At 51.2% G+C, this 121,896-nt stretch overlaps 3 protein-coding genes across 8 annotated transcripts; 2 read left to right on the top strand and 1 right to left on the bottom strand.

Annotated features, from left to right (window-relative positions):
- Positions 1–3,040: 3,040 nt before the first annotated feature.
- Positions 3,041–13,717, top strand: MFGE8 (milk fat globule EGF and factor V/VIII domain containing). The gene is made up of 9 exons (XM_019726744.3): positions 3,041–3,216; positions 5,632–5,757; positions 6,155–6,286; positions 8,013–8,194; positions 8,426–8,581; positions 9,265–9,409; positions 11,807–11,991; positions 12,657–12,812; positions 12,930–13,717. Exons 1-9 carry the CDS (start codon positions 3,144–3,146, stop codon positions 13,065–13,067), a joined length of 1,293 nt encoding a protein of 430 aa, XP_019582303.1. The 5' UTR covers positions 3,041–3,143; the 3' UTR covers positions 13,068–13,717.
- A 2,957-nt stretch (positions 13,718–16,674) lies between these two features.
- On the top strand, positions 16,675–25,099 carry HAPLN3 (hyaluronan and proteoglycan link protein 3). 3 transcript variants are annotated; one of them, XM_074317474.2, is made up of 5 exons: positions 16,675–17,014; positions 20,013–20,194; positions 21,824–22,192; positions 23,190–23,492; positions 24,162–25,099. In XM_074317474.2, the coding sequence occupies exons 2-5, from the start codon at positions 20,071–20,073 to the stop codon at positions 24,446–24,448; spliced, it is 1,083 nt and encodes a 360-aa protein (XP_074173575.1). In that variant the 5' UTR covers positions 16,675–17,014; positions 20,013–20,070; the 3' UTR covers positions 24,449–25,099. The 3 variants fall into 3 exon arrangements, with proteins under 3 accessions (XP_074173575.1, XP_074173574.1, XP_019582301.2); XM_074317473.2 differs by lacking the exon at positions 16,675–17,014 and adding an exon at positions 17,026–17,187 and having other exon boundaries at positions 20,022–20,194; XM_019726742.3 differs by lacking the exon at positions 16,675–17,014 and adding an exon at positions 17,026–17,187.
- A 423-nt stretch (positions 25,100–25,522) lies between these two features.
- On the bottom strand, positions 25,523–73,154 carry ACAN (aggrecan). 4 transcript variants are annotated; one of them, XM_019726736.3, is made up of 19 exons: positions 72,819–73,154; positions 54,744–54,820; positions 52,078–52,461; positions 50,948–51,122; positions 50,290–50,417; positions 48,551–48,844; positions 46,840–47,241; positions 45,886–46,060; positions 45,290–45,417; positions 43,497–43,790; positions 41,473–41,688; positions 37,867–41,037; positions 36,944–37,057; positions 32,328–32,441; positions 29,062–29,220; positions 28,562–28,644; positions 27,556–27,700; positions 26,784–26,966; positions 25,523–26,424 (listed from the first exon to the last, which is right to left on the bottom strand). In XM_019726736.3, the coding sequence occupies exons 2-19, from the start codon at positions 54,811–54,813 to the stop codon at positions 26,357–26,359; spliced, it is 6,303 nt and encodes a 2,100-aa protein (XP_019582295.3). In that variant the 5' UTR covers positions 54,814–54,820; positions 72,819–73,154; the 3' UTR covers positions 25,523–26,356. The 4 variants fall into 4 exon arrangements, with proteins under 4 accessions (XP_019582295.3, XP_019582299.3, XP_019582298.3 ...); XM_019726740.3 differs by lacking the exon at positions 32,328–32,441 and having other exon boundaries at positions 72,819–73,153; XM_019726739.3 differs by lacking the exon at positions 36,944–37,057 and having other exon boundaries at positions 72,819–73,153.
- Positions 73,155–121,896: the final 48,742 nt, after the last annotated feature.

Below are 121,896 nucleotides of genomic sequence, written 5' to 3'. Positions count from 1 at the left end.
AAGAACAAACATGGTTCTTTAGGAGAACAAAGGGGACATAAGAGTGTTTGTGATAATGCTTGTACCTATAAAGATACAAGTGGTCTTTCTGTCTTCTTCAGGGCCATAAAACTCCTCCGGAAAGGGGATTTATGGTAGGTTTACTCTTGGTCTCTTTCCTGGAAGCAGACCCACCCCAAAGAGAGAATTGATGTCAGTCTTCATTTCTTAGAACTTTTCTGCCTTTAGTCAGATAGGGAAGCTCCCAGAAGGCTTCTTTCCGTGTCTGTTGAATCTCAGATGTCTTCAGCTTAATATATTCTTTATACCACCAACCCTGCAGTTCTGAGTGGGTCCTTACACCACACAGTTTGCAGTTGCTCGATGAATATTTTTGAATGAATGAACACAGGGGTTAGGTAGGAACACAGTTGTTTGATGGTGTAGCCTGTGGCACAGGGATTGATTGCGGCAGGAGGTGAAGTCCAAATTCCCATCTCAGCTGAGGAACTTGCCCCACACAACCAAACTGGGCCCCCTCTTGGCTAAGCAGCATATTTAGAATCTGGCAAAGGTTGGGCCAACCAACCCGTTTACCCAGGAATTTTGCGGAAGTTCTTCTGACGTCTGCTTGGAAATCATATTCTAAGAAGCTTTGAGGCCAGAGCTACAGAGGAGTAGGTTTGGAACAAGCAATGAGAAATTTTAAGACTCAGCTCTGTTCATTGAGAAGGTTAACTTTTTTTTGAAAGAAATGGGAAAATGAATGTCTGACAAATTCTGGAGCTGCTGCTTGAAAAGGGAGACGGTGAATAGGACAGGAAAGACAAGCAGGTCCCAGACAGATTGGGGATCTTTGCAGGGGAAAGGCTCCCAGACCCCTGAAGAGAGTCCCCTTCCAGATGGGGGCTGACAAGTGGGGAGGAATTAGAGAGGCTGGGTGTTGGGTCAGTGGAGTTCGCCAGTGACGAACCCTCCTGGCCTGTATTTTACTGACACCTCTCAACCCAGCCCAATTTGAGGCTCTTGTTCCAGCCTTCCTTGTATTCGATTTCCAAGAAAGGACTAGATGTTCTTCCGGAAATGGCCTTGCTCTGGACTCAGGCGTGAGATGGGTTGTCCAGATGTCCAGTTGGCCCAGTTAGAAAGGCTTTGAGCAGAGTCCTATAAAAATAGATCTTTCTAAGGCATTTCTTCCACTTCCTTTCTCCTCTGCAGACCAAACAACCAGCCCAGGTGAGGGCATATTTCTTTTCCACAGCAGATGCTGGCTTCTGCAACTGTTCAGGGCCAGTGAAGCAACTTTCCCTGATGCCATTAACTTCCTGTGAAGAAAGAAAGGGGACAAACCTTGAATGAAAAAAATAAAGGTGCCTGACTAGCAGCTTGGCAGAGGTCATCAGGCAGATAAGATTTGAAGCTGGAGCTCAAATCTAGGTTCCAGCTCTAAATCTTTGTACAGCACCCAGCTGCCTGGCTCAGAGGTAACCCGGGTGAGAAAACGTCTCAGGGTGCCACTCAGCTGTGAATCGTTCTGAGTGTCCAGTTTTAGGCATCAGAGAAGGGGAAATTAGTCAGGGTGGAAGGATTCACCAGAGAAATCAGTGAGGACAGTGGTCAACAGAAGCAGAAGGAAGAAAAATCATATAAAGGAACCTTAGAATTTGGCCCACCTTTTTGGTTTCAGCGAGAACACACTTCTACATTTTTAAACTGAAAGCACATTTATTCCCCAGCACTGGCCCCTGGCCCTTGGCCTTTGGCTTAGAAACAAAAGCGGGTTGTTTGGTCCCTGGGCAGGGATGTTTGCTCACAGATAATGATGTGTGCTCAGAGCAGTTGGTTTGGGCAAGAGAGCGTGCATTTGGAAGGTGTGAGTGAGGGGCTGCTGTGCTGTTCTGCTCAAGCTCAGGTGATGCTTATGTGCACGAAAGCGGAAAGCGGAAGTGGAGGGGCTGGACTGGACAACCTCTTCCCTGCCTTCCACGTTGATGGAGTTGGGCATTGTTGGGCAAATCATTGTAAACCAGAATCTTAGAGCTAGTGTTGACCTCAGGTCACCTGTCCTCTGACCCGCTCATGCACTCTCCCAACACGTGCCCTTTGCTTAAATCCCTCATCACAGGGAGCCCACCCCCCACACCAGCAACCCACACCCTATGGCATAACTGGCAGCTGTCATAGCATTTCCTTTTCCTGCATACAGTCTGCTTTGCTCTCACCTCCACACCCTGGTTCTGGTTCTGCCCAATGGGGACAGTCATTTCATTCACTCCACCAATATTTTAGGGGTGCTCCCTTTGTGCTGGGCATTGCGCCCAGTCCTGAAGATGAGCTCACCTGGTTGGGGTGAGATAGATAAGTAAGAGGTCATTTATTTCAGTAAAAGTCACCACCATCCATTTAGTTGCTCAGGCCTGGATCTGGGTGTCATTCTTGATCCCTCTCTTCCCTAACCCCATAGTCTTGTTGGCTCAACTTACAAAATATTTCTGGCATTTATCCCCTTTTCTGCTCCTCTCCACTTCAGCTGCTATGCTGTGCTATGTTTGGATGCATGTCATTTTTCACATGTGAGTTTCTGTAGAGTGAATTCTTGTAAGTGGAATTGCTAGGTCTTTAGGCCTCAGCACTTGTCACTTTGACAGGTATTACCAAGTAGCTGTCTGGAGAAGGTGAACCAATTTACACTCCCTCCAACAGGGCCTGCTTGGGCTCGTTTCCCACAGCTGCGCACTAACTGTGTGCTCATAATTTGCTACTTGCCAATCTGATAAGTAAAACATGGTATTCGTTGTATTTTTAATTTGCATTATCCGTATTATGAATAAGGTTTAATATCTTTCCTTTAGTCTAAAATTAAAAACACAAAAACAAAAACAAGGTCTGAACCCTTCCCTGCCCCGTCCGTTTAGGATTGGGGCCTGGTCACTGGCCCCAAACAGGACGCCGGGTGTGGCTGGGCGGGAGGCGGGGAAGGCGGGGACTCCCCCTTCGCTCCGGGCCGCGGAGCCCCGCCCCCGAGTCCACCTCCGGCGGCCTGGGCGGAGCACCGGGGCCAGTGGGCGGCGCTGCGCTGCCTGATTTATTCTGGTCCAGGAGAAGCCGTGAGTCCCGCGGTCTGCACAGCCGGAGCCGGGACCCCGCACGCCGCGTGCCCCAGCATGCCTGGCCCCCGCCTGCCGGCCGCGCTCTGCGGCGTGCTGCTCTGTGCCTCGGGCCTCTTCGCCGCATCTGGTGAGTGAGCACGCCGCCCTGCCGCCCTCGCCCCTCCTCTCCGCTCGGAAGTTCGCAGCGGCGCCCTCCCTCCGCCTCCAGTGTTGACAAACTTGGTCAGAGAGCCGAGGCCGGGTGGAGGGGCAACTTCCCGGGCTGCGCCCCTGCCTGCACTGGGGATGCGCCGGGCTTCTCCCGCTGTCTCCGCACCCGCGCGTCTTGGCCAGTGAGAGAGGCTAGAACGTTGGGCGGTGGCTCGGGACACTGGGTGACAGCCCAGCCCTCCCCACGGAGGTGGCTTACTCATAACAAAGGGATCCCCTGTGTAGGGCCTCTCTTTTCCCATCTGTAAAATGAGGCCATTGAACCGAGTCTGACTGGCGCGCACCTTCCCCCTGAAAGTTTCTAAGACTCTTGTATTGATAAGTCGTCTTCAGCCAACTTTCCCTGGCAACTCCTTCTCAAGTCCTGTGGCCGGTCTGGTCCTTGGACATTTCCGCTCTTACTCGTGGATGTCTGCAGATAAGCTAAGGGATGGCTGGGAGTGGGTGGGATGGACCGGCCCTGAATGGGGCCCAGGGAGGGGGCCAGGAGCCTGGAGAGGCCTGGAAAAGGACTGCCTCCTACAGAGGCTGCTCCTGACTCCTTCCTGCGACCTTGGCGTGCTGCTGTATCTTAGTCCTCCCCCGCCAGGAGGCCGCCTACTGCCAGCTAGCCCTCCAGCAGGCGGGTCATGGAGATGCCTCGTCCCCTTCACTGAGGGGCCCCGCAGTCCCCTCCAGGGCTGGGAAACGGGTGCCCATTGGAGGAGGGGGGCAAGGACTCTTCAGGTACCCGCTCCATCATTTTCTCATAGAAATGGAAAACTTAAGGGCAACTCCAAGCTCCCACGCACTTGGATGCTGGCGGCTGTCCCCAGCAACCCTGAGAGATGGCTGGGTCTTGTCCCTTTCCATCCCTCTCAGTCCCCACAATCTGAGCCCTGGCAAAATGTCCCAGGGGAAATCTCCCCAAAGGGCAGGACCCTGAAATCCCAAAGGTGATTTAGTAGGAATGTGATCTGACTTTTCCCCAAACCAGAAGCCCAGTAGCCAAAGGGAAAGAACCGGCTGCTGTGCGCAGGTGAGTCAGTCTAAGGCCCTCCAGGTAGGGAATACCTTTCACTTTCCCTTTTTCCCACTGGACTGCTTTTCCCTGGAGCAAGATATGATTGGACGGGGAAGGCAGAGGAGTTGGACCTTGTTGGGACAGAAGCCGAGGACTCTGGCCGTTCCTAAGCCTCTGTCTGTGCTGGTGCCTCAGCCTTGCCAGGTCAGGGGAGGGGATTAACCTGCTATTTAAAGCCAGTGACTAATAGCTCCTTTAGAGCCTCGTGCTGAGGTGGAGCTCTGCGGACTCCATCGCTCATTAACGGTGTTCCCTTCCCTGGAGCGTGGGCCCAGCTCTCTGGGGCTTTGGGATTTCAGGAGGGTCCTCCAGTCTGGCATGGCACGACTCTGTGGGGAGGAGAAACGATTTCTTGTGTCTCACCTCAAATGCCTGCTCAGCTTTGGGTGTGGGGTCTTGTGCAGCCCCCTGGGATGCTAAGGTCAGAAGACCCTCCCGCAGACTGATACAGTTCACCAGAGCCAAGGGACTAGGGACAGGCTAGTGGTGCGCATCTGTCACCCAGGCCCCCAACCAGAAGCTGGCATGTCCTCTTCAGCCCTCTTCCCGCCTCTGTAGTCCTGTCCAGTGTTTCTCAAATCATCCTGCCTTTCTCCTGACTTCCTCTCACCAGGAGTCCTGTGACAGCCTCCCTGATGCTCTCCTGGTCGCCTACCTGCCCTGCTCCTGTCACATTTCCACCCAGCAGCCAGAGGGATCTTTGGGTAGCTCCTTCCATCTCAGACTTGGAAACGGGTTCCCCATTCCCACCTCATGCTTGAGAATCTCTGATTTATTTTTTCCTGGTGGACCATGGTGGGGAGGCTGAAGGAAAGTTACGAGTCCCTGGTCCGCAGGGTGAAAAGTCTAAACTTGTCATTCTTAAGTCCTTCCCAGTCTGGCCCCAACCTCCCTGTTCAGCTGTGTCCTACTGTTCTCCAACATACATGCTATGCTCTGTGTGCTTCTGCTTTCCTGTGGAGTGCGCTTTCCTCATCCTCCAGCCTGGCACACTCTCCCACTCCATCTTTCAGACCAGCTCACGTGTCCCCTCCGCTGTGAAACTCTCAGCCCCTTGGCAGAAACCACACCTGCAGTGGCCCCTCGTGCAGGCTTCTGTCAGAGCTCGTGGTGCCCGCTCACTCCCGTTGACTTGTCTGCCCTTTTCCCATGGCTTTTTGTAGGACTGCACCTGATTCCTCTCTCTCGGGGGCCCAGCACGTACTTGGTCGTTGCCCCCCCCCCCAAATATCTACTGAGTGAAGGACTTGTTTGCTCCTGTCACTGCAGGTGACTTCTGTGACTCCAGCCAGTGCCTGAATGGTGGGACCTGCTTGTTGGACCAGGACAACGTCCTCTTCTACTGCCTCTGCCCCAAAGGCTTCACAGGCCTCATTTGCAACGAGACTGAGAAAGGTATGTACCTTCCCTTCTGTGGAGCACACCTGCTGCTCTGCACCCACCTCCCAGTGCTGTCCAGGCTGCGGGGCTGAGCTTGTCCGTCCTGAAGTAGGTAGTGTCCCCAGCCCCTCTCCTGTTGTCAGCTAGCATTTCCCTGGAAACTCCCAGGCCACTTGAAAAGCTGAGCTGCTTCCTCTAGTTGGGCTGATTCACCTACAGACTACGCTCCTTGGCGCCTGGCTGGCCATCAGGCAGAGTCGGGGAAGGAGGAAGTGGATGGTTGGGGGGAGGCAGGCAATGAGCTGAGTTTGGGCGGAGTGTGCTTTTGGGCTGGGTCCAACTGCTGCTGCCTGTTTCTGTCCCCATCTCCTTGCTGATCACCTGCCCGTCTTCCCTGCCTTGCCCTCCCCAGGTTCCTGTTTCCCAAACCCCTGCCTCAATAATGCGGAGTGCCAAGTGATCGATGACGCACACCGCGGAGACGTCTTCACCGAGTACATCTGCAAGTGCCCTGATGGCTACACAGGCACCCACTGTGAGACCAGTGAGTATCTGAGGGTGCCAGCCCTGGGGGCGGGGGGACAGACCCTGAGCCACAGTCCTGGCAGCCTGGGCCATGTCTGGCCTTATTCCCTGTGCCAGGGCCTCCTCTGGTAGATTGAGGATGGGACAGAACCTCGGTTAGGCCACGGGGTAGGTGGGAGTGTTGTCCAGTTGTCCCTCCCCAGGCTCCTTCCTGCCCAGGCCTCCCGCCTGGGACTGCAGGGCAGGCCTGATGTTATTGCAGGAGAGTGAGGAGTGGGGGTGGCCCCTGAGGTCATGGGAGTGCTATTTCCTGGGTCACCATGAATCAGACACATAGCATTAGGGTTAAGTCTTAGTTTTTTCTACCAACAGGGGAAAACAAGCATGTTCTTAATCTTTTGGGGCCCAGGAGGTCAGTAAATAAGGCTTGGGCCTCAGGGTCTGACAGCTCCTGGCCCAGACGGGGCGGTCCCTTCACGGTCAGGTGGTCAGAGGCCCAGCGTGTATAGAGGGGCTGACTTGCCCTGCCTGCTTGGTTATCCACTCAGCCACAGCATGGCCTTGGGTGGCTGCCCAGCCGCTACTGCCCTCAGTGGCTCTCCTTGCCTAGCTGGAGTCCCTCCCACCAAACTAGGACTCTTCTGAAAAGTCTACGTCTAGGCCTGGGGTGGGTGAAGTGGGGAAAGGGGCGGGGGACAGATTTCTGCAGTCCCGTGGGTCTGTTACTGAACATCTCGGGCAGGGGGCTGTTCTCCTTCAGACAGATGTAGGGGTGCACGCGGAGGATTGCTGGCCTATAGGAGGAGGAGGGAGGCTGGGCCAGCTGGGTGGGAGCTGGGGCCCTGGGGGAGCGCAGGTGAAGTGATGCCCTTCACCTTGTGGGAGGCAGCGTGCAGGGCCTGTGCCTTGGGCCCTGGGCTGAGGCCAATGTGTTTGAAATCCTGGCTGGAGGAATGTGGGTGTGTGTGGTGGGGGATCACCAAGACAGACAGAGCCCTAGGTGGGGCCCGGTGGGCCCACTAATTACTGTGCTGGGAGCCGAGGTAACCACGGGTATGCTTGAGTCGGAATTACCCACCTAGCCTTCTCAGGCAGGGGTGCGTGGGAGGTGAGGCAGCCCCTCCTTGTTCGAGCCAGGGGTATTGGAGTAGGGTGTCCTGACCCTAGGTTCTCTGCTTGGAGTGAGGACAACGGCTCAGTCCCCATGACCATATTGCTGGGGTGATGGTGAAGGTGAAGAGGCCTTGGTTGGGTCAGGACCAGAAGCTGGAAAGGGCAGAGGGTATGAGAAAAAACAGAATGGCCTTAGTGCCCCACCCAGACAACTCCTGCCATGTGGGATCCTAGAATACTCCAGGCAGATTTGCTTATTGATTTGCTTATTGCCTTCTGGGCAGTACACTGCCATCTGAGGTGCCGCTTCTCCCAGATCCATCCTGGGGAAGCCAGAGGCTGGGCTTGGGCTGGGTGTGGCGGTCCTCCTGGTGGGACCACCAACCGTAGCCTGGAGAGAGACTCTAGTCGCCAGTTATAGCAGCTCCATCAGCCCCCCCATCACTGTGCCTGGCCGCTCTCTTCCTCATCACGTACCTTTTCTTGGTGCCTCCTCTGGGGCCCTCATTGTCCATTCATGGTCTCTGCTCTGGGTCCTCAGCAGAGACCACACTGTCCTGTTCTCTTGTCCTCTGGGTCCCCCTGCTTGGACTGCTTGGGTGGCCCCCTGACTGCCATCTTTCTGCCTGCAGCCTGCACCATGCCTCTGGGCATGCAGACGGGCGCCATTGCCGACTCGCAGATCTCCGCCTCATCCCTGTACTTCGGCTTCATGGGTTTGCAGCGCTGGGCCCCAGAGCTGGCCCGCCTGCATCGCACAGGCATCGTCAATGCCTGGACAGCCAGCAACTACGATAGAAAACCCTGGATCCAGGTGTGGAAGGGATGGCCCTGGGGTGGGGTGGGATGAGCGTGCCTGCATGTGGGGGTCACCCCAGGAAGGGTTCATAACGGGGGTCAAGGTAGCAGGTTCCCACAGGTGAAGTGTCTATAAGTTGACGGCAGCCTTGGGGGGCCTGGGGTGGGTGGGCAGGATAAGGTGGAGCAGAGGGGGTAGAAGGAACCCGTGAGCCTAAGGGTACTGTCCCCCCTGCCCTGGGTCCAGGTAAACCTGCTGCGGAAAATGCATGTGACGGGCGTGGTGACGCAGGGCGCCAGCCGCTCAGGCAATGCTGAGTATGTCAAGAGTTTCAAGGTGGCCTACAGCCTCAACGGGAAAAAGTTCCAGTTTGTCCAGGAAGAAGACGACTCAGGAGATAAGGTGAGGCTGTTGGGACCCTGCGAAAGGACTGTGGTTAGCACCCCTGGGGCTCCAGTGTTGTTTGAGGGCCCCAATGAGGCAAGGGTACCCTGAGTGATTGGCCATGAGGTGGGTCTTCAGGTGTTTCTTGGTTCCCAGATATTGGGAAACCCAGATTGTTCCCACGTTTTGTGGTTACAAGTAATAGCCCCACTTGATATCCAAGAATAGCGAGACTTAACAAGGTTCAGTGACTTGGGGGTGGCTTGTAGTGGCAGGGTGGGGATGCATTTTGACCCTTCCTCGGCTACCATGTACAGTCGTGCAGGTTGTACACTGCTCAAGGATGTCATTCCTAAGTGAGCACCATTCACAATGTAAACATATGTTTGTGTACTTCGATCTTTGGGAAAGTCGTTACAGTAAAGTGTCATGAGAAAGGAGTGCCTTTTTCTAATTTGCACAGAGGCATCCTATACATTTATGGGTCGCCCTGTGTGAAAGAGTGGTTTGTGCCCAGGCCCCACGATGATCAAGGAAGCTCAACAAGGGGAATCTGGGTTGTTGAGGACTGTGGGGCCAGGGGAAGGGCTGAGTCCCCAAATGGCCCTGCTAAGCCCCTGCTCCCCCCATCGGCCTGCAGAAGAAAGTGGCGAGCCCAGGAGGGGGGACTGACCACTCCTACAATCTGCTCTTCCTCCTAGATATTTAGGGGTAATTGGGACAACAACGGCCTGAAGACCAACATGTTTGGCTTCCCTCTGGAGGTGCAGTATGTGAGGCTGGTGCCCCTTCTCTGTCACCGGGGCTGCACCCTGCGCTTCGAGCTCCTTGGCTGTGAGCTGAATGGTGAGTGCTGGGGTCTGTGGTCCATCCTAGAGGGTGGTCTCTCTTCTCAGCCAGGCTGAGCTGGGGAGGGCTGCAGCAAGGCCCCGGGACCTGGGCTCAGATAGCAGAGGCACACTAGAGGCGTCACCTGGCCAGTAGCCGTCCTGTCTGCCAACGCAGGGCATTCTGGGGTAGAGAACAAAAGAGACACCACTTCGGTTTTCAAAGCATTTTCACTTATTCCGATGGGTTCCTGGAGCTCCTAGAACATGTGGTATTAGGTCTGTTTTGCAGATTTCAGCTCTATGAGGGCAGGGAGTTTGTTTTATTCACTGCTGTATTCCCAGTACCTGTAACAGTGCCGGACCATAGGTGCTCAATAATCATTTGATGAATGAGTTACTGAATGAATGAGGAAAGTGAGGCCCAGATAAATATTTATCAAGGGCACACAGCTGGTGTGCGCTCTTGGTCTAGATCCCTGGGCTTCTAACACCCACCCATCCAGGGTTCCTCCTCCCCAAACCTCCTGTAGTCTGCATTCCAGAGACACGTGGGAGTCGAGGGTCATAGGGAACTGGGGGGGCGGCGGGGGGGGTTGGTGCTTCCTGCTGCCCTTTCCCGATGGAGGAATGGGGGGCGGGGGGCAGAAAGGGACAGGTTGAGTCTCCTGCCCCTCAGCCCTGAGTCAAGGAAAAGTCACCATTGGGGTGGTCAGGTGCAGGGATGGGGCGCAGAAGCCTGTCTCCTCCCAGTGCACCCAGCTTTCTCTTTTTACAGCCACATGCCACCTGCAGGCCACCGGCAAAACTGTAGGACTCACTAGGCAGATTGCAGAGCTGAGGTGGCTGTCTGCCTTTCTGCCTTATCCGAGACCCACCCTTTGTGCCTTCTTTCCCCTCTGTGGCCCTTCTTCCTCTTATCCCATTTCAGATACCATCCAGTACCACTCAGAGCTGAGTTCTGTGTGCCTGGCTGGGTTTAGTTTCTTTTGTTTTGTTTTTTTTTTCAAATTATGAACTTAAGTCTGTGTTCCCAGGGTCACTGCCTTTGGAGCCTAGCTGTTTAAGTGGGGAGTTAAAGACTTTTCCTTCTGCTAAAAGGAAATTTTAGCAATTGGTAAAGGACAGAGACGGGTCTGGGGGCCCCTACCCTGGCTCCTTTCCCTAGAGTCCCTCGCCACTAGCTGTCATAGTCTGAGGCGTTTGGCTGGTAAAGTTGCCAGCATGGTCCTCTCACAGCCGACTCCCTCTGAGGTCGAGAAAGGATGAGGCTGGCAAGCTGAGGAAGGGAGGCTGCTCTGTCTGCTGCCCACAAGGTCTGGACCGTCTCCTTTCCGTAGTAGGCATTCCAATCAGCTGGCTTTCCAGGCCCACTCCTCCCACTCCCCCAACTCCCCAAAGGGACAGACAGTTGTGGAATGGGGATTCTACCAGGTATGAGACATGCCCATCGTTCTCTTGGGAGTTTTATCTTCTCCGGCCCATCCCCAACTATTCTGGCCGCCTTCAGGTAAAGGTGACTAGTACAAGACAGCCCGGCACATTCCTCAGTGTTTGGGGCAGGCCTGAGTGACACCGAGGTCAGCTTCTGAGGCCAGCCCTCACAGGCCTGATAGCACGCTGACTGTTGAGTATGTGAAGTCCCTCTGCAAGATGCCAAGGGAGGGGCTGCTGGGCAAGGTGACACGATCCCCCTGAGTTCTCACTTCTCTGCCTTCCACCTGCTGGAAGTTCTATTCATTGCCGGGTTACTACCAGACAGGCCTTCATGGCTCAGAATGGGTGTATGCATGTTGGAGGTGATCAGGTGTTTGTGTGTGTGATTTGGCACAATGTTTGTCTGTCAGCCTCAGTTTTCTCATCTGTAAGATGGGTTTGCTACTATCTTCAGGTTTTTGTGTGGTGGATAAATGACTAAAGAAAGCACTGACTGAGTCAGTGAGACGGTTTTCATGATCTGGACAAAATCCCAGGACTCAGCAGTGTGGATAGCAGCTGTACTGTAGGAGTGACAGGAGGTGCTGTGAGTCCAGGGGAGGGACAAGTCCTCCCCAGGTGAGGTAGTCAGGGCAGGCTTGTTGGAGGAGGTGTCTCACAAGTCAGGCTTTGAAGGAGGGTGGGAGATGGTGGATCAGGGCCTGCCCTGGTGCACGGGGAGAAGAGTGGTGGGTGATCTGTGATAGGTTGAGTGGGGGTGGGAACTGAGAGCAGCTGGCTGAGGGTAGGAGTGGGTGGGGCAGGCAGTGAGAAAGTAGGGTGAATGGCTCTAAAAGGCAGAAGGAGCTTCTGTCTGTTGTCCAAGAGGATGCCAGGGGCTGGTCGGATCCACAGAGTTCTTTCCCCTTCATCTCCTTGTGCTCACGCCCCTGGGAAGCTGTGGATCCCAGATGTGGGTGACAGTCCCCTTTGCTGGCAGGATGCTCCGAACCCTTGGGCCTAAAGGACAACATCATCCCCAACAAGCAGATCACGGCCTCTAGCATCTACAGGACCTGGGGCCTGAGTTCCTTCAGCTGGTATCCCTACTACGCGCGGCTGGACCAGCAGGGCAAGTTCAATGCCTGGACCGCTGAGAGCAACTCTGCCTCTGAGTGGCTGCAGGTGGGCCAGGCCTCTGGGGTGCAGACCTGGGGTCAGCTGGGGTTGGGTGGGGCTGCCAAGGCTTTGACCTCCACCCAGTCCAGGCTTCTCTGCTCCACAAGAGGCAGTTTCTGAAAAGCCTTGTTTTTTCCTCCACTTTTGCTCGTTCTTCCTGCCACGAGCCCCACCTTCCTCCTGATTCTGTGACTCCAGGGTGGGGGTGGGGCACGGGGCTCTCAGCACTGCTTCCACCAAAGCCCCCAGCCCAAGTGGAGAAAGGGTGTGCGTGTGTCTATATGTGTGTCTGTGTCTGTAGGGGGAGAGCCACCTCCATTGGCTGCCACAGGTGATAAGGCTGAGCCCTGGGACAGCAGGGCGCGGTGAAGGAGAGATACCTGAGACAGGCGCTAGGAGTTTCTCTGTCTGCACAGAGCAAATGCTCTCTAACTTCGTGTCTGAGAACACTAGTGTAATTTAAAAAACTATCGGACTTTCTTGTACTTGTGCAACACGAGAGTCACGGGAAAACCAAAGCATTCGCTCACGTCACAGACGAGGAAACTGAAGGTCTGCCCAGTGACGTAGCTTTTCCCAAACTAGAACACACGTCCACGTGTGTCTTCCTTTTCTCACCTTCATGGAGGACATCCAAGCAAAGAAAATGCGGTTGATTTTTTTCCCCATAGATTGACTTGGGCAACTTGAAGCAAGTGACCGGCATCATCACGCAGGGGGCCCGAGACTTTGGCCACATCCAGTATGTGGCAGCCTACAAGGTGGCCCACAGCAACGACGGCACGAACTGGACTGAGTACAAGGACCAGGGGGCCGCAGACAGCAAGGTGAGTGTTTGCTGCCTTCCCTGCATCACTCCAGGGGTGCCCAGCCAGGCTGGCCAGGGTCTCTGACGGGAGGGGCACTGGCTTCTGGGGCCCTCCTGACACCCCCTCTGCCTCCAGATCTTCCCCGGCAACTTGGACAATAATTCCCACAAGAAGAACGTGTTTGAGACGCCCTTCCTGGCTCGTTTTGTGCGCATCCTGCCCGTAGCGTGGCACAACCGCATCACCCTTCGCGTGGAGCTGCTGGGCTGTTAGTGGTGGGCTCCGCGGAAGTGAGTGGAAGGGCCGCGGGGCACTGCCCCTTCCCGGGTCTTCCTGACCTTCTGTGGGCCTGCCGCCGCCACCCGCCTCCTGATTGTAGAGACTTGGGGCATGGGGTTCCATTCACCTCTCCCTCCCTTCCTCCCCCTGCCTCACCTCCCACATGCCCCGCCTCCCACACGCCCTTGGCACCTAGCCCTCATGCCATCCCATTTTCTTAGGCACTGTGGGAGTTGAGTAGGTCTGGGATGGACACAGAAGAGCGAAGTAGCGGGTGTGGGTTACCTGCACCTCTCCAGATCGCTGCTTCCGGCCCCTGCGTCCTCCGTAGCCTGTCTCCCACACCCCACATTCCCATGTCCCTGGAGGAAGACCCTGAAGGTGCCAGGCTGGAGATAAGTCTCCTGCCTCTCAGCCCTGAGGCTGCCACTCTGCTGCTGCCATCTAGCCCCGACACTGCCCCCTTATCTCCTTGGAGACCCCTCTTGGCCCTTGTCCTGCAGCCTAGAAAGAGATAGAAGTGGGTTCAGTGGGTCTATGGAGAGAGAGAGGAGGAGGTAGGTGGGCATGGAGGGGCCCTCAATGCTGGTTGTTGACTAGAGAGTGCACAGGCAGCTTTCAAAATATATTTATATCACCCCGGAGCTCTTGCTGTGGTTCATCGTTAATGTGTTCAAATAGGCTTTGTTTTATGCTGGTTCCCCACCGTCCACCCTCAGACCTCCCAGGGCCCCATCATTCTCGTGTCACCTGCCTGACTACACAGAGCTTAACAGCCGGAGGAGGCTACTGGGGGGTCCCACAGGGGGCCAGGACTCGGCCTAGTGGGCAAGCACACTGGCTCCTGAGAGGCCATTGGCATATTCACTCCAGGGCTCAAATGGAAGCTTCAGGGGTACCCTTAAGCCCTCCCCCAGGCAGGAGCCATCAGGAAGTGGGGGGCAGTGCAGGGGTCTGATCTGGGAAGGGGGCTGGCAGATGGAGGAGGGACTGATTAGCTGGGAAAGGGGCTAATAAAACCACCCGAGTATGCTAGGCCTTGGGACACAAGATGAATTTTCTGGAACAAATGTGGGGAAGCCACGCTGTGATACACAGGTGCCTCTGGGTGGCAGATCTGGCCCCACAGCTGTCGACCCTGAAGAGGGTGTGGCTTTCTTGGCACTTCCTCAGAGAAATTCCTTTGAAGTGGCTCCTTACTGAGAGCTGCCTTTGCGGGCTTTTTCGCTGGGCAGGGGCAGAGTAAAAGGCCCAAGCCATGATCTCTGAATGAACTGGGGCAGTGGGGCTCCCTGCCCCTAGGGGTCCCTCAGCCCACTCCTTCCTGTTTCAGGGCTTTCCTCCTTGGAGCCGCTTGGATTGGGTTTGGAGTCAGTCTTTCTGGATAGTTGTTGGCGGCAGGACACCCTCCAGGGAGCATTTCCTACCCCCACCCCTGTACTGGCCTATCCTGGGGACTGGTGGATAAAGCAGTTTTCTCCCACAGTCTCTGCTCTGGGTTGGCTCGGCCTCCCCAGCAACTACTGTATGAGGTTGGACAATTAAGTTCGCGAACTCTTCCTAAAAAAAGTGCTACGTACCTCATTGCTGAACATCACTAAGGTCACCTTCAAAGTACTCCCCTTGGAGTCCAGTCACCTTCAAAGTACTCCCCTGAACCGACGTCAGTGCCTAGTCCACCCTTCAAAGCAATTTTGGAACTTTTTCTGGAATGGCCATCAGAGCTGTCGTCATATTACCCTTGATGTCCTGAATGTCATCAAAATGTCTTCCTTTCAATTATTTCCTTTATTTTCGGGTAACAAAAGTCATTGGGGGTCAGATCAGGTGAGTAGGAAGGGTGTTCCAATACAGTTATTTGTTTACTGGCTAAAAACTCCCTCATAGACAGTGCCGTGTGACCTGGTGCATTGCCGTGATGCAAGAGCCATGAATTGTTGGCCAAAAGTTCAGGCTGTCTAACTTTTTCATGCAGCCTTTTCAGCACTTCCAAATAGTAAACTTGGTTCACTGTTTGTCCAGTTGGTGCAAATTAGTAATGAATAATCCCTCTGATATCAGAAAAGGATAGCAATAGCGTTGCAACAAGTTCGCAAACCTAGTTGTCAGACCTTGTAGTTCCATTCTTAGAATGCAGGAGTCCCAGCTACAGAAAGGGAAACTGAGCTTCCCTCCCATCTGTCCACTTGCCCCTATCCATGGCATTAAATACTTTCTGTGGGCCAGTCTCTGGGTGACAGGCCATGTAGATTGGTGGGCAGTAGTCATAAGCCCTCCACTTGGCTCAGGAGACCCATGGTGACTCTGGACTTGCCCTTCCACTCATTCATCTTTGCAGCCTTGCATAGGGACCCTGGACTGGGGTCCCCTCACTCCTGACCCCCTTCTGTCCTTGGCTCCTCTTCCTGGGCAGCCTCCTGCACTAACAAAACTCCATGAACTTACTGTTTTATTCCTGTCCGCAGTCTCTAGAGCCAGCTCTGAGGTACCACCTGCTGCCCTGGCTGGCACATTAAACTCACTTTACTGTCGTAAAATTGACCTTCCCTGCTGTCCATTCCTCTCCCTACACCTGTGGCTATCAGTACTGCGACCTGTTGACCTGCCTCCTAGAAGTCTAGCCTTCCTTTTCAGCCTGGTGTAAGTATAGTGGAGCGACTAGGAGTCCAAGGTCTCAAGTGGAACAACCTAGGTTCAAATCCTGGCTCCGAGGGACCTTGGACAATTTACTTAATCTTGGTTTCAGTTACCTCATCTGTAAAGTGGAAATAGGGCTGACTCATGGCCTCCTGGGGACGGAGAGGGAAATGTACACAAGCACCTATGCACAGGAGGCCTCAGACACTGGTCATCTTTGTCAGAAGCTTGCACACGTTTCCTAATTGATACTTGTGTCCTGGTTATCTCCCCTCCAAATCCATCCTGCACATAGTGGTCAGATGTCTCTTCCCTGGCTCCCTTTCGCCTAACAAGCCTGGCATTCACTCTGGGTGCACGTTAGGCTCTAGTCACTGCAGCTCCGCTCTGATTTGCTCCTGGCTGTGTAACATGTATGGGTGTGTGCACACCAGCTGTCTAGGTGTGTTTAGGAAGAGGCTCTGAGCTCAGTGACCTTGTGGTCCTCTAGGCTTTTCTGCTGAGCAAACGGTCAGGTGCAGGTCCCCTCTTGGAATGGACAGAAAAGAAAACACCCTGTCCAAACAGGCGTCCTGGAAGGTGGCTGCTGGTATGGCTGTGTTGGCTGTTGTGAGGATTCTGAGGAAGGGCCCATCCGCTGTTGGAGAACCAGTCAGACTCCTGATTGCCCTGGAGTGAGGGGAGGCACACCCCTATCCTGTGCCTCCCCTCACTCCAGGGCCTTTCATCCAAGCCCCCTCTACTGGGGGAGCATCCATGTACCTGACACTGAAGAGTCTGGCTGGTGATTTCATGATGGTCAAACTGTGGGGGAAAGGCGAGTGTAATACAGAACACTCATCCTTCCCTCTCCTGAAGGTGGAGGGGGGGTGTCAGTCACGGCCTGCCTGCGGAGTGCTGGAGGGGGGCTCCACCTTGCTTAGTCCCACTGTTTTGGTAAACCAGAGCGTTCTAATGGGACCCCTCTTATAAATGCTCCATCCCCATTCACCTCCCACATGTAGCAGCCTCAGCTCCTGCACCCACCCTTCACGCCTTGGCCAGCAGCCCGGCCGGGGTACCAGGGGGTCCCCAGCGGTGTCAGAGTGCCCAAGTCCGCAGCATTTACTCCCTTTAATCCCGGACCTTTCCTGGGGGTGGACTGGGGGAAGTAAATTCCTTTAAAGGGCAGGCCCAGCGGGAGCCCTGGGGGTTATTGGCAGTCGCTTCCTTTCTGACTGTTAAGTTCCAAAAGCCATCTTGTTTCCGCAGACATGGATAGCCGGCGTCCCTAAGCACTCCAGCAGTCGAGCCGCCGGGGGAGGGTACGTGGTTCATGAGTTGCCAGGCTCCTGGGGCCCCTGTGGGCGGGGTTCCCTCCGTTCCGGCTTCGGGTCTCCTGAGCGGCTTCAAACCAGTTGTGCCTGGGTCCGAGGAAGTGGGCGGGGCCAGAGCTGGGATATGGACACATGCAGGGGAAGCTCCCGGCGCGAGTGAGGTGAGAGCCGCGTGGGGCGCGAGCGGACTTGTGCCGGGCCCGAGTGTGCCCGCGAGGAGGCACGGCCCCCGCGAAACCCGCGGTCTTTGCGACTGCCGCCTGGGTTAAGTCCCCTCCTCACTGGGGGCCTCCGACTCCTTCCCATCCAGTCCCGGCCGGGTCCTGCAGACGCCAACACAGCGCGCCGCGCCGGCTCTGCCCCGGGGCTTTTGGACGCTCGGGGGACACGGGAACCCCGAGAGGGGCTGGGGACATCTGCAAGGCGACGGGCAGGCGGTCTGCCCTCTGCCTCTGCCGCTTGCTCTGGCCGTCTCAAGGCAAACGCAATGGATGCCCGTCGGTTTCAGGCCTCTGTTCAGTGGGGTTTCTGCCGTGGGGACAGCGGGAAGGGGCAGGGAGGGCGGAGGGTAGAGCCCTAGGTGGGAGATGGGTCACTCAGGGAGGAATTTGGGGCTCGTGAGCGGCCAGGACGGAAACAGTGGGTCTTGGACCCAGCTCTGTCACCAGCCTGTGACCCAGTCTGGACTGCGGTGACCAGTGCTGAACCTGCTCTCTGCAGGAGGGGCAGGTGAGAGGGAGGCGCCCTGTCCCTCCCCCGCGGCCCTGCACGGGCCAGCAGACTGGAAATGATGTTAGGAAGCACCTCCGGCTTCCACTTTCGAGCACGCAGGTTTGAAAGACGATTGTAAACCTTGTGGAAACGGGGGACACCAAAGTCAAATGCTTCGCTGGGGAGGTGGCCTGGTGGAGACTGCCCTCTGCTGGTATCTGGATTCGTACTGCAGGCACGTGGTGCTGGCAAAAAAAGCAAAAGCTGGTCCATCGGGACAACCTGAATTTTCTCTAATCACCTATTTACCAAAGATGAAGCCTTGGTCTCAGTTTCTCCAACTATAAAGAGAAGGCAATGGTGCCTGCTTTCTCTCCTAGGCAATGAGAGAGGAGAAAAGTCCACTGAGATAATGTGAGACTTCACTTGTAAACTGTTCACAGTAGTAGTAATAGCTAATATTTTTGTGTGCTCCCACTCTACCAGGCAGTCTTCAAAGTGCTATTCAAACCTTCTCTCCCTTAATCTTCACAAAAGTATTTCCTGGTTGGTATTGTTGTGACCCCCACTTTACAGATGAGAAAAGTGAGGCTCAGTGACTTGTCCAAAGGCAGACTGAGTGGATAGAGCCAGAACTGAATCCAAGTGGCCAAGCAACTTAGCATTTCTGAACCTCAGTTTCCCTGTCTGCGTAATGGGGATAATAATTCTGACACTGTGAGGGTCACAGGCAGTGATGTCTAAGCAAGTGCGTTGATAAGCAGACGTCAGTCCTTAAAGACGACAGCTCGTTCTGCGGGTTGGCTGAAAAGAGCTCAACAGAATCCTGCCTGTACTGCCTCCTGGCCTTTGCAGAGTTGCTTCATGTCTCTGTGCCTCTGTTCACCTGTGGATTAAAAGGGGAGAATGAGATTCTCCTTGCTGACCAGGGTGGCTGCTCTTGGGAGGATTGAGGGAGCTTCTGGAGGACCCCAGGAGGTGCGACAGTCTGTTTTGCCTCAGTGCATGTTTCTGAACTGAATTACCTCATTCCTGATAGGTGAGGATGATGGGGGAACGATGGCAGTGTACTGGGAACTGGTCCAGTGGTGATTTTTTCCCCTGCGCCCTAATGCACTGGAGTGACAGTAGCAATATTTGTCACAATGAAAGCAGTGTATGAAATCCTAAAGAGAAATGCTGATATGTAAGTCCTGGAGAAAGTGCCTTTCTTTAGTACAACATGTTCCTCGCTATCCAAACTCTTGCTCTCCACCGTCCAAAACTCAGGAACCAGATAGATTGGACCACGCTGCGTCTCTTCCTCCCTATCTCCCAACTCTTCAATACGCAGACTCTTGCCATTCCCACTCAAAGATGGAATAGATTTGGTGAGGTGGGATGCCTACATGGTGGTGTACCTGCTTAACAGAACCTAACAACAAAGTTTTCTGATAAAAATAGGAGTCAGTGAAGAAGCTGCAGAGACATGTCCCCTGTGTTAAAAAAAAATAAAATAAAAGGATCTCACCATGGGGTCAGATTTAGTTTCTGTTGGAATCCAATGCCCGCAAGAACCTATGCCTGGAAGGAGGAAGTACTTGCCCAGTGGCGATGGCTGCAAAGGGCTGATTGATGGGGGTCGAGTGCCAAGGGCATCCTGTGCCAGTGTCATTACAGAGTTAGCAGTGCTGTTTTTTGTTTTTTTTGTTTTTTTACTAGGATTGTTCTTGTTTTTGTTAGTGTTCTGGTTACAGAGTTGCATATGTTTTGAGTAGTCTGTCCCAGCCTTATTTTCTCCCTAACACTGGTATTTTCAAACTCATGATTTTGCAAAAAGTACACATTTTTTCCCCCCAGACACATGAATCCCGCTTTGTGACAGCTCTGTCATCAGTCCGTTGTCTCCACCTTTGAGACTAAGGGGGCTAGTCTGGTTGCCAACAGGTTGGGGAAAGAATACCGGGGAGAGGATAGCCCGAGTTGTTTTAACTACAAGACCGCCATAGGGTACATGTTATTTCTGCTCACTCCCACTGGCCAGCACTGAGTCACATGGCTTCTCCTCGCCTAGGAGAAAAGTAGACCGGTCATATTGGAGAAAAATATACCTGGGTGGTTTCATAATCTCCATTTCACAAATGAGGACACCTACCCAGAATCACACAACTGATAAGAAGTGGGCCCTGAGAACAGTGCCTGCCTGGCATGCAAAAGATACTCCGCAGTTACCTGTTGAGCCAGTGAATGACCCCCCAGTTGGGCTCCTCTAATTGGCTTGTTTTTCTCTTGCCAGTTTGCCCAGGCCCCAGCCTTGTCCAGGATACCCTGGTGCTGCCCTTGTGTGTGACACCATGGGTCTGCTGCTCCTGGCCCTGCTGCTCCCCCTGGCTCACGTCTCTGCACTGCCCTTCTACAATGGCTTTTACTACTCCAACAGTCCCCATGACCAGAACCCAGGCAACGGCTATGGTGAAGGTAGGCGGCATCCTGGGTCTGGTGACCGAGACCTCCCCTGGCTCCTGCTGTGATACACAGGTTCCAGGTTGGAACGGGGGATACTAGCCCCTTTCCCATCTGGGCCATTCCCGTAGACCAGCCTTGTTTTTAAGACAAACGAGAGACATGGTTCAGTTACTTTGTGTATGCTGGCTCCCTCAGACACGGCGCTCAATACACTTGAGGATGGTCACTTGTGCTTTTTAATCCTTCCCCAAAGTCCTGCCAGTTTGTCAAGATCTTAAAAAGGTAACCTCCCCTGACCTCCCCAGTGGAAAGGGGCTTTGGGGTTAGACAGATGTGAGTTCGAATCTTCGTTTGGCCACTTACTAGGTACATGGCTTTGGGCAGGTGACTTTTTAGTTAGTGGTGATTATGCACCTACTAAGCGTTAGGCATGCTTTGAGGTGCCTCACGTTACATTATCTCATGTCATCCTCATCAACACCCTGACACAGGCAAGGGTAAGAATAAGTACAGTGCAGGCACTGACCAGGCCAAATGGAGACTGGCTGCCCTGTAGTCCCGAAAACAGATACTGTATGTTATTCCATTTCCCATCTCATAGACGAGGAAACGAGGCTCATGAGTTGAGCCAGGTGCCCAGGGCACACAGATCTTAAGAAACCACACTGAGATTTGTTTATGGAAGGACTGAGACGATGAATAGCCAGGTCTTCACACAAGCCTCCCTCAGAAGCTCTCAGGAAAAATCCATTACCTTTCTTGGTTTCTGGTGGCTTGCTGGCATTCCTTGGCTTGTATCTGTGTCACTCCAATCTTTACTTCCAAGGTCCTATGGCCTTCTCTGTCGTCAAACCTCCCTCTGCCTCCCTTTAAAACGATACTTGGAATTCCGGGTAGGGCCCATCTGGAAAATTCAGTCTAACCACATCCCCTTTCTCAATACCCTTAATCTCATCACATCTGCAAAGTTCATTTTGCCATATAATGCAACACTCAGGGATTAAGACCCGAATATGTTGGGGAGCCATTATTTAGCCCCCCATACCCCTCTTCTCCCAAATTTATTTTGTTGTACAAGCACCGCTTTAAGGAGATTCAAGGAACTTTCTGAATCATAACAAATGTAGTGGCTTAAGACGACATCTGTTTCACTTTGCTCATGATTTCACGGGCTGGCATTTTGGGCTGGATTACTCAGGTGCCTGCAGTCTGGGGGCAGGTGAGCTGGGGGCTGCTTGGCCTAGGATGGCCTCAGATGGGGCAGCCATCTGCTGAATGCCCTCATTCATCCTCCAGCAGGCTGCTTGGTGTGGGGGCAGCAACGCCCCTGGCCTAGGCTCTGAATAGGCACTATGGGACAGTCACTTCCCGGACAGTCACTTCTTCCAAGATCCTTTGATCACAGGAAGTAGTGAGGCCAGCAGGGATTTCAGGGGGGAGGGAGAACAGAGTCACCTCTTGATGGAAGGAGGTACAAAGTCAGTGCAGAGCGTGTGGATACAAGGAAGGGTGCAGCATTATGGCTGTTCTTGCAATCTCTTAACACACGAGACTAGTGGGAGCTGGGGCGAGGTGGGGGTGGCCATGGCAGGGGTACTGCAGCAGATGAGCTGTACCATCTGCACCCACCTCTCCCCCCAGGCCTCTTCAACAGAGTGAAGCTGGTGGTGGAGACGCCTGAGGAGACCCTGTTCTCCTACCAAGGGGCCAACGTGACCCTGCCATGCCGGTACCACTACAAGCCGGCCCTGGTCTCCCCAAGGCCCATGCGTATCAAATGGTGGAAGCTGTCGGAGAACGGGGCCCTGGATGAGGACGTGCTGGTGGCCATCGGACTCAGGCACCGCTCCTTTGGAGATTATCGAGGCCGTGTGTACCTGTGGCAGGACGAGGATAACAAAGTGTCACTGGAGATCCAGGACCTGCGGCTGGAGGACTCTGGGCGCTACCGCTGCGAGGTCATCGACGGGCTGGAGGATGAGAGCAGCCTGGTGGAACTGGAGCTGCGGGGTGAGGCCCCGAGCAGCGCTGGGTGACGCTGGGACCTCGGGGCTGAGCGGTGGGAGGCGCCTTAAGAAATCCGCTAGACCTTGGTGCTTTAGACAGATAAACATTTAATTCTCAAAGCAGCTCCACGAGGAAGCTACCGTTAGCACCCCCATTTGACAGAGGAGGAAACTGAAACACAGAGCCGTCAAGTAACTTACCTGAGGTGACACGGCTCATACATGGCAGAGCAGGGGTTTGACCCCAGGCAGTCAGGCTCCAGAATCCATTGTCCAAGGCAGAGGCAGAGCCTTCATTACACCTCCCTTCTAGAATTTGGATGGTGCCATGGCCTGGGTGGCTTATAAAACACAGATTTATTTCTCACAGCTCTGGAGGCTGCAAGTCTGAGATCAGGACGCCAGCATGGCCGGGTGAGGGCCCTCTGCCAGGTCGCAGACTTCTGGCTGTGTCCACACGTGGCAGAAGGGGCTAGGGAGCTCTCTGGGGTGTCTTTGATAAGAGCACGAATCCCCTTCATGAGGGCTGCACCTTCATGACCTAAGTACCTCCCAAAGGCCCCGCCTCCTGATGCCATCATCTTGGGGGTTAAGATTTAAACATATGAATTTGGGGACCCCATTGAGATCATAGCGCTGGGGTTCTTGCAACAGGCCTGTGAATTAGGTGTTATCCCGTGCTATAGTTGGGGACATTCTTTGGCTGATTAATTCATGATCTCAGCAACTAATAGACGTTTGCTGAGTGCTGCTCTGTGCCAACCTCATTCTAGAAGGGAGGTGTAATGTAGGCTCTGCCTCTGCCTTGGGCAATGGACAGGAGGTGACAGGTTTGCTGAGCTTGTGTCATGTGCGCGTGCGTGTGTGTGCGCGTGTGTGTGTGTGTGTGTGTGTGTGTGATGGGGAGCATCTGTCCCAGTGGAGGTAGGGGCAGGGGCCTAGGATCTTCAGCCAGTTGGGCCCCTGCCGACCCCTCCAAGCCCTCTTTCTTCCTTCCTCAGGCGTAGTCTTTCCCTACCAGCCCCGCCAGGGGCGCTACCAGCTGAACTTCTACGAGGCCCAGCAGGCCTGTGAGGGGCAGGCTGCGGTGGTGGCCTCCTTTGAGCAACTCTTCCGGGCCTGGGAGGAGGGCCTGGACTGGTGCAACGCGGGCTGGCTGCAGGACGCCTCGGTGCGGTACCCCATCACGCTGGCCCGGCAGCCCTGTGGGGGTCTGGGGCTGGCGCCCGGTGTGCGCAGCTACGGCCCACGCCATCGCCGTCTATACCGCTATGATGTGTTCTGCTTCGCTGCTGCCCTCAAAGGTGAGTGGGATGGCGGGGCACAGCCTGTGGCGGGCAGGGCCCCTCTGCCTGCCCCAGGGCACCTCCACCTGGAGCACCACAGATGTTGAAGCACGTGCAGCTGAGTTGGAGGGCTTTGAGGCCGCTGTTCATGCCCATCATTGGTTTACTCGTTCATCAAACATTTCCCGAGTGCCTACGACGTGCTGGAGCCTGGACTAGGTCCTGGGCAACCCAGACAGGTAAATGCAGTCTGTCCTCACAAGTGGCTGATTCCGTGGGAACATAGACAAGTGAAAACAGAACTTGGCTCAATGCCATACCTCAAGCATGTGGGACAGAGCCTGGCACATCGTAGGGACTCAGTAAATGACTGAATGGGTGAGAGACTCTGATTGGTCCAGCCTGGGTGGGGTGCCCGCCCAGGGTGCAATTAGGGAAGCATGGCGGGGACTGTACACATGACAGGAGGGGATGGAGCTCTCCGAGAGGGAGTGAGGACGGGGGAAGGTACCCCCAACAATGTCCACTGCAGATGCCCACAGCATGGGGGCTCCCTGGGCTCCGATAGTGGACAGGACTTTAGAGGCTGGTCGGTGACGTCCAGACGGGCTGCCATTGCTGCAGGCCCTGCTGTCGTTTCGGGCTGTCCCCTCCACTGCCCGGCCCTCACACCCCACTTTCCCACAGGGCAGGTGTACTACCTGCAGCATCCTGAGAAGCTGACACTGGAAGAGGCAAAGGAGGCCTGCCAGGAAGATGGTGCCCAGATTGCCAAGGTGGGCCAGCTCTTTGCCGCCTGGAAGTTCCGGGGCCTGGACCACTGCGATGCTGGCTGGCTGGCAGATGGTAGTGTCCGCTACCCTGTGGTTCACCCACGTCCCAAGTGCGGGCCCCCGGAGCCTGGTGTCCGGAGCTTTGGATTCCCAGACCCTCAGAGCCGCAAGTATGGCGTCTACTGCTACCGTCCGCGTTAGAGCCTGGGCACCGGCTCCCTACCTGCCCAGGCCCTCCCCTCAAGGGCTGTATTCATTTGAGTTCATTTTTCTTTGTGGGTTGGGGCAATCGTCGTATTGTTTTTATAGTTCTCAGATTACATTTTTTAAAAAGTAAACAATTTTTGTAAATCCAACAGATACCACATCCTCCCTCTGCTTGGGTGGACACCCCAAGGCTCCCCCAACCAGCAGTCTTCCTGCCCCCCCTCCTCTGGACAGATGTTCCTGGGCTCACGAGGGCTCCCTGTTGGCACTGAGTCCAGCCCCTCCCCCTGCTCTGGGGGAGGCTGATGCCCAGAGGGGGTACAGACAGAGGGGCGAGGGCATGATGGCTGCAGCTCTGCCTCTGCCTCTGCCTTGGGAGTGGGGGGAAGAGGACATCCCAGAGGCTCTGAGCTGGACTTGGGACCTCGCCGTCTCTCGTCCCCTCCGACTTCTCTACTGAGATGCTAGGGCTGGAGGTGGTTCCCTGGGCTTTTGTGTGAGATCCTAGGGAAGGAATTGCCCTCCCATTCTTTCTCTCTTGGTTCAGTCTCTGTTTTGTTCTCATTTATCTCATTTATCCTCATTTGGCTCTTTTATCCTCAATTTGTGTCCTTTCTTTAAACAATAAATGGTGCTGTGACCCCCCCTCCTCTATCCCAGCCCTTCTCTCTGTCCTGCTCTGCGTCACCTTCTACCAACCGGCTCCTCCATGTGAACAAACAGTGTGATACCAAGGGACCAAACTATGCAAAGTGACCAGATGTCTCACTTGGGTTGTCATTTGATAGTGTGCCAACTCACAGATCCACACACAGCACCCACTGACTGTCACACACACACACACACACACACACACACACACACACTCCATCAAACCCGTCTGTACCCTTGTGAAATGAAAGCAAAACAGGTGTGACTGTCCCAGGCTCTCTGAACAAATAGGATTCACGCCAATTCGGGGTTATTTGATCAAAATGGTATCCCCATGACCACCATTCCTAAAAGCCCCTTCAGTAGACCCTAGACCACAATAGCCTTCTTAAACTACAAAAAAGAAGGGAAAAGAAATCGATCTCTTCCAATGTCTTTATTATTATAATTATCATAATCTTCATTTTCAAAAATATAAATAGGTGCACGGAACCCTGGTGCCTGCACGGTCCCGGGGGTGGGGGAGGGAGGATTGAGGGGTGGGGGGCACTCCCACTGGGAAGGAAGTGCCCCCCACCCAGCCCTGCCGAGAGAGATGACACCTGCTAGGGTGGCAGACCCAGGTGAGAGGATGCTGGAAGAGGGACCCTGGCCCCCACATAGCAGAAGACCCCCCGTTGGCTCTCTTCTGCCCGCTCACCCTGGGCTGTAGGAACCTGCCCCTCTCCCCAAGGCTTCTCCCCACACGGATGGTGCAGCCCTCCCGGCTCCTCATGCCGTACATTCAGCGGTGGTGTGAGTTCTTCATGCCCTGGGCCTCTGCCCCTTCCAGCTCCTTCTGCCCTCTCCTCCCTCCGCCCTAGCTCTCCTGGGAGGTGAAAGAACCAACGATTGCACTGCTCTTGGATAAAGTCAGGAAACAAAAAATAATCTTCTTTATTTAACTTAATCCCTCCCTGCTCCCCCTGTCCCTGCACTGGTCCCTGGAAAGGCACAACGGGAGAATGAAGAAGTGTCTCTAAACTCAGTCCACGGGTTACAATACGTTTGCTTTGCTTTGGCAGTTGGGAGGAAAATCAGATGCAATTTTGGCGATTTGAGGGGGTGGGTGGGTGCACACACAATGTGGGATTTAATTCTTTCCTTCTTTAATGGAATTCCTTATATGACAGAAAGCGACAAGAGGAGGACACCATCTGTGTACGAAGTCAGCCTGGCAAGGCTCCTGGGCTCAGCATCCTGGAGCTCCTCTCAGTGGGCAGTGCTGGGGCTGCTTCTCCGAGAGCTCCGCTTCTGTAGTCTGCGCTTGTAGGTGGCAGCTGGGTGACAGAGAGAAGGAACAATCTTAGTGAACCGTGGGAAGGAAGCGGGGCCAGCCTAGCCACGCCCCGTCTTGCCTTTCCTGCACCCTGGCTCCCTTCCTTGCAGCTTTTCCCGCTTCCTGGTTTTGATGTTTCTTGGAACCAACTTGGGCTAAGGGGCTTGGAGCTGGTGTTGAAAAGGAAAGTGGGCCCTCCGTGGGGGCCGGGGGCAGTGATTGGTGACCTTGGCCATGGGTGGTGCTGACGGTGGGGTCAGGATCCTCTGGAGATGGCCAGCACTGGGGGCGCTCTGGGGACAGGGAGGAGGACATTGGTGGGTGCTGATGCTGTGCCACTGAGGGTGGGGCGATGCTCACGGTCTGTGCAGGTGATCTGAGGCTCCTCCCAGTGCCCGCTGGGCTGGCACCGGATGGTGGGCACGTGGCGCTGGACGAAGCCGTCGGTGCACTGGTACCTCACCAGTGAATTGATCTCATACCGATCCTTCTTGTGTCCGAAGGTTCTGGCGTGTTCCACCACGGGGGGGTCTCCGCAGGCCACTGAGGGGCAAACACCCTTCAGAGAGGGCTCTCAGGGGGGTCTTTCGTGATGACCCATGCCTGTGATGAGCCAGAGTGGTCCCCTCTGGCTGCAGTGAGACAGCCGGGAGCCGGAAGCAGTGACAGGGACATGGAGCCCAGACACCCCGCCGAGCCCTGGCTGCTGGCCAAGGGGCGTTTGCACGCTGCCCTCGGAATCTAGAAACCACTCGTTCTAACACCTGGGTTCCTCCATGATTTAGAGCAGCAGGAAGGGAATAGAAGGAGGGTCTTAAGGGGTTGAGAAGATGAAAGGGGGACAGAAAGGTAGAGAAAGCGGGTGAGAGCCAGGCAGATCTTTATTTCCAAAAATATCCTCGTGGCGGGGCCGGAAAGGGGGACCTAACCGGTCCCTAGGAGTATACTTGCCCTTGCCGTTGGCCCTGGGATGCTGGTTCTGGGAGAGGCCCCCCAGGTCAGCTCCAGTCTGCTTAGTGGCCGTGAGTGACATGAGCAGTTAGGAGACAAGGGACTTGCCCTTGTCTCTTCCCACAACTGGAGCCTAAAGTCTTGATTCCTCCTCCCTGGACCCCCCCCAGGCCCAGCTTACCTGTGCCCTTTTTACACGTGAAGGGCAGGTGGTAATTGCAGGGAACGTCATTCCACTCCCCTTTCTCGTGCCAGATCATCACTACACAGTCCTCTCCGGTGGCAAAGAAGTTGTCGGGCTGGTTGGGGCGCCAGTTCTCAAATTGCTGTGGGTGGGGGTGGGGAAGGGGTGAGGAGAAGGCAGGAGCCCCGTAGCTTGGCCTGACCCTCACTTTCTTCCCGGTCAAGCCCCTGGCCTGGCTGCTTTCTCTTCTGGCAGCGGTGCCAAGGATGCTGGGAGTCTGGTCAGCACTACCCTGGGTGCCATGGAACCCATGGACCCTCCAAAGAACTGGTCACACCCCCTAGCTGTGGTCCTTCTCGGGAGCTCAGAACCCCAAGGTGTCACAGTGCCTGATGAGCTGACATCACTCCCCTCTTCCACATGGGCCAGCAGGGACTGGGCACACAGGCTGCCTTGCTTTGGTGGCAGACACATGGCTCCCAAGTCCACTCTGCCGCCCCAGGCGTCTCCCTGTAGCCTGGCTCCAGGACAAACAGGCCCCTTTCCTCTGGTGTTACTGCTCCCCTGCCCCATGACCCTGTTCGCAGTCACCCCTTCCAGGAAGCCTTCGCTGAGGTTCTTGACTGACAGGCAGCGTTACTACGTGTGCTGTTCATTTGGCATCTGTGCTGCTTTCTGTCTGTCTGTCTGTGTCCTTGAGCAGACCGAGTCCTCTGTAGGCAAGGAACCCCTCTAACGCTTCCATATGTCCCTCAGTGGGTTTGCCTTCATTCATTCATTGCCTGCCTTCCTTCCTGCCTTCATTCACTCAGCTTGTCCAGCCCTGGGCTGGTGTCCACAGGCAGAAAGGAACGACACCATCCCTGCCCTCAGGGCACCCGGCCCAGCAGCTGCTCAGGGAGTGTTTGCATGTGGTTTGAATGCGTCTCTCTCTCTCTCTCTGGGGGGGTATCTTTATCCCCCTCCTCTGCCAACTCTGCCTGGGGCCCCCCAGCAGGCTCACCAAGGAGTGTCCGTCTGACCAACGGAAGTCCCCTTCAATGGTCCTGTCATTCAGGCCGATCCACTGGTAATCTTGAGCATTGCCTGGGGAGAGGACACGGGTGTTGGGCCTGGTGCTGGACACCCCAAAGTGTCCGAGAAACGTGAGCTTGTAGAAGCAGAGGGGGTGAAGGGCGGCAGGAAGGAGCATGCCACCTGCTTCCGGAGGCCCTGACAAGGGTCTCAGTACAGCATGTTTGGAGTGCACGCCGGACCACCTCCCCAAGCTGGCACGGACGGAGGACAGCCACAGGTTAGTCTGGGGCTCTCTCGGACAGACAGTGGGCTGTCCTGGGTGCAGCCAGAGCCATTGGCCCCAAAAGCCTCTCTCGTCTCAGGGAACTCCGGCTACGGGCAGCCCTTCCCTCCCTCCCTGCCCCCTACCCCTGGCTTCTGGCAAGTGAGGCCCTTGGCCTGTACGACCACTCTCCTTTCAGGTCCTGGAGACCCCGCTACACTCACTGTTGACGAACTCCTGCTCCTCGGGCGTGACGATGCTGCTCAGATGTGACTGCTGCTCCCGACACCGGCTCTCGGCATCCACCCAGTTCTCGCGGTCGGGGAAGTGGCGGTAACAGTGGCCCTGGAACTTGGTCCAGCCCTCCTCACACAGCTCCTGGTCTGCAACACAGGTCAGGGGCTTGAAGGGAGGGGCTGAGGCCGACTGGAGATGGCGGTGGCTGCCAGTCTCATGGCACAGATTCCTGTATTCACCCTGCCTTCAATGTCATGCCCTCAAAGGAAGGGAGAGGCCCGGCTGGATAGAGGCTTAAGTTGGAAGTCAGGAAGGCCTGGCCCTGGCCCCCTGGAACTTTCAGGCATGTTTCTACCCCCTGGGAAATGCAAGGGGTCCTTTCTTTCCCTGATGTCGGTCCACCCCAAACCTTTTCTCCTGTGGATTCCTGCTCTGCAGAGCTGGCAGGTAAAAAGAGGTGGGAAGGTGGGAGGTGTTGAGGTTTAAGGCAAGACGTGGTTCAGAGGCTCAGAGGCTCCAAGGAGAGGGGGTTGTGGGCAAGTGTGTGAAGGCAGCTGCAGGCAGCGCTGAGGGCATGAAGCAGAACCTGGGGTGGGGACAGAGGAGCAAATGCTTGCTTTGGGTCCAGAGAACACTAAGAGCTCTAAGTCTGTTCCTCAGAGCAGCTTCTAGGTGAGAACACTGAGCCTGCCTCGTGGAGGGCAAGGCAGCCAACCCCAGGGTCCATGACCCAGGGGCCGTGACTTTTTATTTTATTTCTTAGTGGCAGATGAAGACGGGAACCGATATTGGTGATGGGTTCTGAGTGCAGGAGAAGGGCCTGGTTTGGAACTCTTGGAGCAGCCTAGGGGGCTACACAGAGGCAAGGGCGTGTTGAAGCCGGATTTTTGAGGCTTGGGAGAACCCTTAGAAGTGTGTCTCCCCAACTCTGCCTTCAGTGACATCACAGTGGTAGCTTTAAATTGGCTCTGGTAGGAGTATTCTACCTCAGAAGCTGGCAGATGCCACAAATCAGGGCTCCCCCTTCCTCTTCAAGAGCCCATGGTTAAACATTTGCCAGCACAGCACTGGACAGAGGGAACTCCAATACCGTCTCTTCCCTCTTCCCCTGGGCCTCCCAGGTGAAGGGTGCCCCTAGGGCCCTGGGGCTGCGCATAGGACCACCAGCCTTTCAGGTTGTATGGCAGCCTCCCCGATTGGGGGCCACCGATGAGAACCCACCTGTTCCAGGAAGAAAGGACCCGTGCCTGAGGGGAAGGAGGCTTAGGCTGAAGGGGTGGAGGCTTGGCAGATTTGGAAGAGACACATTTGGGAAGAGCGGAGAGAGAGGGGGAGGCCAGCAACCTGACACTAGAGGCAGAGCGGCAGGAGGGCAAAGGAATATCTTCTGGTCCCCGCCTGCCAATGCCAGCTCGGGCAAAGCTCTGGAAGGAAGGTTGAGTGGCCTCAGAGGTGGCCAGGAGGCCAGACACCTCGTCAAAGGCTGCTGTGTGAGTCCATTCTTGGGCTACCTCAGCGCTTGAGGGCTGAGCCGGGCAGGCAAAGCTGCAGGGGGCAGCTGCTGTGGGAGGGGCAGGGCCGTGCGGGATGCAGGCTCTGGGGACACAGCAACCAACTGAAAGAAGCAGGAGGCCAGAGCCGAGGCATGAGTCACCCATGGAGTGGTGGGGGCTCAGCATTGGAGCGGGAGAAGAGATGCAGCCCTGCTTAGCTGGGCATCTAGGCCCGGGGCCCAGGTGGGTGCCTACAACACCCTATCTCTGCTCCATCAAATGCAGAGCCCTCCATTCTGGCAGGGCCCCTCTTCTCCCAGTCTGGAGCCCAAGAGCTGTTAGAGGCCTCTGAGGCCTCTCAGCCTTCCTTCCAGACCTTTGCCCCAGTTGGCGTTGGCAGCCGGGGACCAGAGGCATCCTTCTCCCCTATGACGAAGATTTTTTGGTATCTGGGGAGAAAATCCTTATAACTCTTGACTCCCACCCTAACCAAAACCCCATGCCCCAATTTCTTGGGGTCTTGGGGTAAAGGCGGAGGGTTGGAGGCTGCAGGGAAGGAGGATTCAGGATTTTTCTTCCAGAAGCTTTAAGTTCCTCCACTAGTCTGTGACCTTGGTAGTGCTTCCAAGGAACATGCAATCCAAAACTACCTCCTACCCGCTTAGGGTCAAAGGGAGACTTCCCAGGAATTTCACTTGCTTTTTGGAAGTTTCTGGGATGTCCAATGTGAGAGTTCATTCAAAATGGTTTTAAGACCCTGCACACTTCCAATTCTACATGGGCCATTGCTATCAGCAACTGTACGCCCCATCTCCCTCTTTCTGAGTTGGGATGGTCTTGAGATCCAGGAGAATGGGGGAGACTAGGAAGCACTAATGGTGGGAGCTGGGGCCTCAGTCTGGCCCTAGGAGGTTCCTGGCACACAGCTCCCCTTGGCAGAGCCTGGCCTAGGTACAGAAGCAGAGGGGTTGGCAAGGCCCAAGAGACCAAACTCAGCCCCTGTCCCTTGCAATGAGGCTGTGTCCTCTCTGGGCAGCCTTTTGCCTTGCACTAGGGAGGGAGAAAGGAAGTGTAGGCTAGAGTGGCATTGACATGGCAGGTGGTGATGAGGTGACAAGCAGCAGTCCCTGCCCAAGCGTGACGAGCATGCAGGTGACGCGGGAGCTCTCAGGCTGGCAAACCATAGTTCTTGCAAGAGAAGAAGAGGAAGGCAGCTTGGCCAGCACAGCATAGTGGCTCCCAAAGCCTTAGGGGGCCACCGAGCTCCCCTGGGCAATACAGCAGGCAGACACATGCCCGTGACCTTGCAGGGAAGATCCATAGCTGTCATCCGGGGTGAGAACCTATCAGTCCCACCCATAGCTTCCTGGAAGACAAATGCACGGAATCCGCTCCGTCCTCTTAGTTTGGTGCATGCCCTGCCTTGATGGTGGCACCAGCAGGTCTGGAAGCCCTGGAGAAGGTTAGTGTTTTCAAGGGTCCCTAGAGCCCCACATTCCAAAGTGCAGGCTGGCCTGGCCTGCGTCTCTCGCCTGTGGTCAGATCAGCCAACGCCCCAGAGGGAGGTTTTCGTGGGGAACAGCAAGAGAAGGAGTGGGAGTGAGTGGGGTGGCCTTCGCAGATGTGGCCCCTGAAGTGGCTATCTGGATGGACAGTGGGGGCCCCAGCCAAGGCCTAGACCCTGTGGTTAGAAGGGAAGGGTGAGGGAGGAGTTGGGGTGCAGCAGTTAGTAACATTAGCTGAAGCCGAGACGGCCGTACCGATCTCACACAGGTCCCCTCGGTAGCTGGGAAGGCATAAGCATGTGAAAGAGTCGATGGCATCCACGCAGGTGGCTCCATTCTGACAAGGGCTTGAGAGGCACTCGTCAATGTCTGCAAGAAACCAAGGGCCACCATTAGGACTCCCGCCGGCAACTCCAGCTTTGCAAACACTGCAGCCTCTGTACGGGTGGCCAGCCCTGCGGCTCTCCAGAGCCCTGGGAGGGGTGGCTGGATTTCTAAGAACTGTTGCTGCTGCTGCTGCTGCTGCCGCCATCGTGGAGTGCTGAGCCAAAGATCCAACCAGGGTTTTCTTGGATGTGTGTGATTTCTTGATGGGCAAGCTGCACATTGGAGCCCGATTTCCCAGTGAGTGAAGAGATGGGGTGCTTCTGAAACCAAGTGCTAATGTGGGAGTGAGCTCCGAGTTCCTCCAAGGTAAGATGCCTTCTCTTGAGACTATTTCAAGAAACCATGGGCTTGAACTAGCTCTGAGCACGGACACTGAAAGTCAAGTTCTTGAAGCTTCATTAGAGCTCTTTCTTTTCCTTGCTTCCTCTGTGGTTATGAACCAAGGAAAGCGGGCAAAGCTGTGCAGTACTAAAACGAACAAGTGGTCCAAAGAGTTCAGGGCCATGAGAAATGGCAGCATGGGGTATTTGCATGAGATGCATCAAAATTTGGGGGTTGTAGAAACCGTTTATATCTTCAGGAAATAAGATTCTAGAGTATCTTGTGAAGCTAAAGCCAGTATCATTCTCTTGGGGTGGGGGGATGGCAAACCAGCCCGTATTTCCCCACATAATCTCCTTCCAACCTAAAGCCCCAGAATGTGGACACCTTCAGTGAGTCACAATTTCTAGAGGGGCTCCATCCTGGCTGGTGGGAGACCAGTGTTTTGAAGCCAGTGCAGCATTTGGTGAGTGGCTGCCCACCAGCACCGACCCAGGCAGGCTCTTTCCTTCTGTTCTTCTGGTCCAAGATGGCCTTTCTGATACAACTTCTTGGCAGGACTTTTGAGTTAGTAAGTCATTGACCTTCGCATCAAACTTTCTTCCGTTAGCCGAGGTGAGAACGGAATCTCCTAATCTGCTCTTTCTGTATCTTTCCGAGAATCCAGATACCTAGAGGGGCTCTTCTACTCTCTTTGCATTTATACTCCAAAGGCTCCTGCTGGTGTTTTCTGGGCGACTTCCCCTGGGAACATGATAAACGGTGTTGTGAAGCTCCTCGTCCCAGGAGATCATAAAATGAGTGGGTTCCACTGGCTCACGGGGCATCGTGATGTGTGGCTTAGCCTCGGTATGTGCACCTGTGTTCATACAGCCGTCAGGACCCGACATGGCTAGGGGTGGTTCCACGTGAGCAGTGTCCTAAATACGTTCCAGGACTTAGTTCTTGCCTCTCCCAGGAGTAGATTGGACGTTAAAGTCAATCCTCTGATTAGAAGGGAAAAAAAAAGCACTTTCTTCTGGATTGATCCCTTTTGCTCCTGCATAGTAGATGCTTCTGGACCAGAGATGGGTTTGTGCAGTGGGGAGCCCGAGACTCTCCAGTCCTCAGGCATCTCTCTCTCTCTTCCCATGAAGTTCTTGACTTCATCTCAGAGATTGCACACCACGGACGAGAAACCCCCAGTTCCACGTGTGGAACTGACTGTTCCAAGCAAAACCGAAATGCATGCGGAAGTGACTGAAATCCCAGCATGCACTTGGATTCCCAGCATGCACCAGGATTCCCAGCAGCAGCAGTAGCAGCAATAGGTCAGGCTGGTCGGCCGGGCGGAAGCTGGGGGCGCATTCCTGTCTCAGGAAAGCTATTGTTCTCTTTTGTCCATTAGCGTCATTATGGGAGACGGGAAGCACTGGGCAAGGGGATATTAAGCAAACGTAGGCGCTAAAGCAGTTGTATAGAGCAGGGGACAGGAGTGGCCCGTGGGGAGAAGAGCCAGATATCAACACTGGAGCCTCTGGCCAGCCCGTGGGGGAGAGCGCGGAAAGGCGGAGGTCCCAGGGGACGCCAGGCCCGATGGCTTCAGGTGTCCCAGGGGCTTATCCCCCTCCCCCAGGCCGCCTGAGGTCCAGGGAGCAATGTTGTTTTCCTTCTGTGTTTGGCCAGGGCACAAAATCTGAGAAGGGGGCGAGGACTAAAACGGAAGGAAGCAGTTGCTGGGCTCAGAAGCTGTTTTGTGCACGGCCCTGGCGTCACCGATGAGGAGGGAAAGGGCCACAATTCCGAAGACCAGAGACCCTGTGGGTGCCACGGGGGCCAGTGAGGGATGTGGCGAGGCAGTATCCCCAGCAGTAGGAAGAGGGCTGAGTGACCTGTGTGGGCCTTTCTTATCGGCCACTCAGGCCCGTGGTACCTCAGCTCCTCTTCCTCTGGCTGGAAGAGCCACTCTGGCCCTGCAGTGCCACCTCTTTCTGTGAAGGGCAATTAGGACATTGCTCGTCTTCTGGGACAATGAAAGGAATTAGGCTGGGCCCTGTTGTGAGCACAGAGTGGGGGGCCCTAGACAGGTGGGAGCAGGTGGAGAACGGGAAGGGCTTTGGGCATTGGGCAGGCTGCATGGAGGAAGAGAAGAGAGAACCAGTATGTCTCGAGAAGCTTCTCTGAGCCCGATCTTACTTCTCACACAGACATTATCCCCCCAACAGCTCTGTGGCATGAGCAACACTGTGCGGTTTTTACAGGTAAGGGAACAACTGACGTGACCAAGATACTCCCAGAGCTGTCTGGGAAGAAACTGCGGGAAAGAAAGCCTTTTAAAAATATATGATTAGAGAAAGGCTGTCCTTACAGTGATTAGTTAGGGTCCATTGTCACCTACTTCTAATTGCAGGGGTTCAGGGCCATGAGTCTTGATGTGACTTCTGATACCTGTGTCACATTTATGCTTCCCTGTATCAGGTTGGGGAAGGAGCTGCTAGGAGAGGTGTAGGGAGATACTAAGAGAAGGCCAAAGGGGGTTCCTGTCCTGGCGCCTGCCCCAGTCCCCGAAGTCCTCTTGGGCTCTGCGTTTCGCTGACCCAGCTGAGCTGGCGGACTGAGCTGAGCTCCCTAACACTTTATCCAAGTGGGACTGTCCACCTGCTCACACAGATGGAGAGACGACGTGCGAGCAGACCTGGCACAATGTCCTCCAGGGGGCGCTGCTCACAGACAGAGCCATTCCAACTGCAGACTGAGGACTCTGGGCCCTGCTCTGCTGGAAAGCACACTCATGGTCTCCCCAAGTACTCTTCGGGTGCTCCTCTCCAGGACAGAGGGAGCAACTGCCCTCCTGGAGGGGGTCGATGATGGAGGGGTACAGTCCCTGGGGTCACTAAGGCCCACTGGAAATATTGTCCCCTTGGCAGTAAGGCCAGGACCTTCCTAGCAGAGCCCACCCTCTCTGGCCACGGAAGCCTACAATATCCTCAGTCATGGCCCCTACACGTGAGCAAAGGCCGACCCCTGTGGGCGAAAGGGTGAGTAGATGGCCACCCTGGTCCCTGTGTATCCATATATACACCTCCTGTGTAAGCGCCAAGTGTACACATATTTATATTACGTGAGCATATACTCTCACGAGGTGTTCATTTGCATATATATTAATATGCATAGAAACACAGAAGTCTTCTTTGTGAGTGACGGAAAGGCTATTGGAGGATAGCTGCCCGGTACCATTTACCTGGTAGTGGCTGTTTCCCACCAGGACCCATGGCTCTGATTTTGCATGTGTCCTAGGAATGAGGGCTTTACCTTTTATGAAAGACCCTGGTCTCTGATTCCTGACTTTGGGCAGAGGCTGGGGCAGTACAGAGCTCACCCAAGAATCTGAGCTTGGAGGTCATAGGGTGTTTCTTCCCTCAAGGATGTGATGTTGACGGGTGGAATGCCTCATGGCCACAGGCCTTGCAGTGTTCAGGGAATGACAGGTAGATTCTAATCATCTCGTTTCGGGGGCCACCTCCAATCAGAGGAGTCCCTGGGCTCCTCACCTGTCCCACAGGCTGGTGACGCATGGCTAAGGACAAACCAAGGCCCCGGGGGAGGGGGTGGACACCCAGTGGCAGGGTGCTGTTGCTAGGTCACAGCTGACCTGTAGCTGTGACTCCTACTGGGGGTGACAAGCGCTGTCTGTGTCATTTCTTTCAGGTCACGAGGGGCACCCAAACGCCACCCAACCCGAGCATGAGGGGCTGCCCAGGCTTTCCTGCAGAGGTTCATTCTGTGCGGTACACGACAGCCCCTTGGGGTGTCTCCCAGCAACTGTGGGGCGTGACCAGCTGTACCCGATACACACCCTCATTCAACACTTCTTTGAAGTTTCAAGTTTTATCTTCAAAATTCAAGCACATATTACATTCTACTCTTTGAGCAATCACTGCTTGACAAAACACTAACTACGTCTCAGGTTAATCCCTTCGCTTGGCTTTTTTCTCTTAAACCGTCCTATAGAATAAGTGCCCTAGAAAGACCTGCCGTGCTTGGCCTGGGGCTTCGACCCACACACGTCACTGCCCACCTCTTCTTCCCAGTCTGAGAAGCCTGAGCCTCTGCTGACCTTGCTAGTTCCTCCCGCCTGCAGCCCCTCCCTCCCGTCTGCATTCCCCACCCCTTGAGGGTCTTACCTATGTCGCAGCGCTCGCCAGTGGAGCCAGGGGGGCACAGGCATATGACATGTCCCTCCGTCTCCTGGCAGGTCCCAGCGCCACAGGGCTCCTCAGCACAGGACCTGGCGGGGGCTGCATCCCCCAGGGAGAGGCTGAGCATCAAGAATCTAGCTCCCTGGGTCGCAGCATTGCCTCCCAGACCTTGAGGTTAGGACACAAGCGCCCCCGGCCTCACGAGGCTGACTGGGTCGGCATGTTTCTGGTGACCTTGTCCCTCCTGGACACCCAGCCCCAGTGTCTAGGAAAGATCTCAGCAGACAGGGAGGTGCCAGGGATCCCAAAGCAAAAAGCAATGGAAAAGGGTCAGCCCCTGGTGCTGGGATGGGGCTGAGGTGAGACAATTACTGCAGTACAGAGGAGTCACTTGTACGGGGTGGGGGTGAGGACTTGGCCACAATGACACGTCATCATTTCTTAATCTGTGCTGGTGTGAACCCTGCACAAAGTAAATCTTTGGGCATAAATGGCATCAATAGATTTATTCTCTCATCTCACACTCCATGGGATTGGGACAGGAGCAGAATGTTTGCACTACGTCCTCTCCCTGCGCCAAGTACAAAGAGTCGAGTTCACCTAGAGACATTCTTTGTCCTTGTGGTGTAACCTCAGTGTGACAGTAACAGTCAGTAATCTTTATGAGTGAGTACTATGTGCAAAGTATGATGCTGAGGGCTTGTTTTATTTATATTTATAGGCTGTTTAATCTTCCCTGTACTACTCCCATTTTACAGATGAGGATCGGAGAGGTTAAGAAACTTGCCTGAGGCTGCACAGCTGATCTGTGGGGGAGCTGCGCTTGGAACCGTGAATCTACGCTGCCTAGTACTTGCTACCGTCTGCACTACCCACACACATTTAAAGGAAAAAAATCCCAACAATACCTGCAGTGGTTGCCTCCGATTCCTCTGTTCCTCCCAGAGAAGTTGGGATGGAAGCGTCTGTTGGGGAGGTGGCTGTTTCGGCTGTTTGGCTCTCTTCTCCTGAGTGCAAGGGGCTTGAGGACTCGATTTCTAGATGCGCCTCTGCAGGGCGCTGGGTCTGCTGGGTCCATTCATACTCTGGACTGCTGGTGCCGATGACAATATCCAGCCCCGACGTGTGACCAGACAGGTCTCCGCTGATTTCAGTCCTGTCTCCAGAAGCCATGGAAGTGGCCGAAGGCCAGCCCGATGTTTCTGCGCCCACATCGTAGGTGCTGGTTGACTCCCCACTCACTTCCGGGGCGGTCGAGCCCTCCCTGAGTCCTTCCTGATAGGCCGAGGTGCTGCCGCTCACTCCCAGGCCTGAGGCTCCCTCCACATCAGCTTCGTGGAAGGCAGAGGTGGTTTCACTCAGATCAGGGGACCCGGAAGCTCCTCCGCTGGCCTCAGGGGCAGCAGACGCCTCTACCCCAGGCTCAGGATAGGCAGACGTCTCGCTGCTGGCTTCTGGGACTGACGACGCTTCTACCCCCGAGCCGGAGCACCCTGCTGTAGCTCCACTGATGTCCCCAGATGCAGAGGCTTCTCCACTGGACTCAAAAAGCTGGGGCGTGTGGGTCATAGGGGGTCTCTGGCCGAGTTCTTGGGAAACAGTTGGTTCAGTAACACCCTCTACGAACTCTGAAGTGATTAAAGTAACTTCTGGAAGTCCTGAGGCCTCCCCACTGGCGCTTGTGGCTGCAGAGGATTCCCCACTGACATCCATGGTGCCAGAAAAGTCCCCACTAAAATATGGGGTACTTGATGGCTCTCCACTGGGCTCCACCAGTCCGGGCTGCAGCCCACTTAAGTCCAAAACTCCAGAATGGTCTCCAGACATGTCTGGTGCTCCAGAATGGGCACCGCTGAGTTCCAGAATGCCCGAAGGCCCTTCTCCAGCTTCTTGGGCTGTGGGAGCGTGGGTTACAGATTCCACCAAAGTTCTGTCTACAAGAGAGACAGTGGGGAAACCCGATGGAAGTCCACTGCCATCGTATGCCCCTGAGGGCAGGCTGCTTCCGGTCTCCACTCCAGAGGATTCTCCACTGACTTCAGCTACTCCACTTGGTAGGCCACTGAATTCTGGAGGCTGGGATGTAAACCCACTGGAGTCAACTGCTCCAGACGACTGTCCACTGATGTCTACTGTCCCGGATGTGCCCGAGAGATCTGTCTCCCCAGAAGGGAGGCCGCTGAGTTCCACAGACCCTAAACCTTCTTCTGTAAATGTGGTTGGAGTCACTTCAACCAAACTGATGTCCACAAATGTAATGCCAGAAGCTTCCCCACTGCCACTCATGGCACTGGAAACGAGGTCAGGGATTCCAGATGTTGTTCCACTCAACTCTGGCAACCCTGAGGCCTGCCCACTGAGGTCAGGGACCCCAGACATTTCTCCACTCAGGTCCGTTATGCCAAATGGTTGACCACTGCCAAAAAGAACTCCAGAAGCTTCTCCACTGACGTCTGGTTGTCCGGAGGACAGTCCACTAAGCTCGGTTACTCCAGATGTTTCCCCTGGAAACCCTGTTGGCTGCCCACTGATCTCAAAAAGCCCAGATGTTCCCCCACTGATGTCAGGAAACCCTGATGGCTGTCCGCTGACATCAAAGAGTCCAGATGTTGTCCCACTGATTTCAGGAGACGCAGACGCCTGGCCACTGAGTTCAGCTCCTGAAGGGAGTCCACTAGCTCCTCCACTAATGTCCAACTCACTGAAGGGCACCCCAGATATTTCTCCAGCACCACTAATGCCAAGGGTTCCCCTCCCTTCCAGTTCACCTGCAGTGGTGGCTGTGACCACTTCCACCAACGTAGTATCCACTAGGGAGACAGTTGGGAACCCAGATGGAAGTCCACTAAAGTCAGGCAGGCCAGAGGATGGGCCACTTCCAAGGTCTATTCCAGAATACTCACCAGTAAATCCAGAGGGAAGGCCGCTGGCTTCTGGAGCTTGTCCGCTTCCTAGAGTTACAGAAGGTGTTCTGCCAAAGTCCAAGGCTCCAGAAGCTGACCCAATCAAGTCGTCTCTTCCAGAATGCAACCCACTGAGGTCCTCGGCTCCAGAGGTAGAGGTCTCTAGACCCTCCCTTCCAGAATAAAGTCCACTGAGGTCATCCCCAACTCCAGAAGTAGAGGTCTCCAGACTTTCTCTTCCAGAAGGAAGTCCAGTCAGGTCACCTACTCCAGAGGCAGAGGTCTCAAGATGACCCTCTCCTCCAGAAGGAAGTCCACTCAGGTCCCCTACTCCAGAGGCAGAAATCTCTAGATGACCTTCTCCTCCAGAAGGCAATCCACTGAGGTCCTCTACTCCAGAAGCAGAGGTCTCCAGACCTTCCCTTCCAGAAGGAAGTCCACTGAGATCGCCTACTCCAGAGGCAGAGGTTTCTGGACCTTCTCCAGAAGGCAATCCACTGACGTCCTCTACTCCAGAAGCAGAGGTCTCCAGACCTTCCCTTCCAGAAGGAAGTCCACTGAGATCGCCTACTCCAGAGGTGGAGACTTCTGGACCTTCTCCAGAAGGCAGTCTACTGAGGTCCTCTACTCCAGAAGCAGAACCCTCTAGGCCCTCACCTCCCGAGGGCAGCCCACCAACTTCAGAAGTGTTGGACCACGTAATTCCATCTTCATACCCTGAGGCCAGTCCACTTCCCACAGGCAGGCCTGAGCCCACTGTAGAGGTGAGACCACTGGAGTCAAGGTCTTCTGAGGGCAGTCCACTTGCAGTTACCCCTGAGGGCTGCCCACTGGTGTCCAGGCCTCCTAAAGCTTCTCCACTGCCTGTGAAGTCACCACTGACTTCAGGTGCCCTGGATGTCTCCCCAGAGCCTGGCAGCTCTGTCCCACTGGGCACTGGGGGTGAAAGTGTGGCAGGCTCCTCTGAGGGGAATAGCTCCTCTGAGGGGAATGGCTCCTCCGAGGGAAATGGCTTCTCCGAGGGGAATGGCTTCTCTGAGGGGGATGGCTCTTCCGAGGGGGATGGCTCTTTTGAGGGAGAAGGCTCCTCCGAGGCCAAGGGCACTTCTGTTGCAGAAGGGCCTTCTGTGCTCTCCTCTGTTGCTGTGCTAGTGGGAGACCACGTAGGAGGGATCCCTGGAGGAAAGGAGGAAGAAAGATGAGGTGTGGATTTAGTAACCCTGCCCCATTTTAAACTCACACAGAGAAGCTGAATTCCATTCCCTCCACAGTTAAACTTTGCCCTCAAGAGCTCAGAGATGTGTTCAGACATTTTCTAATGGAACCTCGCACAGTGTCTCTGGAAAGAAAGTTGGAAGAAAAGGAGGGAGGGAGGGGACAAGGAAGCTTCCCACCACCCTCAGGCTGTGCTCTGTGAGACTTTAGAGGGTGCCATCCACACAACCCCCTGGATGTGGGGGCCTGGCTACCATCGCACCAGCACCCCCTGACCGCTTGATGGAAAAACCCATTTTCAGACCCCACCCCAGCCCCACTGCCGACGATGCAGCAGCTCAAATGCATGTGAGAATCATCTAAACCCAGCCGTGTGAGGCAGAGAAGACCACGGACCTGGCATTGGGTAAGTGCCCGCTGGGGGGGAGGCTGCTTCCCATTCCGTCCGGTTTTCTGGCTCAATGGTGAAAGCTGGGATTGCAGTCGTCTTCTCCCCCAAGGGGACAGCAGCCACGCCAGGTGCCGCTTGAGTAGTGATCCTGTCCTCCACGATGGAGGGTAGCGTGGGTGTGCTACTCTCCTCTTCTCCTGGGGAGGGCACCGCCGAGACACCTAAAGGGGAGGTGGGTGGGGAAGGTTCCTTCTTACCAGTGACCCATCCCAGGTGGTCCTCCTTGAGGGGAAGTAGGGAACGCTGAGGTGGGCCAGGCCTGTGCAAGAGCCTCACTGGGCCTCAACCTGCCACCTGCATCCCTCAGTCCAGCGAGATCACTTTGGCTTCCTCCATTTCTAAGAGCCATTTGCTTTAGCTATACGTGATCAACATGCACCCGCCGTCAGCACTTTATTCCAGGCTGGTCTGGGGCGTCTCTTGTATAGAATTTATCATACACACCAAGCACTGTTTCAAGGTGTTATGTATATAGAAGCATTTTATCCCAAAACAGCCTTCTGAGATAGATACTATTATCTTATTTACAGATGGGGAAACTAAGGCACAGAGTTAAGTGACTTGCCCAGAGTAGGTGGCTTATAAGTGGCAGATCTAGTCTTTGAACCCAAGTATCTGGTGCCAGACTCCATGCTGTCAACTACTGCATGATGCTACCTTTCTTGGGGACAGAAATTAGGTGTGAGAGAATAAAAAACAGGAGGGTGCTATTTAAAACCCATGAGGCCATTGTGGCACTGGAGGATTGAAGGTGGGATTCACCGACTGTGGGCAACTGTTCTGGTTTTGGGGAAACCAGCAGTGGGCTTGGGTGGGAAGGTCGTTGACTGTCTCTGAAGTTATATAAAAAACTGAGTTCATGGAGGGTTGTGGGGGTCAGGGGGTGTACTGCTGGGAATTTACTGGGAGGCAAAATGGCTTGGCTTCTGCTGCCCAGAGCAGGGAGAGGGGTACTGGGGCATGAGTCTCATTAAATCCTATGAGAGGGAACTGGCCTTGAGGCTGGCAGAGTGGGGCTGAACTTTCTGTGAATGGGATTTCAAAAGGGGACCCTGGAAGTCTGGGGAACTTGGGGACACTCAGGTTATTTTCTCCTTAACTTTATTTTGAAATAATTATAGATTTACAGGGAGTTACAAAGACACTCAGTTTTGATGTATAGTATGTGAAATATGGCATAAGCTGTTATTACAGTCTATTCTGCTCAGTGCACCCAGACCCAAGGACCCTGTGAGAACTCATCCAATCAGAGCCCAGCAGTGCCTGCCGTGGACACAACTTGGCCACGCCCACTGAGTTATTCAATGACGTCACTTTCGAACTCTAACTGATAATGATGGTCGATATGGCAGGCTGTCCTCAGCATGGGTCAAAAAAGTATGCATTGCTAGTGCTTAGTGAAGAATAATAGAATCATTTGACTAAACTCATCACAAAAATATTTACAAGCAGGAGAGAATTTGATAAGGGTGTACAAATTAAAACAGTACACATATGTGTTATTTATTTATGAGAATAAAGCTAACATTTATTGAGCATTTACTATACCCCAGGCACTATGCCATATGTTTTCTATGCACTCTCCCAGTTAATTCTGACAGCAACTCTTTGAAGTAGGAAACTACAATATCACTATTTTATAGCTGAAGCAGAGGAACTGAGAGGTTAAGTGACTTGCCCAGGGTCATACAGCTACTACGCAGCAGAGTCATACTTAAAATTCAGGTCTGCCTGATTTTAGAGCCCAAGATCTTACTCACTTCTCTCTTCTTGTCTCTGGGAAACTTTAGAAGGATGCATTTGCCTTGGGCTCAAAGCCTCGTGCCAGAGGTGTCCCTGTACCAGAGGGACTGACTTTTTTCTCCTTGCTCTGATGGATGGGGCGAGTGGCAGAGGCCAAGAAGAGCCAGCCCCGGGGGGTCAACCCCTGTGCAGAAGTGAGGGCCGGAGGAGAGGTGAGGACACTTACCTCGGAAGCAGAAAGCGTGGTGCCGCGACAGCGGGTCCGGGAGGCCTGTCTGGTTGGGGTAGAGGTAGACGGTTCTCACGCCTGGCTTGTCCCCGCCACAGGCAGGCCGAGCGGTGACTATGGGGTAGCGGAGGCTGCCGTCGGCCAGCCAGCCAGCATAGCACTTGTCCAGGCCACGGCTCCAGGCGGCGTAGAGCTGGCCCGTGGTGGCCAGCGTGGCATTGTGGGATTCACAGAAATCCAGGGCTTCCTGGAAGGTGAACTGCTCCGGGCGTGTGGTGAAGAACACCTCCCCTGGGGACAGAGGCAGGTGGCAGGTGTGACCCTTCAGCTCATGGCCAGGGTGGCCCCTCCTCACCCAGAGGCAGGGCTCCCTCTGTCACCTTCCTCCCCCAATCCCAGCCCTATTCATGGAGTGAGACACCTGCCATGGCACAGGTAGGTTAAAGACCTCGCCCCGCCCAAGCACACCCTTCTTGGACCACTCCCCCCTTAGATCCCCTGGTACACTGGGAAATGGGGTGACCAACGGGGAGGTCCCAGGAGTTGGGACTTTCAGTTCCAAACTTGCAGCCAAACTGAGACAGATTGGTTCCTCTACATTCCCTCTGTCCCTCCTTTCTAGATTCTCCCATCACACTCAGGCACCCCTGCTCCCCTGGTTAAGACAGAAAACCCCTGGGCACCCTCACATCCCCCTGTGCTCCCCTACATCATAGTACTTAGCAGCAAGCACTGGGGACACTGGACCTGTGGCACCCACCCTACCCCCACCCCCACCCCACCCCCACCCTGTGAACTCATTGAGGGCAGGGGTCGGGTCCTGGAACCATTGTACTCACCTAGACTATCCCCAGGGGGCCTGTCTGATTTGGTGGAAGGAAGTTCACATTTACTGAACACCTACTTGTGCCAGGCATTTTTCATACACGTCCCATGTAATACTCAAAAAAGCCTCTGATACGAGCATAACCAGCCCCATTTTATAGACGAGGAAACTGGGGCCTAGAGTGGTTAAATAATTTATCCAGGTCCTGAAACAAGTGAATGGCAATGCTGAAATCTTTCTATAATACCAGCAGTTCCAAAATTGGGTTCAGTGGAATAGTAATTTTGTGACTTTAATTGAAATTAAAAGAAATGAGATAAAACGAAAATAAAGGACCCGTGGTTAAATAAGCTTGGACAATGCTTAGTTGAGCAGAATTAAAGAGGTTTCTTTTGGTGTTTACTGCTGGATTTGATAGAGCCTTTGATTTGTTCCTGGGTATTGGGACTTTCCACAAGGCAGATGGCATATATACAGAGGGTGCCAAAAAAATGTATGCACATTTTAAGAACGGAAAACTGTGTTAAAATTGTAATATTCAATATATACCAATAACAAGAGATGAATACAAGTCACGTGTGACTTCTGCAATTACAAGAGGTGCTCAGAGTGGTTCCCATCAGTGTCCAGACACTTCTGATGATGGCGAACTACTGCTTAAGCAACACTGACCAAAGTGTCCACTTGTAGACATTTTTTGGGCACCCCAGGTATATGTAAAAGGATTTATTTATCCACAGAACTCAATGCATTTTTAAGGAGCTAATGATCCCCTGCTGGAGGAATCCACATAAACCACTTGGGAGGCAGAGAAGGGCTTGACTTGAGAGAGGGGCCGCGGGCCTTCTTTCGTAAATAGGCTCCTGGGTCAGAGCCGGGGTGGCTGGTGGATTGCCTCCTCTTTGTGTTTCCTTGTCAGCCCCCTGCCCATCTGGGGCCCGACATGTGAGAACAGGGCCTGTACCCTCGAGCTTGTCCACGTAGCAGTAGACGTCATAGGTTTCTGACGGTGGGCGCACGCCGTAGGTCCTGACCCCAGGGCTGCTGTCCTTGTCGCCCACACAGGGGGTCCGTGGGCTCACAATGGGGTATCTGCAAAGGAGGGTGGGAGGGGTGGATGATGGCCTGCTTAGGCGTTGGGGGATACGGGGCCCCAGGGTGCGGATGGTAGGCTACCCCAGGGGACGGTCATTGGTTGTCTGGTGGCATTCAAACCACGAAGGAGCCCCTTATACTGGGCAAAGGGTCTGGGGGCTCTTGAGGTATTCCTAGTTTCAGAAGAGCGCCCACTGCATGGAACGGCACTGGGTCAAGCTGGAAGGGACTGGGGGACTCTTGTGTCTTGGGGGGAAATGACCAAGGACTTAACATCACCCAGGGCCTTATTCTCTCAGAACATGCTTCAGTTCTGGGGAGAAACGAAGGGAGTCATGGAGTCACTGGTTCATTCATTAACCCTCAGGGTTAATTAAGCCTGGGTGCCGGGCCACAATGTGGCTCCCTATCTTGACCTCTCAGAGTTGGGTTTGGGCTGGGAGGGGAGTCTGGCTGCTCCGTCACCTGACGGTCTGATCCTGCAACCAGCCGGCATCGCACTGCTCGTAGCCGGCTTCATAGGCGGCCTGCAGCTGCTCAGGCGAGGCGATGACCGCCCCCGTGCGCAGGCAGGCCTGCTGTGCCTCCTCGTAGGTAAGCGCGTAGCGGGCAGAGCCCGGGCGGTAGTGGAACACGACCCCTGGGAGAGGAGGAGAGGGAAAGAAGGAGAGACAAGGCAGGCTCAGGGCATGGGCCAGTTGCCACAATGCTGGTGCCCCTGGGTCCCGGTTCTCAAGGCTTTTCGGGCCTGGAGAGAGCCCTGGCTTCTTGAGGCGTGACCTTCCTTAACCCCCTCCTAGCTTTCCTACTTCCGATCCTATTCCCAGCTAATGTGGACTTTGGAATTTGAACTTTATATAATTTTCATTATATGTCACAAACTATTTGTCTTCTTATGATTTTCCCCACCCCCAACTATCTAAAAGTGTCATAGCATTCTTAGTTTACGGGCTGTATAGAAACAGGTGGCAACTGGATTTGGCCCACGAGCTGTAGTTTTCGGACCACTGTCTTGAAGGGTCAGTGCTGTGACAGGCCCCGGGAGTCACCCAGTGTGGCAGTTTTCAAATGGTTCTATTCTGTGGAGGTACCCGATGGGGTGAGGAGGGTACCCGACAGATGAGCCCGTTCTCCACTTCGCTTCACCTAGACCCCTTTGGCACCTTTACCCGCCTGATAGAGATACGCTGCTTGCCACCTGCCACTTGATTTGAAGGAAATGCTTTATGGCAAAAGGGCATGGACGTCACTGGGCTGACCTATCCCCTTTGTTTTACAAACAAGGAGAACCACGTGTGAGAGGAGAGAGGCCTGTCCCAGGCCCCAGGTCCCAGGTTAAGTGGAGGGTGCAGACCCCCAGTCCAAGTTCTCTCCACCCACCCCTTGCTCCATGCAGCCCCCCGAGGAGCAGGTACTTACCCCCCGGCAATCGTGGCTGCCCAGGGATCTCGGCGGCACCTGGGGCTACGGTCACCTGCACGACGAGATCCTCGCTGGTGAAGGCGGTGGCGGGGCCCAGGCCAGGTGTGGACTCCTCGGGAAAGGCCCCGGGCCTCGTGGCCTCTTCAGTGCCATTCTCAGCCTCAGGGATGGTGGTGGCCTCCACGTCAGGGGCCAGTGTGAGGGGCTCCTCGGGCTCCAGGGCAGTGGGGGAGCCGTGGAAGATGGGTTTCACGGTGAGAATCACGGTGCCTCGGGCTTCCCCCTCCGTGATGTTTCGGGGCAAGGGCAACTCCACGTCAGGCCAGGTCACTGTCTGGATGGTGATGTCCTCCTCGCCCCCCCCAAAGAAGTTCTCTGGGATGTCCACAAAGTCTTCACCTGGGACAGGGACAAAGAAAAGCTTTAGCCACTCGGCCTGGGGCTGGTTTGAGGGAGGTGAGCACGGGCTCCACGTCCTTCCCTGCTGGGGCAGGGAAAAAAGCACCCACTGTGTGCCTGGCCCCTTGCTGGGCTCATTGTGGGGTCCTCGTCTATTTGACTGTTCATGAGAGGGGACCCCACAGTTTCCAGATTGCAAAAGAATGCAAAGTCATCGTAGCACGAGATATGGACCAGTCAGCTCACTGCTTATAAAACCAGTCATGCTGCAGCATCCCTTCCTGACCAATGCCAGCCACCTCCTTACCTGTCTTCTGACCACCCTGTTGACCATCTGATGTTGTAACCAGCCAATGGCACAAGGTAAATCAGTTACAAAGGGCAATTGAGAAATCTCGCCAAAGATGCAGGAGCTCATGAAATTGATGAAACATAAGATAACTCCCCACCTCAGGCACGAAAAAGTGAGGGTCGGGCAGAAATGAGACCGTTAATCATCAGTAAAGAGAAAATCCATGAAGGCGTGATGACTTCGAGAAGAGTGGTTAGACTATTGAAAGGTTGAAAGAGGCTTTGGGGGAAATCCTAATTAGTTTTGCAAAAATAACCCTCTTCAGGTTAGATCAGACTGTGGAAGTTAAATATGGAATGAGTTATGCCACTGCGCTGTCACCAATTTTGTCATAAAAATTGAGGCAACTGCATATTATCAATTGTCTTTTCCCCTCCAAGAACTAGCACTTAACTGGAATTACAACCTAGATTGTGTAAACTATAAGATAAAAAGCTTATTTGAAAAAGTTTTCCTCTAAATGTTCAAAATAAAATCCCTGTCAAAACTTTCCCCCCGCCACTCTTTTAAATAACACTTTGGTCCTCCTTTTAAGCACATTCAATTTCAAGGGCAGATAACAGTGGCCTCCTGTGGGGGCATGGTCTCATGTCAGGCCCTGCCATCTTCCATGAGGTGCCACCATCTCCCCATTTGACAGATGAGGAAAGTGAGGCTCAGTGCCTTGACTCTCCCATGGTTGCACCGTAGCAGGTGGCAGAGCTGGGGTTCAAGCCTGAGCAAACGCAGATGCTCAAGCTCATGTTTTTAAGCCTGTTCTGGGCAGATAAGACAGGCCTGCAACTCTACCGTAGCTCTTCCAGGAACTAATAGAAATGGGGAGTGTTAAAACATGGGGTTCACGTATCCGGTGACCCCTTGAAGGGGTAAAAACCAGCCTCCTTTTCCAAGATCTCTTCCTCTGGGCCCCAATTTTGGTGGGGTGACCCCCCTTCCGGCCTCCAGCCCCAGCCGCACCTGTGTAGCAGATAGCGTCGTAGCGAGATGAGGGGTCGGGGTAGCCGGTCTGGTTGGCGTGCAGGTAGACGGTCCTCACACCGAGGAGGTTGCCCCCACAGTTGGGCCTGGCCTTGGAGATGGGGTAACGCACGCTGCGGTCGGCCAGCCAGCCGGCACTGCACATGTCCATGCCGCCCTGCCAGGCCAGGTACAGCTGGCCCGTGGTGGCCAGCCGGGCACCCAGCCGCCGGCACTCATTGGCGGCCTCCTGGAAGGTGAACTTCTCTGGAGATGTTGCATAAAAGACCTCGCCTGCAAAGGACACAGACGGCAGGGTGAGCATCTCCCTCCCATCTTCTGCTCTGGGGCCCCAGGGAGACCCATGAGGTGCCTCCAGGTCTCGAGCGCCTTCTAACTTGTTTTGGACTCCCACTTCTCAAAGCCCTTCCCGTAGCTCAGATCCTGCCCTTCAGTTCCCATGGGCTTCTGAGCAGGGTGGCACTGGTTTCCTGAAACAGGGGGATCATGAAAGAAGCTGCCAGAATGGCAAGGAGGTGCGGAAAGCAGAGAGCAAATATAAGGCCCAGGATGAAATACTCCCGCTCAGAGCACGTGGGCTCCTCACTTTGCTGGGGACCTTCCCACCACTAGGGCACCTTTCCTGTGAGGTAAGCATCACCCACTCAAGTAATCTTTTTAAAAAATTCTAATTCTGATGGCAAAAGCAGACATCAGACTTTGACCCTTAGAGCGCTGGTTCCCAAATTGGGGTCTCCAGGCCCCAAAGCGTCCATAAGGGCATTAGTGGGGGCTGTGAACTCTTTACTATTTCCAAAACCTGAAAAGGTTTTGCCAGGGGTAGGGGTAGGGGTCGGGCTGAGGGCATGGGCTCTGAGATAGTTCTGATTCTCTCCATTCAGTGACAGCTCTGATTGGCTGTTATATTTGTCGTTGGTTAGCCAAAAATGGGAACACAAATACTTGTTACTTAATAGCTCCAGTTTGGCCCCTGGGGTGAGAATGAGGAAAGGGAGCTATGGTGGTGAGAGAGCTGGGGACTGGCGCTGCCTCGGAATGAGCCACGGTAGCACGCTTCTTCTTGGCCCTGGGGAAGCTGTGAGCTTGGGGGCGGGCGCTGAGGTGGCAGAGTCTGGAATGTCAAAAGGAATGCATGGGTGCACATGGGGGAAGGGGTGCCGTCCACATGCCTGGGTAACTGGTAGCTCTGACCGTGACCAAAATTAGTGCCCTTTACAAACCAGAGAAAGATTCCGGGTTCCTTCCTGCTGGCTCCGGAGCGCTCCAGAACTAGTCCATGGGAATGGCCTGGGCAGGGCTGGGGGCTGGCAACAGCTGAGAGAAGGGGGCTGGGAAGCCAGCTTTCTTGGGAACTATGATTCTGATGGGCCCAGCCTTTGTGAAGGTGACAAGCCTGGGCTGGTTTTGCTGGTGCAGAGGACCTTGGGACAGTGATGGCTGGTCAGAGCAGCAGGGATCCTGGCTGGAAGGGGCAGTTCCAGGTGAGGGACCAGCAACAAGTATTCTTGGGCCCAGTGGTGGCATCAGATAGTTTGCAGGAGCCTGGGACCCTTGCTTCCCCATGCTTCCCCCTCAACACCCTCTGGACTTGGCAGAATGGGGGTCAAGTCTGTGGTGCCCTAGTTAGTGCTCTACCCGAAGAGGCCCTCATGATCCCAAGTGTGAGTAAGGTAAAGGGGATTGAAAGAGGGCTCTGGGAAGGGGCAGGGTGGCCTTACCCTCCATCTCCTCCGCGAAGCAGTACACGTCGTAAGTCTCATTGGTGTCACGGATGCCATAGGTTCTCACACCAGGAAATTCATCTTTGTCCCCATAGCAGCCTTCTCGGGGAGTGTGGATGGGGTACCTGCCAGGAACCCAAAGTGGGAGGGTGTGACACGAGGGGACAGAGCGGGCCTGTGTCCTCCTCCCTCATGGGAGGAAGTGGTGGCTTACTGATGCGTTTGCCCGCGTCTGTCCTGGATGTGTGGACTATTTATTTTCACAAGTTTTTCTCCAGCTTTATCGAGATGCGTATTTTCGCAGCTATGGGTAATGAAAGGCAGCCCACTTTACTGAATATTTATTGGCGCCAAACACGTTCTGTCAGGGGCCTGCCAACCTTTTCTGTAAACGGCCAGGTAGTAAATATTTGGGGAAGAACGATGGTGTGTAATTTGCACGGAGAGAATGTTCACGTGAGCAAATCTGCGAGCAGCCACTCACTCCACTGCAGGTCAGAATCACATGGATGGGGACTGGTCTTCGGGTGCATGACCTACAGTTGGCCACCACCCTAACCGTGGCTGCCCATGGCATCATGTTGGCACCAGCTCAGTGCTGCTCAGTGCTCCAGCCCATCGCCCACCCCCCTCGGCTGGTGGCCTGGGGGCTCACCTGACAGTCTGGTCGGCCAGCCAGCCGGCATCACACTGGTGGAAGCCGTCCTCGTAGGCGGCCTGCAGCTGCTCGGGAGTGGCGATGATGGCGCTGTTTTGCAGGCAGGCTCGCTGCGCCCTGTCAAAGTCCAGGGTATAGCGTGTGGAGATGGCTCTGTAATGGAACACAATGCCTGCAAGACAGGCGCGGGCCAGAGAGCAGGTCAGGCATGGCCTCTTGGGACTGAGGTCCTCGCAGCATGCCGGCACGAGTCCTAGGGACCTTGGCGTCATCTGCTTTGGGCCTCTAGCTCATGCGTGGACCCCCCCCTTCCACAGTTGCATGTGGTCCTTTTGCCTTTGCTGGAATATGTCCAGTAACGGGGACCTCACTACTCACAAGGCAACTTTTTTGAATACCTGTAATTCTGAGAATCAGAAAGGTCTTTGAATTGAACTAAAATTTTATAATTTTTCTTGTCACTCCAAGGCCACACATTTGATTTGGGGAAGCAGACACTTAGAGCCGCGTGCACCCTCAGCCCAGGGGCATCCTGGAGGGAACCCTGTTGCAGGCACCCCCAGGAGTGGATCGTCTTGGACAGAGCCATCCAACAAGAAAAATCTGGTGCTGACCAAAGTTCTGAAGTCAACCAAGGACACAACCATTCTCCTTGGGCCATTGAGAGTAAGGGGACCAGGGTGTGGGGGGGTTCTTCCTCCCTTTCTTTGGCTTCTGGAACTGAGAATTGGGGTGGGGAGTGGGGGAGGGAAAAGACACCTGGATGGAGAGTCAGGAGCTGCTCTGACTCATTCTAGGGCAACTTAAGGCAAGTCACTCAGCCTCAGTGTGCTCATCTCTACAATGGGGATGATGACGAGGCCCATGGAATCACAGGATCATGGCAAAACACAAACTGTCATTTCCATGTGACTGTGGCCAGGAAGGAGTTAATCCCCTCCTCATCCAGAGAGAATGACCTTACCAGCTTCCTGTTACAACAGAAGGAAGTTAAGTAATGCAGACTGGTGTGTGTGTGGGGAGGGCGGGAGCTGGGATTTCAGCGCCCACCTGCCTGGGTCCACAGGGGGAGGACAGCATTGGGGTTCTTCCCACAGGTGAACCAGCGTCCCTGGGGCGGCTCTCACCTTTCACCACGACCTCCAGGGTGGCCTCGCTGTCCTCAATGCCGTGCATCACCTCACAGCGGTAGATCCCAGAGTCATTGGAGCGCAGGTTCTGGATCTCCAGGGTGGCATCGCTGGGGATGGCTGGGTAGTTGGGCAGTGACACTTTGTCCTGGTAGGCACTGTTGACCCTCACCTGTCCTTCCGTGGCCACCAGCAGTACCACTTCCTTCTCCTTGGAAATGTGGCTCCACTTGATTCTCGGGGTGAGGGGGGCGGTGGAAGGGGCGGTGGTCACAGGGTGCATGGGGTCGATGAAATAGCAGGGGATGGTGAGGGAGGTCCCCAGGAGGACCCGCAGTGGGGACGGTTCGGGGATGCTGACACTCAGCGAGTTGTCAGGGTCTGTGGTGAGAGAGGAATCTATTAGTGCGGAGAGACGACCACCCTGCCTCCTTGTCAGTCCTTCTGGAAATGACAACTTCCAAGCAGCCTGTCTGCATCTGTGGAGGGGGACGCGCTGCACCGTATGGAATTCCCAGGAAGCCTTGCAACACCCTCTCTGGAGCAGTACTCCTCAAGGCCCATGGTGTCTGCACCTCAAGACCAGAACTATGGAGCCAGAAAAGGGTTGCCGAGGAGGGCAGGAGGAACTTCAGAACTGAGACCGCCTCTCTGTTTCTCAAACTGCGGTACCCTTAGGGATGCCAAGCCATAGGATAAACACTACCCGTCTTCCTGGAGTGACAGCTTGACTCAAAGACTTGGGGAAAAATTATTTTGGGGAAGAAAGAAATCAACACCGCTTTAAAAGCTAAGAGACAAAACTTCAGAGATATGTCCCACATGAGGAGGTCTGCCTTGGGCTCCATCCCGGCTTTGCAGAAGGATAAGACATTCTCTCCTGCTGTTGGGGAATCAGGGATCTAGCTGGAGAAGCGTCGAGAAGATCACACATTTAAGGCTGCAAAGAGTCAGATGGGGGTGGGGGTGGGATATGTTGGGGCTCCATAAAAAAATCACGGAGACTATTCATAGAGAAGATAGTGTGTTTACCGAACCATGTTAGAAGTAAAAGGTCTTCCTGGAATGGGAAAGAAACAGCTTTTGAAAAAATAGCATCTTTCATGGTGAGTCATACCCTTATGGAACCCTTTTCTCCAGGAGAGCCTACAGGTTGAACATAAAAATGTTTCAGATGTTTGTGGGTGGTAGGTACATAACAGGGCAAGAAAGAGGGGAGCCAGGAATGTTTGGGGTCCAGTCCTAACCTTTTGATGTCCTGGGTAGTCACCACGAAGCCATTCCACAAAAATCTCCCTTTGAATGCTCAGCCCTAGCCCCACAACACGGCATGGCTTTAGCGGTGGTGGTCCTCTGCGGAGAGCTGAAAGTGATGGCAGCGCCCAGCTCCGCAGCGTTTAAAGTTCTCCACCAACCACCAGTGAACTGGTTTGCCTGTGTGGGCAAACCACCCCAGGTTACAGCCAGGGGCTGGATATTTGTGGGTCCTGGAGTAAGAGGACACATGGAGACCCAGATACCATATGTCTAAATATTTAAAGGTTATAAATCAAGCTAACAGATTGTTAAATAAAATATATTCTATCTTCCTATTTGACAACGATACCTTTCAAAATGAAAAGCCATATTCAACTGTAGCATTCTTGGGTTCCCTAGAGTTTGGCGCTGGGATGTGGAGTCCAGGTGGGAGGAGGGGGAACCAGGTCCCCTTCTGTTCCCATCACTGCTCTACACTGTTTATCCCAGCGCTGTCCATGCTCCATGCAAACAGCCACCCCTTAACCTCTCCCTTGGGCCTAGGGGTGGCTCACACCAGGGCTGTGGTGCCCCTATATAGAAGGGACTCAGAGGGGAGACCCATGTGGCCTTGGAAGTGGTTTGGGTCCAACCAGGCAGGGACTTCTGGGTGCCCTGGGTTCCCAGAGTGTGGTCTAAAGGGGGGGCATTGATGTGCGTGGACACATCTTATTGGCCCTACAGATTCCTCACCCTTTAGGGAGCACTGGGGCTGGAGGAGGGTCACTGGGTGGAGGGGCGGGGCGGGGGTGGTACAGAGCAGGGGCCTGTCTTCCCTGGGTCTGAATGAGCTGCATCCCACTTTGGGGCAAGCCCATCCTGGGGTCCTTGGAGTTTGTTCATTGGGTTCAGTGCTTGATGAACCCTAGGTGGTACCTGCCACACGCAAGAGGCCAGGTGGTGGGCTTCCCGAGGACGGTTTGCCGAGAAAGACAAAGACCCGTGGGATTTACTGGGGCTTCTTTCTGACCGTTTCTCAGGCGATTTTCTCTGACGCTCCAGCTGATCTTCCCTGGGCAACGTTTTCTTCTTTTGCTTTATCTATATCCTGCCCCGACCCTAAACTCAGTGTGCCGCTGTTCTAGGTGAGATCCATGGAGAGGGTACTGGGAAGGGGGGCACCTGCCAGGCCCGCCCAGGCCCCAGCCGTCCATCTTAGAGGGCTCCTGGAGGCATGCATGTGTGTTCACATACACAGGTGCTCTCCCACTGCAGTGACACTTGATAGAAAAGGGCCAGGGCCAGGAAAAAGCCAGGAGAGGGGACATTCTATCGCTGGGAGTAGCAGCACCAGCTTCAGTACCCAAGACCCCGAATGCAGACGTCAGCGCCTGCTGGATTCGTGAGACGTGTGGGAAGGTCCTCACCTGAAGCTTCTACTGGGACGGCTGCGGTCATGACCCTCAGAGTCACAAACACCAAGAGTAAAGTGGTCATAGTTCACCTGAAAAAGGGGAGGCAGAGGCGTTATTTGGAGGTTTGGATATGGTGAGGTCGCGGAGGGCCATGTGACACACAAGACAAGGTGACAAACTACCCTCAAGGACCTATAGTCACATCAAGATAAGGAGGCTGCATCTGGTTCTCCAAGAACCCTCACAGATTCCCAGTGAAATGACAACTCTCAGGCTGGAAACCTCCTCCGACCTTTTCGAGGGAACTTCCCATCTTCCAATGGTGAAGGCACTATCCTAAAGGATAGCAGTGATGGTTGATATTCTCAGCGCTTGACTGGGCCACAGCGTGCTCACGTAGGTAGCCAAACATTATTCTGGTGTGTCTGCGGTGTTTTTGGATGAGCTTTAACACTAAAATCGGCAGACCAGTAAAACGTATTACCTTCCCTACTGTGGGTGAGCTGCGTCCCGTCAGTTGAGGGCCTGAATAGAACAAAAACGCTGAACCTTCCTGGAGTAAGAGATAATTCCTTGGCCTGATGACCTTGAAACTGCCTTTGGATGCGACTGGAACATCGGGCTCGTCCTGAGTCTCAAGCTGGCAGATTCAGGCTGGAACCCCCACCCTGGCTCTCCTGGGTCTCCAGTCTGCTTAATGCTTTCATGATCTGTGAGCCAATTCCTTATAGTAAATCTCTCTCTCTCTCTCTCTCTCTCTCTCTCTCTCTCTCTCTCTCTCTCTCTCTCTCCATATATATATATATATATATATATATATATATATATATATATATATATATATACACATTTATATATTTATATCCACATCCAATTCGTTCTGTCTCTCTGGAGAAACTTCAGGTTCAGGCCCGGAGAACTATCACGAGTTACCCAACTTTCCTGATGAAATCCAGACCTGCCACCAACTTCAACTCCAGAAACCTCATGTGTTTTAGAATGGAGAATGTGCCAAAGATTCGGGCAAGAGTCTGAGATCTGGCTCAAGTCAGGGGAAGGACGCTACCCACAGAGCTCTGAGGAGGCTGCAGGATGGACAGATTAATAATTTAGGAGAGACAAGAGCCTAGAGACCCTGGAGCTCTCCAGCTGGCCCAAACAATGACTTCATATGAGTTAAAAAAACACCACACACACACACACACACACACACACACACACACACACACACACACAGAAAGCAAGCCTCCCTTGTCATCTGCTGGAAAACTGTCATGCTAAGTATACAAATCTGTGGCAAACACCACATAAAGGACATCCTCTATACGACTGTGACCCTGTCTCCAAGTGGGCAGGTATACGCAGACCCCAAGAAAGTCCAACTGAATTTACAGGAGACCAAACAGAGCAATGGCTGTCACCTCGGCTGTACACTGAAATCACTCAGGCTTCAGCCTGGCCCTCAGGCGTTTAAAAAGCTCCCCAGAAGGTATTATGCAGCCAAGATGGAGCACCGCTGTCTATACGCCAGGGCCTGCACTTCACGGTGCCTGCCCCATGATATTTGGGGGTTGTGCTGGTGGATGGGCCTGCATGGGCAATTGGCGCCTACCCCGCCCTTCTCTCCAGTCCGTGAGCAGTTAGCCTTGGTTTCGGACATGTTTGCATCACAGACACTCCACGGGGAGGGGAGAGGAAGCTGGGACTAAAGATAAGCATGGAGCTCTCCAAAGCTGGGAGTGACTCTCAGCTGAGGAGGTGGCTTGAGCCTCCCTGACCTTGGCTCTGGCAGAACCTGACAGCCCAGCAGGTGTCGCTGTTGGCTCGGTCATCATCAGGTCTGGAAGGCTGGATGGATCCGGGGACGAGGGAGCTCCTGGGGTACCCATGCTAGGAATGCATGGGGGAGGGGTGGGTGGAGCCCAGAACTCTGGGGGACCCTCGCCTCTTGGTTTGACTGATCTTTCCATCACTTCTCCTCAGGGATTTTTCTCCTTAGAGAAAAAAAATCTCTCTCTCTCTAGGTCTTTAGTTGCTGGCACCGTGAGGGGCCGCTGTCATCCGGGGAAATAGTCCCCCAGCGGCTCAAAAGGTAAGGGGTCCCGTCCACTCTGGGGAGGGGGCTAGACTTGTGGGCTCCTCTCTTCCCAGAGTCTGAGGGATTCGTGTGCACACACAAGGCCCGCCTGTTCCTCTTCCCTCAGGACACCCTTCGCTGGGAAGTTCTGTGTATGTTTTCAGACTTGTGTTTCTTCCCTCCCTCTCTGAACAAGCCCAATATTGTCCAGGATGCTGTGGTTCTCTGTGGGGCTCGGGCCCTGCTCTGTTTTCCTCCCTGGCCTCGACCAGAAATAAAAAGGGTGGGGATTTGGGTTGGGGGTGGAGTGGGCAGCGAAACTAATTTTATTTCTTCTTCTTTTTTAAAGACAAACTTTGGGATAGAAATATCGTCACAAATATGCTCTTGTGTTTGTGTTTTCTTAGCTGTAAAGAAAATAGGGAGAAATTCCATTCTGTCTGGGTTCCAAGTATCTCCAGGACTCACTGAAGTCTTTTATGTGAGAGGAGATGGACTCTGCCAGCCCGTCAATAGGGAGGCTTTTCTCCACCAGAGCAAAGTTAGATGGTGCTGAGGAGACTGTGTCCGTGGGGCAGGGAAGGGAAAAGAGGGTGCCTGAAATCAGCGAAAGAAGGGCTTCGGGGAGCAGGAAGTGGATGCTGCTGGGTGAAGGCCGGGGTGTGTGTGTGTGTGAGAGAGAGAGAGACCCTTTATCTCCTCATCAGCTAGACTCTGTCCCATAGTTACCAACCTACCTGGGGCCCTGGCTTTTATTCCTCAAATTATGGGACTGAACGGGCAGCTCACCAGTTTGCCATGAATTCCTTTTCAAGTGCAGTGGAGACCCCCAGACCTGGGGCCTGATCCTGGCTCAGCTACCTGCTGTTTTTTTTTTTTTTTCGTTCTGTGTTTTTTGATGACTAATCATGCTTTGAAAGTAGTCAGAGGTTCCACGACACCAGTAAACCAGGTTTTCTGAGGCTTTTCCCCAAGATAAAGTTAAACAGCTCCAGCATCTTCAGTGTTTAGCAAAATTCACAAGAGAAAAGTAGAGGTTGTCATTTTTGATGACAACTCTGACCCTTGCAGGCTGAGGGACACAGTGAATCAAAGTGGATGAGGGCTCTGAGGGGCTGCACTCTAGAATGACCAGCCACCTGCCCGTGACCCTACTGCTGAGATCCAGAAAACTCGGAGGGAGTGAGCATGCGTGGGAACCATGGGACGCCCACTCTGGCCAGAGCAGTGCCACCAAAGCACCCACGCTGACCCAGGGGAAGGCTGGAGTCCCTCTGCGGGGTCCGAGAGCAGGACACCTACTGCTTTAATAATACAGGACCCACCCCCATGGCTGTTTAAAGACTGTCAGTCCCCTCCTCTTGAGAGTAGGAACTGTGTCCTCAGCACAGAATCTGGCACTCAGCAGGCATCCATCAATGCCAGTCTCCCCCCCTCCTGTCTGGTGTCAGGCCTGGGGGAGCCTCTCGGAAGGTGGGGACTGGAAGAGAGTTTAGTGGTTGTAGGAAGGTTGCTTGTCTTAGGATGAGGGAGGGACTAGATGACTTTCCAAAAAGAATAAAACTGCCTTGATTTCAAAAAAACAACCTCACCATACTACGAAACACTTGGGAAACAGAGAAAACCAATCACCAGAATCCCAAGTTCCAATCCAACCATTAGGTGTGTTTTCATAGTTTTCCTTGTAGTTTTTTTCCTATGACAACTACTTGTGTTTGAGGGAATTGTCATCTGTTTGTGGCCTGTTTGCTTTCTCCACGTAACACTGTGGACCAAATGCCTTTTTCTGTTGTTGTTCCTTCAGAGCTAATACCTCTGGGGTTTCCCCGTCGTGACCTCCCCGCCAGAGACCCTGTCCACACGGCCAAGCCACTGACTGAGCAGAACGTGTGCTCATCCCTTCACAAGGTGGCCTGTGCCATGACTGGGCAGCTGTCAATGGGCTCAAGACCTTCCAAGATGGAATCAAAATGACCCACTCCTATTATAATTTCCACTCATGACTTCTACCCTCAGGGACCACACTCAACATGTCCATGCCTCTTTCATGAGACTCATGACAGATCTTCAAGCTGATCTGCTCTCCCGTCTGCTGTTCTCCCTGAAGACTTCCCCAGTCCCTTTAGCTCTTCCTCGGGGAGCTTCTTGACCTCTCCTCCCTCCCCAGAGCCACAGAAGGTCAGAGCTTATACAGACTTGAGTGGACGTCAAGCCCGATCCCTTCATTCTACAGGTGAGGAAACGGGCCCAAAGAGGTTAAGAGATTTGCTCAAGGCCACACAGTAAGTTGGAGACGGAGCCAGGACCAGAACTGGTTCTACAGACCCGTCTGTCATAATCCTGTTTGAGAGCGATACAGGGCAGAGAGCATGTCTGTCTCATTCCTCGGTCTCCCTGGGCTTCAGCAGAGAGCCCTGGACGGAGCAAGGCAACTGGGAAGTGTCTGCTGAATGAATACACAAATGGGAATATAGTAAGTACCTGAAAAGTCACTTCCTTCCACTCCAGGCCTCCGAGGGAGGAGGGGTGGGCCTGGAGGCTCACATCTGTTGAGCACCCAGGAGGCAGGGGCAAAGCCTTCTGAGGCAGCCCTTTCCCCTTTTGCATTCAGTAAATCTCAGCTAGAGATGTACATGTATTGCTTGTGATGTGCAAGGCTGTATAGATTTATGCTAGCACCTCAGTACGGCATGTGACTTTGGGAGGTCACAGTCCATTGCAGCCCAGCAGTGTGACAATCAGTGTCTCCCTGTCCCAGGTCCCCAGAGCCAGAGGTGTACTGGAGCTTGCTTGCACCAGCTCGCCAGACCCCATTCCAAACATGTCTTCCCAACTGTGTGTTTAGTGATGTCATGTCGGTAGGTTGAAATTGGTCACGATGGGAGTATTTACACCATGGAAATCAGCAAACACTGAAAATGAGGGCTTTCTCTCTTCTCCCCTTTTTGAGTGAGCTTTCCAGCACACTACTGGGGTAACTAATACTAATAAAGAACAAGGCTGGGGGAAGGATAACGGGTACCTGTCTTTTTCTCTCTCTCGAAGCCTCACTTTCCATTCATTGTACTGACCTGCATGAGTCCCAGGGGTCCTTGAACCAGTTTGCTAGCCTTAGGGCAGGGCAGGGTCCCATTCATCTCCATGTCATCTTCTCAGGCCCAGCCGTCCCGCCACATCAGGGCTGACTCAGCCCATGTTTGCTGGATAAGAGATAGTAAGTGCCCCCCACCCCCCTGCCCTGACCCTACGGGGCTCCCATGTCCTCCAGGCAACCTCCTCCTTCCCCGTGATTCTGCTCTCCCAAGTGTGACTGCTTCTACAGCCACGTTAGCGCTTACATGTTCTCCTATTGTTTTACATACGCTAGCTTTGCTTCATCAAGCGCACTGTGACCTCCTTAAGGCTGAAAGTCAAGTTTAAGTTGAAAAACAACACCACCACCCTCTGTGTTAACTCACACAGCGCTGGGAACAACAGAAATGGTATTTGGTACCTACTTGTTGGATGAATGGGTAGACCTTGGAATTTGGTACACTGGTGAACCAGTAAGATTTGCCAGTAACCAAGTGGCTCTGTGTCTGTGACTTAGTCCTGAGGGGAGGGATTGGAAAGGACCAAGGTCACCCATTCCCCCAGCCGCCAGCCTCTAGCACATCACTTATTTACAGGCTAATCTCCCAACACTGCTTCATGGACAAGACCCATCCTACATCTGTGCATGGAAGTGGTGGCATGTGCACTTGAGATTGGGACTTTACAGCCAGCATGGGGAAAAATGCAGCTTTTCCACCCCACGGACACATCTGGCCAGAGTGACCCCAACTGCAGCTGCTGATTTCCCACATATTCTAAGCAGACACGATGAGATGGTGTGGAAAGCGGGAGCCAGGAAGCTGATGCCAGTCTTACCCCTTCGTAACTCACTGTGGAACTCATGTAAGCCCTCAGTTTTCCCATCTGTAAACTGGTACCATAACGCAAGCTTTACCACCAGGAAAATTGTGAAGGTAATTTTTGTGGATGCTAATACTTTTTTGTATTCCCTTCTTCTCCCTTCCTCCTCTTCCTTATTCTCTCTGTCTCTCTCTCTCTCTGTATTTGTGTCTTTTCCACATTACTGATTTCCTTATTCCTATTTTATTACTTGCTCCTAGATGTAATTTAAATGCTGCCTCATGTGGATGTTCATTTCATCTGCAAGGATAGCAAACAACAGCACCCCTCCCCCCACCTTGGTTCACCTAGGGCTCACTCATGCATTCACCCCCAAGCCTGGGTGTACACAGGATGTGGGTTCAAATAAAACTGTGGACTGTAAAGGAAGATGCTAATGCTGCCACTGCCCTCTCCAGTGACACAAGGCTTGTCACTCTCAGAGCGTCTCTGTTGTCACTGAGTGAGGACAGCCATCCCCTCTCTACAATGAGCATTTTACAGCCAGAATAAACTTACACAGTGGTCTCATGGACCAGGAGTGGGGCAGGATGGGCCAAGCAGGGACGGGTGGGGGACTCCAGAGACAGCACCCACGGACAAAATAGAACTCAGAGCCACGCTGGCACCTGAGGAAGGCTGCATTTCCAAGGAGCTGGGAGTCCAGGAGCTGGGAAGGCAAGCTGGTCATGGGTGGTGCTTCCTAAGGGTGGGGCAACTGCAGCCGTCCCTGGCCCTGAAGCCATGCCTGGACACGGGTGGGCACTGGAGGGCACCATCAGCCTTTCCCCGTGAGGTCCACCTCTCCCTGCTCTCAACTGCAAGTTTCCAGTAAAACCAGTTTAAAGTAGAGAGGTACATGGCACGATTCATGGCTCCCGAGTCACCCACCAGGGATGTGAGCGTTGACCTGTTCCCTTTGTGGAAAAAAACCTGGTACTTGAGACCTGCCCCTTCCTGTTCTCAGTCTTCCGTTCCAGCCTGGGCACTTGGAGGTTTTCTCGAATTAATTTCAGACGTTGTGTAAATATCGGACCTGGGATTTTGGAAAGGAGTGTCTTTCAGCCCAAACTTTCCATCAGGCACAAGCACCTTTCCTGGGGCAGGGATCTTGGGCCAAGAGCTGAGTTCCTGCGACTCGTGCTGACCGCCAACCAGGCAGGACAGAGAGCTCCCTCCCGCAGGAATTTGCTAAGGTGCTAGGGGACCCAGTGTGACTCCTTGGTGGCCTCCCTGGGTCGCAATTGAGCCCAGGTTTCAAAAATGATCTTTGGTAAAGGTTTCTAGAAGCCGAGGGTCCTGGTGAAATGCCTGAATGCCAAAAAAGGCCATGAGATTTGGGGGGTTACAGCCGAATTCCTGGGCAAAGTGAAGGGTCAGGTGCCTCGGATGCAGCTGAGAGGAAACGGGGGCAACTGGCCCGGTCCCTTAAACCTCTGGGGCAGGTGCTCAGGTTCCTGGAGTTTAGTCCAGGGCCAGTCAAGACTAAGAAAGAGGAGTTGTTTGCAGTCAAACCTCATTCTTTTACCCTAGTTTGCATGCCCTGATTCTAGGGAAAGACGTCATCGACAACACCCACTTGGCTCTGGCTGGGCCATGCTTCTGTCTGAGAGTCCATGGGAGCATTAACTGTGAACATAGTGGCTTCTGGGACTCCCGTGAATCACTGGACCAGAGGGCGGTCTTGCCGACTTCCTGAAATGGCACCGCCTCGCTCTGTCAGCTTCGCTTGTCCTGGCCAGGATGGTTCCGCGTTGGCTGAGTGGACACTGGACAAGACCTCTTCATCCCGTGGTCATCCTTCAGTGACATGGTTTTCCTTTCTTGGAGCATGTGCTCTGAAGAGCAGAGCACTCCTTTTTGGCCCGTATGTGGAAGGAATAATTGCTTCTCCTCTGGAGACGTTCCAAGCACTTCCTGGCTATCCTCCTGCCCTCCTTTCTCTTGTCTAACTCCCACCACGTGGAAAACTCTGCAGTAGGTGCTGAGGGAGACCCGTGTGAATCCACCCCTGGGGCTCGCTGCGTGGGACAGGAGATGGGATGTGTGAACAGATCCTACAATATAAGAGGGAGAGCCTCTCTCTGTGAGCGGGTTCCTGAAGCCGAGAGGATGCAGACATAGCTCCTGTTTGGGGCACCGGGGAGATCTTTGAAGAAGAGGTGGCATTTGATCTGAGCCTTGACAGAGGGGACACTAGAGGCAGGGAAAGGGCATTCTGGGAGGAAGGGATCGCATAAACAAAGGCAAGGAGAAAGGAGTAGATCCAACTGGTGTAGGATCAAATAAAGCTAGAAACAAAGCTGGGCCAGATTCCGAAGCCCTCCCTGATGGGGCTCATGAGTCTGGCTTCATTCTGTAGGTGATGGAGAGGCTGTCCGGGCTTCAGGGAATGACCTGACCTGAGGTGTGTGTCAGGAGGAAACCGGTCTCCACTATCGCTGCTGGCTGGCCCTGCCTCAGAGAAGTCCCCCCCGGTGTCCCATCATGATCCAGTCCACCCCCTTCCATCACAGCAGGAACACACACTGCCCGCGGCATTTGTCTGCCCGCCGGGGCACTGTTCTTCCCTCGGTCTCTCTCATCCATGAGCCCCTGTCACACTACTTCCTCTAAAAATTGCCGTGGATTGAAGGTTGACTCCAGATCAGGTTGGCGCCCAACAGCATTTAGAAAAAAAATGCATCATTCAGCGCTCCCCATCGTGCTGGGAGGGGACACCGCTACTCCCCCATTTTAGAACAGAGGAGACAGAGCAGGTAAATAACTTATCTCGAACCCCACAGCCAGGGGGTGTCGGAGCCAGACTTTAAACCCACATCGGTCTGACTCCAAAAGCAAGTGCCCCTAACCAGTTCCCTGCTTCCCACATACGTGCCAGGAATGGGTGGGGTGGGGGGGTCGGTACTGAGGATGGCGCCTCAGGAGTTTGTTCTCAGCATCCAAAGGCCTTCGACAATCGGTGGCCCCAGCTTTAAAGCGTGGGTTTCATTAACAGACATTTGTTAGGTGGCTGCTACAGAAGGAGTCTTCACAGGGATTGGGGTGCAGCTCCAACGTCAGCCTCAAAGCGCCGAGGCTGTAGAATAAGGCCAGAACCCCAAAGAGCCTGCTCTCTGAGCCCCTCACAGCCCTTCTGACTCGCAGCTTGTTCCAGAACAGCTGAGGAAGAGTTGCAAACATCGGTACGCCATGGTGTTGCCTCCCCTCTCTGTTCCCTCCCTTTCCAGCTGTCTCCAGCATGTCCCCAGTTCTCTGCCAGCCTCGCCTGTGTGACTGTCCCCTGTGAGGCTGTCAGGATTACAGTGCTCAATAGTTTCCCGACAGGATGTCACAGCAGCCGCCTTCACGAAAGCACCATCTAGGGACTCAGGCTGCCGGCTGCCTCCCAGCTCCTCCCCGTCAGGGTTTCTTCAGGGACAATGTCCTCACCGCCCAAGAAATCTACCCTTTCTTCTTCTTTTTAATGGATTCCTTTTCTTAAAAAACAACATTGTGGTAAAATACACATAACATAAAACTTACCACCTTAACCTGTCTCTGATAAAAGCACTGACGTATGGGAGAATCCATTATTTATTTAATTTCTCTCCCCCGATAGAACTTCTCTCAGATCTCACTGTGTCTAAAACATGGCAGCAAGTCACAAAGGGTGTTACGGATTGAATTGTCCCCCTCCCCCAAAGAAAAGATGTGTTGGAGCCCGACACCCCAGTACCTGTGAATGAGACCTTATCAGGAAATAGGGTTTTTGCAGATGTAATCAAGTTAAGACGAGGTATTAGGATGGGCCCTTAATCCAATGGGACTGATGTCCTTGTAAGAGGGTATGACAGCCACGTGAAGACAGAGACACACAGAGAACGTCAAGTAACGATGGAGGCAGAGATGGGAGTGTTGCAGCTGACAGTCAAGGATTCCCAAGATCGCCAGCCGCTACCAGAAGCTAGGAAGAGGTAAGTGATAGAACTTGAGGTTCCAACAGTTGTAGAAGCTAAAAATATCAGTGTATTCCTAAAAGCAGCTGCTCCCCGCGATGTTCGAGTGAGTGAATCATGAGCTACGAAGGGAAGCTGGGGAGAGGGGGCGGTTGGCATATGGAGAATGGCCATTCCTCTCCCCAGTTGGGGCATCGGTGCCTCCCATTGGTGGCAGAACATGAGCTGGCCCTGGGTGGTAGAGTCCCTGTGCCATGGCCGGGGTGAGATGTGATGGCTGAGGTGGCCAGGACAGGTAGGGACTCTTCCTAACCAACTGCCCAGTGCAGTTGACAAAGCACTTGCAGTTGGGAAATTGGGTTCCAGTTCCAGCTCTGAAACCAGCCACACTCCACGGCAGGACATATTTTTTTCTAGGTCCCAGATTTCTTGTTTGTGACAAGAGCAGAATACCAGTGGCTTTCAAAAGACATAAAATTGGAGTTATTCTGATAGAATCTGGCACAGGGACCCCTCTACCCCCAAATCTGTGGTTCCTGTGGGATGTCATAGACCCCCTTCCTGCTAACTCCCGGGATCATGGTTGGAAAAGCACTAGACTGAAGTCATTTGTCCAATCAGCAGACTTTCACTGAGCACCAACTACTGCCAAGCATTGTCTAGGTGTTAGAGAGAAGACGATCAAGGCAGCTTTGGTTCTTGGGGGGGCCCAGGAGGGGCCAGCCGCCATCAAGTTAACCAACCAACCAGACACTTTAAGATAGTGATAAGCTATGGAGAAAATGGAACAAAGGGCTGCTGGGGCATGGGGGGGGGGGAGTGTTTATCTTCTTTAAATTGGGTGGTCCACAGAGGCCCTCTGCAGGAGGTAACATTTGGACCAAAGGACCAGAATGAGCCAGCCGTGCAAGGCCATGTGGGAAAGGCATCCAGGCAGGGGGGCCCTGAGGCAGGAATGGAGCTTACAGCCAGTGGCTGAGGGGGTGGGTGAGGGGAGGGAAGACCAGGGGATTGGCCTTTATTCTGAATATATAGGACCACATCTCCAGGTCTGTCTGCAAGCCCCAGAGGGCTGAGAAGGGATATGCAAATAACCTTCAGTGATTGCTGCAAGCTGTAAGGGCGGGTCATCCCACACGGGACTTGCAGTGACTAAGGACAGTGGGACTAGTTACCATTTTCCAGCCACTGGACTGTTACCAGAGCCTGATATGATGTATACAAATCGTACTGACCCCTGTGGGTAAACCCCTGTTGCCCCTGAGGCACTGGGATGGTTCTCCCTGAGATAAGAGCAGGTGGGAGAGCCCAGGGGGCAGTAGGAAGCCGAGCTTTAAGGCAAAGCTGGGACCTTCCTTGGCTAAGCAGGCCACTCCCGCCCCCAACCCCAGCCCTACCCAGCACGCCTCTCCCTCAGGAGTGGGTGTGAAGACAACCCAAACAAGGGTTCCCCACAGCATGGGGACTGCTCTGCTACAACATGAACAAAGCACGTCGCAGCAGAAGCCACACAGGCTGGGCTTAGGAAATGAGTGGGGACACTAGAATGAGGCTGCCTTAGCCTTAGTGGAACTGAGGGCCCAGGGCGCAGTGCAGAAGCACTGGCCTGGGCCTGTGTGGGCCTGTGGGGGTGATGCCCATGGATGGAGTGGTGAGGACGGGGGACAGAGACAAACGTAGACAGGGCACCTCGTTGCTCAGCTCTGGGGGCAGCCTTCACCCTGTGCGGTGCCATGCATAGACTTCCAGGACACTGGTGCCCCCTAAAGACGCACAGTGTTAGGCCCCTGGCCCACTATGGGGTATGGGGGGGCTGTAGGGGGTGGGGGAGTGGGCAGCCAGGCTTGGAGAGAGAACTAGTCCAGAGGCAGGACTCAGTTGAAGACCTGGGGCCCCACCCCCCAGTAAACCACACTGTGTTCCACTTCTCCCCTCCCCCCAACTCCCCTTTTAAAATCCAGGAAACAGTGGAACTAAAATGAGCATCCAGCAGGCCAACCTTTAAAGGGAAGGTGGCAAGTCGGAGGTGGAAAAGGAGAAGTTGGGCCCAGCCTTGCACTGGAATGGAGAGGGCTTGCTGGGTCAATGACTGCGTTTGAGATTTGGGGTTTTAAGCCCTACCTGTTGGGGTCTCCCCTCCCCTAGGCAGCCAGTGGGCCTTGGTGTGGAGCCCCATTTCTGCTCCAGGATCAGACCTGGCCAGCATCTCTAGAGACTTGGGAGTCCCTCAATGTGCTCTAGGGAAGAACAGTCTCCTGGTCCAGTTCACTGTAAGAACACTGACGGAGATTTCCAACATCCATCCGCACACTGAGACGTCCTACAAGAAAAGGGCCCATTTCATTCCGTTTAACCCTTCGGGATGAGACGCTTTTTACATGCGATGCCGAGGGACCATGTCTAGAAGGAATGTTCTGTGGCTCCCTGGCCTAGCTTTTGGGGAACCCTGGCCTAGCTTCATCTGCCTCTCAGGACAAATGTACTTTAATCTGGAGTCAAGGACAACTAATTAAGGAAGCAGGGCCCCCTTCTCAGGCAGGACACAGGAGACAGGGAAGCAGGCCTTGACCTTCTCATTCCCCGAAAGGACAAAGTGAAAGCAGTGGCTGTAGTTTTGCCTGCAGAGAAAAGCAGGCAAGTGACCCCCGGAGGCAGGGCGAGAGGGAGGGGCTTAGAACCAATTGTCCTCAGAGGAACAGTTTTGGGCTTTCAATGAGGGGTTCAGAAACCAGATTGCATTGGAATCACCTGGGGTGATTTTGCAAAACACAGATTCCTACCTCGGCCCCCACCCAAGCACCCTGGGCGTGGGGGCACATTAGGGCTCAGGCATCCGTGTTTTTCAAAACCTCCTCAGATGCTTCTGGTTCTAGGGACCAAATGATGACAGCCTCCAGGGCTCCTTTTCAGCCGACAAACATCTGCTATATCCCTGAGTCATCCTAAAATCCAGGTGTTCCCCTGAGCCAGCTGGATATGAGGTCAAAGTGAGGGGGTTTGGTGGGGGAGGAAGGGAGCACCGGGTGTGTGGGGGAAGGTCAGACCAAGGTCCACGCTTTGCTGGGGAAAAGGCTCCTACGTATGGCCCGGCATGGAGGCTGGGACAAGGAAGCCCAGGTTTTCTGAGGAAGACGGGGTGCTGCCCCCTCCCCACCACCTTGGACAGGTCTCTTATAAAAGGCTTTCTTCCCAAAGCAGCCCTGCAACCAGAGAGGACACTGGAGGCACAGAGCAGAAGGTGGTCTGAGGGTGGACAATGAAATGGGTGGCCCCAGGACAGTCTGTCCAGTTGGGTTCTGATGGGATGGCACAGTGCTCCTGTGATCTGGCGCCTCCTTTTACTGGTCTGAATGTGATGGGTGACACGGAAGGAGGAGCCTCGGCAGCCAAGAGCGGCCTGTGCCCCCCAGGCCAAGAGCCCTCCCCTCTCTGGGACTGTCTCCTCATTGGCATAATGCAGGACATAGGCGATTTCAGGGGCCCCTAGGGCTCTTTCTGCTCTAATGCTTCAGGATTCTAAGGCGGCTCAGGGAAGCCTGGTGATTTCCCAAATCTACCCCTTTAGCTAGTGGATTTCAGTTAGGCTTGAATGTATTGTGGTTTCAACTCCATGTGGTGGAGCAATGGTCCCATTTTACAGATAGGAAAATGGAGATATTCAATGACGTGCCTGCATTGACATTAGTCTCTGGGTTCCTGAGTTTGGTCCTCTTTCCATCCGCTTGGCCTTCCTCAGTACTGATGTCCCGCCTTCACCTACTACTCCCCACAGGATCTCGCCTTCGGGCGGTCACTGCTTAATTGCTGTATCTGCAGTGACCTCTAGAGGGCGCTGTCGCCTGGTGTTATAACTTGACCCTGAACCGCGCTGGGATCCATAGGTCCTGACTTCTGGCTTGTTTGGGATGGAGGAGTGGCAAAGTGGAGGACTGTCCATCTGGGTTTTGTTGCTACTCTCCTAGTCAAGAATTGAAAGGAATTTATAATGCAATGGTCCATTCATTTACTCATTCATTCATTCAACCAGCCAGTCTGTGTGTGTCACGCACCGGATAAGGCACAGAGCACACCAGATACTAAAGGTTCCTGATTAGACCTCATAGGCACCCCCACAAGGCACCTTCCCGGACAGTAATTTTTCACTGGGTCTTGACCTGTGAAGGCAGGCCTGAGCATCTCCATCTTACAGATAAGGAACCCAAGGCTCAGAGAGGTAAAGCGATTTCCTCACGTCACACAGCAATCAGTGCCCTGTTCATTCGGCTCCAAGTCCAGTGTACACACTGTAGGATACACACATTGAGCAAAGCCTTCCCCCTTCTCATCCCTTGCTGGGAGCTGTGTGTTTGTGGAGGTGCTGACCTGCACCTCCATCCCTAAGCAGACAGTATTACTGTGGCAGCCATGCCCCTTCTTTGGCCTCTCTATCCCATGTCTACACCTGCTGCTGCTGTAATTTTCCATCGTGGAACCTTCAACAGCCTCAAAGATAATAATAACAGCTGCTATTTTATTGTAGGCCTACTTTGTGCCAGGTCCTTTATTTGTTTTATCTTGAACTCTCTCAATCATCCCACAAGGCCCATTTCACAGATGCAGAAACTGAGGTGCAGATAGGATAAGTAACTTGCTCAAGAGCTCACAGCTGGGATTTCAACCTAGATCTAGGCTGCCAAATTCCAAGTTCTTTCTACTTTACCACAGTGGTCTCAGCTTTTTTCTCTCTTTTCTTTCATTGTCCACCCTTCCCTGCCTGCCAAACTCTCCCTTCTTGCCCTCCCACCCTCAGTCTTCCGGCTGTTGCACACAGTTGGGGGTGGCCTGACTCAATGACTATGTGAAGGTCTGGGTTTTTCAACCTTGGCACTATGGACATTTTGGGCCAAATAATTCTCTATTGTTTGGAGGAAGGTGCTGTCCCCTGCATTACAACTATTTACCAGCATCCATGATCTCTGCCCACCACACCAGATGCCAGTGGTAGCACCCCTCTCTCAGGGTGACAACAAAAAATATCTCCAGACATGGCTGAATATTCCCTGGGGGGCAAAACAGCTCCCCAGTTGAGAATCACTGCTTTATAGAAATGAGGGGTCAGCGGTGATAGCCTGCCTTCCCCATTAGACTATGAACAGCTGGAAGGCAGGAAGGGTGAATTCTATTCACTGCTACCCACACCTAGCACAGTGCCTAGTGCAAGCGCTGCTGAAAGGAGAATGAATGAATGAATGAATGAATGAATGAATGAATGGTTTCTGAGGACAAGGTATGTTTTAGGACGAGGGCCTGAAGGCCTAGGTTCCCATCAGGAGCCTCACCGACCTGCTCTGGGCTGGTTTGGGGCACACACCTTCTCCTCTCTGGGCCTCCGTCCCCTTTGCAATCTCTTAAATGAGGGTCATCACAGGTCCTGAAGGCCCTGGACATCAGTGGTCCGGGAATGTCCGCGTTCTACCTCAGAGGCCCAGAGTCTAGGGGCTGAGGAGGGGCTGTCTCTCAGGCCGGACATTTCAGGTCTGCCCAGTTCTGAGTTTCTCCTTCTTACCCTCACCCCTTAAGTCAAGTCAGTTACAGAGAGACGGGCAAGTGCCCCCCACCCCCAGGTGACTTTATGTAGGAGAGGTGGCTTCTTTTCTGGGTGTGTGTCTTAAAAGGAAAAACATGTAACCTCAAAGGTAACCAAATATCCAAACCGTGATGCCCAGCATCACACACCCCAAATCCACTATTCACGAGTTTAACAAAAAGCTTCTTTAGGATACACTGTAAGGCCATTGAGATGGAGAAAAGTCACCTCTCACAGGCCCAAGCCAGCCCACAGGGCCCGCCCTCCCAGCACACACACACACACACACACACACACACACACACACACACACTCAGCCGCTTACAAGGAGGCTCAGAGTTTTTAAAAGTAAACTCCACCATTTCCGTTCTTGCCCTGGATTCAACTTTTGAAAAAAGGAACCGTTTTCTCTACAAATTCCCCCTCTCTCTGGTCCTCCCCTTGCCTCACGACTGCTCCCCACCTCTAACCCTACCATGGCCCCCACCCCCAGCAGCCCCTCCTCCGCAATCTTGACTCATCTCCAACAGTGCCCAGGGGCCCAGACCCCGTTGCAGGGATGGGGGTGTCCTGTCAGGTCTTGGGGATGCAGAGCCGCTCCTCTCAGGGGAGAAGCCACAGAGACAGCCCCCACTTTGCCTCATTGAACAGGCTTCTTTAAGGAAGGAGGGCAGCAGTGTAGCTCCCATGGCCAAGAGGACAGCCGGTGACAGCAGGAGAGGACCACTCCTGTTTCCAAGATGGTACCACCCAACGTCCCCTTTCCCAGGGCTGGCTGTTGGCCCTGTCACCTCTCCTGCTTCCCGCGCAAGCAGGCCTGTCCTTCATCACGTCTTGCTTCTTCCCTGACTCTGGGACCTCTCCCTCCAACTTCCCGTTCACTGCCACCCCCAGCTTCCTTCCACCGCTCGCTGCCTTCACTCCCAAGACAGGTAAGGGTCCAGTCCAGGTGTTAGTATAGGCACAGCATGGATGCCCCACTGTCTGCCACCTGGCAATAAGGGGCAGGACATTTCTCAGAGACAGAAACATCACTGAGATCAGTGCCTTTTACACTTTTTTGACCACAACCTGCAGTAAGAAACACATTATACAAATCTGTATATATTTGTGTAGATACATATTTTTTCTTTCTGGTTAGAAACATTCTCCCCCATCTCGATTCCCCCACCCCCAACAAGCCTTCGGGGGTTTCCTCCCCCACTACCCTTCCATTGCTAGGCAGTCTCTTCCCCGGCTCAGTGATTCACGGGCCAAACACTCCTACATGGGTGTTCACAGCGCCTCCTAAACCGCCTTGCCCAGGGGCACAGGCAACCTGATTCCCTTTCTCCTTGGTAACCCAGAGGGCAGGGAAGACAGACAAGGATTCGCGCCCAGACTTCTGGACTCTTAAATCAGGACTGCCCCTAAGTCACAAGGAAACCGTTATGAAGTCATAGCAGGTTTCTGGGCGCACTTTCCAGCAGCATGAGATGAGATGGGTGTTTCCAAGGTCCAGGGTCCCTCATACTGTCGGACACCCACCCACTGCAGCATCCAGAACCAGAACCCTCACACTAAGTCCATTCAACTTTGTATCTTCCTTCTTTTCCTCCTGGCTGCCACCCCCAGAGAACTGGAATTTACGCATCAAGCAAAATGCAGGGACCTGGGCTCCTTAGCGGTGAAACCCTACAAGAATCCTATCAGAATTCCACTCACCACTTCAAGGAGGAGAATGATGGAAAAGTTTGGGTTGGATCATGTCTCCCAACAGGAGACCCCCCCCCCCCCCCATCACACACAGTTTGCTCTGGCCTAGAATGTGGGTTGCAGCTGACATATTGACAGCCACCCATCTGACCCCAGGGTTAGACAGGGTTCCTGCTCCACCGTCACTGGCTTCATCTGAAGAGGAACCCAAGACAGAGAAACTGCCCTGGCTCATGTGGCCTCATCTCCCCTCCTCTTCCTTAAGCAATGCACTTTCTTGGTGGCAAGTTCAGAGCACTTCTGGCGGCTTTCCCACATCTTTGGGTCCTTGTGGCTCCTGGATTAGGCCAAGGGGCCAAGGGAGTGGAACCCAATGAAGGGTTCTCTCGGCCTCATTTAATCACCTGCTGTGTACCTGACACACTGGCCAGGTCGTTTGGTCCATTCCCCAGCCATCCTGCCAAGGGGCCCCCTCCCCACGGATAGCGCGCAGGCCCAGGCTCTGCAGACGAAACAGCGCCCCCAGCTCGCAAGTAGCACCGCGAGATTTGAACCCGCACTCTTCCCAGACTCTGAAGCGGCTGCCCAGTCAACTATGGCTCCTCTCAGACCCCGGGACTCAACACACCGGAGTTGGCGTAAAAACTCCCTCTTCTCTATTCTTTAATTTGGGGGCCAGGGGACCAGGGACCCTCCTCCTGTGTTCCTTCGCCCCATTCGCTCGGAGTCTGCAACAGCCAGAAAGTTTGCTCGACTCCACGGCGGACGCAGCTGGTGATGTCAGGGTCCCCAGCACACCCCTCCCCGAGGGGAGACTGAGGCAGCGCAGCCACGCGGGCGCCCGGGCGAGCCTCTCTCAGAGGGAAGGAGACAGTTACCTTGAAGAGTTGCACTACGTTCTCCAAGAACTTCAATCCCGTCCACCTGGCGAGGCAGCGGGGCTCCTGGGCCGGGGAGGCCGGTCTCGCGGCGCAGCGGAGAGACGCTCTGCGCGGGCGCCGCGCACCCCTGCTCCTGTCGGCGTCCTGTCCGCAGGTCCCCTCTCAGGCGGTGGCCGCGGCGGCAGCGGCTGGGTTGCGGAGTCCCGGCTGGCTGAGGGTAGGGACACTGAAAGGTGCCCGGAGTCCCCTGGCACCCGCGTCGGAAGCCGGCCGGCGAGGTGCGGAGAGAGAGACCTTGAGCAGCGCGGCGCGTCCTCAGCTCTGGGAGAGCCCCCTCAGGAGCGGCGGGGAGGTAGGTGGGCGGGCATGCGGGCGGGCATGGCGCGCGGTGACACATATACACGGGGCGGGCGGGGAGGGGGCGCGCGCCGAGGGAAACCCCACCCCCGGGGGACCCGGCGAGGGGGGGCGGGCGGAGGCGTCTGGCGCGCGCTGGACCCCGGCTCCGGGCGGGCGGGCGCGTCGCTGGGGAAGCCGCCGGGCGCGCAGGGCGCGGGAGGAGCGCTCCCGCCGCGGCGCGGACCCGCAGCGCCCGGCCGGCGGGAGGCAGGCGGCGCGGGAAGGGCTGAGGGCCGGTGTCTGCAATGCGGTCGGCAGCTCCGCAGTCGGAGGGGCCCGGGAGGGCTGCACTCGCACAGCTGCCCACAGCGGGCCGGGCGGCCGCGGCGGGACGGGGCTCCCGGGCGTCCCGCGCGGGGTCTGCAGCTGAGGCCAGCAAGACAGTGTGTGTGTGTGTGTGTGTGGGGGGGGCTACTCGCAGGTCCCGATTTCGAAGGACCCTCTGAGGAGCTGGCTGAAAGTTTTGGGCATGGGGTGCGCCGGGTGGCAGGGGAGAGCGGGGAGAGGCAGCGGGAGAGTGCTGGGGGCTGGGAGGCTCCGGGCACAAGGCTGAGGGACTTCAGCGTCCTGGAGAAACCAAGGACATCTCAGAGGAGGCAGGAATTCTCCAGGACTCCTGTCGCTCCGGAGACCACCCTCTTTAATTTTGTTTCCAAGCAGAAGAATAAAAGAACTAACAGCTTTTGAACACCTCTGTGAGCTGGTTGCTTAACATACGTTACATATCTCATTTAATTTTCCCAAGGAAGCCAGATGAGGTATTACAGTGCCCCCCACCCAAAAAATGTGACAACTGAGGCTCAGAGAGTGATGGAGTTACCTACTCAAGGTGGGGTCTGAATTCAAACCCAAGGTCATATTCTCTTTGCTACACAAGCTACCGGTTCAGTTGCAGAACTTTTGGGGGACCCAGGCTGTCTTCTGGGTCCTTATGGAGGGAGCTGGTGGTGCCTGGCGCTACAATTTAGTGGTCTTGGTCAGTGTGGTGGCCCCCTCATTAGGCAAGGACTAATGAAAAACAAGAAGTGGAATCTTTGTGGGCAGGGCATTAGAGATAATAGACCAAGCTTTTCCTTGATTAAAAGGAACTGCAGTGCCTCAGTTTCCCCAGGGTGACTACTCTAGAATTGTGTGGGTATTTTATTGGCCATGTCTGCTAGGGGCCCTGGCCTAGCACATTGTCTGGAACCCACCCCCCATCTCTTCCCTGCACAGAGGGCAGTGAAGCCTGGGGAGGGTGTGGTGCCCACTCCACCCGCTGGTCCCCCAGAGCTGTGGCTAAGGTGGTTCCTGGCTTCACCCCTTTTCTACCCGAGTCTGTTGTTTCTCATGGTCACGTCTGTAAATTGCAGAGCTCCTTGGGCACTTCTGACAAGACGGTGACCAGAGCCCCTCAGGGAAACAATCTTCTCTCTCAGACAAAGAAATGGGAGAAAACTTCGTTAGTTACTGAGCCCAATGCCTGCCCCAGGGGAAATGACCATCCTAGGGAAAAAAAAATCCTTAAAATTCCAACAGGAAAGGTCATGGATTCTCAGGCTAGTATTTGCCTGATGTTCTAGATGAGAACAAAACATGCCATCTGTAAAATGGGATCATATCTGACATACATCTCAGGACATGTGGGCTTAGTGAAGGACAATTTAATTCAAGGACAAATATTAATTAGGCGATTAATCTTTGTAATGAAGGGAATGGATGTTTATTGAGCACCTACTTTTGTAACGAGGCTAAGAAACATATAATGGGCACCTGTTAGGTGTCGAAGATTGCTTGATACAATAAAATCTGCCTTGCAGGTGGATTTTATTCCCATTGTACAGACTCAGAAACCTCCCAGGTAGAAGACAAGTGCTGGTTGGCATGACTCCACACTGCCTACCCTTACAGGCTGCAGAAAACCCAGGATGATGGGAAAGTGTTTGGACACTTTAAAGACCGTGTTTAGTGAATCAAAGGACATTAGTGTCAGAAAGCCCTCGGTGGCACATGGACGCTCCGCTGTTCAATGCAGGAGTCCTGTTCCTTCTGTGGTATTTCATCCCTCTTCTGCTCAAAGACTTTACAGTTCCCTAAGGCCTTTTCCAGGCGGCCTGACCCCATCTGCTGTTAATGGGCGACTTCTAACCTCTTGCTACGCAAAGTGTGGTCTGCAGACTAGCAGTGTCAGCTGGGGGCTTGTTCGAAATGCAGACTCTCAGGCCCACTCCGGATCTACTGCCTCAGAAGGTGCATTTGAATAAAATCTGCCAGGTGCTTCATATGGCAGCTGAAGTTTGTGAAACACTGCAATAGCATCCTCCTTCCGCAGGTTCTGTCCATTGAATCACCAAAAATGACAGCCAGAAGCCTCTGAGCGGGGAAGGGTTCTCAGAGAGTGGTGAGGGTAACACTTTCCATAGCATGTCATCCTCTCCCCGACTGGAATATCAGACTTTGCTTGGACATGCCCAAGGATTTGACTCCCTTCTGACTCCATGTCCCATTTTCACGTGGTTCTAGTATTTAGGCAGCTCTCAGCCTTTGTAGAAGCTCCTACTGGTACCCGTCACTGCAGATTCAGCGGTGAACAAAACAGACCCCCTTATGGGGAGGTAGGAAGGTAGAAAGGCCTTTCTACCTCCTGGCCTTTCCCCCACACCTCCTACCATGTGACACATCTTTCTGTATTTGAAATCAGGGGTTGTGTTGGTCCCCCTCTTCTTTTGGACTGGCTGTCTTCACTCCTTTCTATCCTTCCTCATCTGTCTCCATCAGTCTTCTTCAAGCAGGTCTGGGCTGCCCGTGTGCCCTGTAAAGAGTGATACAGCCGTCTTGTCTGTGTGCTCAACTCAGGGGAGAGCTCATCTCTTCTGTCTGGTACTTTGCTTCTGCTAATACAGCCTACATTTGCGGCAGCCTCATCAAGACTCATTCTGAGTCTGCCGCCAACTCAGGTCTGCCTTCCACCTGTACCGCCGTGGCCCCGTGTCTCCCTGGCTTGTCCCTGGGTTTTTCTAATCCAGGTGTGGCACTTTATTTTTGCTCTTCTTAAAAATCCCCCTAAGAAGTGCAGCTCAGCACTCCTGACCATTGCATGTGTTTGCTTTCCCTCTCAGCAGCAGACCTCCTGCAGAGCTGACTAATGTGTCGCTTCTGTGTCTTCACTCAGCCTAGGGCTGAGTTCTGTAGCTGGACGTGAGAGACAGCGCTCCCAGGATGGCCTGGCTCCGTATTCCAGTCGTTATGGCTGGGTGCCGCATCACCCCCAAAACGTAGTGGCTTAAAACAACCAGTGTCATTGAATATCTCTCATGATTTCTAGGGGTCAGGAATTTGGGAGCAGCCCAGCCGGGCCTTTCTGGCTATCTCATGGGGTTGCAGTCACATGTCAGCTGCAGCTGCAGTTCGCGGGAGGCTTGATGGGGTTTCAGGATCCAGGTGTCAGGGGCTCACGCACATGGTTGGCAAGTGGGTGTTTGCTGTTGGCCAGTGGCCTCAGTTCTCCACCTGGGCCTGCCAGTGGACCTGCCTCATGGCATGGTGGCTTTGCCACAACGAGGGGTACAAGAGGCCAAACAGAAGCTGCAGTGCTTTTATGTCCTAGCTTTAGAGCACACACACTCTCACGTCCACTGTATTCTCTTGGTCATGCAGGGCCAGCCCTGAGTTAGTGTGGGCGGTGACATACCAGGGTGTGACTACCTGAGGATGGGGATTACTGGGGACATCTTGGAGGCTGACTTCCACACGACACTAAACTGACTCTTAGACGATGGCCAGTTCCCAGTCCATCTAACTGCTTGTTTCTGTCCTTTGTATGGGACACCAGGTAAATGCCTTGCTAAGTCCAGTATAAGGTGTTGCAGAATTCCACTGAAGCATCCATCCCGTACTCCTAGATAAGCCAGCAGTCCAGCCTTCTCTCTGGGACAACACTTCCATCCCGATTTCTACAGGACAGGCTTCATTTAGCTCAAGAACGTTCTCATGTCTCCCATCCATGTCTCTCCTTACAGCAGAATTCCCACAGGTCCTTCAAATCTTTCCTCTCACTGTTTAGACAGTTTATTCCTATAGGTGCAACCAAAGATAGTTACGTTTCAGAGCTATGTCACAGTTTTGGTTGATATTGAAACTTCATAATATATGGATAATTAAAGCCCTAAAGGCTGTTTTCATGCCGGCCACCGTGAAAACAGAGTTAAGCAGGGGATGGTTCCCTGTGTGTTCCGTAGCATGGATTGTGAACCCCAGTTCTGGCGTGGGGACCTTGGGCAAGTGTCTTAACCTCTCTGGGTCTTGGTTTTCTCATCTGTAAAATGGAGCTACCTATGGAATTATTGGGAGAATCAGAATAAGAGATGGGATGTCAGCACCTAGCAAATTACCTGGCTCAAGGTGCAAGATGGTTAATTTTCTTCCCTCCGCCTCTATGGTGTCCCTGAGTGAGTACATTCTCTTCTGTGTGCTGCTTTCTGGGTTTGTAAAAGAAGCTAAAAATACTCACCTCATAGGAGTGTGGTAATGATAAATACTACATGTAATGTGTGTAGAGAACACTGTGGGCCTTTCTGGAAGCAAACGGCCAAAGAAATATGATATAGAAAAGCCTTCTTATTGCAGAACTGGGCCAGGGAGTGGAGTCTTCTGAGCACTAGTGGAACATTTGAAAAGTGCCGTTTTATTACTGTAACACTGTGCAAGTGACAAACTCAGAGGGAAATGTTCTAATAATAAAGAACGTGGAGTAAGTTAATGAAACACTTAAAATTCTCCTAGGTCTGTGTGGAATAATGACGTACAGTAACAGGAAAGTGCTGTGTCACTTAAGACATAGAAATTGAAGGTCACATTTCAGGAAACTGTCATTTCTTGAAGATTCAATTTGATTTCCCCCCCTCTGAATGCATAGTGGATTCTATTTTCAATAAAACCCTACCGTTTATAAAAGGAAATTATGGCAAGCACTTTACTCATGAGTCATTAGTGTTTTTATCACTGAGAATATGGTGGGGATGATGGTGAGTGGGGAGTTAGTGGGTTGGTTTATATTATTATCCTGTCACCACCATCACCACCAAGCAAGTCTGGTGTAAGACAGGGTAGGAGGGTGCTTTCCAGGCAACCGTAGCCCCTGAGGCTCCTGGGAGCCCTCTCACCTTCTCTCTCCCCTACCTGGAATCTTAGGGGCTGCTTTCCACACCCCAACCTGACTGGTCCATCTCTGCTACCTCCTTTATCTCAGCCAGCAGTCTTTTGGGACTAACTACCCTGCCCCTGTCACACTGCACTCGGCGTTTTTATTTTCTTTCAGTGATAAACATTGGATCATTCCGAAAAATTTTTGTTCCAGATTATTACACACTATAGTTCAGCTACAAAATACGTACATACAAAAATGAACAAATGCGCCGTCCCACAAATGCTTGCTAGAAAGGAAACAGAAGAAGGACAGACAGCAACTCCATCATTTGAAAATGATCTGCTCACACATGGGCGTGACTTTTCCCCATAAAACGTGGCCCTCATTTGTTACTACAGTGCTGGGGAATAGTTGTCTTGATATTTTAATTGTGGCTCTTGATCTATTTGGTTTCTTAATGTGTATTCCTTTCAGGGGAGAAAACCCAGAATATCAAAGGGAAAAAGGCCGTTTTTAACCAGGTTATCTTTTGTTCTGAGGACATTGACTTGTCAGCATTCCAATCTTGAAATAGTCATCAAAAACTAGGCATTATCAAAATGCTGGAGGGTACTCTGTCTAGTCTCAAGATCTCAAGTTTAAGAAAATGGAATGTCCGTTCCTTTTGGGCTACCACAGCCTCCTCATCACGGTATTATTTGTTTGTTTATTTATTACTGTGGTAAAATATGCATAACATAAAATTTATCATCTGAAGTGTACAGTTCAGTGGCATTAAGTACAATAAACACTAACTCCCCATCCCTCTCCCCTCAGCTCCTGGCAACCACCATTTCACTTTCTCTCTCTATGAATTTAGGTCCCTTCTGTAACTGGAACCACACAGTATCGGCCCTTTACTGACTGGCTTATTCCCTTAGCACAATGTCTTGAGGGTTCATCCATGTTGTAGCATGTGCCTGAATTTTATTTCGCAGTAACCTTTGCTAGGCACGGACTATGTGCCAGGTCCTGTGCTAAGCGCTTCGTTAAACCTCGCCATGACCCTATGAGGTCTCGTTCGCTCCATTTCACTGATGAGGAAAAGTGAGGACAGGAAGTGTAGTAAGCTGCTCTAGTTTGCATGGTTCCGAAATAGTAGAAGCAGACCTCTAACCTAGGCTACCTGGCTTCAGAGACCTCCTACTTAAAAAAAAAAATGTAGTAGCAACCACTTATTGAGCACCTACTATGTGCCAGGTACGAATCCAGGCGTTGTGCCAACACTTTTCCCTCCCTGTCTTTCTTTCTTTTGATATCTAATTCACAGGGCACAAAGTGCATCTTAGGTGTACAACTCAATGCCGGTTTTACATATATAAACACTTTTGTCCTCACAACCAAACCAAGATGTAGAGCATTTTCAGCTCCGCAGAAGGTTCTCCTGTACTTCTTCTGGTCAGTACAACCCATCCAGGGAGACCCCTATTCTGACCTCACTGACAGACCAGTTTTGTCTATGTCTGAACTTGCTAGAAACGTTATCTTCCCATGAGTATTCCTTTGTTTTTTTTCTGGCTTCTTTCACTCAGACTGGAGGCAAACTAGAGAGTATATGCCCCATCCAAAGGGCTAGGCACTCCCCAGCTGCGACTGAACGTTGCCAATCAGGAATTCAGGCTCAATGTTGCTGCATCTAGTAGTAGTAGTAGCAGCAGCAGTAGTAATAGTAGTAATTATTGTTGTTTCCGTTGAGAAACCAAATATCTGGGTGTTCACGTAAGATGACTAATTTAAAAATGTAAAATATGGTGTTGGTCAACACGCTGAAGGCTGAGCAAATGCATCTACAGGTGGTGAGATAATACTATGCGATGGCAGAGAGAATGGACGGGAAGGATGTTTGCAAGGAAGGATCCAAGACACTGAATCCTGGAGGAGAGGGAGAGAAAAGAATCCATGATGGCCTCAAACTTCTAAGCCTGAATGACTGGGAGACGGGGAGTCCCTGTGACAAGAGCAGGGGAGTCAGGAAGGGCGGCTGGCTTGGAGGGAAAAGACAGTGAGTCCCGTTGTAGACAAGCTGGGTTTTCAGAGGTGGAGTATCATGGGGGGTGGGGGGTGGGGCAGAGAGGCAGATGGGCCTGGGGCCTGGGAAATGCTCAGCCCGAGATTCCACACACCTGGTTTTCACATACGAACAGGGAACATTCACTTTTATTCAACAGACACAAACATATGCTTTAATTGCGTCCTGTAACTAACTGAGGGAGAAAATAGAAAAGCAGAAAAGGTGAAAGGAGAGAAGCTGCTGGATAGAAATGCAGGGATACTAAGAGAAGCAGAGAGACACCCAGAAACCCAGGGAAGGAACGCCAGAGCCCCGGACCCTCCAATGAAGAGTGATGCAGATAAGGACATTCTAGAGAAAAAGAAACATACACAAGTGTCAGGCAATGAACTCTCACCAGGCAGACGCAGAGCTAGAGTTTAACTGCGTGGCAACAGCGTCTTGTGAGTGTTAGGACTTTGTCCTGGTAAATACTATGATTTTTAAAACTGTTGCCTTTGTGTAGCAGTGGGCACAAATGAGGCCAGTGCGTCTTCTTGGCAATTACCCCCAGGCCCTCCAACAATGAGAGAAACAGCCGTGATCTTCTTATATCCACTGGCCAGGTTTCACCACTGAACTATGACATTAGGTCCATAGTCTGGTGTCATAGTTCCGGGGTGAAACCTGGCCAGATCAAGTCAAGAGCCCAGCCCCCTAAAAGTTAGTTGCCCCAGCTTTCTTGAGGATTCCTGGCTTAATAAGGGCCAGGCGTAGTTCGGCTAGAATGTTCTCCACAGAGCTGTGTCAGAGACAGTTTAAGTTTTGAAGGAAGAAGGAGAAGAGGAGGAGAGAGACATGATGAGATTCATTCAGCTTTGGGATGCGTGTGTCACTTGATTGTTGCTCTTTCTGGCCTCTCGTTTTGCACAGTTGAATAGAACCGTGGAGTCCCACCAGAGGACCTACAGAGTAAAACACTCACCCAGCTGCTAAATTGTGTGTGTGTCGAACACATAGTAGCCACACAGCTATGAAAGGGCCACTTACAATTTATTAGAAAACAGAAAATTGACAAATGAGAGTGATTTAAAGCCTTAACAAGTAAAGATATGTATATGAGAAAATTAATACTCAGTAAAACTCACTGATCTAGAGGCGACAGATGGTAGATGCACGGTAGAGAAGGGCTAGAACTGAGTGCGATTAATCAGGCAAGACTACCGTATTTCCCCGAAAAAAAGACCTAGCTGGACCATCAGCTCTAATGTGGCTTTTGGAGCAAAAATTAATATAAGATCGGGTCTTACTTTACTGTAAGACCGGGTCTTATATTAATATTTGCTCCGAAAGACACATTAGAGTTGATGGTCTGGCTAGGTCTTATTTTCGGGGAAACATGGTAAGAGGGAAAGGAAAGTGTCGGAATTAATTAGGGGATAAAGAAGTAGAAAATACACTGGAGGGCAGAAGGGCTTTCTCCCCAAGCACCCCCAGTTTGGAAGTCAGTTGTTCCCTGTCCCCACGTGAGCCGGGTCCCACTGCCTGTCCAAACTTCACACCCGTGCGTTTTCTCCCCATCCATGGCCCCTCTGCATGCCTTGGTTGGAAAGTGGCTTTTCCAGAGTCAAAAGCCAGAACACAAGGCACCTATTCACCTCGCTGGGTTTGAAATTCTCCTCCGAAATTCCTTTAACTGCAAACGCCTTCTCCCAAGTACACTGTGCATCTTTTCAAATTTCAGACATAAACAGCGGCGTAGCCCCACCTGGCAACCCCCTCTCCCTCTCCTGATAAAAATAGAAAGGGCTGAGGTGGGGGAAGCCGTGGGCACAGTGGGGGTTTTGTGGATCAGCTGTTTGGCATGGGTGTTCCTGACCCTCTCTGCCTATTTTGGGGAGGGGTGTCTCTCAGGGGAGTTTTGCACTGGATTCTCAGGGGATTTGTCATCCCTGGCACCTTGGCTCCTTCCATTCTGGGCCCGAGACACATCTCTGTGGTTGTGTGTTTAACTCCGTGTCCCAGGGAGAAACACGTTTACCTGTGGTTATTGGCACGGGCATGGGTGTCAACTCTGGTGGTTGTGGGGGCTGGAAAAAGTGGTGGGGACAAAGCACGGGGAAGCAGTTCATTTGCAGAAGCCATTGGCGTGAAACCTTTTGCTGGACACCCAGTTGCACATGGTGGAGTCCTGGGTGTGGTGTGAGTTTAAATCAAGACGGGCGTCATCACCCCGTGAGCAGGCGAAGAGCTTTTGGAGACAACAAGGGGTTACTCACGCAGCATGTGCCCGCTGTGTGGGACGGGTGAGTGAGAAGCGCAGGGTCAACTGGCAAGTTCACTGAGCTGGTGCCTCTGAGACCTGTGCTAGCTCCAGCTGCACCCTTTACCAGCGGTGTGACCTTGGGCCTCAGTTTCCTCCTCAGTAAAAGGAATTGCAATCCCCCCATAAAGATGTAGGGTGGGATTTTGCTGCTGCGTCTCTTACAACCACCAGGGGCTTCTGGTTGCTCTCAGGACACCTGCCTCTCTCCCCTCCCCTCCCCTCCTCGTCTCCCTGTGGGTCTCCCTTACGCTTACTCTTTACGTTTTAGCTCCATCTCGTCTTCAGATTGGAGTTTACCTATCAGAGAGGCGTTTCCTGACCACCCCGACTGACCTCTGCCTCCGTTGTTCTCTGCTGCAGCTCCTCGCTCCTTCCCTTCCCAGCCGGGACCACAGCCTGCTGGCGTATATTTGACCTGCTTGCTCGTGTAGTGTCCACCTCCCTCTCTCACCAGACAGTGAACTTGGTGAGGGTAGGGACACGTTAGTGTCTAGTTTGACCATGGTCCAGGCCTACTCTTGTGGAAAGAGAAGGGACAGCCTCCTCCCTGTGACTGCTCCTCACCAGGGCATTTGGGACCTGGAGGCCCCACGTAAGACACGTTCTGGCTCCAAGTCTTTGACGCAAGGTGGTGGGTTCCGTGTGCTTCCCAGGGTGATTCTCCTCTTCCCTGTAGGATTGTGTGCGCCTCAGAAAGCCCCATTCCTTCCCCATGGCTTTATTCCTTATCTTGGAGGCCGTTGAGCTTTCCAAACAGTGGAGGCAGCCCTGGCGTTGGCTGTGGCCCTGTGGGCTGCAGACTTTCTGTCTTGGGCCCCTCGCAGGCTTACCTGCTCAGCTGGCTAGTGGGGAGCTCGGCTCATTCCATAAAGATGATACAAGGGAAGAATGGAGCAGCTCGCGTGGCGAGAGCAAGGACATGGGGAGTACCTGGGCCACACGGGGTTCAGAAGCTTTCCCCGCTGTGGCTTGGACCTTGCTCCACGAGGTAGAGGCAGGGCAGAAGCTTACCAGCTCATTGGGAGATGGGGAGGATACGGCCTAAGGCATTCCAAGCTGCCTCCCTTCGGCAAGGCACACAGCATCAGATCCAGGAGATGGTGCTGAGGCTAGTGTCTGAGAGCCTTCAAATGGCTTCCGGTTTGGTCCAGACAGGCCCTGGGGCCTTGGCTTGAAGTTGAGGAATGGAGGAAGTGCGAGGGATTCCCTATGGAAGAGGGGATCAGGAAGCAGGTCATAGGAGAAGAACTAACCATCCACGGTGCCCGTCTGCTGTGCAGGGCAGGGCCCACCTGGAAAGCAGGTAAAAGCTTCATGAGAAACCAGAGTGAGAACAGATGCAGGGGGAGAACAGTGTATGAAAGTTCCAGTTACTTCACATTTTGTCAGTCTTTCATTTATTATATGTGTATATAGAATAAATGCAAATATGTAGTTCAACTTTAATTGAAATATGTATATCATAAATTTATATATATATATACATATTCAACTTTAATTGGAAAACATTTACTTGCAAAGAAATTTTTTTCTTACAGGAAAGGTAGAACAGTTCCTGAAAGTGATGCAAAAAGATGCACAAAAATGACGCTCTAATATTAATGGAAGCAGAAAATACAATGAGTAGTTTTATTTTATTTTTTATTATTTTTTTATGAGTAGTTTTATTTCTAGAAATATCTAAATATAAACCCAGTGATAGTTAGTGTAAAGTGTAGATATTTAGTCACGTGGAAAGTTGTAGACTTATTGAAATCTTTCATTTTTGTTTCCTTAACCCTTTAGTGTTAAAAACCAAATGTATTCCATCAAATGTTTTTTCGCAATTCCTACCAGCTTCAGTCTTGTCATTACAAAATACGGAATGCTCCATGAATTGGCGTGTCATCATACACAGAGGTCATGCTAATCTCCCTCTCACTCCAGTTGCAGTATAAGTGCATGGTCAGTCTTTTAAATTTCAGTTATTTAAATGAATGTATGGGGCCGGCCCGGTGGCTCAGGCGGTTGGAGCTCCGTGCTCCTAACTCCGAAGGCTGCCGGTTCGATTCCCACATGGGCCAGTGGGCTCTCAACCACAAGGTTGTCGGTTCAACTCCTCAAGTCCTGCAAGGGATGGTGGGCTGTGCCCCCTGCAACTGGAAATGGCAACTGGAAACGGCAACTGGAAACGGCAACTGGAAACGGCAACTGGAGCTGAGCTGCGCCCTCCACAACTAAGACTGAAAGGACAACTTGACTTGGAAAAACTCCTGGAAGCACACACTGTTCCCCAATAAAGTCCTGTTCCCCTTCCCCAATAAAATCTTCAAAAAAAAAAAAAAAAAAAGAATATATAGAGGTACCACCCTGTGGTTTAATTTACATTTCCCTAATGACTATAAGGTTGACCATTTTTGGGTGTGAGTATTGGCCATCTGTATATTTTCTTTTTGAGATGTCTGTTCAAATCTTTTGTCCACTGTGTGTGTAGGAGGTGTTGTTTGCTTCTTATTGAGCTTTAAGAGTTCTTTATATATTCTGGATGCAAGTCTTTTGTTGAATATAGGTGTTACAGATATTTTCTCCCAGTCTTTGGCTTTCTTTTTCATTTCTTTAATGAATTTCAAAGAGCAGAAGTCTTTAATTTTGATACGGTCCAGATTTCCAATTTTCCCCCAATGGTGTTTTATTTGTGTGTGTGTGTGTGTGTGTGTGTGTGTGTGTGTGTGTGTGTGTGTCCTACCCAAGCAACCTTACCCTTTCAATGTCACAAAGATTTTCCCCTAGAAGTGTTAATAGTTTTGACTTTTATGTTTAGGTCTTGATACATTTTGAGTTATTTTTTGTGTGTTGTTTGAGGTAAGAGTGAAGGTTAATTTATTTTTCCTTAGAGATGTTCAGCTTTCCAGCACCATTTGTTGAAAAGATTAGTTTTTTCCCCATTGAATTACCTTGGTTGAAAATCAACATTACAAGTAGATCGTTTATCCACTCATCTGTGAATGCGTCATGCTTTTAGATGCTACTGGAGGATATTACTTTTCAGATTTCTTTTTCCAAATGGTTTGTGGCTCCAAGGTTGCATTTTGGCTGAGCACCCCTGGCGATTCTTCTGTCCGCGGAAGTGTGCGACCCTTTGATTGTGGGGCAGTGGTTCCTATCAGGAGTATGATGACAGTCACCCAGAGCCAGACGCCACCTCCAAAGGGCCTGCTTGAGCAGGTCTGGAGTCAGCCTGCTGAAAAAACTGCCCTGGCCTGAGAGCTGGTGATTCTTTGTGTAAGAACAGTGGATGCATCCCCTCGGTTTCATTCATGTGTTCAGCTGATGGGTAACGCTGGACCCTTCTGCTGGCCTCTGAGGTGCCACAGTGAACAGGGTTTGGTAGAGGCAGAGACACCTCCAACAGGCCAGGGCAGCCCCATGTGTGAATCTGGTGGTCCTGGGTGTCACGATAGATGATGCAGTTTGGGGGCGCAGGGGGCCTTGCTTCGTCCTGCAGTGACCCTCATGTTGGTTGGAATCTGAGCACGAACCTCTTTCCTGAGGTGAAGACTGCATGTCACGTGTGCTATGGATGTGGGCTTCCTGGCTTTGTCTGGGGACAGCCACGTCACGTTGTCTCCAGATGTCATGTCCCTAGTGGAAAGTTTTGGCGTCTGGAGGTGCAGAGGGAAGGCCGCTCCGCTGGCTCTGTGGGAGCCCTGTGACCGCGGAGCTGTCCGCTGAACTTGGTCCCAGTCCACCGTGCCCTGTTTGTTTGTCGTCTGAGTGGCTTCTCTTTGTAGGATTCACTGTCCCTCATGCCCCATTTCACACCACACCTGAAGCCACTGGCCTTTCGTCCCCACCCTCCTCCACCTGATGAGTGCTTCTGAGAATGCTGTCCAGCCCGATGGCTCAAAATGTGCAAACCCAGCTAAACAGGCAGGGCACCCAGGCCACAGAGGCATTCCCCACGCTCAGCTTTGCATGGTTCTCCTGCTGGCCCAGGCAAGGGCCTTGCAGTTCTGTAAGGAGAAGGGAGCCTGTTTGTTGTTCTCTAGAATGGTCCAGAGATCCCTGCCGCAGGCTGTAGCCCTTGGAAGTGGATGGGGCCTGGGTGTGGGGGAGGCAGCTACTGGGGCTCTGCCATTGGTCTGAAGCCGTGGTTCTCAGCCCTGGCTGAGTATTACCTGGAGAACGTGGAAGGCTCCTGACGCCCGGGCTGTATCCAGACCTGCTATAACAAACAATTTTTGGCTTTTTAAGAGCTCATAATGTCTACCTTTACAATATTTGATTCCTTTTTCTGTAAAACTCTGGTCTTAAAATGATATCATAACTTAAATGGCCCTATCAGGGCTGGGCAAGGATGAGACAGCAAGTACCTAGGGCACAGGATTTAAAGATTTAAGGAGAGTGAACATGGCCTTAAATTTGCACTCTGGACATCTCACTGGCCTCTCCCAAGTCCTGTCACTGGGAACCATAGTACTATTCAGAAATGTTTTGTTGCATAAGACGCAATAAGGTAAATGGTTAAGTTCTACAAACCTGAGGGGGAGATTGCTTTTCTCATATTTTTGCTTATTATTTACTGTTCCTCCCAGTGTCACTGAGGCGTATTTCTCTTATCCACAACTCAGCAAACTCTGACATACCACTTTTATCTTTTGATTTAGGTGGTGGTGTGATGGGTTCAGAAGGAGAATCTTCTAAGCACCTCCTTTGAAGCCAACGATCCATTCTTGAATGTGAGAAAATATGTGCTATAAATAAAATTTCCTTTATTTCAGAATAAAATATTAAGTTCTAAAATAATAGCTGTAGATAAAATTTTTAAATTCAGAGAAGTTTTTTTTTGTTGTTCACTTTTTTTTTTTCCAGAGAAGTTTTTGAACACAACTAATAGTATTTCAGGAAAGATAAGGTATACTTCCTGTGTTTCTGTGTAGATGCAAGGGAAATTTTGGAATTTCAAGATCATTTGTTGGATGATAATGAGGTTATAGATTATAGCAAGTATAACTAAAGGTAACCAATAAGAGCTCACTGAGAACAAACTGAATTAATCTCTGAAAATGCACATATGTATGCCCTAAGCTTAGTTCCTTACAAAATTCCAGAAAACACAGCAGTATACCGGTATATGTGTCAGCAATGACATCATCACATATCATGTAGCCTCTGGAAAACTCTACTGTACACTCATGAGAGAATGAACAGGAACAAGGCAAATTAAGTCTTGATATTCTTATGAAAATAGTTTTGATGTTATAGACCCGTGTAAAGGGGTCCCGCCATCACACTTTTTGAGAACCACTGGTCTAAGACCACATTCGTCCCCTTGCCAGTGAATAATTTACACATAATATATGTAACACAATTCTGGCCGGTGAGACGTGAGGAGAACTCTGCGGGGTGGTTTCTGGCAAGGTCTCCTAGTGTTTAAGAGAGAAATACAAGAGATAATCTCTTCTTCCTTTGGGCATTATTAGGCTTGAATGTAATGCGTGGAACTGTTGCAGCCATCTCACGCTTTGGAGGATGCTTGGTTCCTGTCTTCTTTTCACACTCCACATCCGATGTGTTAGCAAGTCCCATTAGTTCTACTGTTAAAATATATCCAGCATCTGATCTTCTTCTCTCACCTCTGCCCCCCCTACCCTTTCTAAGTGACATCATTTCTCACTTGCGTTATTGCAGTATTTTCCTAACTAATTTTTCTATCAGCCTTGATCCCCGTATTAACCAGGGTAAGTCTTTAACAAGCAAAGCCAGGTCCTATCACATGTCTGTTCAAGACCTTTCGACAGTTTTCCTCTCTCAGGGTAAAGGCCTAAGTCTTTATCGTGACCACAGAGACCTGCCCGATCGGGCCCTCAGCTACTTCTCCCTGATGTTCTGCCGCGTCCTTCCTCATTCTATCTTCCCTGGTCTCCTTCTGGTCCTCAAACACGCTAAGCTCATGTCTTAAGGTCTTTGCCCTTCCGTTTCCCTCTGCCCATAATGTTCTTCTCCTGGGTGCCTACATGGCATGCGCCCTTGGTTCTTGAAGGCCTTTGCCCAGCGATGTTATCCCACCAACCCCCAGCCCCACCTGGGACTGCATTCCCCTTTATCCTGCTTTATTTTCCTCCACGGCACTTTCATCTCTGACATACTATATAGTAATATGTTTATTGCCTATCTCCCCCTCCCCCCCACCATAATGCAGGTTTCCTTTCTTCAGCACTGTAACCTCATCACCTGAAAAAATGCTCGGTGTTTAGTAGCTTTCATTAAATAAGAATTCCAGAAAGAGAGAAAAAAGTATATGAAAAAGAGGAAAGTGATTAAGAATTTCATAGGATTTAGAAAGAAGGAATTTGGATTTGAAAAGTTTATGGGATACCAAATGGGGCAGATTGAGCCAAACAAATGGTCAAACCTAGACATGTTACTTACAGAGAAGTCTCAGAACACAGGAGAAAATGCTGGAAGGTCATAGAAAGAAAAAGCAGGTTGTGCGCAAATCCAAGACAGACTTCTTAACAGGATGAAGCAATGAGGCACGGGAAATAATGAGTTATAAATAACTTAATAAAAGTTATCATTCTCTAGAAAAGAAATTTTAAATAAAGGAAAAAATATTGTTTCTAATAATCAAGAACCAATTCTAGGTAATACTGCTATGACAGGTGGGGCGGGTACTGAGGGGATGTAAAGAGGTGACTGAGTGCCGAGGGGAAAAGTTGATAATGAAAAAGAAATGCAAGTATGATGCTTAAAAAGTTAGGGAAACAGCTAGAAGAATAAAAATAGAATATACAGTTTTGATTCCAGCAGAAGAAAATCTGGTTTGTGCAATGGATAGTAGAAAAGAGAGAGAGAATCAGTATAATGAATATAGTAAACACAAAATAAGATGGTAAATACAGTAAACACAAAACAAAATGGGTGAAATAAGTCCTAATGCACTGGTAATTAAAATAAATGTACATGAGTTAAAATTACTGATCAGATTGGATTATAAACAAAACAAAAGCAACATTTTGTCTTTTAGAGACTATGGCAGATACTGGTATTATTCCCAGCTCCTTCTTCCACGAGGCTTTTCTCTATAAAGGTTGAAACATTAAATTGTTACTTTCTTAGTCTCCATTACAAGTGAGGTGGCTTTGGGACCCAGTTCTGGCCTAGGAGGAGACATAAGTGGAAGTCAGCCAGACCAAGTTGCCACAAAAAGCATCAGAAAACTTGCATAGACCAATAAACAGTTTTAAAAATTAGAATAGTTATCAAAGACTTCCCTGCATCAAAAGCCCTAAGACGAGACGATTATATCAAACTTTTAGGGACAGATAATCTCAATGTTATATAACATTTCCAGAAAATAGGAAGGAAATGAATAAAATGATTTCATGAGGCTAGCATAATCTTGATTCCAAGATTCCAAGACTGATAAAAGGATGTCACAAGAAAACTGTAGATCTGTTTCATGTATACACGTGGCCTTGAAAATCCTAAGACATTAAATTAATCCACGTGTGTATTTTTAAAAAATAAAACATCCCAGTGTTTATCCCAGGAAAGCAGGAATGGTTCAACATCAGGAAAATAAAGTCGGTGTAATTCACCAGGTTAATGGACTGAAGGAGAAAAAGGACAGACAATTCTATTTTATTCAATAGATATGTAAGTGGTTTTTGATAAAGTATACACACATTTATGAGTTTCAAAATGCTTAGAAAATTAAGAATGGACAGAAACTCCCTTGATAAAGGTTATCTAACCAAATCTCATTCCTAAAGAAAAACTTTAGAGGCTTTCTTTTTAATATTAGGCATAAGGCAAGGAAGCTTAATATTCAACTCAGCAGTTGAGGTGTTGTCCATGAAATAAGACGAGAGTAACATGTAATAGGCAGAAAATTAGAGGGGAAGCATTAAAATAGTCGTCATTTACAGATAAGAGGATCAATTATGTAAAAGCCCAGCAGAATCGACAAGAAAATCTGATTCATGCAGTGGAAAAGAGACACATACGTAATTTAGAAAATATTGGAAAAGAGAGAGAAAATTATATAATTACAGTAAACACAAAATAACATAGTAAATCCTGTAGACCATCTTACAAACTGGTTTGTAAGAGAGTTTAACACATTTACCAGGTTCAAGATCAACTTGAAAAAAAATCTGTAACATTTCTGTACTGCAGGAAAAACCAACCAGAAAGTAAGATGACGTTTGCAATCGTAACAAAAATTGTAATGAAAAAAATGCTTGAGATATTTATAAGTAAAGCTTTAAAAATGAAATTAAGGTCTTAAATGAATACATGAAAACATGAAGAGACAGACCTATGTTTTCCAATCCGTAGCCACTAGCCACACGTGGGCAGTTGCAATATGACTCGTTCAAATTGAAATGTGGTGTAAGGACAGAATAAACACTGGATTCTGAAGACTTAATATAACAAAAGAATGTAAAGGATTTTATTAATGGTTTTTATATCGAGCATGTATTGAAGTGATGATATTTTGGATGTATTGGGTTAAATAAAATGTACTATTAAAATTGATTCCACCGAACTTTAAAAAATGTTGCTACTAAAAATTTTTAAATTATGTATGTGGCTCGTATCATATTTCTGTTACACAGTGGCAGACAAGGATTTTGGATGGGGTAACTTAACATTGTTACCAACTGTCCTTTAAGGATGCCAACTGTCCTTTAATTAATCTATAGCCAATGCAGTTTCAATCACTGTTCCAGCAGAGGTTGTGTGTGAGTGTGTGTGAGTGTACGAGTGTGTGAAACTTCGAAAAATGGTAAAATCTATTAGGTGGGAAGTTCACAGAAAGTGAAACCTGAATGGCTAAGGACTTTTGGAAGAGATACTTTACCTCACTAGCCACAAGAAAAATAATTAAACAAGAAAGCAATACCATTTTATACTCAAATATTGGCAATCATTAGAAAGTTGAATAATGTCAAGTGCTGGTAAGATGGAACCCTCATGCCCTTTGGTGCAAGTGTGAAACAGTTCTTGGCATTCTGGAAACCATGCAGCGGTACTTAGTGAAACCAAGTGAGTATATAGCTTGCAAGTCAGCACTCCAAATCCTGGACGTAGAAGCCCAAGAATTTCCCACAAGGACCCATAAAGGGACACGTACATGCATGTTCATTGTTACATTATTTGTGGTAGCAGGAGTGGGAGACAGCAGGTATGCCTCACCAGGCAAGTGGCCGATGTCGTGGGGGCATGTGTCTGGACGATTATGCCGTGGTCCTCTATAGGCGGGCCCTATAGCAACATGGGTACATCTTCTGAACACCGTGTTTCCCCGAAAATAAGGCCTAGCTGGACCATCAGCTCTAATGTGTCTTTTGGAGCGAAAACTAATATAAGACCCTGTATTATATTATATTACCCGGTCTTATATTATGTAAGACCAGGTATTATATTATATTATATTATATTATATTATATTATATTACATTACATTACATTATTTTATATAAGACCCAGTATTATATTATATTATATTATATTATATTATATTATATTATATTATATTATACCCGGTCTTATTATTATAGTAAAATAAGACCAGGTCTTATATTAATTTTTGCTCTAAAAGGCGCATTAGAGCTGATGGTCTAGATAGGTTTTATTTTTGGGGAAACATGGCATAGGCCCAAGGTGAAAAAGTTAGAGTGAATCTTGAATAGTACCACTTACATAAACTAAAATCACGTATACTTCCCATGGCAGTATCTTTTTAAAGCTATTAGAAGAATGCGTATGAAGCAAATTTGTCGCTTGTCAGTGGTGAAGGAACGGGAGTGAAGATATGGGAAGGAAAGGAAATAAGAGAAAGTGACCATATATGAACAACGACGGGTATGACCTGTGCTTTTTGGTACCTGAAATCCTAGAACAGACTAGACGAGAACAGAAGGGAACAAAATAGGATAGACTGAGAGAAAATGATTACAATTTCACCACGGTGGCAACTTATTGGACTGGCTGAGGAAAATAGTTCCTTGTCTTCTGGGGAGACTCCCGAGTACCCCACTTTTTTCAAAGAGGCATTCTGCTGCGGCCTCCCAGTGTCCCAGGCCTGTGTGGGGCTCCTGTGAGCCTGCGTGGAGAGTACAGAACAGACTGAAACCCACTCTTTCCCCTGAGGGGGTGGACCACTTCCCTGGGCAGGCCTGGGAGGCACCGTGGCCAGGCGGGCAGCTTGTGAAACACAGCGGGGTCTCTGTGCAGGCCTGAGGTAACCCAACAGGAGCGAGGCAGCTCCTCCTGGGCCGGGGAGAATGGGCTTCTCTGTGTGTGCTTGTTTGCTTTGGTTTCGAGCTAAAAAAAAAATGATTTCACACATAATTAGGGCTGTGGCAGCGAGATTGTGTTCGAGGTGCTTTTACTGGAAATATCAAGATGAGGGACAAGGGAGACCTGTGTTCGTCTTCCAGCCGGGGCTGGAAGGAGGAGGAGGAGCCGCGCGGCTCCGTGGATGGGACAACAGGCAGTGTTCAGGGCAGAGAAGCAGCTTTCACGGAGGCAGGCCCAGCTGTGAGGGGCTGAGGGTGGCTGTGGAGGTGGGCGGTGTGTGGGGTGTGCGGTGCGTGCCTTGGGGGCTGCCACCCACCCCTGCCTCTCTTTCCCCTGCCCCATCTCTCCAGCTGCCTGTGGAGAAGGAGCAGCACCCTCAGAGGAAGAAGAGGTGGGGGAGCAGGTGAAGAGTGAAGAAGGAGGCAGCGTGAGGTGTAGGCCACAGGAGAGGCTGAAGGATGGGAAGAGACGTGGCAGGAGGGAGCCCCACTGCACGCTGGTACTTGAATCCGCAGCGAGCTGACCTGTGGGAGCAGCCTGGTACTGTGGGACCAGCCCTAGGCCAGACGTCAGGTGACCTGGGTCTAGTCCTGACCCCGGGTAGATCTGGACAGGTCTCTGAGCCTCTCTGGGCCTCAACTGGCTTTTCCATGAGACTGGGGCTGGACCAGCAGCCTTTGGCAGGATGACAGCCACCAAAGGAAAGTTTGGGGAACACCAAATGCCCTATCTAACTCTCGGAGATTCACAGGGCACGTTGTATGGGAAAGGCTGGGACGAGTCCTGTAGTAAATAAAATAAAACGCTGTTTTACTTGGAATTTGTACAGCGGAGTACTTTCCAAAACATTGAATTACAGGACCCCCCCCTTTGCATAATACCTGTTAACATCTTGTGTGTTCTAGTTAGTATTGCCGCATAATAAACCATCCCCAAACTCAGTGGCATGAAACCAGCACTGTATGCTATTATGCGCGCAGATTCTGTGGGTCAGAAATTCAAACAGGACACAGAGGGCATGATTTGTATCTACTCCATCTGTTTGGGACCTGAAGGCTGAGGGAGGCCATATGGCGGGAGGCCGTCTCCACTCGTGTGCGTGGCAGGCAATGCTGGCTGTGGTTGGGACCTTAGCTGGGCCGGGAGCTGGAACACCTCCCTGTGGCCTGACCACGTACCTTCGATTTAGCGCCCTCTGGGTAGGCAGACTCCTCATATGGTAGCTCAGGGTTCCAGGAGACCCAGGCAGAAGCTATATGTGCCTGCATGACTTACGGAGCTTTGGGTGCCCAAGTCCCATTACGAAGAGTGTGTGGGGTGGGAGAGGCCGTCGTGGCCATTGTTGGAAAATACGATGTACCACCGTGTGAGAAATGGGCGGCTAAAGTTCTGAGGACGTCGATGGACCTTCTGAAATCCCACCAGGACTTAGTCCTCTGGGTCCCTCCTTCACACTCAGGCCCAAATAGCCCCTTCTGGGTGCCTCCAGGCGGCCCCTGGCCTTGCGCCTCCCGACATACAGCCCCCACATGAGCCTGGAGGACACCACAGGCTATAGAAAGCCAGTGGGACCCACCGTTTATTTGTTGCTCCCATTCTGAAGTCTCTTTGGGTTGACTGCTCATTTCTTTTTTTTAAAGAGAGATTTGGTTGGAAACTATGGGGATACAGGGTTGTCCAACCCTCTCTGGAAGATCTGTCCCATATCTGCTTTGTGGGGGCCATTTCTCCCTGACCACCCCATATACTTTATCCAGTTTTCCCCACTTCTAAATGCGTGTCCTTTCCCACAAAATTCTCTTGTCTCAAATCAATCAACCCAGGTACAGCCATCGTGGTCAGCATAATTCATGCCATTTAATTAGTAAAGACAGAATACTGAGCACGCAAGAAGTCAGCTTCGAGTTGAAGGGTGATGGGAGGTTAGGTAGGTGAAGGGGGCTGAGATGAAGAGGAGAACCTTCCCGATGCAGGAAAAGAAGCTAAGGTATCAAGCAGAGAGGCGACCTCCAGACATTTGAACACGGTCTGAGGTTGGGGTGTGGACAACTATGGGGGACAGATGTGAGGTGAAGCTCCTAGAATAAACCATTCGAGGTCTTGGCGGAAGACCTTGGTCGAACAGATCTCGTTGAAGCTTTTGGATTTCACCGCAAGAGTAACCAGCAGGAGGGTTGGAGAGAGGGATGGAACTTGATGACGATTTTCATTCCGAAAAGACCCCTTTGGTTGTTGCTGGAGAATGGATGTGAGGGTGAAGGGGGCCAGCCGCGAAGCTCTTTTGGTGCTGACGTAGAGATGGAACCTCTCTACGTCATCTCTAGACGTGGATGCTTTGGACAGATATTTCGGAGGCAGGGCCTGGCTTTGGCAACTGTGCAGGGCTCTGTCTGTCTGTCTGAGGGAATCCTGGACGAGAACCAGTCAGAGCTGCCTCTGAGACAGCTGTCAAAGAAGTCGTTGGCTATAAAGGCCTGGAGAAGAGGCACAGGCCAGGTACCGGTACAGAAACACGGGATTCCACACCTTGTAAATGGGAGTGAACGCTGCGGAGAGGACGAGCTTGCCCAGGGAAAGGGAGCCTGGCAGTGCGGAGGTGCCTGGTGTAAGAATTCTAAGTCAGCAGCTTCTCAGCTTACCGAACGCTGCATGGAGCCAGCGGAGTCTCTGGTCATTCAGCTGGAGGCCTAGCAGGGGCGCAGCCGCCCCCCGGGGTCTCTGCCTCGCCCCTTCTAAGGAGCGAGAGAATTAGGTGTAAGGTGAGAGCCTCTTGGGACAGAAAGATTGAGAGGTCTGGGTCTCTTCTGTGTTTTTTGGAGACTTTGCTATATTAAAGATGAATAAATTCCAAAACATGGTGGCAAATTTAAAAAACGTTTTGTTTGGAAATAATCTCAAACGTATCGACGACATACAGAAATAAAACTAGTACAAACACATTGGTAATCCTTTATTCAGATTCACCTTCTGTTAACATTTCACCCGTCTGTTTATCATTTGCTTCCTGCCCTTCCTCTTCCTCTATCACCTGTCTGTCTGTCTGTCTGTCTGTCTGTCTGTCTATCTATCTATCTGGTGCCTACCTATTTACCTATCTATCCATCCACCCATCATCTATCACTTATCTGATTTCTTTTCTTGAGTGTAACATACATCATGGCCCTTTGCCCCAAAATATGTCAGTGTGTATGTCTTAAGAATAAGGGTGCTTTTGTACTTAACCGTCGTCCAGGAATAAACTTCAGTTAACTTAACATTGATACAAAGCATTTATAAAATCTATTTGTATTCCAATTTTGTCAGTTGACCCAATAATGTCCTTGTAGCATTTTCCTTCCCTTCCCATATAGGATTCAGGCTAGGGGCAGCCTTTACATGCCGTGTCTCTTTAGCCTTCTTTAATCTGGAACATTCCACAGCTTTCTTCACCTGGCATGACATTGGCATTTTGGAAGGAATGCAGCTTTCCCTCCTCATTTGGTGTTGGCTTGATGTTTCCTGATGCTCGCTTGGGGTTCGCTTCTTGGCTGGCAGACCGCACAGGTGACGGTGTGTCCTCGGCGTATCACACGTGGAGGCACGTGGTACCCAGCTTTCTCTCATTGATGATGTTGATTTTGATCCCCCAGTCTAGTGCTATCTGACTTTTTCAGTGTGTAATTGTTATTTTCTCCCTTGCAACTAGTAATCTATGGGGGGGACACTTTCAGACCATGTACCTATCCTATTCTTATCCAAATTTCCCCCTAGATGTAGCCTCCACGAATGCTTAATGCCTGATGCAGTCTTTGCATGATGGCTGCAAAACGATGGTTTGCCAGCTCCAGCACTCCCAGCACATTGAACAGTCGGCTCTCGGTTTTGTATTTTGACCAAGAGTCAGTCCTTCCTCTCCCCTATTTATTTATGTACCGAGTTACTATCAGCATGGTCTCATGAATTCCTATTTTTCCCAAGGGTTTATAATTCATGACGGTATTTAGTTACCGAATTACTTTGGTGCTTAAATTGTTCTAGGCTTAGTCAGTGGCTGTCCCTTCAAGCTGGGTCCCATGTCCTTATGACGTGTGCCCATCATTTTTTGAGCACTTACTTCCTGGCATTACAAAAGGGTCCAGGCTCATCTTGTACCAACCCTACCCCAGGCCTGGAGCTAGACTTTTCTCTCAGGTGCCTTGGCTCCTTTTAGTGGAGACACCAAGATCTGAACACTCGGGGTGCTTATTGCTACTGGGGTGTCTTGGCTTCTTGGAATTTGGCGTATTTAAAACATTGATATAAATTAATGCTTTTATAAAAATACAACATGGTGGAATTGTGCTCTTCACCAAGAATGACGGGATATATGAAACCATATTATTTCGTTGTGCTCCGTGGTTTTGTGCTGGGGCATTCAAGCCGAGTGACAATTGTCCTCTTCTGCCCATTCTGGCAGCTGATCTCTGTGACTGTATGAAGAGCCACATTGGGGAGAATTTCAAAGGTGTTAGTTTGAAACACGTTGTGCTTATAAAGTCTAAGCCAAAGGACCCTTCTGTGCTGCGCCCCGGGTTCCCCGATTTCAGTCACCTCCAGATTTAGGGTTAGCCTTTGAATAGGATGGGGCAGAAGAGTCCTCTGAGGCTGCAAATGCCCCGTATTGTTTACCTGAAGAACAAGCTCCTCTGTGTGACCTTGTTGCCCTGGCCTCGCGCTGACCAGACGTGCCGACCTTCCCCCGTTGGGCACCTCTCTCCATCTGGTCTCCCAACAGTAGGTCTTTCTTTGGCTCCTCTGAGCGTCCCCCTTTTCCTGTAAACAGTTGTAAAACACGCTGTCCCTTCTGGGCTGAGCCCAGTGAACGCCAGAGTCGAGCTCAGATGGGCTTTAATGCTGAAGATGACCAACGGCTAGTGTTTTGAGAAAAAACAGTCATGTCCATCTTTTTATTATTGTAGCCTATTCCATTTTGAAAAACGCGGCCTCACCTTCTGACCTGCAGTACCCTGGGTCTCTACGCTGCAAACCTGTAGGTTTCCCAAGAAGTGTGGGGCCATTGTTCCTCCTGGGGAGAGGCTGAGAACTGGGTCTTGAGCAGCAAGACCCTGGGGCTCGGGAGGAAGCTACTTACGCAGCTTGTTTCAAGGAGCATCTTGGAGTCAATCAAGAAGCCTGTATTGAGTTACCGCCCTGTGCAAGGGCCTGTTCTAGGTACAGTGGGGAGATAAGAGTAAGTCCGATTCCAGCCTCATGGAGTCTTCATTTCGTGGGGAAACGGGCTCAAGCAACTGGAATAGAATAGACATGGCTTCTGCTGTTAGGAGAGAGAGCAATTGTTATGTTAATCCAAAGAAGAGAGAAGTTCCTTCAACTAGGAGCAGGCTTCCTGGAGGGGGTGGCATGTCAGTGGGAAGGTTGAGGAGGAGGAGGTGAGGGGAAGGAGAATGGAGAGGTGGAAAGTGAGCCTGAGGAAGCAAGCCTCAGCTGCACAGACCCAGCTCTCCCCCAAAGTCTCCTGTGCTGGCTTCGGCTGAGGCTGCAAAGACGGGTGTTAAATGAAAAGTACGTGGGGACAGAGCAACGAGATAGATGGCTGTGGGAACCAAATGCTCCCCATTGTGGGGACTCGCTGGCACCCAGGACAGGCCTTGGCTCTGGATGTGTCCACCGCCCAGTGCAGTGACCTTGGGGTGAATTCAAGGTCAAAAGCAGGAGCCCCAGGAGAGCAGTTGCCAGCGCTAACGTCTACAGGGCAGGCATCAGGAGAGGGGCCCCTGACATCAGTGGGAGCAGGCCAGGAAGGACGTCCAACCATCCGGGAAAAGGCATAACCGACCAGTCTGAGAAGGGGAGCTACTCTACCCTGTTTCCCCCAAAACAAGACCTAGCTGGACAATCAGCTCTAATGTGTCTTTTGGAGCAAAAATTAATTTAATAACCAGTCTTATTTTACTATAATATAAGACCAGGTCTTATATAATATAATATCTTTATAATATAATATAATATAATATAATATAATATAATATAATATAATATAATATAATATAATACAATACAATACAATATAATAATAACATAATACCAGGTCTTATATTAATTTTTGCTCCAAAAGACATATTAGAGCTGATTGTCCAGCTAGGTCTTGTTTTCGGGGAAACACGTAATTGAAAAACAACTTCTTGTCTTCAGTCTGGAGTCCTTTTGTTTTCAGGCCTGTGTAAGACCAGGTTCTGGGAACATGAGTGTTTCTTCTCAACCATGCTCCCACCCCAGGGCCTTTGCACTTCCTGGTTCCTCTTCCTGCATCACCCTTTCACTGAGTACACACAGCCTCCCTCCTTCATCCCCTCTAAGTCCTTGCTCATCTGTTACCTTCTCCGTGGGCGTTTCCTGACCCCTCCCCCTGCGTGAAACTGCAGCCCATTTCCATCCTGGCTTTTCCTCTCCCTTCCTCTGTTTTTCTCCGTTGCACTTATTGACATCTGACATGCCACATATTTCACTTATTTTGTTAACTAACTGTCTCTCTCTCCCTTCCCCTACTACACACATTAGAATGTAAGTTCCATGAGGGCAGGGATATCTATCTGTTTTGTCCACTGCTTTATGCCCTGTGCCTAGGTCAGTATTTGGCCCAAAATAGCTCCTCAATAAATATTTGCTGATAAACATAGAACCTCTTTGAGCAAACGGGACAGGCTGGCCTGTCCAAGCACTGCATTCAGACGCAGCGTCCAGGTGACAATGTGATCTGGGGAGTGTGGGTGGCCTCAGCAACCCTGGCGAAGAGCCTCAGGAGAAAACACAGTAGAAAGTCTCTTTCCTGGTGGTTAGTGCTTAACAGTCAGTATATTTCCATCTTGAACTCATGGCCACTAATGAGAGCTGTTTGCAAAGATAGCTGTATTCTAAGGTATCCTCCGTCCTGCCCAGCTGATGCTGGGTGCTGGGAGCTTGGGCTGGCCCGGCGTTCCTTGGCACTGCCCATTCTCTCAGGGGGGCTCTGTCTCCTGCAGAATGTACACTGCATGCTCCACCTTGGGCACAGATTGCAGATGTTAAGCCCCGGCTCTGCAGGCAATGATTACTCTAGACGGTTGAGTCCATGGATGAGATGTAACTTTCTGAGTCACGATGGATGGGGCTGATAAGAAAGGCATCTTCAAAGTTTGTCACCTGTGCCAGTCTTAGGTGAAGTGGGGCTTCCTGTGGAACAAATGCAGGCTCCAGAGACCATCCTGAGCCCGGCACCCTTCATTTCTGTTCAGATCCCACTCTTTCCTTTGCTTGAGATATAAATAAACACCTCAGAAGGGCAGGCTAATGGGCAGGCTGAGTGACATAAAACGCTTTCAGTGGGCCCCATGAAGACCCGGGGTTGTCTAAATATTGCATTGGCCGATTTGGTAGATTAGATTAGGGGTCGGCAAACTTTTTCTGTAAAGGGCCAGATAGTAAATATTTTCAGCTTTACAGGCCCTGAGTCTCTCTTGCAACTTTTCCACTCTGCCATTGTAGCATGAACGCAGCCATAGGCAATATAAACAAAAGAGCATGGCTGTGTTCCAATAAAACTTTATTTACAATAACAGGTAACAGACTGGATTTGGCCTATGGACTATAGTTTGACTCCTGAATTTGATTATTGTTTGACAATTATTTACTCCTTTCTCCCTTCCTCCTGCCCCTTGACTTGGGGCTGGCCACGTAATGTTTTTTGGCCAGTGGTTATTAGCAGATGTAACACAAGCAGAGACCTGAAATGTGCTCGTGTGGTTTGGCTTGCTGCCCGCTCAGGCTTCTGCCGTGGCCATGAGAAGATCATACCTTGCCCATTTGTCTAAGGATAATAAGAGAAACGTGGCACAGCTCAGCTTAGATCAGCCGGCATCCACTTGACCCACAAACGTGTGAATGAGACTAAGGCCAATTGATTTAAGTGACCAAATTTTGGGGTGCTTTGTTACACGGCGTTATTGTAGCAGTAGCTGACTGCCACAGCTGGATATCTCACTTTCGTGTCAACACAACCCATCCAAAGTACACTATCTTCGCTCCCAAACCTACTCCTCCTTCTCTTTCCCTCATCCACGTACCCAGTAACACAACCGTGGTCCAACCCCCTTACCTCTGGTCCCCAGTCATGGGCTGAATCTCCAGGTTCTGTTTATTCTGCCTTGGTCATTGGTCTTACAACAATTCAATGCTTTTATTGGTACTGCTACTACCCTTTGTCACCTGTCTTCAGTATTGCGACAATATTCTTCCAACAGGTCTCCCTTTCTCTTCTCTGGTCTTTCCCGTAGAATCCTCATGTTACCGGAAAAGTCACATTCCAGAAACAAATGTTGAACCATATCACTTCCCTCTACGAAAGCCAGGAATGGCTCCCCATAGTTTCAATCAAGGCATTTAAAATCTGAGGTGTCAGGGGGAATTAAGAGGGAGGGATAAATGTCTTAGAAAGCTTCTCCGGGGTCCTGGCCTCTCCATGCCTCGCTCTATCTTGCCCAGTGGTAGGTATCTCCATCAGTCACCTTCTCCATGTCACATGACAGTTGGGGTGCAGCGCTCGGCTCTGCTGTACCATGAGGGGTTCAGCAGGCTTCCATGCCGATCAGGCTGCCCAAAGCTCCTCTGCCAGGTCACCCAGTGGCCCAGGTCTAAAGGTGTCCGGCGACTCTCCCAGACATGATGACATCACTTCCTTTTAGATTTCCTGATTTCATAGTCAGCCCAGGAGCTCTGCAAGCAATGGGCAGTGAGATTAGGCAGAATAGGGGCCTTTCTTCCACTCTAGACTGACATACCCCACTGCCTACACGGCGTCTCCACTTGGGTGAGTAGTGGCCTCGCAATGCACTGCATCCAAAACTGAGCTCCTGATCCTCGCTCACAAATCTGGTCCTCCTAGAATCTCTCTCCTCTCACTCAATGGCAACTCCATCCGTCTAGCATAGGAGGCAGGGAATCTTGGTGTCCTCTTTGACGCCTGTCTTCCTTCCACACCTCATCTTTAATGCATCCAGAAATGTTTCTGACGGTCTCTGTGTCCAGAATCCGGCCATTTCTCAGCACTCGCACTATGACCACCACGGCCCATGTCTTTCTTATGAGTTATGGCAAGAGCCTCCAACAGGCCTTTCTTCCTCCCGTGTATCCCGCCTTTGTCTCAACACGGAAGCCAGTGTCAAAACCCAAGTCAGATTGAGACGCTTCTCTCCTCAGAACCATTCGTCATCTCCATGTCACTGTCTCCACCTTTCTTCCCTGTCGTCATCTGCTATTTCTCTCTCCTTTCCCCCCCTCCAGCTGCTCTGTGGTACATTCTCCCAAAGCGATTGCCTTTGCTAAAATCCTTCCCATGACCTCTAGGGCCTCAGCTCAGAGCCAGGAAAAGACTCATTTTTCTCTGTCATCCTGTTTCATTATCTCTTCTCTGAGGCAAAAGGTGCCACATGGAATATCTGCTAGAATAGGGAGAAGGCCATGGGGTATAAAGAAGTACAAGATGCACAGGGGAAAAAAACACACCACACAGGTAACATTTCAAAATATTATGTAAGCACGATGGCAATATGTTCATCCCATGGTAAGGTTTCTTGGTTCTATTGATTATAAATTGTGGCAACACGTGTTGTAATAAACCAGCATGGAGGCGGAATGCTTGAGTTTGAATCCTGGCTCTACCACTTACTTGCTGTGTGACCTGGTACAAGTTAACTACCCTTTCTGTGCCTTATTTTCCTCGTGTGTGAAATGAGAATACTAACAACTTGATAGAGGTGTTACGAGGATTAAATGAAGAGATATATGGAAAGCCCAGAGAACAGCCGCTAGCACATAATAAGTGGTCAACAAACATGATTATTATGGGGTGTCAGGTCCTTGAGCCTCCGTTACAGCCTTGGAAACCCACTCGGGAAGATGATTGGTTGAGGCTTGGGGTGATGTCCTGATGCTGTCTGGCTTAGTGCCTCCCCTGCCCTCTGCATTTATCTCTAATAGCTGTCATCAGGAGATTAAAGCGGCCTCTTTTTTAGTAATGTAACAGGCACTGTGGTTTGGCGTGGAAGATAAAGTCCCTCTGGGGACATACAGCTTTATATTCACTGGTGTTTATATGAAGGGAGATGAAGTAGGTATAATAAGAAATCAAATTGATTTGCTTTCCAAAAGCATAAACCAAATAGAATACTGAAGAGAATGAGGATGTACAGAGAATCAATATCCCAGAGCCAGCCAACGCCTTGGAGGTCATCCTCTTAGCTCTTGCTGTGTTACAGAACGGGGGGCCTGGGTGGGAGCAGGGGCGATTTGCCCAGGATCACACTGGTGGAAGCAGAGCTGGATCTACACTTAGATGATCTGCTTCCCGGTTATGCTCCCACTTCATCCAGCCGCCAGGTCCTCCAGGAGGCTCCAGCCAAGGGCCGCCCCTTCTTGGGCAGGCTGTTTCCTCTGAATCCCTCTGTCCTTTCCTCTTCTGACAAACTGAAGGCGAAGAAACTCCAGGCTGCATTTATCTCCGCGCCGAGAGCCTAGGGCCCGTCTTAGCATGACTCAGAGACCTGGGGCACCTTACTTCACTTCTTTAAGTATTAAATGATTTCCCTTTTGAAAATGCATACTGCAGCGTGAGCTGCCGACGTCCCAGTGTAGTGAGGACGCACTGGGATGTGATAATGTATGCCATAGTGCTTAGAATTGAAGAGGACATAAATAAGAAGCAGGCCAGGCTGCCCCCTCCCTCGGATGGGTGGACTCCAGCCTGCCTCTGGGACATTAGCAAGCAGTATACACTGGACAGCTGTAGCCTCTTGTGAAAGCCTTGAGAATGCGTTTCTGGGACACCTGAATTCATGCCCCTGTGGAAAGAGCGATTGATGGCTGTAACCAAAGGCCGAGCCCTGGGGGCCTCTGCCCACAACCCTGCAATCTGCATGCTTTGGTGTCAGTGTCTTAACTACAGACCATCAGGTGAGGCTGGCTCCTGTTCAGAGGTTCTGACATCGTCTTTTTGGAAGTGGGCCTCTGGCTCCTCGTTTCTATGTGCCGTACCCCCAGGCCCACAGGACAGCTGTGGCACTCCAGAGACCCCCCCCCCCCCAAGCTGCAGCCTGCACCTCTCTCACCATGAGGCTGGCCTTCAAAGTGTATTGTGATTGTTTAGATTTGGGGCTGTGAAACGAGAGCTTGGCAGTGGGTTCAAGCCTTCCTTCAGCGTTGACCTTGAGGTCCTCTGAACTTCTGTGTCCCAAGGAGTCACAAAAGTTGGGATGAACCCTAGTCCTTATTGTAGACGTATGGACTGGCACTCATTAAAAAATTCAACAACTTTAGAGTGGTTTCTTTGTTGTTGTTCTGATTGTAAAAGTATACATATCCATGAAAATCTTGGAACATATAAGCTAGGACAAAGTCAAAAAGTAAAAATCATTTGTAATCTTACTGGAATCCTAGCTGTGTGACCTGGGGCAGGTTAATTAAGCTCTCTGCATTTGAAATTTTTCACTTATCAAGTGGGAAAAATAATAGTCTATTCCTCCTAGAAATGTGAGATCTGTGCATAGTATGGGAAGTCATAATTCTGAAGACCCAGTGTTCTTTGCTCTTTGGTGATTTCAGGTAATATTGAAAATTCTCGTGAGGGTTATTGAGAGCACACAGCAATGTGCCAGGTGCTGTGGCCTCAGGAGTATGACAGGGAGACAGACACAATCCCTAACCTTGAGGGTATTCCAGAGAGGCAAGAGGGACGGAACTGGACAGAACGTTAAGAGATGGGGAGTGGGGCATTGTCCAGAAAATAAAAATGAATCACAGAAATGGATGTAAACAACATGTCACCAACAAATATACGGAGAGAGCCAAAAAGATGTATACACATTTTAAGAAAGGAAAAAAACTATTAAAATTGTAATACTCAATATATACCAATAACAAAAGATGAGAACAAGTCACGTGTGACTTCTACAATTACAAGAGGGGCTCAAAGTGGTTCCCATCAGCGTCCAGACACTTCTGATGATGGCGAACTACTGCTTGAGCAACGCTGACCAAAGTGTCCACTTGTAGACATTTTTTTGGCACTCCTGGTATTTTCAAATGAACAACAGCAAAAATAAAAAGGGAGGAAGGAAGGGAGAAAAAAGGAAGGTGAGGATGGAAGGTGAGGAAGGAAGAAGGAAGGTGAGGGAGTAAGAAAGAAAGCCACAGAAATGCTTATATTTGGTAATTTTTCCTTTTATTTTCTGAATTTTATGCAATGTTAATATAATCAGGTAAAGAAATTGTGTTCTCAGTCGCTGCTGAAGAGGGCATAGAAAAGGAAAGAAAGAAGGGATGAAGGGATTGTTGACATTTGGGTTACATTACATTCAAAAATAACTATTTTTCTGTAGTGTAGAGAAACCCATGTTTGATGACGTGAGTAGATTTTAAGGACAAATTTAGCACGCTACAATCTGCAAATAACTTTTAATCCGTTAGTTGCATCAGTGTTTTTGTAGCCAGGAAAGTGGGACCGATTTATGTCTACTTTTAAAGAAACCATTTAGAGAAATGTTGCTTCCACTCTCATTGCAACAAGCTTGAGAATTTTTAGATTCACAAAAAACTATTTTATGAGGGTGGTTAGATTCTAAATGTAACCCTCGTGTAAAAATACAGAAATGTCATTCCAAGTCACAAAATAAAGCTAATAGGTCAAAGACTACATTCAAATGAAGCTTTTAATATATAGTTCAGTAAATGAAAAATTCACCTATTTGCTCAGTAGATATTGAGTACAGCAGCTGGCCATGTCTCCCCTGGGTGCTGGGGATACCCACACTTGGTATTACCAGACTTGACCTCTATGTCCTCTGGAGAGATGAAACAGAGTTCATTGTCACATGTGAGGGACCTCGTAGAGGGCATTCTTGCCATGGGGGAGCGCTTGAGCTGGATTGCTAAGCTGCCGTGTTCCTATAACATAGCCTGGCTTTGTTTGCAGCTAGTTGAGAAAGAAGCATGTATTTCTTGAGCGGGTTAATTCTTATCCCTGAATTTTGTACTAGAGGCATAATGCAGGAGCGTCAGGCGTGCTGTGTAGTCCACGGCCGAAGTAAAGCATTAGGTCCCTCAGGAGGATGGCACGCCTGAGATGTCATCAGACCTTGGTTATTCCAAAGTTTTTTGTTTTCACTTTCTACCTTGAGAAAAAAAATGAACAATTTCTACATATCTTGGAAAAAAAAAAGAAACGCTACATTATGTTTGGTATCCATTGATATTGATGGGGAGTGGGTGGCCTCTGGGAATGCTCCTAAACTATATCCACACTTGGGGGTTCAGACACACAGGAATGGGGTGGAGAAGCCTACAGACACTCAATTGCGAGGGGGAATGAATATTTGAGAACCTGGAAAAGAAGCCACCACAGAGAAAGGAGGACAAACCACAGTGAGACTGATTCAGCAATGGGCTGAATGTTGAAGGGGACCAGCATTTCATTAGTCACAGTATTTGGCTGTGACTTGAACCTGCCTGAGCCCAGCCACTCTGGAAGCGTATGTGTGGCCTGGGGTACATGTGGTCTGTGCTCTAAAAGAGTGTACCACCAGGCAGGAGACAGGTAAGCTCTGGCACCTGGAAGGGGTAGGAAAGAGCACGGGGTGTGGTCAGCAGCCTATAGGACTGAAGATGAGTGGTGACAGTGGCAGGATGGTAAGCATGGCGTTGAACACTTGGGGTGGTGAGCTGAGGTGTAAGCTTCAGAGTTTTAATTTGCATCTCCCCATCTCCAGAGCAGTAGAGTATCTTCTCCAGTTTGTTAGTCTTTCTACCTTCTTTTTTTAAAAATTGCATCTTTATATCCTTTGCCTATTTTTCACTACTGAGCTTAACTTTTGTTGATATTTAAGGAGTCTTTTATAAAGTCTAGGGACTAGTTCACTGTCAGTTAAATCTGTTGTAAATAACTTCTCCCAGCCTGTGGCTTGTCTGTCTCTTGTTTATAGCGTCTTGTCATGCAGGAAGTTTTCATGTTAATCTTATCAGTGTTACCAATCTTTCACATTATGGTTTGCATGTCTTTTTATGTCCTATTCAGACATTCTTCCCAGCCCTAAGGGCCTAAATACGTTATCGTGTGTTTTCTTGAAATATTTTCAGAAATATGAATTCTTCTGTCACTACCGCAGTTACTGTTGCTTCTTATAACTTCTTCATCTGTGGTGATGAGCGTAGCTGTCGTTCATTCATTGTTACTGATGCACCGTATTCCGTTGTATAAACAGATCACGATTCTACCAATGAACATTTCATTTGTTTTCATTTTGGGGGGATGACAAACAACACTGCAAAGAATAGTATTAGAACATCTCTTGGGGCATATGGAGAAGAAGCTTCTGAGGGTAGAATCGTTGGGTCATAGGTTATACACATCCTGTATTTTACTAGATGAGGAAAAGTGTTTTCCAAATTGGTTGTATCAAGTTAGACTCTCTCCATAAATGTACAAGTGTTGACATGACCTTGTGACCTTGTCGTCACTTATCTTTATTATTTCCTGCCTTCTGATTTCTTAAGTTTACTCTGTTTTTATTTCTCAAATGTCTTGGGTACTTTGCTGATTAAATTTCAGTCTTTTTTTCTAATACAATAAGGCTATAAAATATCCCTTCACTCCTCTGGCTGCATTCTGTAAGGTTTTGAAATGAAATTTTTTTTAGCATAATCTCCAACTTCCAGAAAATTTCAAGTAAAGTATAAAAAATTGGTACTTTCAAATAAAGTACAAAAAAATGGCTTTTTTTTTTTTTTTCAAGTAAAGTACTGAACAAAAAGTTTCAAGTAGAGCACAGAAAAGTGTCAGAGACCAACCGATAAGAAGGGTGTGTGTCCGCTGGGGAGAAAGGAGGCAGCAGTGGTGGGAGGCTGGTTTCAAGGGGAATGGATCAAATGTGTCTCTCTTTTTAAGGGTAGTGGGAGCCAGATTTCTCTCTGTTGGGGGAGTTACACCTGTAAAGAGGGAGATAACTAGAAGGAACCCTTAATGATGGATTGGCATTGGAGGCATTAGTGTGAGGTCTGTGGGTGCCCTCCTCACCCAGCTTGGACTCTGGCACCTCCCATCAGGCACCCCCTTCATCCCCCAGCCTGGTGGATGCCATTCTCACCAGGTTTGGGCATCTACACCCCACACCCCACATCTTCCTTGCATAGATGTCCTCCTTTCCAGTCTCTGACTGCTCGCTCACATTAAGCTGCCCCCCTGCATACATGCTTGTCACTTTTCTTGGGCTGTGACACCTGCCCCAGCTCACCTCTCTCAGTGGGCACCTATCCATTATCTTGCTCTGTCCACTAACGGCTTAGGACTGATGGGCCAGGAAGGGAAGGGAAGGACAAGGCCTCCCATACCTTTTGATACATAATATTATCAAGGTCATTCAGTTCCAAATCATTTCTAATTTCCAATTTTGATTTTTGGGTACCGCATGAGTTATCTAGAAGTTTGTTTTAAATTTTCCAAAAATGTACAGTATTTAAAATTTTTTTTTGGTCTTTTAATTTTTAATTATTTTGTAAAAGATTTTTATCAAAATATAGCTGACATACATTATATTAGTTTCAGGTGTACACCATAGTTATTTAACATTTATATGCCTAAAGAAGTGGTCACCATGATAAGTCCAGCAACCAGCTGATACTATTCCACACTATCATGATAAAAAATATAGAGTATTATTTTTAGTTATCTTTTGATGCTTGATTTCTGTCTTAATTGCCCTGCCTTCAGAGCATATGGTTTATATAATACTGATTCTGGGTTTTATTCTGGTTTGCTTCGTGCCTAGTAAATAATAAATTTTTGCATATGTGCTACGTGTTCTTGAAAAGTATTTTTAAGTGTTGGTTACATGGTTCTATACATGTCCATAATTTAACTTAATTGCATTATTCAAATATTCTGTCCTTCCTAAATTTTTGTCTGCTCGATGTATCAGTTACTGAGAGAAGTATATCAAAATCTGCCATTATGATTGAGGATTTATAAATTTCTCCTTGTAATTCTATCACTTTTTGTTTCATATATTTAGATACTAGACTTATTATGCTATTACAATTGTCATAACTTCCTGGTGAATTTCTCCTTTTATACTTGTTAGTTATTATTCTCAATGCTTTTTCTCTTAAAGTTTACTATATTGGGGCAGGGGGGTGTTAGTATTTCTAGGTATAGCTATTTCAGTCTTATTTTCAATCTTTCTTTTCCATGTTTTCACTGTTTCTCTTGTATATGTTACACATAGGTTGTGGATTTATAAATTCTTCTTGTAATTCTATCACTTTTTGATTTGTGCACATTTTTTTAAAATCCAAATCTGGCAAACTTTAAAATGTTGAGGTAAGACTTTTATCATTTGTAATTATTGCTGATATAGTTATTATTCCCTCCATCTAACTGTGTATTTTCTACTTATCTTGCTTTTCCTATGTATCTTTTACCCCCTTTTCTGCTTTTCCTGTTGTCATCATCTAGTTTTTAGCAATTTCTCTCCGTATCTTCAGAACTTAGTGAATACTGGCTAGTGTGATTTCATTTGGTCATCAAGAAGACTCTGTGCGAAAAAGCAGAGAACCATGTGATTTCACTGATATGTGGTATATAAACCAAAAACAACAAAAGAACAAATGAGAAACAGAAACTCATAGACACAGACAATAGTTTAGTGGTTACCAGAGGGTAAGGGGGGTGGGGGGTGGGAGATGAGGGTAAGGGGGATCGAATATATGGTGATGGAAGGAGAACTGACTCTGGGTGATGAACACACAAATGGGATTTATAGGTGATGTAATACAGAATTGTACACCTGAAATCCTGTAATTTTACTAACAATTGTCATCCCAATAAACTAAAAAAAAAAAAAAGAAAGAAAACTCTGTGCTGTATGTATGTTGTTAGGCATGGGTATATATTTGGAAATCCTGGTTTCTCTTTGTTTTGGCTCTCAGCTTCTGCATACTCAGACACTGGCTTCCTTAGGACCTTTCAGAGTTCCTACACTGAAAATATAGTTTGTATCTTACATTCCCCCCCTTAATGGTCTGTCATGACCATTCTTCTCACATCCATGCCTTGTAATGTCTATAAAGTAGTCTGTGATGGCCGTGACTTTGTTTCCAGTTGCTTTATGATAAGTAACCATTGTGCACATTTGTAATTCCTCCGTGAGGACAAATTTCTTGCAATTGTAGATCACGGGGAAGACCATTTTCAAGGCCTTGTCAGGTGTGACAAGTGGCCTTCTAGAATGTCACACTCCTTCGTGTGGACATTTTCCAGCCGAGTGTGACAGTCCCCAGAGACCATTCCAGCAAGTCCATTTCCAAGGTCACATTGGCCCCAGTGAGTCAGGCTTGAGGCAGAACCCCAGTGAGGTCCAGGAGAGAAAGGCTGGGGATCAGGTGCGCTGCTCCCGGGGGTCCTGGGTGCATGGGGTGACTGTGGCTTGGGACTGGGGTCTTGGGGTGAGAAGCTGAGAGACCCTCCTCAGGCTTCCAGCTGCTCGTCCCTGTGGTGGGCTCAGCACACAGAGCCCCTTGGCAGCCGAACCAGAGAATGCAAGCCACGCAGGTGGCTCAGGTATGCAGGCCCCCTCCCTCCACAGGACCATAGTGAGGCTGGGCGCTGGGGCCTGGAGGGGAGGGAGCACCCCCTAGCACCCCACAGCCCCGCAATGGAAGCACATTGGGCCCCTTCTGTGGGGAGAGCAAGCCAGTGGGCCCAGTGTTTCCTTTGCGCTGCTGCTGTGAAAAGCAAGCTTGTGCTCAAATCCTTGCGATCTATTGACTCAAGGGATGATTTGCATCCCTCGGAGGTCGGGCACTTCTCTCTCCTCTCGAGCTTCTCTCCCGGAGAGGGGAGAGGGAGGGCAGGGCGAGGGGCCCAGGCTAAGGCCGTGCCGCCGGCGTGCTGCCGCAGGGCTGCCAGGACCAGGCTGCCGCAGGAATCCGCGGGCAGCGGCAGGGACCTGGCCCAAGGGGCACGGGGACGCTGTGTCCTGCCGCCCGCCCACTGCACAAAGCCCGCCCTTGTTCGGCAGCCTCCAGCGCTCGTGCCCTGGGCCCAGACCTCCCGGGGTCCTCTCAGGCCTGCTCGCAGGAGCTGAGTCCTGACCACGCTGGAAAGGGACAGAGGCCTGCCGCAGAGTCCTGGTGGGGGCAGGGAGGGAGGGGACACTGTGCCAGGGCGCTCTGGGCCCTGCCTCGGGCTCTGCTTGACCATGGGAGGCCAGGCTCAGGCCCTCATTGCTTGGCCCCTAGCCAGTGGGCTTCTCGAGTTGTGGGTCCTGGGCATCTGCCACCTACCCAGGTAGTAAAAGTGCCCGTATCTCAGTCATCTCTACAGTGGCATGGATGGGGGTGCTAGGGTGGAGGTGGCAGAGGTGGTCATGGGTGCTGGGGTCCCTGTGCTGCCCACACTGAACCTGCCTCCCCACCAGATGCATTCTCAGAAGTGGATCTGCCAACACGCCCCTGCCACCTGTCTCTCCCTCAAACACCCGCTCGCTACCCACCACTCACCAAACACCATGAAGAGTGGCCCCCTTTTCCAAAGCCTGGCAAATGGCAGCAAGGCCCTCCTGAGCTGGAGGTTCCCCAACCCCCCAAGGCTCTCCTTTCACTTGTATATCTTATGATGATGGGCACGCATCCTTCACTCACCCCTGCACTTAGTCTCCATTTATTGGGCACCTACTGTGTGCCAGGCACTGTTCCAAGTGCCGAGAGTACATCAAAGAACAAGGCAGACCCAGTCTCTGCCCGCCGGGCCCGTGACCTGACTCCAGCACCTGTTCCTTCTCTGCTCTTATCCTGACTGGCAGATAGATCCCTCCCCACTGGCCTCAACGTTCCCTACCTACAGATTCAACATAACCAGTCCACGGGACAGGCTGCCAGACCCATGCAATTATTTGCTAAGGACCTTCTTATCGGAGATTGGCAAAGAGCACTGCAGAGGGGAAAAAAAAAAAAACCTCCCAGGGAAGTGAGAAGGAACGTGTGAAAACGAGGCATTCATGCTAGCTCAGCTTTAAATCCAACCAGGGTCTGGCTGGAAACAAGTGCAGACCTGCTACTTCTCGCTGAGTCCTGTTATTTTTACTCAGCAGATTTGAGCAAGAATTCACATTCACATCCAGAGGGCAGGAAAGAAGAAAGCTGTGATTCTCAATGGCAAGGCTGACCCTGTTTGCTGAGTAGGCTGGGGTTGAGGGGTGTAGAGGGAGCCGGTTGGCATGATCTGAGGGGCACTGGTGACAAGACCACAGGCTGAATCCTCTGTCTATAAACTCTTCATTGTCACTTGGTTCCCTGATGCCAGCTCTGTTCACGTCTTTCGCCTGCTCACAAGCTTTCGATATTTCCCTGTGATGTCTGAATTAAATAGAAACTCCGCACATGCCACAGCTGTAGCGTGACCGCCACAGGATATTTCCCACCTGCCCCTAGTTCCAGCCAAATAGACAACTGGTTGTTGCCCGCACACCCCTCTGTGTTTCCTCGATAATCGTGGTATCCGACACTTGCTCAGCGCTCTCCGTGCGCTAGGCCTGAGCTGTGCTTTTATTACCTGCCTTTTGACGGATGAGGAAACTACCACTCAGACTAGTTCCTGACTCGCCCAAGGTCACCTGGTAAATGGGAATCTGAACACAGGCCTCTCAGGCCCCAGAACCATGATGTAGACCTTTGGTGGGATCGTGGCGCTGTGTCCTGTGTAGTCTCTAGTACATGACCTTTCGAAAACGCTAGAAGTGTGGGTTGAGATACTAAAAGCAAGAGATGAGTGTAGTTGACCTATCTCTCGGGAGACCCCAGAGTGTCTCCTGTTAGGTCTTTCTCTCTGCCCCCAACACACACTCCTATGCCATCCACTGCCCCCTGGCTCCATCGTGCCCCACCCTCCCCCAGCTGACTGAGTGGACCACAAGTTTCTGGGGCAGTAAACACTAGCATCTTCCCTCCCGAGCACACCAATCAGAGATGGAGCCATGGTCCAGGGGGACGTGACCTGTGACTGCCCCCGCGGGCTCTCTGGAACCCTCATTCTGGCTAGAGTACTTTTGTTTTAATTTAAGATAACTGAATGCCAGGACTCCCTGCCATGGCGGAAGGAGATAGGGAAAGAGAAAGGGTGGCGGCCCAGGTACTGGGGCCACAGGAAGGAACCTCTCAAGTTCAGGAGGAGACCAGCACCCAATCCAGTGAGAAGGAGGGAAACGGGGACTTCTGTGCTCTTCCAAGGTCCCCGAGAGCCCCAAAGATCACCGAAGGGGAAGTCCAAGAGAGCAGAGTAAGTCGTGGGCTAGCGGAAGGCCATGCGTTGCAGGCCTTTCCTGGGCTTTGCCTACTGCCCGTTAGGCCCAAAGGTCAAGTGAGGCAGTTGAGAAAAAGTTCTCACTGTGAAGTGTCTGAGGCCCTTCTGAGATGAGAGAATGGCCCCCTTTCAGCAGCCCTTCTTGGAGCCCGGACAGTATTCCCAGAGGAAGCAGGCCAGTGAATGGTCATCTGTCTGCCCAGATGGACCAAGGCCTGGCCTGCAAGGGAGGAGACTCCAATTCTGGTTTCTGTTTGTGAATTCAGGGGCTCTGGAGTACTTCAATAAATAAATACCTATTTATTGAGCTCCTACTGTGTGCATGGCACTGTGCGGTACACAAAGAAGCACTGACTTGAAAAACCACACATCAGAATTTATCCATGCAAATGAGTTTGCTCCCTGGGGAGGCTGGGTACTCAAATATCCAGCGAGGCCACCACTATTTGAGGAACCCCTCCCCGCTCCTTCTCCAAACTCTCTTGAATATTCTCAGTGGAGATGGTTGATGTTTTAAAATTAAAAATAGTCATTTGGCGCGCATTCATTGATTGCTCCCTTACTGGGAGCCAGGCATTGTTCTTGTTGTTGGGGGATGAGAATATCCTGAAAGTATTTACGGTTTGCAAGGTGTGATCCGCTTCTCGGCCGGCCAGCAGTGACCAGCTGGGCTTCCTCCTGAGAGCTCCCTGGCCCACCTGGTCTGGGAAGTATCCAGCCTTCAGGGAGCACAGCTCATGTTTGGTATAAAGTGGCAGGCAGTGACAATGCCCAGAGGTCAAGTGCAATGACAGGCAGCTGGGGGTGCTGGGGAGCAGAGAGCGGTGGCCCTGATCACACAGGGAAGGGTGGGAATCAGCCAGGGCTTTCCTGGAAGGGATAGCAGCTGCCAGTGTTGACTGAGCACCCCTTACGTACGTACTAGGTATGGTGCTGAGCATTTGACGTGGATTAATAAGCTCCTGTTACCCACACAGCCTTTCCCGGGAGATGCCATAGGACTCCCTTGTCCACAGTGTACATACAAAGAAACTGAGGTACAGAGAGTTTTAAGTAACTCATCCAAGATCACACAGCAGAGAAGTCAGTTCACACCTGATATGCGATATGTGTTTAAACCCGCACTGTGCTGCTTCCTGGAGGAGGTGGGTGCGGGAGGCAAATGGCTAACTGAGGAAGTATTAGGTGGGTGCAAAAGTCATTGCGGTACAAAAGGCTAACAGTGCAAAAACCGCAATGACTTTTGCACCCACCTAAGACAACCAAATTTTAGTGAGACTCGATTTCTTGGCTCTGAAGACGGTTTCTAAAGAGGACGGATGAGCCGTGGCAGTATCGCTGGACATAGCACTTGCCTCCTGAGAGGCAACATGGCCTCGGGAGGCATACAGACTGGGGTTTGCACCCGGCTCTCCTACCTCTTGCTCTCTTCTCAAAGAGCTTATCTGAAAGGACCACACTCACACCCCTGGGGCGGGGGATTAAAATCATCGTTGTCCCTGCCATCATAGAGAGACCGATGGAAAAAATGCAGAAGGCAAGTGGCCAGGTCCGAAGTTGGTACAAGAACCGGAGGCACTGACCACTTTCAGTCCTGGAAGAAGGATCGAAAGGGATGGGGAAATGCTCTTCACTTTCATTTTTGCTGCTGTGCCTGAACATGTTTCCCCTCTGGGTCCCGTAGAATGACTTTGCTTTCCCCGCGCCGGCATCATTAGAAGCGATACCACACGTCCTAAAGCCAGCCCCTTTGCGGTGCAGGCGTTGCCTCAGTGAAGGCTTGTGTCACTGCTGTCCTCCACCGGGTGCTGTGCCCAGGTGAGAGCCCAAAATTCCAGCAGGGAACCTGAGACCTGGAATGAGTGCCATGTCATTAACAAGTAGAGTCAGCACTAGAAGTCAAGGGGCTTCTGAGTTCCCCTCAAAGCACCATGACGAGACAAGGCAGGTCCTTGCGTGCAGGTGGTTTATTTGCTGGGTCATCCTAGCGAGGGAGTGGGGAACATGAAGCAGGGAAGAGAGGAAAGCGCATCAAGGGTACACATCAATGGGCAGGTTACAGATTGGGCAACTGAGGCTCCATCCTGCTGGGGGCCCTCTGAGAAACCACATGGAACATGCCTCAGGCTTGTCTCCTTTTCTACCACCCAGAACAAGAGGCCGGAGCATCAAGCCACCAATTCCACCCTCTGTTGGTGGGGGGATTGCCCGTGGGGGCGTCAGTGCCCTGGTTCTTGTTGATTTCTGGCAGTGAATAGCCCGGGTCTGTGAGAAATCCCTCTGACAGATTAGAGAGGAGGCCGGTGCTGACAGTAAGCCTGCCCCTCTGAGCCTCGGTTTCCTCTGTTGAGTATCTACCTTGTGGAGTTGTGAGAGTCAAGTGAGACGATACATAAAAGCACTTTGAATGTTCCTGGTACATTTCGGATTGAGCCCTATGAAATTGCCGATATTCAACCATCTTTGGCCGGCGAAAATGGAATCATCTCATAATTCAAACTGAACTGTGTAAGGGCTAGTGTAAGGAACACTTCTTATTATCAGTTATACTATTAGTTTTCATATTTCGCACACAAAGGGAGGCAGCTGGGTGTGCTCACTTGCCCCACGTCCTAGAATTGGGGTCCCTGGTGTTTTTCTCTCCTTCCAGGTGGAGGTGAGTCAGCAAGGGTCCCACTCAGAAGGACTGACTCAGGGTCCTGCCCCTCCCCTCTCATGACTGGCCTCCCTCATGCCTCATTCTGGGTGGGGTCTGGAATGCTCTGCTCACCCCGAGGCCAAATGCCACGTCCTGCTGAGCTCAGGAGGAATTTCACAGCCTCTGTACAAACCCAGCCTGTAGAGCCACCGGACCCCTGGCTTCTCCCTGAGGGCTGGCTCCCCTTGGGCTCTTGGGGCGGAGAAGGGGAGGAAGCCAGTACCACACTCATAGCTGGTCTCCATGGCTCCCTGTCTCACAGCTCCTGGCCTTTACACATCTAATTTGGCCTGTTTTCTTGGCCTGGGAAAGGCAGAAGTCGCCCGAGATCCTGGGGGCACAGCTGAGGAAGTGCTGGTCGCTTTTTGCCTCTTGCCTTTTTCCTTCCCCAAAGAATAAACCCCTTCAGAACACGCCATAAACCAAGTCAAAAAGCAAATGACACACTGGAGGGAAATATTTGCAATCTGTAGCACAGGTAAAGGGTTGACATATAAAGAACGCTTTGAAATTGAGAAGAAAAAGAGTAAAAACCTAATAGAGAAAATGGGTAAAGGATATGAGCAGACAGTTCATAGAAAAAAGAAAAGCAAATGGCTCTTAAGCAAATGAAACTGTCTCACAAATAATTAGAGAAATGCAGCTCAAAACGTCATTGAACTATCATTTCTTGCTTTTTAAAAATTGGCAAAAATCCAAAACACTTGACAATTCACTCAGGCTGTGCCGTCTAATGCATTACTGATGGGAGTGCAACGTGGAGGGGAATTTGGCAATAGCTAAGCAAGGGGCATACGCGGTTACCCTTTGACCCAACAAGCTCATTCCAGGAATCTATCCTGAAGATACAACTTGTCAAATAAGTACATGATTTGTCATTGTAGCATCATTTGTATAAACCAAAGACAGGACGAACCCAGACGCCCATCAATAGGGAACTGGTCGAATAACCTCAGGTATGTCTGCATAATGAGTACCAGGCAGGCCCCAAAAAGAATGACAAATCTCTACGAACACATGTGTAGTGATTTCTAGAACATATTGCTAAGTGAAAAAGCAAGATGCTCAACAGAGTATGTAGTGTGAACTGTTTTTTAAGGAAAGAAATGGAAGTACTAAGATATTACCCTATTTGCTTAGTTTGCAAAAGAGAAACTAAAAGGAATAATTATATATTTGGTGAGTGAGGGGCTGCTTATGCACAGGGTACAGAAGATAAAGACGACAGGAAGACTTATTATGAGTTCACCATTTTATATCATTTCAACTTTTCTTTTTTTCTTAAAGATTTTATTGGGGAAGGGGAACAGGACTTTATTGGGGAACAGTGTGTACTTCCAGGACTTTTTTCCAAGTCAAGTTGTTGTCCTTTCAGTCTTAGTTGTGGAGGGTGCTGTTCAGCTTCAAGTTGTTGTCCTTTCAATCTTAGTTGTGGAGGGTGCAGCTCAGCTCCAGGTCCAGTTGCTGTTTTCTAGTTGCAGGGGGCGCTGCCCACCATCCCTTGCGGGAGTGGAACTGGCAACCTTGTGGTTGAGAGAACGCGCTCCTGAGCCATCCGGGAGCTCAGCGGCAGCTCAGCTCAAGGTGCCGTGTTCAATCTTAGTTGCAGGGGGCGCTGCCCACCATCCCTTGTGGGACTCGAGGAATCGAACTGGCAACCTTGTGGTTGAGAGCCCACTGGCCCATGTGGGAATCGAACCAGCAGCCTTCAGAGTTAGGAGCACGGAGCTCTAACCGCCTGAGCCACCAGGCCAGCCCCTATCATTTCAACTTTTGAACAATATAAATGCTTTACATATTTGAAAGTAAAATTAAATTGAAGGCAATAGAGCAAACCCTAAAACTGAACTCAAACAAGCAAACAAAATGAGCCTAACTCCATGTTACATTGATAATATTACTTCATGGAGAACAGCATTCCTTCAAACAACTTTTTAACATCGTGTTCTGACTAGAGTGGAATATATTCTAAGGAGAGGAACAACGGCAATGAAATTTTAAATTTCACTTAGTAGCTTTATTGTGAGAAATAGTAATAGTACTGTAATTCTGAAGCTATTTTATTTTTGTAGAATAAAGCCAATAAGAAAATATACTAATTTTAATAGGAACCAAGACTTTTATTTGGAACCAAAAGAGTTACAAGTATAAAAGAAATGTAGAAAAAAAGCTTTAAAACTTGCAGTATTAAATTTGCGTTAACAATTATAATAGAGATGCATGGCTTTAAAAAGTTTATTTCCTACCTCTGTCCTCTCAAAAGCATTTAAAGCAGTGACATCGAGTGTCACTGAGCCCAGCTAGCCCAGATCTTGCTTTCTAACCATTAAGGTGCCCTGGAGCATGGCTGAAGCAGCTCTGTGACAGGAAAAGTGGGTGAGCCTGGAACACCTTTTGTGTCCAAACGCAAGGAGACGCCCAAAGACGAATGGAAGTCATGTCAAAAGAACACAGTTGCCTATTGGGTTTTCAAAATTATTGGAATACGGGTGAAGTTGGAAATATACCATAAAGGACGTTAGAATACAGGAATGTGCTGTGTGCCTGGGCCTAGATTTGGGAGTATCATTGCTTCTCATGTTAGGGTTTCTGGGGTGCAATCAGTGGTGTGTAGCTAAATGTTTGACAACTTGATCTCCAGGAAAAGGAAAGCCGGTCTGTAGCATTTGCCAACCTCTCTGCTATAAGTACTCCCACTGTGGGTCATTTCAGACTACCTGCGCAATGTTATGGAACTGGAAAATGGAAAGACGTTTGCATAATCAGATTTCATGGTCCCCCGTGAGTTGGCTACAGCACCCCACTGCAGTCCAACCCAACAAAAGGTCAGACCAGATAAAATGCATCCTGATTCCTCGGGAGTCACGGAAATGGGGTTAGGGAAGGGGTGGCGATTGGAACCTGGACCCCAGGAAAGGAGCAAATAAGTTAAGACTTAGGGGTAAATGAGCCTCTCAGCTTGAGCTAGCCCAGTCTCTGCCAGGGACCTAGCAGGCCTCACTCCCCATGGGTTCCACTGTCCCCAAGCTGGATGCCCCCCTCCCAGCATACTGCTCGCCGTTTCCAGACTGCTCACAGCACACCGTCTTTCCTAACAGCCCGTCCTTGCTCAAGGCTCTCAGGGGCTGTCTGTTCTACCACCCAGCCAGCATCTGAGCTCCTCTGCCTGGCTTTACGTTCTTGTTCCACCTCACGTCCCACGCCAGTCCAGTGTTCATCTACCCCTCCTCCAGGGCGCTCTCCTCACTGCCCCACAAATACAGCCCACTTATTCCACCCCCACAATTTCTCACTCACATTTCCCTGGCCTGGAATGTGCTGCTCTATCTGCTCTCTCTGAATTCTACAAGTCTGTAAATTCTGGTTCAGGACCCACCCATTCCAGGCATCCCTCCCTGACTGCTGTAGTTCACAATTAACTTCCTTCTTTACTCACCACCTCCCTTGCAATCACTGCCTCCATTATCACCTCCACCTCTGGCGCCTTCATCTTCTTTATCACCTCCATCATCCCTCTCCCTTGACCTTCATTAATACCACCATCACCACCAGCTCCACCTTTATCTTCATTGGTTTCATTTCCTACATCACCTCTACCATCAACCGTCCACTACTTCCTCTACCACACTTACCATCACTCCCAGTTTTACCTTTAGTGCTTTCATCTCCTTCATCCCCTCCACTTTTGTCTTCTCCCATCTTTACTCCCATGGTTTAATCTCAACTGTCCACTCCACCACCATGACCACTGCTACTTGTACCAGTATTACTGTCCTCATTTCTTTGTCCTCTATCTTTAGCTTCTTTCCTCCTTATCAGTATCAGATTTTTCTCAACCTTCTCCATGTCCCTATCCCTGACACGGAAAACAGAAAATATCTGTCCCTTACCTATATGTGACATCCATTTCAAAATGAGCCTCTTCCTGTTGAGGTAAGAAGAGCTGTATGAAGAAAGTCACCTCAGATATTGCCCAAAGCCCATGCCCTGCTTGGGCATTAGTGGTTGTCACATATGTGTGTCATGAGGGAAGAGGACACGCGGTCAGGTCTGTGGGGTGCAGCCACAGGCTCAACAGTTCCTGCTGTCACTCCTGCGTCTCCATCATTATCAGAACCAGGGACACCCAGGCACGAGGCCAGTGAAGCAGGAAGCAGGAGCAGTGCCAGGTGGGTTGGATGCGTGGTCAGTCCAGCCTAACCCTTGGTCTGCCCTGTCTGCGAGGCTTGCTGGGAAAGCCTTGCCGGGGCTCTAAACTCCAACCTCAAGTGGTTAGGCATGAGTCCCAAACATCCCCAGCTTCCCTTAATAGTCACCGTGACTCTCCTATCCCTGAAATTATCAAAACCCTCCTCGGTCCGGTTTTTGTGTGCCTCCCCACCGTCTCGAGGGTGGATTAATTCCAGATGTTTGCAGCGTCCTCGATAAAGTGCTGCTTTCCGTTATTTCTCCCAAAGCACCCCGTCTAAGCTGGCTGAGGGTACTCCCTGCTCCCGCCATCGTGAAGTGCTGAGCCTTCTCCATATTCTTCGTGACATGAAGACTTTCTTCTTCTCAATCCTCTTGAGAATGAACAAGACACGTATTTAGATCTATTTTCAGTGTAAACCCCTCTGCACGCTGGTCAGGGCTTCTCCTTCCAGAAGGCCCGTCCTTCTCTTCTTCTGGCCCAAGGTCCAGCTCAGGCCCTGGGTCCCTAGAAGTTTTCCCTGATACCCCAGCTCTCCTCTGAGCTCTCAAAACCCCTGTACTCGCTCAGTCAGAGCATTGAATACACTCCACAGCAACCGTCTGGTTAGGGTCCCCCATCAGGCTGCGTCATCTCCCCCAAACTGAGCGCTGCACGAAGGGAGGAGGGGTATGGCTTCAACTTGAAATAGCTCATGTAGGACGTTCCTCGAATCATCTTTTGACCTATAAACCTTATCAGGACGACCCATCAAAGAGAGGCTTGAGGCTGACAGAATTCAGTGCTTCTACAGAGAAGAACTTGAATCTTAGAATGCACAGAGAAGGAACATGCAGGGGCCCCGGATGGATCAGGAAATGGTACAGGGGTCCTGGGGGGCTGTGTGGGGGTGTGTGCTTAAGCTTAGCACCCTGGCTGGTAGGGAATACCAGCTGCCTCTCTGAGGGGCTTCTGGCTTCCTGGGCTGGCTCAGACCCACTTCCCCTGTTTGAAAAGACGTCTTTTCTGCTACGATGACCTGTAGTTTCCCCAGCCCAGCCAGACAGGTTTGCGTTGTAGCAGCTATTTCTTTAGAGCCCTAGCTCACATCTTTCCTGGGCTTTCAATATGGGATTTTTAAATAGTCTTGTGGCTTCCTGTGGACTATTTACTTTTAAAACAGGAAAAATTTCTATTTACTTCTATTTTTCCCCCCCTAACAATATTTTTCAATAGTTCCTCTGACTAAAACTGACAGATTTATTTGGTTCTCCCCCTATCACCAGGAGGTAGAGTTTAATCAAGTGTATGTGTTGAGGTGAGAGGTTTAGCCAGATATTTCCTGTGTAAGATCCAGGTCAGTACTTCGGACCAAGCACCGTGTGTGTCCTTTTCCTGTGGGTTCTAAAACTATCGTGCCTGCCCCAGGCGATGCTTGTGTAGCTCCTTGTCAAACATCTCTTCCATTCTGTGTTTGAATGAGGTTATTCCGGCTTTCAGAAAAGATGTCATGTGGGCACGCATAACCAACGTGGGTGGAAATGGTAGTCCTGGCCCAGGCGTTTCCGGAACCCCCATTCAGCACAGACCTTCCCCGGCAATGTCTGCGTGAGGAAGGAGAAGAGCTGAGCAGCATAGGCGGGCCGCAGGGTGTCGGAAGGTCCAGCTCTCTGGAAGCAGA

The sequence above is a fragment of the Rhinolophus sinicus genome, chromosome 13 (genome assembly GCF_057876585.1).
Source record: "Rhinolophus sinicus isolate RSI-liver-muscle chromosome 13, RSI-T2T, whole genome shotgun sequence".
Taxonomy (NCBI): domain Eukaryota; kingdom Metazoa; phylum Chordata; class Mammalia; order Chiroptera; family Rhinolophidae; genus Rhinolophus; species Rhinolophus sinicus.
The sequence above is the reverse complement of the archived record's forward strand: the minus strand, read 5'-3'. Positions and strand labels throughout refer to the sequence as shown.

Coding starts and splice junctions, on each gene's coding strand:
- ACAN (XM_019726736.3), bottom strand. CDS start 54,813: ATGACCACTTTACTCTTGGTGTTTGTGACTCTGAGGGTCATGACCGCA. Junction 51,123..52,077: donor CCTGGAGGTCGTGGTGAAAG/GTGAGAGCCGCC, acceptor CCTGTCTTGCAG/GCATTGTGTTCCATTACAGA. Junction 41,038..41,472: donor GGGCACTTACCCAATGCCAG/GTCCGTGGTCTT, acceptor CCTTTCCTCCAG/GGATCCCTCCTACGTGGTCT.
- HAPLN3 (XM_019726742.3), top strand. CDS start 17,159: ATGCAGGGGAAGCTCCCGGCGCGAGTGAG. Junction 17,188..20,012: donor AAGCTCCCGGCGCGAGTGAG/GTGAGAGCCGCG, acceptor TTCTCTTGCCAG/TTTGCCCAGGCCCCAGCCTT. Junction 22,193..23,189: donor GGTGGAACTGGAGCTGCGGG/GTGAGGCCCCGA, acceptor TTCCTTCCTCAG/GCGTAGTCTTTCCCTACCAG.
- MFGE8 (XM_019726744.3), top strand. CDS start 3,144: ATGCCTGGCCCCCGCCTGCCGGCCGCGCTCTGCGGCGTGCTGCTCTGT. Junction 3,217..5,631: donor GGGCCTCTTCGCCGCATCTG/GTGAGTGAGCAC, acceptor CTGTCACTGCAG/GTGACTTCTGTGACTCCAGC. Junction 8,582..9,264: donor AAGACGACTCAGGAGATAAG/GTGAGGCTGTTG, acceptor TCTTCCTCCTAG/ATATTTAGGGGTAATTGGGA.